The sequence below is a fragment of the Scyliorhinus torazame genome, chromosome 4 (assembly GCF_047496885.1).
Source record: "Scyliorhinus torazame isolate Kashiwa2021f chromosome 4, sScyTor2.1, whole genome shotgun sequence".
Classification (NCBI taxonomy): Eukaryota; Metazoa; Chordata; class Chondrichthyes; order Carcharhiniformes; family Scyliorhinidae; genus Scyliorhinus; species Scyliorhinus torazame.
Window position 1 is genome coordinate 213345732 of NC_092710.1, and position 144179 is coordinate 213489910.

At 49.2% G+C, this 144179-nt stretch overlaps 1 protein-coding gene across 2 annotated transcripts; it reads right to left on the minus strand.

Moving 5' to 3' along the window:
• Positions 1–8890: 8890 nt before the first annotated feature.
• LOC140411704 (axonemal dynein light intermediate polypeptide 1-like) lies at positions 8891–115175 on the minus strand. 2 transcript variants are annotated; one of them, XM_072500724.1, is made up of 7 exons: positions 115077–115175; positions 76187–76296; positions 58006–58175; positions 53948–53989; positions 50093–50271; positions 14512–14676; positions 8891–9092 (listed from the first exon to the last, which is right to left on the minus strand). In XM_072500724.1, exons 1-7 carry the CDS (start codon positions 115155–115157, stop codon positions 9057–9059), a joined length of 783 nt encoding a protein of 260 aa, XP_072356825.1. In that variant the 5' UTR covers positions 115158–115175; the 3' UTR covers positions 8891–9056. The 2 variants fall into 2 exon arrangements, with proteins under 2 accessions (XP_072356825.1, XP_072356827.1); XM_072500726.1 differs by lacking the exon at positions 53948–53989.
• Positions 115176–144179: the final 29004 nt, after the last annotated feature.

Below are 144179 nucleotides of genomic sequence, written 5' to 3' on the forward strand. Positions count from 1 at the left end.
CTGCCTTCTACCAGTCAGCCAATCGTCTATTCCTGCCAGGATCTTACCCTTAACACCATGGGCTCTTAAACTTATTTAACATCCTTCTATGCGGCACCTTGTTAAAGGCTTTCTGGAAATCTAAGTAGATCATGTCCACTGGCTCTCCTTTTTCTAACTTCCTTGTTACCTTCTCAAAGAACTCTAACAGATTTGTCAGATATGACCTCCCTTGATGAAGCCATGCTAACTCAGTCCAATTTTATCATGCACTTCCAAGTACTCCGCAATCTCTTTTTTAATAATGGACTCTAAAATATTACCAATAATAAGTCAGGCTAACCGGCCTATAATTTGCCTGGTAACCCCCAGTATATTGATAGTGGGGGATTCAACAATGGTAATGCCATGGAATGGCAAGGGGATATTATTAGTTTCGCTCTTGCTGGGAATGGTCATTTCCTTGCATTTATCACCCTAAGCCTTAATGTCGTTCAGGTCTTGCTCTGTATGGACAGGCACTGCTTTAGTATCTCAGGAGTCACGTACAGTGCTAGACATTGTGCAATCATCAGTTAACATCCCAGTCTCACCTTTTGATGGAGGGAAGGTCATTGATGATTGATACAACTGAATAAGGTTTGGCCTAGGGCAACCCTGAAGAACTCCTGCAAAAAGGGCAGCACGGTAGCATTGTGGATAGCACAATTGCTTCACAGCTCCAGGGTCCCAGGTTCAATTCCGGCTTGGGTCACTGTCTGTGCGGAGTCTGCACATCCTCCCCGTGTGTGCATGGGTTTCCTCCGGGTGCTCCGGTTTCCTCCCACAGTCCAAAGATGTGCACGTTAGGTGGATTGGCCATGATAAATTGCCCTTAGTGTCCAAAATTGCCCTTGGTGTTGGGTGGGGTTACTGGGTTATGGGGATAGGGTGGAGCTGTTGACTTTGGGTAGGGTGCTCTTTCCAAGAGCCGGTGCAGACTCGATGGGCCAAATGGCCTCCTTCTGCACTGTAAATTCTATGAAAAAAAAATGTCCTTGTACTGATATGAGTGACCTCCAACAACCACATCTTCCTTTATCCTAGGTATGACTCCAACCAGTGAAGAGTGTGTCCCCTGATTCCCATTGACTGCTGTTTGCAAGGGTCCTTGTTGCTACACTTGGTTAAATGTTGCCTTGATGTCAAGTGCAGTCACCTTCACCTCACCTCTTGAGTTCAACTCTTCTGTTCATGTTCGGACCAAGATTTGTAATAAGGTCAGGAGCTACGTGGCCCTGAACCCAAATGGAATATCAGTGGGCAAGTTTTTGCTAAATAAGTGCCACTTGATATGACTGTCGACAACACCTTACATAATTTTTCTGATGTTCAAGAGTGGACTGCTGTGGTGGTGATTGGTCGGTGTGGTAGCATGGCCCCTTTGTGGAGCGATCTTTCAAGGTCTATATGACCCACCCGGGGCCTATTAGCTGTGAGAGTGAAAACCCCGACCAATGAGCAAAAAGTGCGGGGCCCGAAAGTCGTAGAGCGAGGATCTGTATGATATGCCTCTGAGCCTGTATATAGTTTAATCTCTTTGTTACATGAAAAGCCTCCTCCATAACACCATGTGCTATTACAGTCAGATTGGATTTGATCTGCTTTTTGGACAGGGCATACCTGGACAGTTTTCCACTTTGCTGCGTAGGTGCCTTTGTTGTAGCTGAATGGGAATAACTTGGCTAGGGGCCTGGTTAATTCTGGAGCAAAGTCTTCAGTACAGCTAGTGGCTTCAGCCTTTTCTTGATGTAACGTGGAGTTAATTGAATTGGCTGAAGACTGGTATCTACGATACTATGAATCTCAGGAGGAGGCTGAGATGGATCATCCACTCGGCACAATCAGCTGAAGATGGTTACAAATGCTTCAGCCTTGTCTTTTCACTGATGTGGTGGGTTACCCATCAATCAGGAGGAGAGTATTGGTGGGGCCTCCTCCTCCTGATAGTTATTGTATTGTCTATTATCCTTGACAACTGGATGTGACAGGATTGCAGAGCTTAGATCGGGGGCGAGATTCTCCGACCCCCCTCCGTGTCGGAGAATCGCCGGCGGCTGGCGTGAATCCCGCCCCCACCGGTTGCCGAAGTCTCCGGCACCGGATATTCGGCGGGGGCGGGAATCCAACCTCTCTTCATAACTTAAATGTTCCATTCCAGGCAACATCCTGGTGAAACGCCTCTGCACCCGCTCCAGTGCAATCTTTCCTATAATGTGATGACCAGAACTCCAGCTGTGGCCTCACTAATGTTCTATACAACTCAACATGACTTCCTTGCTTTTGTAATCTATGCCACGATTGATAAAGGCAAGTGCATCATTCATTTGCCATTTTACCACCCTATTACCCTGCCCTTCTGCCTTCAGAGATCTATTTACAAACACGGCAAGATCTATTTGTTCCTCAGGACTTCCCAGTGTAGTGCCATTCATTGAATATTTCCTTGTCAAATTACTCCTTCCAAAGTGTAACACTTCACACTTTTCAGGATTAAATTCCATCTGCCACTTTTCTGCCCATTTGACCATCCCATCTATATCTTCCTGTAACCCAAGGCACTCATCCTCACTGCTAACCACCCGACCTATCTTTGTGTCATCCGCAAATTTACTGATCCTACTCCCCACATAGTCATCTACATCATTTATATAAATGACAAATCATAGGGGGCCCAGCATAGATCCCTGTAGTGCACCACTGGACAGTGCCTTCCAGTCATTAAAACAGTTGCCTGCTATCACCCTCTGTTTCCAACAGCTCAGTCAGCTTTGAATCCACCTTATCAAGTTCCCCTGTATTCCATGTGCATTAGTCTTCTTTATAAGTCTCCCATGTGGGACCTTGTCAGATGCTTTGCTGAAATCCATGTAAACTGCATCAACTGCACTACCCTCATCTGCACACTTAGTCACGTGCTCAAAAAATTCAATCAAATTTGTCAGGCATGACCTCCCTCTGACAAAGCCATGCTGACTATTCCTGATCAAGCCTTGCCTCTCCAAGTGGAGATAGATTTTTTTCCTTCAGAATTTTCTCCATTAGTTTCCCCACCACTGATGTGAGACTCGCTGGCCTGTAGTTCCCTGGCTTATCCCTACAGCCTTTCTTAAATTGTGGGATCACATTCGTGGTTTTCCAGTCCTCTGGCACCTCTCCCGTGGCCAGAGAAGAATTATAAATTTGGGTCAGGGCCCCTGCAAATCTCGTCCCTCACCTCCCACAGCGGCCTGGGACACAATTCATCTAGACCTGGAGATTCCTCCACTTTTAAACCTGCCAACACCTCCAATACCTTGTCCGTCCTTGTGGTAACCTGCTCAATAACCTCACAGTCTCTCTCTCCGAGTTCCATATCTGCCTCCTTATTCTCTTGGGTGAAGACAAATGTGAAATATACATTTAACACCCTACCAATGTCCTCTGGCTCCACCTGCAGATTCCCCCCTTGATCCCTAATGGACCCTACTTTTTCCCTAGTTATCCTCTTCCCATTGATATATGTATAGAACATCTTGGGATTTTCCCTACTTTCACCAGCCAGAGCTTTCTCATATCCTCTCTTTGATCCTGGAACAGACCCCAACATTTGCCACGATTCCGGACAGGAACCCCCAAACTTTTTTTTAAACTGTAAAACTGTGAGGAAAGAGTACCTTGCTCCAGGAGTGATTCAAATAGGGAAATGTTATATTAAATCAAACTTTATTAACATAGTATTAAACTACCTTAACATCACAGAAATATAGCTTATAATTACCAGTTAAACAATGCTAAACAATAAAATGAATCGCTTTAACTCCTGACTGATACCTTCTCTTTCTCCAATCAAGCAAAACCCAACACAGGTCAAAAATTTTAAATAAAATTATCATAAACATGATTACTTGCCAATCTCTGTATAGAGAGGTTTCTGAATGATTGTTTGGAGTAAGATAGATCCGTTCAGTAAGCAGCCTGCAGACACCTGTCTGTCACATTAATGCTGAGTCTGACACCCTTCCAGAAAACTAACCTAAAACTCTACCTGTCACAGACCTGGCTTCTCCAATTGCTTACATTATCTTTATTCCAATGCAGGTGGTGAGAGCGGGAGAGACTCCTGCTCAGCCATGCTTGATGTGGAGTGGGGCACCTTAAGCTATAAGCCTCTGGCAAAGGCGACTGACCTCTTCCAGTAAGAATGCTGCGTTGGGAACAGGGGAAAGTCTGCCTTGTGCATCATTAGGTGTGAGCAAAGAAGCAACAACAATTACATGGCTGCTAGGGGGCAGTGGGTGTATAGTTATGATGTCTAGCACATGACTGTGTGGGCTTCAATGGGCTAGTTAATTATGTTTCTGAAAATTATTTGTGTATGTTCATATGGAATTGTTATGGAATTGTCATATTGTATTGTTATGGAAAGGGACAACGATGGGCCTGAGATCAAATTTCAAAACTGGGAGAAGGACAATTTTAATGAGATCAGATATGATTTGGCCAGAGTGGACTGGGAGAATCTGTGACAGAACAGTGGGACACATGCAAGAAGGAAATAGCGAAAGTGCAGGGCCAACATGTTCCAGTCAAGAAAAAAGGTGTTCCCAACAAACCCAGTGAACCCTGGATATCGAGGGAAATACAACATTGGACCAGGAGAAAAAGGAAGGCTTATGGCAGGTATTGAGGGCTCAAAACAGCAGAAGTCCTGGAGGTGTATAGAATGTGCAAGAGGTAACTTAAAAGGAAATTACGAGAGCAAAAAGGGGACATAAAAGGATACTGGCCCGTAAACTAAAGGAAAAGCCTAAGTTGTTTTATAAGTACATTAAGGGTAAAGGATAACTAGGGAAAGAGTAGGGCCCATTAACGACCCAGTGATAATTTGTGTGTGGAACCAGAGGGTTTCGGTAGGATTCTAAATGAATACTTTGTGTCGGTGTTCACTCTTGAGAGGGGTGGTGTGGGTATAGAAATCAGGGAGCAGGACTGTAATAAAGTTAAAGTGATTAACATAGCAGAGGAGGTTCTGAGTGGTCTGGCAGACTTAAAAGTAGACAAATATCCAGGGCCAGATGAAATGTATCCGAGCCTGTTAAGTAAGGCATGGGAGGAATTAGCAGGGGCTCTGGCAATAATTTTCAATTCCTCTTTGGCCACAGGAGAGGTGTGGGAGGACTTAAAAATAGCCAATGCGGTACCATTATTTAAGAAGGGAGGAAGGGATAAACCAGGAAACTACAGGCCAGTCAGACTAACCTCCATGGTGGGGAAACTATTGGAAGCAATTCTCTATTAATAATAATAATTTTTATTGTCACAATTAGGCTTACATTAACACTGCAATTCTGAGAGACAGAATTAATTTGCATTTGGAGAGGCAGGGATTAATCAAGAACAGTCAGCATGGTTTTGTTAAGGGGAGGTCATGTCTGATCAATTTGATTGAATTTTTCAAAGAGGTAACCAGGTGTGTAGATCAGGGAAATGCATTTGATGTAGTCTACTTGGACTTCAGCAAGGTTTTTGATAAGGTTCCACATGGGAGATGGATAGTGAAGGTAAGAGCCCATGGGATCCAAGGAAATTTGGCTAAATTGGCTGAGTGGCAGGAAGCAAGAGGGTGATGGTCGAGGGGTGTTTTTCTGACTGGAAGCCTGTGCCCAGTGGGGCCTGCAGGGATCAGTGTTGGGGTCCTTGCTATTTGTGGTTTCTATAAACGATTTATATATGAATGTAGGAGGGTTGATTCATAAGTTTGTGGATGATATGAAAATTGGTGGGGTGTTAAATAGTGAAGATAGCCTTAGAGAGCAATGTGATGGAGGAGGATTTCCTGGAATGTATAGGGGATGGTTTTCTCAACCAATATGTTGAGGAAACAGCTAGAGAGCAGGCCATCCTAGATTGGCTATTGTGCAATGAGAGAGGATTAATTAGCAATGTTGTGGTGCAAGATCCTTTAGGGATGAGTGACCATTATATGGTAGAATCCTTCATTAAGATGGAGCATGACACAATTAAGTCTGAGATTAGGGTCCTGAACTTAAAGAAAGCTAACTTTGATGGTATGAGACATGCATTGGCTAGGATAAGTTGGCAAAGGTTACTTAAGGGGTGGCTGGGCAATGGTAGGCATTTAAAGAACATATGAATAAACTTCAACAATTGTACATCCCTGTCTGACGCAAGAGTAAGATGGGAAAGGCGGCTCAACCATGGCTAACAAGGGAAATCAGATATAATGTTAAAACCAAAGAGGAGGCATATAAATTGGCCAGCAAGCCTAAGGACTGGGAGAAATTTAAAATTCAGCAGAGGACGACAAAGGGTTTAATTCAGAAGGGTAAAATAGAATACGAGAGGAAGCTTGCAGAAAATATAAAAAATGACTGTAAAATCTTCTATAGATATATGAAGAGAAATAAACTGGTGAAGACAAATGTAGGTCCCTTAAAGTGAGAATCAGATGAATTCGTAATGGGCAACAAAGAGATGGCCTGATGCTCTGCATCCCAGAGTACTTAAGGAAGTGGCCCTAGAAATATTGGATGCATTGGTGATCATTTTCCAGCATTCTATAGACTCTGGAAGAGTTCCAATGGCTTGGAGGGTAACTATTGTAACCCCACTTTTTAAAAAAGGGAGAGAGAAAACAGGGAATTATAGACCAGTTAGCCTGACATCGGTGGTGGGGAAAATGCTGGAGTCAATTATTAAGGATGACATAACTGAGCATTTGGAAAGCGGGGCAGGATTGGTCCAAGTCAGCATTGATTCACTAAAGGGAAATCATGCTTGACAATTCTTCTGGAATATTTTGAGGATGTGACCAGTAGAGTGGACAAGGGTGAACCAATGGATGTTGTGTATCTGGACTTTCAAAAGGCTTTTGACAAGGTCCCACACAAGAGATAAGTGAGCAAAATTAAAGCTCATGGTATTTGGGGCAATATATTGATGTGGATAGAGAACTGGTTGGCAGACAAGAAGCAGAGAGTCAGAATAAACAAGTCCTTTTCAGAGTGACAGGCAGTGACTAGTTGGGTACCACAGGGTTCAGTGTGGGACCCCAGCTGTTCACAATATACATTAATGATTTCGATGAAGGAATTGCATGTTGTATCTCAAACTTGCAGACGACACTAAGCTGGGTGGCAGTGTGTGCTGTGAGGAGGATGCAGGGCGACTTGAACAAGTGGCCGAGTAGGCAAATACTTGGGAAATGCAACATAATGGGGTAAATATGAGGTTATCCACTTTGGTGGCAGAAACAAGAAGGCAGATTATGATCTGGTGGCAGTTTAGGAAAATGAGAAGTGCAATGAGACCTGGGTGTCACGGTGAAACAGTCGCTGAAGATTGGCATCCAGGTACAGCAGGTGGTGAGGAAAGCTAATAAGAACATAAGAACTAGGAGAAGGAGTAGGCCATCTGGCCCCTCGAGCCTGCTCCACCATTCAATGAGATCATGGCTGATCTTTTGTGGACTCAGCTCCGCTTTCCGGCCCGAACACCATAACCGTTAATCCCTTTATTCTTCAAAAAACTATCTATCTTTATCTTAAAAACATTTAATGAAGGAGCCTCTACTGCTTCACTGGGCAAGGAATTCCATAGATTCACAACCCTTTGGGTGAAGAAGTTCCTCCTAAACTCAGTCCTAAATGCTAATGGCATGCTTGCCTTCATAGCGAGCGGATTTGAATATAGGAGTAGGGATGTCTTGCTGCAGTTATACAGGGCCTTGGTGAGGCCACACCTTGATTAGAGTCGCAGGTTCGATTTCCGGCTGGGGTTACTGTCCGTGTGGAGTCTGCACATTCTCCCCGTGTCTGTGTGGGTTTCCTCCGGGTGCTCCGGTTTCCTCTCACAAGTCCCAAAAGACGTGCTGTTAGGTTAATTGGACATTCTGAATTCTCCCTCTGTGTACCCGAACAGGCGCCCCGGCGTGTGGCAACGAGGGTATTTTCACAGTAACTTCATTGCAGTGTTAATGTAAGCCTACTTGTGACAAAAATAAACATTATTATTTGCATGCAGTTTTGGTCTCCTAGTTTGAGGAAGGACATTCTTGCTATTGAGGGTGTCCAGTGTAGGTTCACCTGACTAATTCACAGGATGGCAGGACTGACATATTAAGAAAGACTGGATCAACTGGGCTTGTACTCAATGGAGTTTAGAAGAATGAGAGGGGATCTCATCGAAACATATAAAACCCTGATAGAACTGGACAGGCTAGACGTGGGAAGAATGTTCCCGATGTTGGGGATGTCCAGAACAAGGGATCACAGCCTAAGATTAAGGGGTAAGCTATTCAGGACTGAGATGAGGAAGAACATCTTCTCTCAGAGTTGTGAATTTGTGGAACTCTCCACCACAGAAAGATGTTGGGGCCAGTTCATTGAATATATTCAAGAGGGAGCTAGACGTGGCCTTGCGGGTAAAGGGTTCAAGGGGTATAGAGAGAAAGCGGGAATGGGGTACTGAATTTGCATGATCAGCCATGATCATATTGAATGGTGGTGCAGGCTCAAAGGGCCGAATAGCCTACTCCTGCACCTATTTTCTATGTTTCTATGAAAATGTTGGGTTGTCGGTTTTCAACTAGTTTTTCAATGTCCTTTCGGAAAATAAACTTACCATCATTATGTGGTCAGAGCCACGTGTGTCTCTGTTTCAAACCAATGTTGTGGACTCTAAATTGTCTTCTTTAGTGGCCGAGCAATCCATGCAGTTATACTAATACCCACAACCACATCCCAAACATTAATATGTAGGCAACTGATTCTTACAATCTTTTTTAAAGCAGTTGATTGTCACCATTTTATTATAAGATAATGAACCAATATTTGTAATGCTTATATTTTATTGTGAAAGATTTCTGGTAAACATTAATTTATAAAAATTGACTTCAAGACTCTTGATTAGTATATTTAAACTGCATTGGTCCATATGGGATTTTCCTTTTCCTGGCATTACCACAGAACCGCTGATGAAAGGTGCATTAAATGTAATGCTACCCTCACATGTAAGGATTGAAAGCGGGATGTAATTTATCTTCTGAATGTAATAACACCTTCGAGTTGTAGCTATGTAGAAGAAAAAAACGATTGTTATTGTGCAACTTCAAAAATTTTAATATACATCACCTTACACTTTACTGTTTTGAATTTCACTTGGCATGTGTCCTCCCATCCCACCAGCCTGTCCATGCCCTCTTGAGGTTTATTACTATCTTATTCACTCGTTATTACATCCCCAAGTCATCTGCAAATTCCAAGATTGCGCCTTGTATCCCCAAATCCAAGTCATTTATGTATATCAAATACAGCCGTTCTCCAGCACTAAATCCTGGGGAGCAACACGATGGCCGGGATTCTCCGCCGGCAATATTCTCCGTTATGCCGGTGCCCGGGGGTTTCGTGACGGCATGGGGCTGCCCCACAATGGGAAACCCCATTGACCGCGCTGGCATAAGGGAGAATCCCGCCGGCGGGTCGGGGCAGAAATATGGCGCAGCGGGGCAGTGAATCACGCCCTATATATCTCCTTCCAGTTTTAAAAATAGGTGTTCACCACCTCTCTTCATTTGCTATTCCTTAGGCAATTTTGAATCCATATTACTACAGTCCCTTTTACCAAAGGGTTTCAGCTTCGTGAACAACATAATGGGGTACACTTCATCAAACACCTTTGCAACGTCCACATGCACATGGGGCTGGATTTTCTGATTTGGAGACCATGGGCGAAATTCTCCCAAAACGGCGCAAATCAGACGGGCATCGCGCCGCCTCAAAGGTGCGGAATGCTCCGCATCTTTGGGGGCCGAGCTTCAACACTGAGGGGCTAGGTCGGCGCCGGATGAATTTCCGCCCCGCCAGCTGGCGGAAAAGGCCTTTGGTGCCCCACCAGCTGGCGCGGAAATGACATCTCCGGGCGGCGTATGCGCGGGAGCGTCAGCGGCCGCTGACAGCTTCCCACGCATGCGCAGTGGAGGGAGTCTCTTCTGCCTCCGCCATGGTGGAGACCTTGGCGAAGGCGGAAGGGAAAGAGTGCCCCCACGGCACAGGCCCGCCCGCGGACTGGTGGGCCCCGATCGCGGGCCAGGCCACCGTGGGGGCACCCCCCGGGGCCAGATCGCCCCCCCAGGACCCCGGAGCCCGCCCGCGCCGCCTTGTCCCGCCGGTAAGGTAGGTGGTTTAATTTACGCCGGCGGGACAGGCATTTTAGCGGCGGGACTTCGGCCCATCCAGGCCGGAGAATCGCGCGGGGCGGCCCGCCAACCGGCGCGGCGCGATTCCCGCCCCCGCCGAATCTCAGGTGCCAGAGACTTGGGCAACCGGCGGGGGCAGGATTCACGCCAGCCCCCGGCGATTCTCCGACCCAGCAGGGGGTCAGAGAATCTCGCCCCATGTCCCCACTCCGACTTGGAAACGGTGGCGTTTTATGCCACGAAAACAGGGGTAAAACAGTCACTGATTCCCCGTTTTGCTGGGGGCTAGCAGGAAGGCAGTGTGGAGCACACTGTTCTAGCTACTGGAGAATTGCCGGGTCCGTGGCTGCGCATGTGCACGGCGGCGGCCTGCAGCGGCCTCACTGTCCTTCATGGCGGATGCCGTTCGCGGACCCGACCCGCAAAATAGAGCCCTCCCCTTTGGCCAGCTCCATGCACGCACCGCCCCCTCCAGTGCCGCAGCCTCCCATACCCCCGGAGCGGCCCTCCCCAGACTGTGATGGCGCTGGACTGAGTTTGCAGCCGCCACGCTGAGTTCCCGACGGGTGACACCATGAGAGACCCACGCCGTTGGGAACTCGGCCGGTCGGGTATGGAGCATCGGTGGGGGCAGGCCTCAGGCCGTGGATACGTGGCACGGCATACTCTGCGAGGGGGTGAAGCATCGTGTACGCGGCGCCACCCCCAATTCTGTCTGGAATTTAGATTTTCCAGCAACTGGAGAATCCAGCCCATGATTTGCCCTGTACTGCACTGCTTTAATCCATTCTCTTCATAGCCATATCAAAAAATGCAATCTGGTTAGTTATATATGATATAACCCATAACATACCTGTACTGGCTCTCATTTCTAAGTCCACGCTTTTCAAAGTGGAAGTTACTTTTTCCCCAAATTATTATTTATAAAAGCTTTTCCACCACTGTCATTAAACTGACAGGCCTATAATTGCCAAGTTTATCTTTCTTCACTGACTTGAAATATGTATAACGTTTAGATGAAAATCAGGGGCGAGATTCTCCGACCCCCCCCCGCCGGGTCGGAGAATCGCCGGGGGCTGCAGTGAATCCCGCCCTCGCCGGTTGCCGAATTCTCCGGCACAGGAGATTCGGCGGGGGCGGGAATCGCACCGCGCCGGTTGGCGGGCCGCCCCCCCCCCCCGCGATTATCTGGCCCGGATGGGCCGAAGTCCCGCTGCCGGAATGCCTGTCCCGCCGGCGTGGATTAAACCGTCTCTTTTACCGACGGGACAAGGCGGCGCGGGCGGGCTCCGGGGTCCTGGGGGGGCGCGGGGCGATCTGGCCCCGGGGGGGTGCCCCCACGGTGGCCTGGCCCGCGATCGGGTCCCACCGATCCGCAGGCAGGCCTGTGCCATGGGGGCACTCTTTCCCTTCCGCCTTCGCCACGGTCTCCACCATGGCGGAGGCGGAAGACACTCCCTCCACAGCACATGTGCGGGGATGCCGTGAGCGGCCACTAACGCGCCCGCCCATGCGCCGCCCGACAATGTCATTTCCGCGCCACCTGGCGGGGCAACAAAGGCCTTTTCTGCCAGCAGGCGGGGTGGAAATCAGTCTGGCTCGGGCCTAGCCCCGCAAGGTTAGGGCTTGGCCCCCCAAGATGCGGAGGATTCCGCACCTTTGGGGCGGCGCGATGCCGGACTGATTTGCACCGTTTTTGGCGCTGGTCGGCAGACATCGCGCTGATACTGGAGAATTTCGCCCCAGGTGTTTAAGATATTAATCTTATATAGTGTATGCATTTGAAAATCGAAATAGTCCTCTCTGGCATATCAGGCGAATCCTGCAATGGCTCCACAATTAGGAAGGTTGTCAATGAGCTATGCTATCTTTTTAAGGGTAGTGTTCAGGTGACAACTTCAACAAGAGACACAATCCTATGAAGACCAGTGATGCATGACCTATTATTCAATGGATTCTTCTAAGCCATTAGGTGACATATGTCAAGTGTGGCAGTCAGTTATAAAGGAACAGAGGCCAACTTTGGAAGGTGGAACCTTTCATTTCTTTCTCTGTAAAAATGAGACATCTGCTGACAGCAAAACAGGTCCTTTTGCAGGATTTGTGGGTTATCAAAGAGTTTTATGTAAATAGCACCCATCCATAGTTTACATGATCAGAAAGAGTGCCCACAAAAATATAATACCACAAAATGCTTAATTTTCTAGAAACATCCAAAGTGGCTTAATTTTGTGTCTGACTTTATTTAAAAGCACAGCAATACTGGGCAGCTGGTTCCTGGAGAACAGGTTATGGTAGCATTCATTACATTATAACCATCTAATATTAGTTCTTAATTTTGTAAATGTGAACACATAACAAAAGTGCTACAAAAGCATACAGAACATTTTAAATGCAATGAAAATTAAAGGTCAGTAAAGTCTTTGAGGTGGCAGAAAATTTTCATTACTGCTCTACCATGTTTCTTTTTACTTACCTAGCCATTATAATTATTAGCTTTCATTCACTTCATTTTTGTCTGCCATTTATTTCCTTCCCTTCATATCTTAACGAAGGTGTAATGACTTAGACCAAGCCTTTGAGATTGGCCAATTGGAATACGAGTTCCCTGATTAGTGGCCCAGTTTCGATCCCGGCTCCGGGTCACTGTCCGTGTGGAGTTTGCACATTTTCCCCGTGTTTGCGTGGGTTTTGCCCCCACAACCCAACAATGTGCAAGGTAGGTGGATTGACCATGCTAAATTGCACCTTAATTGGAAAAAATGAATTGGGTACTCTAAATTTATTTTTTTTAAAGATGATTGCGATGGCTGCCCCAGAGCACCTAAACACTTGGAGCAGTATTGATTGCTTTTAGGAAAGACTCCTTATCGGGAGAGTTCTCCCCTAATAGCTTCATTAGACCCACTGCCTCTCCAGCTCCTGTAAAATTTCAGACAGCCTGAGGACAAGTAGGTAGTTGGCGGGAAGGCCACCCGTTGGACCTTATGTGCTCCTGTCTTTAAACCTGCTGGTAGGAGTATGCTAAATCCAGCTTAATATTTAATGACTGTTCAACAATTTGCTTTTAAGTGGGCATATTTCTTTCAGTAACAGCTGTTAGTCAGAAGTTGTTCGTCTTTGAAGCCATATTAAACCTAGCTGCTGGCACAAGGGAAATATCATGAATATGTTGCTGTCTTGCACAAATATGATATCACTTATTTTTTAATATATTATAAACCTTGCTTTGGAGATTAGCAATTTCAATTACTGAGGAAAGAAATGGCATTTGTTTTTTTTTCAACTGTGTTTGAGTCATTCTATTCGCTCACCTCTTTTTTGTTATTCTCTCCTGTCTAATATATTATTTTCCTTGGTGTATTCTCATTAATATTTTGTCTAAATTCTCAATTTATTAAAAAAAATTAATTCTCTAGATTTTTCATTGCCATTTCTAGTTGCCCTTGAGAAGTGGCCTTCTTGAACCACTTGCTTTATAAGGAGGGTTAGGGAAATTGAATGCCAAGCCAGGGAGTTAAGTGATTTGGCAGTGATCAAAAGCTTACTCAAAAGATGGGGGTTTGGAGAGGAATTTTAAAGGAGGAAAGAGAGGAAGAACTATTTCGGATGCTATTCTAATGGGTAGGACCAATGCGGCTGAATACGTTTCCCTACGGTTGGAGCAAAAGGTCAGGGAAATGCATAGAAAGCTTTAATCAGAGGAAGGTGTTGGTCAGGAAGGGATATTGAGCTAGGAAAAAATGCAGAAATAAAAATGTATTAACATGGATGGGGATGCTTCAATAAAATATATGGCATTTTTCCCAGGTACGTAAGTTATATACATACTCTGCTCGTGAGAAGAAATTTGAGCCTTGGACACATATCTGAAAAGTGGAATTCGCAATTCTTCTTCAATGATGTACAGAGACAGTAAGGGTCGACGCCAAAAGAATATGAATGCTATAATTGGTGGAGTCTGATATACGGCAGACATTAATTCTAAATAACTACTTGTTGGGAATTTATCATGCGATATAAAACTATTAGTGGGCATTTCAATATTGCACAACTCAAGTGGATTTCACAACATTAAAGAGTTTATTGGGTTCCCACAATTAGTAGAAATGCTATGAAGAAAGCTGCAAATTTAACCCAATTGACCCAGCAGACCTTATTGGAAACAAAGGAAAACAGTGAACATAAAGTGTTCATGGTCGTAAAATGTCATAAATGCTTTCATGTCAGTATAAAAGTACAGAATAATTCAGCGACTCTTAAAGCAATATTTCATTTTGGATTTGTTACTTTACCTTCAGTTGTTGATTGGTCTTTTTAAAGACGAGAGATTCCTCTGAATGTCTCTTGTCATCCAACATTTTCCTCTCAGCAGCTCGTTTCTCAGCTGCTTCATATTTAGCTTTAATTTCACTGAGTTCACTTTGAAGTTCGCTTATTTCATGTTCAAGTGCACTAATCTATTGGAAAAGAGAATTAAAAGATTTTCCAGTTCTTTTGTAGGTGATTTGTAAAGAAAGACCACATTTATACTGCTTCAACAACAAGTCCTAGTTAGCTTTCAGCTATCACAATGATACTAGACTCCCAATATCTTTCTCTGCTACTCTGCATACTCAACTCTGAATTGACCTCGATCGTCTGCTCTCAGGAGGGGTATACCCCAGAAGATGGCTACACAGAAGTTGCCTGGGAAGTTTCAACTTCCATTGGGCAAGCACCCAGTGGGGAACTCTCCAAACCTCCAATTTAAAGACAGAAACATCGTTTGATTCAGACCCTCTTAGCAGGATAGCTACCCAGCTATGATGCCTGTGTAACTACACTTCTGACCTCCGACCCCAATTGGATGCTCCTCCCCTAACTACACCCCAAACATGCCCTCTACCTTAGACTACATACTCTCCGGCCACCCAGTTACCCACTTCCCTATGCTGCTGATGATACCACCGAATACCCCAAACACCACAGCCCACCCTAATCCCTCATTTTACACACTTACCATCTCTCTGTCAAAGGGGCTAGCGCATTTAAATTTACTAGATTACGGCAGCTAGTGCCATAAAAAGGATACATAGTTTTGCTTCCAGACACTGCTACGCTATACTGAAGGGACTCCAGGAACAACTGCACTGCACACTTCTTAGTAGGTTCGCGTCAGAGATCCAGTTGAAAAATGTGCATCTATAGACCTAGGTATGTAAAAAAGGAGCGGAGTGGCAATCCGACAATTATCAGTTAAACAATGCTTAAAAATAGAGTGAAACAATAACTTCTAACTGCCATCTTTATCTCCACTCAAACAACATGGGCGAAATTCTCCCCAAACGGCACAATGTCAGACGGGCATCGCGCCGCCTCAAAGGTGCGGAATGCTCCGCATCTTTGGGGGCCGAGCCCCAACATTGAGGGGCTAGGCCGACGCCAGAGGGATTTCCGCCCCGCCAGCTGGCGGAAACGGCCTTTGTTGCCCTGCCAGCTGGCGCGGAAATGACATTTCGGGGCGGTGCATGCGCGGGAGCGTCAGCGGCCGCTGACAGTTTCCCGCGCATGCGCAGTGGAGGGAGTCTCTTCCGCCTCCGCCATGGTGGAGGCCGTGGCGGAGGCGGAAGGGAAAGAGTGCCCCCACGGCACAGGCCTGCCCGCGGATCGGTGGGCCCCGATCGCGGGCCAGGCCACCATGGGGGCACCCCCTGGGGCCAGATCACCCCGCGCCCCCCCCAGGACCCCTGAGCCCGCCCACGCCGTCTTGTCCCGCCGTTCAAAAGGTGGTTTAATCCACGCAGGCGGGACAGGCAATTTATCGGCGGGACTTCGGCTCATCCGGGCCGGAGAATCCAGCGGGAGGGGCCCGCCAACCGGCGAGGCCCGATTCCCGCCCCCGCCGAAATATCCGGTACCGGAGACTTCGGCAACTGGCAGGGGCGGGATTCACGGCAGCCCCCAGTGATTCTCCAACCCGGCGGGGGGTCGGAGAATGACGCCCCATATATCTCAGGTCAAAATCCACTTTTAAATACACTCAAGAATCCTTGGTTAATAGAGATGTCTTGGATACCCTGCTTTAAGAAAGAGATAACCAGCTTGCAGATTCTTGCCTGTCTCAAACTACTTTTTAACCTGTCAGCCTTTGAGAAACCGCTCCTGTCCGGTTCACAGACTAATCTTTAACTCACTGTTTTGAGAGAAACTGCTCCTGTTCACAGACAGATCAAAACTCATGGTTTTCAAAGAAGATGCTTGTCTGTCCACATCCCAATCTAAAACTGAAAGCACACTACCTGACTGCTTCAGCCCCTGGCTTCTCCCATTAACTACATTATCTTACTAAGCTAAACATCACGGGTGTGATTCTCCGTCCCGCTGCACCAGCGTGGCCCCGGAATTCTCCATCTCGCTAGCCGGCCAATGGGGTATCCCATTGTGGGCAGCCCCACGCCGTCAGGAAATTCCCAGGCTGTCAGCGCAATGGAGAATCCAGACAGCGGAGAATCCAGCCCGATGTCTCTAATTATCACTCCTCTGGCAACCTTCCTTATCTAAAAAAAATCCCATTAGCCCAACTTCAGGTAAAGAATATCCACGGCAGGAAAGAATTATGATCTTACTTTTACAAGGCATTTCATTTCCCCTTTGTAACCAGTGTCTGTCTTTTAAACCAAGACTTCAAAAAAAATTATACAGTCCTCAGATACACACTAACCCAGACGTTTAACCCTCACTGCACCAACAACTTATAATACAATGTATCTGAAATTCTTACATTCATCACACACATGACCAAGTCTATTATTTTCAAAATTACAACACATCTGACAATCCAAGCTGCATATGCATATTAGCTTGATGGAGGGGGGGGGGGGGGGGGGGGGGGGGGGGGGAGAGAATCACCAGACAGGACACGGCCGCTATAAAACCAGAGGGCACTAGCTTTCCCGCTCTCATGCGATGCAGCCTCTGAGACAGTCAGAGCCTGTGAGCAACAACTAGAACATCCACCATGTGGTAGTAAGGTAGTCTGGTCAGGTTAGCCTCAGGTCTCCAGTCAACTCAGCATAGTGTCAATCCACAGTTGAAGTATGTTTAATAGTTAAGAGTTTAATAAAATAGAGTTGCATTTCTTCAAGTGTTGGAAGCCTGTCTCTCTCTCTGCTGCAGTAAACGCAGTCCTCGCAGACCCAGCTTACCCAACACATTATGGTACCAGTGAATTATGTTTGAGTTTGACGGACCCACCTTGAGATATTCTGCCTTTGACCAGCGATCAGCCATCCGGTAACATGGACAGCGTCCGCCCTCCCCCGCCGCTCCGCATCGCCGGCAACCTCGGTGCGAACTGGAAGAATTTTAAGCAGAAGTTTCAGCTGTATCTTGAAGCCATTGACCACGAGGCCGCATCGGATAGCAGAAAGATTGCTCTCTCCCTCTCCACAGCCGGGGACCACGCTATCCACATTTTTAACTCCCTCACCTTTGCTGAAGGTGAGGACAAGACAAAGTTCAAAACAGTCCTGCTGAAGTTCGACAGCCACTGTGACATTGAAATCAACGAGAGCTTTGAATGCTATGTGTTCCAGCAGAGGCTTCAGGGAAGGATGATCCTTTTCAGTCCTTCTTAACCCATCTCCGTTTCCTCACGCAATCCTGCAACTACGGCTCCACTTCCGACTCCATGATCCGCGACCAGATCGTTTTCAGGGTCCATTCCGATCCCCTTCGCCAGCAACTCCTCAAAGTTAAGCAGCTCACCCTCACCATCACCAGTGAAACCTGCGTCCTACATGAGCACGCTAATAACCGGTACTCCCATATCAAGGCTGCAGAGATGGCGCGGCAAGGCCCCCACGATGCGGAGCGGGTGCAGGCCATAAAACAGCTCCAGTCAACGGTCAACGAATCTCGCATACGCTTCAGCTGGACACCGGCGCTTCAGCGAACCTCATTTCAAAGTCTGACCTGGATACCATCCACGTCAAGCCGAGCATCCTTCCATCGGCCTGCCAGCTTATCAACTGCAATGGCAATGCCATTGCTGCCAGTGGCTCATGCCAGCTTGTGGTTTCTCATCGTTCCTCAAGAGCCACCCTGCGTTTCGAAATAGTAGGGTCCAACAAAGCTTCCCTGCTCGGTGCTCAGGCCTGCAAAATCCTGAATCTTGTGCAGCGGGTTCACTCCATGTCGTCCGCTGAGGCATCAGCCTCGCCAGATGCCAACTTTCAGACCCAATTAAATGAATTCATCGCACGATACCACAGCGTCTTTGAGGGTATGGGCACACTCCCCTACACATACAAGATACTTCTGAAACCGAATGCCACACCTGTGGTTCATGCACCGCGTCGGGTGCCGGCACCCCTTAATGACCGCCTCAAGCAGCAGCTGCAAGACCTCCAGGACCAGGGCATCATTTCTAAGGTCACGGAACCCACGGACTGGGTTAGCTCCATGGTTTGTGTCAAAAAACCGTTGGGGGAACTTCGCATTTTTATCGACCCCAAAGATTTGAACCGTAACATCATATGAGGGAAGACTACCCTATCCCTAAGCGAGAAGAGCTCACCAGCGAAATGGCTCAAGCCAAGTTATTTAAGAAGCTGGATGCCTCCAAGGGGTTTTGGCAGATACAACTGGATGCATCCAGTCAAAATCTCTGCACTTTTAACACCCCATTTGGTCGTTACTGTTACAACCGGATGCCCTTTGGCATCATCTCCGCCTTGGAGGTGTTCCACCGAATAATGGAGCAAATGATGGAGGGCATCGAGGGGTTCGAGTGTATGTCGATGACATCATTGTCTGGTCCACAACTCCTCAGGAGCACATCGATCGCCTCAAGCGAGTGTTCCATAGGATCCACGAGCATGGCCTCCGACTCAACAGAGCCTAGTGCTTGTTCGGTCAAGCAGAAATAAAGTTCCTCGGCGACCATATTACGCAGTTCGGTGTGCAGCCAGGCGCAGATAAGGTGTCGGCGATCAATGCTATGAAGACACCGGAGGACAAGAAGGTGGTCCTCCGCTTCCTAGGGATGGTAAAAGTTTACCCCCAACCTTGCATCTCACACCACAGCTCTCCGCAATCTTGTAAAAAAAAAACACCGACTTCAAGTGGCTCCCCGCTCATGAGCGAGAGTGCGTGAGCTCAGGGCGAAACTCACCAAGGCCCCGGTCCTGGCATTTTTCGACCATGCCAAGGAGACGAAGATCTCCACTGACGCGACGCTGGCATCGGGGCAGTACTCCTACAGCGCGACAAATCCTCCTCCTGGGCCCCAGTCGCATATACATCTAGAGTCATGACCCCTACTGAGCAGCGATATGCTCAAATCGAGAAAGAATGCCTGGCCACCTCACGGGGATTGACAAATTCCATGATTATGTGTATGGACTCCCCAAGTTTATGGTCGAAATGGACCACAGGCCACCGGTTCACATCATACAGAAGGACCTCAACGATATGATGCCACGACTACAGCGTATCCTCCTCAAATTCCGATGCTATGATTTCGACCTGGTCTACACCCCGGGCAAGGAGCTCATTGTGGCCGAAGCACTCTCTCGCTCCATCACCATGCCGTGCGAACAGTCGGACTTTGTCTGCCAGAACGACGCCCATGTTGATTTCTGTGCATCCAACTTTCCGGCCACTGACGAGAAGGTTGTGCAGATTCGTCAAGAGACGGCCAGGGATCCTTTACTCCAACGGGTCATGCACCATTTCACAGATGGTTGGCAGAAGGGCCAGTGCCCACAGTTCTATAATATAAAAGACGACCTGGCAGTGGTCAATGGCATACTAATGAAACTGGACAGGATAGTAATTCCACAGAGTAGGCGAGAGCTCGTCCTCGGCCAACTCCACGAGGGTCACCTGGGGGTGGAAAAGTGTCGCCGGCGAGCCCAAGACGCAGTATATTGGCCTGGCATCAATCACGACATCGCCAACACTGTCCTCAATTGCCCAACGTGCCAACGGTTCCAGCCGGCTCAGCCGAAAGAGACTTTGCAGCCGCATGAACTGGTGTCGTCCCCATGTACCAAGGTTGTCATTGATCTCTTCCACGCAAAAGGCCGGGACCACGTCCTCCTCGTGGACTATTTTTCAAACTACCCCGAGGTGGTCAGACTGAATGACCTCACATCAGCAACAGTCATCAGGGCGTGCAAAGAGACCTTTGCCTGTCATGGCATTCCACTTACGGTCATGACAGATAATGGCCCATGCTTATTCAGTCAGGAGTGGACGGATTTTGCCCAACAGTACAGTTTCACCACGTCACTTCAAGCCCCCACTACCCCCAGTCAAATGTGAAAGCAGAAAAGGGGGTACACATTGTAAAACGACTGTTGTGTAAAGCTGCTGATTCGGGTTCAGATTTTCACCTGTCACTGATAGCCTACAGGGCGACTCCTTTGTCTGCTGGCCTGTCCCCAGCACAGCTGCTAATGAACCGCACAGTACGGATGACGGTGCCAGCTATCCACGTCCCGGACCTTGACAATTTTCCGGTCCTGCAAAGAATGCAACTGTCTCGGGCCCAATGCAAGTCGGCGTATGATACCCACACCACAGATCTCCCTGCTCTGGCTCCTGCTGACCGAGTTCGTGTTCAGCTACCTGACGGTGGCTGGTCTGCCACAGCTGTGGTGGTCAAGCAAGTGGCTCCCAGATCATTTCTCGTTCGCATGCATGATGGCTCTTTTCTTCGCCGTAATAGGTGGGCACTGCGGCTGCTTCCACGCTCGCCACCTGAACGTGATCTCCCGCCTCGCCTGCTGATTCCTCAGGACACACCCTTCCAAGAGGTCATCGATCTGCCGCTTCTTTTGCCACCGTCTACGTTGGACGCAGCTCCGCCCATTCCAGTACAGGCAGCCCCTGACCCACCCTTAAGGCGGTCAACCAGAATTCGTCGCCCGCCACAGAGACTGAACTTATAGACTGAATGTTGCATTGCCTTGTGCTTCGTTTACACATCTGTACATATTGTTTCTTCCTAATTTGTTGTGTGCACTCTATCTGCACTAGACACCTTCCCATGTAAATACGTTCACGTATTTTGTATATAGTTAAGCTCCTACTCATGTAAATATGCTCACATACTTTGTACATAGTCAGGCTCATATACACACCCACTATTTATTGACACATACACATTTTTTGACAGGGGGGAGATGTCATAATATACACACAAGTATATGATGGTGCATTGACAGACATTGATTGACACAAAGGATGACCAATGAACATACAGAACACAGCAACCAATCACCAGACAGGACACGGCAACTATAGAAGCAGAGGGCACTAGTTTTCCCGCTCTCTTGGGATGCAGCCTCTGAAACAGCCAGAGCCTGTGAGCAGCAACTAGAACATCCACCATGTGATAGTAAGATAGTCTGGTCAGGTTAGCCTCAGGTCTCCAGTCAACTCAGCATAGTGTGAACCCACAGTTAAAGTATGTTTAATAGTTAAGAGTTTAATAAAATAGAGTTGCATTTCTTCAAGTGTTGGAAGCCTGTCTCTCTCTGCTACAGTAAACGCAGTCCTCGCAGACCCAGCTTACCCAACACATCAGGTGGGAGGGGGTCTGTGTTTTTGGGAGCAGATCAAAAGGGTCGGTGATGCAGGAGACTTGAAGGGCTTTGCACGGGAGTGAGGAGATCAGGGGCCTCGGTGAGGAGGTTGGAAATGTCAGTCGGCGGGGGGGTGGGGAGAGATCAGAAGAGTCGGTGGTGGAGAAGATTGGTGGCTTTGGAGGTAGGTGGAGGGTAGAGCGGGTAAACTGGATTTAGTAGGTTTGTGGAAAGACCGTTCCCTCCAGGATTCAGCAGTCCTTAAGTCTCTTTAGCTGCTTGGTTTCCCAATTGGCTTGGAAACCAGGCTGGCAAGGGTTAAATTTAAAACATTTATTTCGGAGGCATGTACCCCTTGACAATAGTGTTAGATTGCACTGAACATTTTAGCGGCATCTCCCCAATCCTGAAAATGCTTCATTAAGAATTTCTATTGGGCATTCAGCAGCCATTCAAAAATAACTGAGGAGTGTTCCATAGGCTGGTTTAGCACACTGGGCTAAATCGCTGGCTTTTAAAGCAGACCAAGGCAGGCCAGCAGCACGGTACAATTCCCGTACCAGCCTCCCCGAACAGGCGCCGGAATGTGGCGACTAGGGGCTTTCACAGTAACTTCATTGAAGCCTACTCGTGACAATAAGCGATTTTCATTTAATTTCATAGTGAAAGCATCTTTTAGGTTGAAAATGGTGGGGTGGGGGGCAGCACAGTGGTCAGCACTGCTGCCTACACCGCTGAGGACCCTGGTTCGATCCAGGCTCTGGTTCACTGTCTGTCTGGAGTTTGCACTTTCTCCCCGTGTCTGCGTGAGTTTCACTCCCACAACCCAAAGATGTGCAGGGTAGGTTAAATAGCCACGCTAAATTGCCCATTAATTGGAAAACAAATAATTGGGTACTCTAAATTTATTTATTTTTTAAAAAATGGTGGGGCTGTGTTCTGGATTTCCAGAATCAGCTTTCTGTAAGGCGTGGAGCCCTTCTGACTTTGTGAAAGTTCGGGTCTAAGCCTCTGGTGGGTTAATTTGCCACAGCTACTACTGTTCCCAGCCTGCAATGGACAGCTGCTGGCTTTTGTTTGGCCAGCAGCCCTCAGGAGGTGGGATTTCTTCCCCCAGGGAAGGCCTGCCACTGGCCGCCTAAGTGCCTCAGAGGCACTTAATATGGCAGGCCTTCCCTAAATGTGACATGGTGGCTCTCACCAGCTGTTCAGCCTGTGGGCAAGAATCCCGTCGCCCAGATTAAATACCGCCCATGGTTTTTGCAGTGTCACAACACGCTGGGGCTACCCAGCCCCACTTGACCCAGAGTCGCAACACAAGTGAAATTAGATGTTATTTCAAAATATCGGAGGACTTTGGCTGAGTCCAATAAATTGCAGTCACCAGGTTTGTAAATTGAACACACAAATTAGCTCTCATAATTTAACAGTAATATAATTAAATTGACAAAAATTTTACTGACTACCAAGTACCCCTTCCAACTCTCCTCACTATATACACGCACATACATAGACACAGACAGGCAAAGTAGAGGGAAAGGGTGGTAGAAAGGGAAAAAAATGATGATAAAGTAAAAGGAATTAAAGCACCTGCACTGATTCCACTACCAGTGAGGGGCTAGCACCGGTGCAGCGTGAAACACCATCGAATCCCATGAAAAATGGTGTGGGATTCGCTAGGTCCGTGATGGACACTCGCAGGGCTGACCAGCTGCAGCCGTGCATAAACATATACTCCCCACACACACACTTATCGAAGTCGAAAAGATGGGACAGGTTGTGCTGGAGCACCCATGCAGCTGATGGGTCGGCTGCGGCCAGAGGGAACCCAGGGGGGTGCCGGGGGGGTCACCTATACGACCCAGGGAACAAGTTTTAAAGCGGGATGTCTGTGGCATGCACAACCGCATGGCTGCCTTGCCTGCTGCGGTAATGGTGTTGCAAACCCGTCCATACCAACCCCACAGCCCACCTCCTGGCCACCCCCCCACTACTCCCCCCGGCCCTGGCAGAAGGCCCGGCCAGCGGCATGACTGTCCGCGAAGTATGGTGATGTTGGACATTGTCCGTACACCCTCTCTCTCTCTCAGCATCCACCACGCCAGGTTCACGATTTCTGAGAGTACATGAGGACCACGCAGTCGGGAACTCAGCCCATCAGAGGTGGAGAATTGTGGGTGGGCCCACTAATGATAGGCAAACGGTGTTTAAAGTATGCGCGGCGTGCATCGTATTGACGCTGTTTTCGAGCTGACGGAGCATCGCAATTTTGTGTCAAACCGGTGCCTGCCGTGATTTTGGTGTCGAAAGCTATTCTCCGCCTGATCGCATGCCACGATTTTGGCGTCGGCTGACGGAGAATCATACCCAAAGTCTTTACAGAGTTCAAGCTTTCACTTTGATATTTCCTCTTTCCAAGCTTGAGAGGCTTTCTCTGGCAAAGTTGCCTACATTCTTTATAAATTCAAGATTATCTCAACTATATAGTAAAGATGCAACAGACACTCTCTGGTTTTAGAACAATAAAGCAGCCCTTTACTTCAGCAGAGAAAGAGGGAGAGAGAGATCCTTCTTCATTCAAGATCAAATCACTTCTGCCCTGTTATCTAAGAAGCATCATGCAAGAACCAATCACCGACTGTTGTCAGCCAGAGTACTGTCCCTGGGTAACCCACAGACTGCTAGCCAGCCAATTGAACCGACTTGCTCCAAAGCTGGTTCCTAAGATTCCCTTGGCTCTGTCGAGTCTGTATTCTCCTCTCCAAAAACAAATCCTGGAACACAATAGCCTGATTAGCAGACTGTCTCAGCTTACATCGACTTCAAGGCGCATTCCAATTATGAGTCTACGGAGCAAAAGTAATAAAATAAAAAAAAGAAATGAGATCAAATGAAATCAAAAGGAAGGACTAACATACTTCCCCCCTTTAGAGGGATGAAACATCACGGCAGGAATGTTTCATACCAAGGTATGTGACACAGAACACAAAAAACACATCTGTTCATCCTTTTTTCCCACTACCTAAGTCCTCCAATTCTTATATCTGCCACTTATCAACATTTAAACCCATGACAACGCATTTACAATAATACTGTCCTTTCCAGGAATATATACAATTTTAACATCAAAGGGTTGCAACAATAAACTCCAACGGAACAATTTATGTCTTCCATGTTTAAAATGTTTCTAGAAACGCAAGCGGATTATGGTCCATATACACTAAGCTTTGTTTAATGTCATGTCGGACATGTACTTCAAAATGTTGAAGGGCTGGTATAATGCTAAGGCTTCCTTCTCAATGGTGGAGTACTTTCTTTAGCATGGACTTAGTTTTTGTTTTTAAAAGTACCCCACCGAACTCTCTATACCAGTATTAGCATTGTCCCACCACCAGGCCATGGCATCTGTGGCCATTTTAAAGGTTTTGGAAAAATCTGGGTCCGCCAACACTGGTTTGCTTACCAGTATGACCCTCAATTTCTCAAATGTGGCTTGGCATTCTGATACCACACCATTTTTGCTCGTTCCCGCAACATGCCCAACATGGATTGGATTTCCGCCCCTCTCTGAGCTAGTCTCTGTGGGTTCAGTCAAGATGGATGTTGTTTTATTGGGTTGGGGCCACTTCCGTTTACATCATGATCAATTAGTATAGTGCACCCTGGTGTGTCCCTACAAATCTGCTTATACTTTTGCACCATCCTTATATGGTCTTTTTGTTGCTCTTTTAATTAGGCAAACTCAGTATACTGTTCTAGTATTACCGTATTTTTTTAGTCATACCCCAGGAGGGTCACTCTGTGAACTGTTGATCTCTTCTCCTACCTCACTCTTCCCATCTCTGTCCTCTTCCACGACTTCTACCATCTGACATACTTGTTCCTTCCTATCTTCTTCTCTACGATGATATTTGTTCAACATATTTATGTGGTGCAATCAGTCATTTTTCCTATGGTCTGGAGTATCGAATAGATATGTCACCTAACTCACTCTCCTAACTAACTTAAAGGGACCGCTGAATTTTGCTTTCAGAGGTTCACCCTGCAAAGGCAACGATACCAGTCCTTCATCTCCAGCTTGGAATGTTCTGGTCCTGCCATGTTTGTCTGTCCACATTTTCATTCTTGCTCCCGAAACTGTTAAATGCTCTTGGGCTAATTGAGAAGCTCCTATGAGTCTTTCCAGGAACGTGGACACATAATCTATCATGGAGGATTTGTCCTTTTGTTTTAGAAACTTCTCTTTCATCAACTTTAATGGACCCCATGCCATAAAGTAATTCAAATGGGCTAAACCAAGTAGATTCATTCATGGATCCCTGATGACAAAAAGTCAAAATTCCAATTCCCTTGTCCCAATCGTTTAGATATTCACAGCAATAGGCCCGAATCATGGTTTTGAGAGTCTGATGCTATCTCTCCAAAGCTCCTTGAGGTTATGGGTGTTGGCGGTCGACATTAGTTGCTTGATACCTAAACTACAAATTATGCCCTGGAAAATTTTAGACATAAAGTTAGAACCCCAGTCAGATAGTATTTCTAAGGGTAGGTCATAGTATGTGAAGAACTGCATCATCTTTTCCATTCCTATCTTAGTTGTAACTTTTCTTAAAGGTATAACTTCTGGAAATCGGGTGGTCATATCCATGACCCAAAGAATGTACTGATTCCCTGCCCTCATTTTAGGAAATAAGCCTACACAATCAACCAATACCCAACTAAATGATTTATCAAAAACTGGTGTGGCATCAAAGGTGCTGGTCTGATCACATGTTGTGGATTACCTACTGTCTGACAGGTATGACAGATCCTACAGAATTGCACTACGTCCTCATACATTGCTGGACAAGGAAAATGCCTGTTGACTGATGACTGAATTTGATTGGATTGGATTTGTTTATTGTCACGTGTACCGAGGTACAGTGAAAAGAATATTTCTGCGAGCAGCTCAACAGATCATTGAGTACATGGGAAGACAAGGGAATAAAAGAAAATACATAATAGGGCAACACAGGTATACACTGTAACTACATAAGGGGAGGTAGATTTAGGACAGAGTGTAGGAGGAACTTCTTCACCCAAAGGGTTGTGAATCTCTGGAATTCCTTGCCCAGTGAAGCAGTTGAGGCTCCTTCTTTAAACGTTTTTAAGAAAAAGATAGATGCCTTTCTAAAGAATAAAGGGATTCGGGGATATGGTGTACGGGCCGGAGAGTGGAGCTGAGTCCACAAAGATCAGCCATGATCTCATTAAATGGCGGAGCAGGCTCGAGGGGCCAGGTGGCCTACTCCTGTTCCTCGTTCTTATGTTCTTATGTTCTTATAAGCACCGGTGTCAGATGAAGCATACAGGGTGTAGTGTCCCGATGACCCTCTGTAACCTGCAACATATTTCCGCCCTGTCCACAATTCCACCGACTTTAGTGGCATCTGCAAATTTACTCACCCATCCTTCTACACCCTCCTCCAGGTCATTTATAAAAATGACAAACAGCAGTGGCTCCAAAACAGATCCTTGTGGGACACCACTAGTAACTGAACTCCAGGCTAAACATTTCCCATCAACCACCACCTTCTGTCTTCTTACAGCTAGCCAATTTCTGATCCAAACCGCTAAATCACCCTCACTCCCATGCCTCCGTATTTTCTGCAATAGCATACCGTGGGGAACCTTATCAAACGCTTTACTGAAATCTATATACACCACATCAACTGCTTTACCCTCGTCCACTTGTTTGCTCACCTTCACAAAGAACTCAATAAGGTTTGTGAGGCACGACCTACACTTTGCAAAACCGTGTTGACTATCCCTAAACAAATTATTCCTTTCTAGATAATTATAAATCCTATCTCTTATAATCCTTTCCAAGACTTTGCCCACAACAGAAGTAAGGCTCACTGGTCTATAGTTACCGGGGTTGTCTCTACTCCCCTTCTTGAACAAGGGGATTTGCTATCCTCCAGTCTTCTGGCACTATTCCTGTAGACAATGCCGACATAAAGATCAGAGCCAAAGGCTCAGCAATCTCCTCCCTAGCTTTTCAGAGAATCCTAGGATAAATCCCATCCAGCCCAGGGAACTTACCCATTTTCACACTTTCCAGAATTGCTAACACCTCCTCCTCATGAACCTCAATCCTGTCTAGTCTAGTAGCCTGTATCTCAGTATTCTCCTCGACAACATTGTCTTTTTCCTGTATGAATACTGACGGAAAATTTTCATTTAGCGCCTCTCCTATCTCCTCGGACTCCACGCACAACTTCCCACTACTGTCCTTGACTGGCCCTACTCTTACCCTAGTCATTCTTTTATTCCTGACATACCTATGGAAAACCTTTAGGGTTTTCCTCGATCCTACCTGCCAAAGACTTCTCATGTCCCCTCCTGGCTCTTCTTAGCTCTCTCTTTAGGTCCTTCCTGGCTAACTTGTAACACTTAAGTGCCCTAACTGAATCTTCACGTCTCATCTTTACATAAGCCTCCTTGTTCCTCTTGACAAGTGATTCAACTACTTTAGTAAACCATGGTTCCCTCGCTCGACCACTTCCTCCATACTTACAGGTACATACTTATCAAGGACACACAGTAGCTGTTCCTTGAACAAGTCCACATTTCAATTGTGCCCATCCCCTGCAGTTTCCTTCCCCATCCTATGCATCCTAGGTCTTGCCTAATCGCATCATAATTGCCTTTCCCCCAGCTATAACTCTTGCCCTGCGGTATATACCTATCCTTTTCCATCGCTAAAGTAAATGTAACTGAAGTGTGGTTACTATCACCAAAGTGCTCACCTACCTCCAAATCTAACACCTGGCCTGGTTCATTACCCAGTACCAAATCCAATGTGGCCTTGCCTCTTGTTGGCCTATGTACATACTGTGTCAGGAAACCCTCCTACACACATTGGACAAAAACTGACCCATCTAAAGTACTCGCACTATAGCGTTTCCAGTCAATATTTGGAAAGTTAAAGTCCCCCATAACAACTACCCAGTTACTTTCGCTCCTATCCAGAATCATCTTTGCAATCCTTTCCTCTACATCTCTGGAACTTTTCAGAGGCCTATAGAAAACTCCCAACAGGGTGACCTCTCCTTTCCTGTTACTAACCTCAGCCCATACTACCACAGTAGACGAGACCTCATCAAACGTCCTTTCTGCCACCATACTACTGTCCTTGACTAACAATGCCACACCTCCCCCTCTTTTGCCACCTTCCCTGAGCTTACTGAAACATCTAAACCCCGGAACCTGCAACAACCATTCCTGTCCCTGCTCTATCCATGTCTCCGAAATGGCCACAACATCGAAGTCCCAGGTACCAACCCATGCTGCAAGTTCATCCATCATATTCCGGATGCTCCTGGCGTTGAAGTAGACACACTTCAAACCACCTTCCTGCCTGCTGGTACATTCCTGCGACCTTGAAACCTTACTCATGACTTCACTACTCTCAACCTCCTGTAAACTGGAGCTACAATTCAGATTCCCATCCCCCTGCTGAATTAGTTTAAACCCTCCCGAAGAGCATTAGCAAATTTCCCCCGAGGATATTGGTACTCCTCTGGTTCAGGTGTAGACCATCCCTTTTTTAGAGGTCCCACCTACCCCAGAATGAGCCCCAATTATCCAGGTATCTGAATCCTTCCCTCCTGCACCATCTCGGTAGACACGTGTTCAACTGCTCTCTCCCTATTCCTCGTCTCGCGAGCACTTGGCACGGGTAACAACCGAGAGAAAATAACTCTGTTTGTTCTAGCTCTAAGATTCCACCTTAGCTCCCTGAATACCTGCCTTACATCCCCATCCCTTTTCCTACCTATGTCGTTGGTGCCTATGTGGACCACGAATTGGGGCTGCTCCCCCTCCCCCTTAAGGATCCCCAAAACACGATCTGAGACATCCTGCCAGATGATTTCCCCAAAAGTAAGTAGAACATAGAACATTACAGCGCAGTACAGGCCCTTCGGCCCTCGATGTTGCGCCGACCTGTGAAACCACTCTAAAGCCCATCTACACTATTCCCTTATCGTCCATATGTCTATCCAATGACCATTTGAATGCCCTTAGTGTTGGCGGGTTCACTACTGTTGCAGGCAGGGCATTCCACGCCCTTACTACTCTCTGAGTAAAGAACCTACCTCTGACATCTGTCCTATATCTATCTCCCCTCAATTTAAAGCTATGTCCCCTCGAGCTAGACATCACCATCCGAGGAAAAAGGCTCTCACTGTCCACCCTATCCAATCCTCTGATCATCTTGTATGCCTCAATTAAGTCACCTCTTAATGTTCTCCTCTCTAACAAAAACAGCCTCAAGTCCCTCAGCCTTTCCTCATAAGATCTTCCCTCCATACCAGGCAACATTCTGGTGAATCTCCTCTGCACCCTTTCCAATGCTTCCACATCCTTCGTATAATGCGGCGACCAGAATTGCACGCAATACTCCAAATGCGGCTGCACCAGAGTTTTGTACAACTGCAATATGACCTCATGGCTCCGAAACCCAATCCCTCAACCAATAAAAGCTAACACAACATACGCCTTCTTAACAACCCTCTCAACCTGGGTGACAACTTTCAGGGATCTATGTACATGGACACCGAGATCGCTCTGTTCATCCACACTGCCAAAAATCTTACCATTAGCCCAGTACTCTGTCTTCCTGTTATTCCTTCCAAAATGAATCACCTCACACTTTTCTGCATTAAACTCCATTTGCCACCTCTCAGCCCAGCTCTGCAGCTTATCTATGTCCCTTACTAACTTGTAACATCCTTCCGCACTGTCCACAACTCCACCAACTTTAGTATCATCTGCAAATTTACTCACCCATCCTTCTACGCCCTCCTCCAGGCATTTATAAAAATGACAAACAGCAGTGGCCCCAAAACAGATCCTTGTGGTACACCACTAGTAACTGGACTCCAGTCTGAACACTTCCCATCAACCACCACCCTTGGTCTTCTTCCAGCTAGCCAATTTCTGATCCAAACTGCTAAATCTCCCTGAATCCCATGTCTCTGTATTTTCTGCAGTACTGAAATCCATATACACCACATCAACTGCTTTACCCTCATCCACCTGTTTGGTCACCTTCTCAAAGAACTCAATAAGGTTTGTGAGGCATGACCTACCCTTCACAAAGCTGTGTTGACTATCTCTAATCAAATTATTCTTTTCCAGATGATTATACACCCTATCTCTTATAAACCTTTTCAAGATTTTGCCCACAACAGAAGTAAGGCTCACTGGTCTATAGTTACTGGGGCTGTCTCTACTCCCCTTCTTGAACAAGGGGACAACATTTGCTACCCTCCAGTCTTCTGGCACTATTCCTGTAGACAAAGATAACTTAAAGATCAAAGCCAAAGGCTCAGCAATCTCCTCCCTAGCTTCCCAGAGAATCCTAGGATAAATCCCACCCGGCCCAGGGGACTTATCTATTTTCACACTTTCCAGAATTGCGAACACCTCCTCCTTATGAACCTCAAGCCCTTCTAGTCTAGTAGCCTGAATCTCAGTATTCTCCTCGACAACATTGTCTTTTTCCTGTGTGAAAACTGACAAAAAATATTCATTTCGCACCTCTCCTATCTCCTCGGACTTCAAGCACAACTTCCCACTACTGTCCTTGACTCGCCCTATTCTTACCCTAGTCACTCTTTTATTCCTGACATATCTATAGAAAGCTTTAGGGTTATCCTTGATCCTACCTGCCGAAGACTTCTCATGTCTCCTGGCTCTTCTTAGCTCTCTCTTTAGGTCCTTCCTCGCTAACTTGTAACTCTTGAACGCCCTAACTGAACCTTCATGTCTCATCTTTACATAAGCCTCCTTCTTTTCTTGACAAGTGTTTCGACTGCTTTAGTAAACCACGGTTCCCTTGCTCGACCACTTCCTCCCTGCCTGACAGGTACATACTTATCAAGGACACGCAGTAGCTGTTCCTTGAACAAGCTCCACATTTCCATTGTGCCCATCCCCTGCAGTTTTCCTCTCCATCCGATGTATCCTAAGTCTTGCCTCATCGCATCATAATTGCCTTTCCCCCAGATATAACTCTTGCCCTGCGGTATATACCTATCCCTTTCCATCACTAAAGTAAACGTAATCGAATTGTGGTCACTATCACCAAAGTGCTCACCTACCTCCAAATCTAACACCTGTCCTGGTTCATTACCCAGTACCAAATCCAATATGGCCTCGCCTCTCGTTGGCCTATCTACATACTGTGTCAGGTAACCCTCCTGCACACATTGGACAAAAAGGACCCATCTAAAGTACTCAAACTATAGCGTTTCCAGTTAATATTTGGAAAGTTAAAGTCCCCCATAACAACTACCCTGTTGCTTTCGCTCCTATCCAGAATCATCTTTGCAATCCTTTCCTCTACATCTCTGGAACTTTTCGAAGGCCTATAGAAAACCCCTAACAGGGTGACCTATCGTTTCCTGTTTCTAACCTCAGCCCATATTACCTCAGTGGACGAATCCTCATCAAACGTTCTTTCTGCCACCGTAATACTGTCCTTGACTAACAATGCCACACCTCCCCCTTTTACCACCTTCCCTGAGCTTACTGAAAAACTAAACCCCGGAACCTGCAACAACCATTCCTGTCCCTGCTCTATCCATGTCTCCGAAATGGCCGCAACATCAAAGTCCCAGGTACCAACCCATGCCTCAAGTTCACCCACCTTATTCCGTATGCTCCTGGCATTGAAGAAGACACACTTTAAACCACCTTCCTGCCTGCTGGTACACTCCTGCAACTTTGAAACCTTACTCATGACCTCACGACTCTCAACCTCCTGTATACTGGAGCTACAATTCAGGTTCCCACGCCCCTGCTGAACTAGTTTAACCCTCCCGAAGAGCATTAGGAAATTTCCACCCCAGGATATTCTTACCCATCTGTAGACCATCCCGTTTGTAGAGGTCCCACCGACCCCAGAATGACCCCCAATTATCCAGAAATCTGAAACCCTCCCTCCTGCACCATTCCTGTAGCCACGTGTTCAAGTCCCCTCTCTCCCTATTCCTCGTCTCACTATCACGTGGCATGGGTAACAACCCAGAGATAATGGACGGGAATCTCCCCTACTCGGCGGGGCGGGGGGGGGGGTTCCGGCGTAATGGAGTGGCGGGAACCACTCCAGCGTCGGGCCGCCCCAAAGGTGCGTAAGTCTCCGCACCTTTAGGGACCAAGCCCTCACCTTGAGGGGCTAGGCCTGTCCGGAGTGGTTTCCGCTCCGCTGGCCGGCAGGAAAGTCCATTGGCGCCACGCCAGCCGGCGCCGAAAGGTCTTCGCCGGGCGACGCATGTGCGGGAGCGTCAGCGGCTGCTGACGCCATCCCCGCGCATGCGCCGGGGAGGGGATTTCTTCCGCCTCCGCCATAGTGAAGACCATGGCGAAGGCGGAAGTAAAAGAGTGCCCCCACGGCACAGGCCCGCCCGCGGATCGGTGGGCCCCGGTCGCGGGCCAGGCCACCGTGGGGCACCCCCCGGGGCCAAATCGCTTCGCTTCTCCCCAGATCCCGGAGCCTGCCCGCGCCGCCTTGTCCCGCCGTTCAAAAGGTTATTTAATCCACGCCGGCGGGAGAGGGTTGACAGCGGCGGGACTTCGACCCATCGCGGGCCGGCGAATCACCGGGGGTGGGCCCGCCGACCGGCGCGGCGCGATTCCCGCCCCCGCCGACTGGCGCGGCGCGATTCCCGCCCCCGCCGAATCTCTGGTGGCGGAGAATTCGGGACACGGCGGGGCTGGATTCACGCCAGCCCCCGGCGATTCTCGGACCCAGTGGGGGGGTCAGAGAATCGTGCCCAATAACTCTGTTTGTCCTAGATCTAAGTTTCCACCCTAGCGCCCTGAATTCCTGCCATACATCCCTATCCCTTTTCCTACCTATATCGTTGGTACCTATGTGGACCACGACTTGGGGCTGCTCCCCCTCCCCTTATGCATCCCGAAAACACGATCCGAGACATCACGCACCCTGGCACCTGGGAGGCAACACACCAACCGTGAGTCTCTCTCGTTCCCACAGAATCTCCTATCTATCCCCCTAACTATGGAGTCTCTCTATCTACTCGTAACTTCTTAACCGCACTGACAACTACTGGACATGATGGTAAATCACACTCCAATTGTACTTTTTAAAATGGAACTGGGATATAATCTCTACTTATCCCATTCACTAACGCCTTGAGCAGAATTCTCCGTCGGCCGATGCCGAAATCAGGAAAGGCGATTAGACGGAGAATCGCTCGTGAGGCCAAAATCGTGGCCGGTGCCAGGCGGCCGGCAGAATGCCTCCATTCTGCTCCGAATGTACAGTAAAGGCTGTCTGTATATTGTTAATTGATCTGACCCGGTATTCTCCAGGGGCTCCATGATGCACCACCTCCACCGGAAGGAATTACCGACAGCGTGTTTCACTTGTGGTTTTCAAAGTTGGGAAACAGGCACTGTGGCTGTTGAGAGAAATAGAAGGTAGCACATGAAGAGGGGCAACTGTGGCTGCCGGACCTGCCACTGGCAGGGCTGCATGCGGGGGAAAGGTCCTCTGCCAGGCCTGGGAGGGGGCAGTGAGGGTAACCAGGAGATGGGCCATAGGGTTGGGGTGACCCCCCCATGGGACCGGGGCATCCAGGCATGGACCATCATTGTTGTGCCCTGCAAGGCAGCCATCTTGCTGCCTTCCCCACTGACCACCCACCGTGGCCCGTGGTTGTGCAGAGTGGCACCAACCATATATCGGTGCCTCCATTCCCCAACCTCCACCCCACCAGCTCTGAATTCACCCCCCACCCCAACCCACCAACTCCCATCCACCCCACCTCCCAACAGGCTACCACCTTCGGCGGGGCACGACGCGGCCCACCCATGGGCAACACGCACAGTAGCGCCTGCATAAGGGCACTGGATGTGGGCCACAGAGTGTACCACTGGCATGGGTAGTGCCAGCCAACAGTACCCCTGGCAGCAGCGATGGGCGCCAGGGCCAGGGGCCCCCACAGTGCGAGGCACCGATGGGGCCAGAGATGCAGAAGGCAGCGCGCCGGGTGATCGGCGGGAGTGGGGGAGACGGACATGTGTGGGCAGTGGCTGCAATACGGACCGGGGCATCGTGTAGCCCGGTGGAACTGTTTGGGCACTGGGGTAAGCTGCATGCTAACATGTCTGACTTTCAACCCCTGCAGGCAATGGATTCGGAGTCCAACCAGAAATAGTGACCTTCATTCGAGCTGCCAAAGCCCTGGTGGATGCACTGAGGCTGTATGAGTAGTAACTGCTTGAGGGGGACCCTGGAGCAGTGAAACCTGCAACAGAGGCAGCTGGTGAGGATGGAGAGCCAGCCGCCCAACAGACCAAGTGTGAAGTGGGAAGGAGGTACTGCATCAGGCATTGTTTGTACCGGCAGCGCCTGTCATTCGGGCATGCCATAGCCGACTCTGGCTGAGCAGGGGGACAGTGCGACATAGTTACCAGGTCATGGCGCACCTGGCACCGTGGGAGTATGGGGGAGGACACCCACTCCCTGTGGCTGTCAAGTTGCTGGTCACCCTGAACCTTTACGCCACAGTGTCCTTCCAGGCACCGAGTGGGGACCTGTCCGAAATCTCACAGACATCGGTGCACACGTACATCCGCACCGTCACAGAGGCGATATATGCCCGGTCGGCACAATATATCAAATTCAATGTGGACTGAGCCCACCAGGATGCCTGGGATGCGGAGTTCAGTGTCAGCACCGAGATGCCCAAGGGTGAGGGGGTGATCGGCAGGACGCATGTTGCTAAGTTTGTAGATGATACAAAGATCTGCAGAGGGACAGGTAGTATTGAGGAAGCAAAGGGGCTGCAGAAGGATTTGGACAGGCTAGGAGAGTGGGCAATGAAGTGGCAAATTAAATGCAATGTGGAAAAGTGTGAGGTTATGCACTTTGGAAGGAGGAATTTAGACATAGACTATTTTCTAAATGGGGAAATGCTTCGGAAAGCAGAAGCACAAAGGGACTTGGGTGTCCTTGTTCACGATTCTCTTAAGGTTAATGTGCAGGTTCAGTCGGCAGTTAAGAAGGCAAATGCAATGTTAGCATTCATGTCAAGAGGGCTAGAATAAAACACCAGGGATGTAATTCTGAGGCTGTACAAGGCTCTGGACAGACCCCATTTGGAGTATTGTGAGCAGTTTTAGGCTCTGTATCTAAGGAAGGATGTGCTGGCCTTGGAAAGGGTCCAGAGGTGGTTCACAAGAATGATCCCTTGAATGAAGAACTTGTCGTATGAGGAACGTATGAGGACTCTAGGTCTGTACTCGTTGGGAGTTTAGAAGGATGAGAGGGGATCTTATTGAAACTTACAAGATACTGCGAGGTCTGGATAGAATGGATGTGGAGAGGATATTTTCACTTGCAGGAAATATTAGAACCAGAGGACACCATCTCAGACTAAAGGGACAATCCTTTAAAACAGAGATGAGGAGGAATTTCTTCAGCCAGAGGGTGGTGAATCTGTGGAACTCTTTACCGCAGAAGGCTGTGGAGGCCAAATCACTGAGTGTCTTTAAGACAGAGATAGATAGGTTTTTGATTAATAAGGGGATCAGGGGTTATGGGGAGAAGGCAGGAGAATGGGAATGAGAAAATATCAGCCATGATTGAATGGCGGAGCAGACTCGATGGGCTGAGTGGCCTAATTCTGCTCCTATGTCACATGTCGCCCTACGAGCACCAGCCCATGATGGGCCAGTCTTCACAAACCAAAAGGGGTTCCACTCGATGAACGTGCAGCTTGTGTGTGATCATGAGATGCACATTATATATGTCTGCACCCGATACCCGGGGAGTGTGCACGCCGCCTTCATCGTGGCACAATTGACAGTTCCTGACCTCTTTGAACTGCACCACCGGCTGAGCGGTTGGCTCCTGGGTGACAGGGGCTATCCGCTGCAGTCATGGCCGATGACACAGATCCGGAGGCCACAGACCAAAGCGGAGACCCACTGCAATGATGCCATTGCCGTGACCACTGCATGATCGAGTAGTGCTTCGGCCTCCTGAAGATGTGGTTCAGGTGCCTGGATCACTCTGTAGTGCGAGGAGACTCTCCCATATCATGGTGGTCTGCTGCGTTGTGCGACATACTGCAGGAGGAGGATGAACTCAAGGCCGTAACCGATGAGGGCGAGGTTGGGATAACATGGTGCCCGGACCGGCACAGGAGCTACATAACGTGTGCGCCTGGGCTGTCGCACGTGGAACCTCTAATTGTCTCCAGCTCACCGACTAGGGGCCCTCGCCAGTGGCACAGACATCCCAACCCACCCCGCACCACTTCCACCCCTCGGCCGACCTCCTCGAGGTGATGGCATGGAGGATGTTGGGATGCCATCCTCGCCCTTGTCGGTTATGACCTTGAGTTCATCCTCCTCCTGCAGTATATTGCCCTTCTGCTGCACAACACAGCAGGCCACCACGATATGGGAGAGTCTCCACGCACTATACTGCAGGACCACTCTAGAGAGGGGATGGGGGGAGTGAGGATGGTGGTGGGGGTGGTGATACATGCGCCATGGGAAATCACAACTCAGTGGGGTCTGACTTGCTCGCCCAATACCAACCTCTGCCCTGGCGACTGCCCTCCCTCTCCGGGCCCGCCAACCAGGTCCAGCGCCCGCTGCTCCACTGTGGTGAGGCCGCAGGTCCAGCAGTCTCCCCTCCCCCCCCATCAGTCTTTTCCCTCTCCAGGCAGTTAGAGGCTGGCTTCTTCTGGGAGGGGTGGGGGTCGTGTGTGGAAACAGAAGGCACACAGTGGGCAGCATGGAAGCACAAGTGGATAGCACTGTGGCTTCACAGCGCCAGGGTCCCAGGTTCGATTCCGGCTTGGGTCACTGTCTGTGCGGAGTCTGCACGTTCTCCCCGTGTCTGCGTGGGTTTCCTCCGGGTGCTCCGGTTTCCTCCCACAGTCCAAAGATGTGCAGGTTAGGTGGATTGGCCATGCTAAATTGCCCTTAGTGACCAAAAAGGTTAGGAGGCGTTAATGGGTTTATGGGGATAGGGTGGAAGTAAGGGCTTAACTGGGTCGGTGCAGACTCGATGGGCCGAATGACCTCCTTCTGCACTGTATGTTCTATGTTCTATGTTCAGTGTTAGACAGTAGGATGCATGCAGCACAGGGTTGGGTAGCTGGTGGCTTTCGTGGCCAGGGCATTCAGCCATGGTGGACAGTATGGGTGCTGGCATGTGGTACAAGGGTGTGGTGTGTGCACATCACCGGCAGGTGGTGTCAAGTCACCCTCGGGTGGGGAGGGTAGGTTGGGTTTATGACCATCGGGTGTTGGTGCCAAGGTCACAGTGCAGCCTACTCACCGTGGCTGCCCTGCGGAGGTCGTGCAGTTTGTTTTTGGCCGGTCCTGGCTGTGGGGTTCACGGTGCTCACGGCTTCTGCCACCTGCGCCTAGGCCCAGTGTACGGCAGTGGGTGGCAGCCTCCGTTCTACCCCAGTGTACAGGATGGCCCATCTCACCTTCACAGCATCCAGTAGGATCGCCAGCTCAGCGCCTGCAAACCGGGGTGCCATTCTCTGTGCTGCCATCTTGTTGGCTGGGATGAGCGTGTGTGGGGAGCGGAGTGCTAATATGTGGCTGCAGCTTTCAGACTCTCGAGTATCAATCCTGACCTTTGCAAATGCAACACTATTTTTCATTGATATCGATTGTGTTGCACATTGCGCTGTTGCTAGCCCATTAAGATTCTGTCCCAGCATCAGCACTTTGTCCCTGAAATGCTAAATCGCGCCCCTTAGCTTTCGTTGAACTTTCTGGAAGGAAAACCAAATGCCTCTCCAATGAGAGAGTTTGCATAGCACCTCTGTCCCTTAAAATAGTTATTATGGGTTTGGCTACATCATTTGATGAAAATGGGGTGATCTTCCCCTTCGACAAAAACCCTGTATATCTCCCGTCTACCTCATTCACCACACCTGCTCCCACAGGGGTGTTTACCTCAGGTCTTGTAATTCTAGTTACCAGACATGCTATTGGATGGCAGAGGATGGCTTCGAACCATCGACCTGGGTTACGGGCAAAGCACGCTTCCGCCGCGCCACTCTGGTCCCTTGTTCTACTTAAAGCTACAGTCTGCCCTGGGGTGTTCTCCACTTTCGTTCCCTTTTCAGAATCCTCCTTATGAACCCCAACAAGTCCCATGGGCTTTCCTCGCAACTTCCAACAGGCTGAACAAATGTGTCCAATTTTATTGCAAAGGTAACACCTAGCCTTCGGGCCCCACCTCCACCCTCAGTACCTTCTTTCCGGGTCTGAGAAGGAGACATCGGAGTATTCCTAGCTGTCCATTCCTAACCTTGACTACCTGCCTTCCTTTACTCTCCCATTTCCTATCCTTTTCAAAATGATGATGTGGAGATGCCGGCGTTGGACTGGGTTGAGCACAGTAAGAAGTCTTACAACACCAGGTTAAAGTCCAAGAGGTTTGTTACGATGTCACTAGCTTTCGGAGCTTTGCTCCTTCCTCAGGTTTCAAAATAATGGGGGTGACAGAGGCTGAAATTCTTGGACCTGCTCATAATTGTCAGCTACAACATGGTCGTACTGCTGCCTCAGAGCACCACGGAACCGGGTTCAATTCCGGCCTCGGGTGACTGTGTGGAGTTTGCACGTTCTCCCAGTGTCTGCGTGGGTTTCCTCCGGGTGCTCCGGTTCTCTCCCATAGTCCAAAGATGTGCAGGTTAGGTTGATTGGCCATGCTAAATTTCCCCTTAGTGTCCAGAGATGTGCAGGTTAGGTGGGGAATGCAGCCTAGGTAGGGTGCTCTTTCAGACGGTCGGTGCAGACCCAATGGGTCGAATGGCTTCCTTCTGCACTGTCAGAATTCTATAATTATTGCTGCTTGCCTAGCGGTCCTAACACCTTGGTTTTCAACATGGGTTCTCATCACAGAAGGTAGTTCTTAAATTGAATTCTTAAATTCTTCCAAGAGAATGACTTCTCTCAGAATCTAATAGATCAACTCTCAATGCTCATATCCACTTATTAAACATGTTCTGCTTAACCCTTTCAAATTCAACATGAATCTGTCCCAGTAGTTTCTTTAAATTCCAAAACTTTTGCCTATATGCCTCTGGAACTAATTCATATGCATCTAGAATAGCCTTTTTTTAACCTCTTCAAAATCCTTAGACCGCCCTATTGACAGAGAAATATAAACTTCTTGCACCCGCCTGTCAGTTTACTTCACATGGGTAATGTCCACTTTTCATTTGGCGACTCTATTTGTGTTGCTATTTTCGCAAATGCCACGAAGAATATCTCTACATCCTCTTCCTCAAATTTTGGTACGGCATGTATAAACTTAAGCATATCCCCACTAGGTTCTGTCCTCGGGTAAGCTCTCCTCTAGTTCATGGCAGCTCCCTTTTAATTTCCAACGCTTTAAACTGGAACTCTCTCTCTTTTGCTTTTTACCCTCTCTCCATTTCCAAGTTCCTCATTTGAATTTCCATTTGAATAGCTCTAGCTTTTTCTTTCTGCTGCATCTCCATTTCTTTTTGCATTTTAAAAAATTTCCTCTCATGCTCGAACTGCAACCAAATTCTCTCCAGCTTGATTTCCCCACCAGAAAATGCCTTTGTTGCGACACTATTTGGATTTCTGCTCGTGGGCTCTCCTGTGTTTCTAATAGACCCAAGCACTCAACAAATATATTGTATATCTCTGCCTCCTTAGCTTTAGCCGACATCTCTGTTTTAATTCACTTGTTAATTCAATTAACTTGTCTTTTTGAAGCTCTTGTAAATAAACAAAAGGCAGGCCCTCCACATGAAGAAAGATTCCAGAGCCATCCTATTATGCTATTAGAAACCCGGTGACTCATTAATATATACTGTGCTCCAAACATCACTGTTTACAGTCCCAAAGATCCCCGGACAATACCCTCAAAATATGTCATTACGCCCTGGGCCAGTGCGCGGTCAATTCCAGCCCACTCGACTGGGAGTCACAACACAAGTGAAATTAGATGTTATTGTAAAATACCTGAGGACCTTGGGCTGAGCCCCATAAACTGAAGTCACCAGGTTGTAAATTTAACACACAAATAACCTTTTATAATTTAACAGTAATATAATTAAACTGACAAAAATCTAACTGACTACCTAATACCCCTTACCTAATCCCCCCAACTCACCCCACTCTACACAAACACACACACAGGCACACACATTCAGACAACATTGAGGGAAAGGGTGGGAGAGAGGGAAGAAAAATGATGATATTGTAAAAAGGATAAATTATCTCTGACACATTATAATGGTTTTCAGTTGAAGTTATTCAAAAGTTCAAGTTTTTGCTTTGATGCTTCTTCCTTCGAAGCTTGAGAGGGCTTTCTCTGGCAAGGCTGTCTACTTTCTTTGTAGATTGAAGGTAATTTCAACTGCATAGTAAAGATGTGCCAGGCACTTACTGATTTTAGAACAATAAAGTAGTCCTGTACTTAAGCAGAGAGAGAGAGATCCTTCTTCATTCAAGGTCTAATCACTCCTTCTCCTCTCTCTCAGAAACGTCCTGCAGGAATCAATTACTGACTGTTATCAACCAGAACAGCGTCACTGGCCAACCCATAGGCGACCGGAGAATCGGCGGCAATCGCACCCAATCTCCATGCCTCGTCGAGCTGAGTGCCCACCAGGTTCGGCAGAGTCCTGCCGGCGTGGGTTATGTATGGTCCTACAAGGCGGGACCTCAGAGTTCTGGCTGCAGGGGCCATCCTGGTGGGGGGGCCGGGGGGATCCAGCTCCGAGGGGGGCCTCCACGGTGGCCAGGCCCGCAATTGGGGCCTACCAATCGGCCGGCGGGCTAATTCCGTGGGCTCCGCCATATTGCCCTGGGGCCAGCGTGGAGACGGCAACCCACGCACATGCGTGGACCCGAGCCGGCCGAGGCGTGCATGTGCGGACCCGCGGCAGCTGTGGTGCGCCGGCATTCGAGCGCCGGAGCTGTGGAAACCACTCCGATGCCGTACTAGCCCCTTAGGAAGGGGTGAATGCCTGGGCATGGAGGCCCTTTGACGCCGGAGTTGCTCACGCCGCTTTTGACGCCGGCGTCAGAACTTGGCCGCAGGATTGGAGAATCCCGGCACATTGGGCAGCACGGTAGCATTGTGGATAGCACAATTGCTTCACAGCTCCAGGGTCCCAGGTTCGATTCCGGCTTGGGTCACTGTCTGTGCGGAGTCTGCACATCCTCCCCGTGTGTGCGTGGGTTTCCTCCGGGTGCTCCGGTTTCCTCCCACAGTCCAACGATGTGCAGGTTAGGTGGATTGGCCATGATAAATTGCCCTTAGTGTCCAAAATTGCCCTTAGTGTTGGGTGGGGTTACTGGGTTATGGGGATAGGGTGGAGGTGTTGACCTTGGGTAGGGTGCTCTTTCCAAGAGCCGGTGCATTCTATGATGATGGCTGCGACCGGAAGTCCACCTTATAAGATTCTAAAGACTCTGCAACAGTTCGTACAGGTTGGAGGATAGCTAATGTAATTCCATGATTTAAAAAGGGAGGGGACTTCCGGTGGCTACCATGGAGTAGGAGGTCGCACATTTGGTAGCTTTTCTCCCGATTTTGTCAGATTATCGGAATAATCGGTGGGGAGTGAGACAGTGGGGAGAAATTCCCCACCAGTATATGGAGCAGTGGACTAGCAGTGGCCTTACAAGGAGACATAGTCGAGCAAAGAAGGCGCATGCAGAACCAGCAGCACAGAAAAGCATGGCGCAGGATCCTGGTGCAGTGTTCAGCGGTACAGCTGGTGAAGTTCTTCGAGGAGAGCATTACCAAACTAAAGAAGGATATGCTAGACCTGATTAAGGCATCGATTTATTGGGTGGAACAGGGGCTAGAAGCCCACGGACGGGCGATCCAGAAGGTGGAGGAAAAGGTGTCCGAGCACGAGGACTATCTAACCGCGTTGGAGGCTGAGGTGGGGCTGATGAAGGACCAACAGAAAAGATTGCAGGAGAAGGTGGAGGATTTGGAGAACAGATCCAGGAGATAGAACCTGAGGATCGTAGGCCTCCCGGAGGGTAGTGAGGGATCCGACGCGAGGGCATATGTGGGAACTATGTTGGAAATGTTGATGGGAGAGGGGACGTTTACTGGAGCTTTGGAGGTGGACAGAACGCATAGAGCACTTGTGAGGAAGCCGCGAGCGAACAAACCGCTGAGGGCGATGGTGGTGCAGATGCACCGGTTCCTGGACAAGGAACAGACTTTGCGGTGGGCCAAGCAAATACAGAGCTGAAAGTGGGATAACTGCGAATTGTGCATCTACCAGGACCTGGGCGCGGAACTGCCCAAAAGGTGAGCCAGATTTAATAGGGCAAAATCGGCCCTCTTCAAGAAGGGGGGTCAAGTTCGGGATGTTATATCCAGCGCACCTGTGGGTCACTTTTGAGGGCCAGGAACTTTACTTTGAATCGCCGGACAAAGCGATGAACTTTATCATGGAGAAAAGGCTGGTTGGGGTCTAAGGACACTGAACCTTGAGGGAGGGCACTGTGGGGTCTATTTGGTTTAAAGTTATTTATGTGAGGTTCTGAGAGCAGCGCTCTCTGCAACAAGGGAGTATTCTTGTTTTTTTGCCCCTTCCTTTTTCTTTGGTTTTCGTTTTGTTAAGATGTTTGAGCAGTGCTCAGAAATGTAATTTAATGTTCTGGTGGGTGATGAGTAGAGGGATTTTTTTTTTCTACTGTTTGTTTACTGGGGACTGTGATGCTCTGAATATGTATGTCCGAGGGGGGGGGGGGGAGAACAATCGGGAGATAGGGTGTCTGACGCCATTGGCGGGAGCTACCAGGATAGCTAGGTGAGCTAGTTCACGGAAGCGCAGTGGGGGGGGGGGGGGGGTGAGCAGGTGATAAGCTTGGTATGGGGGGTTGGGATTGTGGTCCTGCAGATGGGGGGGGGGGGGGGGGGCGGGGGGGGGGGGGAATGCTCTGCTGACAGGAGAGGAACTGTTGCTAGGGGACAAAAGGGAGGTCGAGGATGGCTGATGCCTGAAGGCGGGCCAGAGGAGGCGAGGGACGCGAGCTGGAGGCTGGCCTAAGAAGGGTGATGGCTGATCGGCAGTGGGGTGGGGGCGGGGGAATGCTCTGCTGACAGGAGAGGAACTGTTGCTAGGGGACAAAAGGGAGGTCGAGGATGGCTGATGCCTGAAGGCGGGCCAGAGGAGGCGAGGGACGCGAGCTGGAGGCTGGCCTAAGAAGGGTGATGGCTGATCGGCAGTGGGGTGGGGGCGGGGGGCAGGAAGCCCCCCAACTAGGCTGATCACTTGGAATGTCAGAGGGCTAAATGGGCCGGTTAAGAGGACTCGCGTGTTTGCGCATCTGAGGGGACTGAAGGCGGATGTAGCAATATTACAAGAGACACACCTGAAGGTTATAGACCAGACCAGATTGAGGAAGAGGTGGGTCGATCAAGTATTTCATTCAGGGCTGATTTTATTTAATTTAAGACCAGGGGGGGGATCACGATCCTGATCAACAAACGGGTGGCATTCGAGGCAGGGACAATTATGTTGGACGCAGGGGGCAGGTACATTATGGTTAGTGGGAAGCTTGAGGGGATGCAGGTGGTACTTGTGAATGTATATGCACCAAATTGGGGCGATGTGGAATTTATGAGGCGGGTATTAGGTAAGAATCCGGACCTAGAGTCACATAAGCTGATCAAGGGGGGAGATTTTAATACGGTCATTGACACAGGGTTGGACCGGTCAAAATCTAAGACAGGGAGGGTGCCAGCCGCAGCGAAGGAACTAAAGCGGTTCATGGAGCAGATGGGGGGGGTGGGGGGTGGGGGGGGTGTAGATCCATGGAGGTTTGGACGGCCAAGAGTGAAATTTTCTTTCTTCTCCCATGTGCACAAAGTATATTCTCGGATCAACTTTTTTATCCTGAGCAGGACGATACTGGCAGGGGTGGTTGATACCGAGTATTCGGCGATCGCTGTGTTGGACCGTGACCCACTTTGGGTGGATTTACGGGTGAGTAAGGAGAGAGGGAAAGCCCGCTATGGAGATTGGATGTGGGACTATTAGCAGGTGAGGGGGTGTGCGGGCGGGTGCATCCAGGACTATTTGGAAATAAATGATACGGGGGAGGGCTCGGGAGCAACGGTGTGGGAAGCTCTGAAGGCAGTGGTTAGGGGGGAGTTCATCTTGATACGGGCCCATAGAGAAAAGATGGAATGAGCAGAGATGGATAGGCTGGTTGGGGAGATACGCCAGTTGGATAGGAGATATTCGGAGGCTCCGGTAGATAACCCTGTTATCTACAGGGAAGGTGGTGGAGCAATTGAGGAAGACGAAGAGGGCTGTATATGAGTATGGGGAGAAGGCCAGTAGGATGCTAGCACATCAGCTGATGAAAAGGGAGGCGGCCAGCCAGATAGGGAGAGTAAAGGACAGAAGTGGGAACGCGGTCTTGGACCCAGTAGGGGTGAATGGGGTGTTTAAGGAGTTTTATAGCAAGCTAGTTGGAACCCCCAGCTGGGTTGGAGGGGATGAGGCAGTTGAAGTTCCCGAAGGTAGAGGAAGGACTGGTGGAAGGGTTGGGGGCCCCAATTGAAATTGAGGAAATAACGGAGGGGCTGGAGGCCATGCAGCTGGGCAAAGCCCTGGGACCGGACAGCTACCCAGTGGAATCGGAGATGTTGGGCCCACTGCTGGTGAGGGCATTTAATGAGGCAAAGTGTGTCCTTCCCCCAACAATGTCGCAGGCCTCGATCTCACTGATTTGAAGCGGGAGAAGAACCCTGAGCTATGCAGGTCATACAGGCCAATCTCCCTATTGAATGTGGACGCCAAACTTCTGGCAAAAACTTTGGCCACAAGGATAGAGGACTGTGTTCCGGAGGTGATAGGGTAAGACCAGGCGGGGTTTGTGAAGGGCAGGCAACTTGCGGCCAATGTTAGAAGGCTCCTAAACGTTATCATTATGCCCTCAGAGGGGAGGGGGAGATGGAGGTGGTGGTTGTGATGGACGCGGAGAAGGCCTTTGACCGGCTCGTGTGGAATTATTTGTGGGAGGTGTTAGGAAGGTTCGGGTTTGGACAGGGCTTCATGAATTTGGTGTGGTTGCTGTATCAGGCACCAGTAGCAAGCATGTGAATGAATCGGCTGATGTTGGGCTATTTTAAACTGCACCGGGGACAAGGCAAGGGTGTCCTCTCTCCCCGCTGTTGTTTGTTCTGGCCATAGAGCCATTTGCGCTGTCGTTAAGGCCTTCTAGGAACTGGAAAAGGCTGGTCGGGGGAGGTGGGGGGGGGGTGGTGGCGGTGGGGGGCACACCGGGTCTCGCTTTACACGGACTACCTGCTCCTGTATATTTCTGACCCGTTAGGGGGGATGGGGGAGATTATGCGTATCCTAGGGGAATTCGGTCGGTTTTCGGGGTATAAATTGAATATGGGGAAAAGTGAGATGTTCGCGATCCAGTCGAGGGGGCAGGAGAGTAGACTGGGAGAGCTGCCGCTTAGAATTGTAGGAAGGAGCTTTCGCTATCTGGGAATCCAGGTGGCACGGGAATGGGAGACATTGCACAAGCTAAACTAGTCCCGGATTGTAGAGCAAATGAAGGAAGACTTTAGGAGATGGGACATGCTCCCGCTGTCACTGGCGGGGAGGGTACAGAACGTGAAAATTACAGTCCACCCAGATTTCTGTTTACTTTTCAGTGCCTCCCCATCTTTATCCCGAGGTCCTTTTTTAAACGGGTAAATAGGGTGATTTTGGGCTTTGTGTGGGCGGGTAAAACCCGCAAGTGAAGAAAGTGCTGCTGGAGTGTAGCCGGGGGGAGGGTGGGCTGGCACTGCCGAACGTTTGTAACTACTACTGTGTGTCAAATATAGCCATGATTAGGAAGTGGGTAGTGGAGGCTGGGGGTCGGTGTGGGAACGTGTAGAGGCGGCATCGTATAAGAACACAAGTTTGGGGGCATTGATAACGGCACCTCTGCCGTTCTCGCCGCCCTGGTACTCCACAAGCCCGATGGTGGTTGTGGCCCTGAGAGTCTGAGGGCAGTGGAGCAAATATAGGAGAATGGAGGGAGCATCGGTCTGGGCCCCGATTTACAATAACCATTGGTTCGTACCGGGAAGGCTGGATGGAGGGTTCGGAGATGGCAGAGAGCAGGGATTAAAAGGATGGGAGATTTATTTATAGTTGGGAGCTTCCCCTGTTTGCAGGATTTGGAGGAGAAATTTGAACTGCCAGCAGGGTATAGGTATCTGCAGGTTTAGGTATCTGCAGGTATGGGATTTTTTGAGATTCCGACCTTTCCGCTCCTGCCACCAGCAGGGATACAGGACAGGGTAGTTTCCAGAATGGGGGTGGGAAAGGGGAAGGTACCGGACATCTACAAAGAGCTTATGGAGTCGGAGGAAACTCAGATGGAGGAGCTAAAGGGCAAGTGGGAAGATGAGCTAGGGGGAGAGATAGAGGCGGGTTTGTGGGCGGATGCCTTAGGCAGGGTTAACACATCCTCATCATGTGCCAAGCTCAGCCTGATACAGTTTAAGGTAGTCCACTGGGCACACATGACAGTGGCCTGGATGAGCAAGTTTTTTGGGATCGAGGATAGGTGTGCGAGGTGCACGGGAGGGCCAGCAAATCATGTCGACATGTTTTGGGCATGCCCGAAGCTTAGAAGATTTTGGCACGGTTTCGCTGATGTCATGTCCACGGTACTTAAAACAAGTGTGGTGCCGAATCCAGAGGTGGCGATCTTTGGAGTGTCGGAAGAGCCGGGAGTCCAGGGGGCGAGAGAGGCTGACGTTTTGGCCTTTGCCTCCCTGGTAGCCCGGAGATGGATACTGTTAATGTGCAGGGACTCGAAGCCCCCGAAATCAGAGACCTGGGTTAGCGACATGGCTGGGTTTCTCAGTCTTGAGAAAATAAAGCTCGCCCTGAGTGGGTCAATGTTAGAGTTCGTCCGGAGGTGGCAGCCGTTCGTCGACTTTTTCGGTGAAAATTAAATGTCAGCAGAGGCAGAAATCTGGGGGGAGGGGTGGTTAGGGATGGAAATGTCTTATATACTATGTTCATGTTGTGGTTATTTTTATTATTATATAAACTATAAATACCCGAATAAAATGTCTTTAAAAAAATAAATTTACAAAAAGGGAGGTAGAGAGAAAACAGAATTATAGACTAGTAAGCCTGACATTGGTTGTGGGGAAAATTCTAGAATCCATTATCAAAGATTCTATAGCAGAGCACTTGGGAAACAGTGGCAGGATCGGAAAGAGTCAGTATGTATTTATGAATGGGAAATCATGCATGGCAAATCTACTGGAATTCTTTGAGGATGTAACCTGGCGAGGGGGGGCCGGTGGACGTGGTTTACTGGGACTTTCAGAAAGCTTTCAACAAAGTCCCACATAAGAGATAAGTGTGTAATTTTAAAGCACATGGGATTTGGGGTAGTGTATTGAGATGAATAGAAAACTGATTGGCAGACAGGAAATAAAGAGTAGGACTGAACAGTTCTTTTTTTTCAAATAGCAAGCAGTGACTATTGGGGTACCGCAGGAATTGGTGTTGGGATCACAGCTATTCCTATATATATATATATATTAATGATTTAGATGAGGGTACTAAATGTAATATCTGCAAATTTGCAGATGACACAAAGCTGAATGAGAGGGTGAGCTGTGAGGAGGAACCAGAGATCCTTCAGTGTGACTTGAACAAGTTGGGTGAGTGGGCAAATGAGCAGTTTAATGTGAGGGTTTCCATTTTGATAGTACAAAGGGGAAAGCATATTATTATCTGAATGCATATAAATTAGGAGAGGGGAAATTGCAATGAGACCTGGGTGTCCTCGTACACCAGTCACTGAAGGTAAGCATGCAGGTGCAGCAGACAGTAAAGTTGGCAAATGGTATGTTGGCCTTCATGGCGAAAGGTTTCGAGTACAGGAGCAGGGATGTCCACACCTGGAATATTGTGTGTAATTTTGGTCTCCTTATCGGAGGAAGGATATTCTTACTCCAGAGTGAGTGCAGAGAAGGTTTACCAGGCTGATTCCTGGGATGGCAGGACTGACATATGAGGAGATATTGGGTTGGTTAGGATTGTATTCACCGGAGTTCAGAAGAATGAGGGGGATCTCATAGAAACCAAAAAATTCCAACAGGACTAGCCAGGGAAGATGCAAGAAGGATGTTCCCGATGGTGGAAGCATCCAGAAGCAGAGGTCACAGTCTGAGGATATGGGATAGACTGTTTAGGACAGAGATGAGGAGACATTTCTTCACCCAAAGAGTGGTTAGCCTGTGGAATTCACTACCACAGAAAGTAGTTGAAGCTAAAACATTGTATGTTTTTAAGAAACAGTTAGATATAGCACTTGGGGCAAAGGGGATCAAAGGATATGGGGGAAAGCGGGATCAGGCTATTGAGTTGGATGATCAGCCATGATCATAATGAATGGCGGAGCAGGCTCATAGGGCTGAATGGCCTCCTGCTCCTCTTTTCTATATTCCTATGGTAAGATTCCCTCGGTGCTGACGAATCTGTATTCTCTTCTTCAAAAAAAACATAGCTATAAGATGTTTATTTATGTGTTCTTTGTTTTTTTTTCTGTAAGGGGGGGGGGGTTTGTTGAAAATATGTAAAAAATTTGAATAAAAATATTAAAAATAAATAAATAAATCCTGGAATACACTGTCCTGACTAGCAAGCTGCCTCAGCTTAAGTCTACTGCTTCAAGGCACATTCCGATTATGAGTCACTGGGCCAAAAATAATAAAATTGATCAAAAGGAAATGGGAAAATTGAGAAATCAAAAGGAAGAACTATTAAAAATTTTCTTTTTATAAATTAGAGTACCCAATTCATTTTTTCCAATTAAGGGGCAATTTAGCATGGCCAATCCACCGACCCTGCACATCTGCCACCTCAGCTTTGACAAAGAGTCATCGGACTCGAAATGTTAGCTCTTTTCTCTCCCTACAGATGCTGTCAGACCTGCTGAGATTTTCCAGTATTTTCTCTTTCGTTTCAGATTCCAGCATCCGCAGTAATTTGCTTTTACCCTGCATATCTTTTGGGTTGTGGGGGCGAAATCCACACAGACACGGGGAGAATGTGCAAACTCCACACGGACAGTGACCCAGAGCCGGGATCGAACATGGGACCTCGGCGTCGTGAGGCAGTAGTGCTAACCACTGCGCCAACCTGCTGCCTCAAAAGGAAGAACTCTAACACTAGTGATAACTCACATGATTTCGCAGGTGAATCTTTTCTAGATCTCCTTGCAGAGCCTTCCTCAAGCCAAATGCAACACTGCTTTCATACAAGGTTTCATGAGTCCCGAGAGTCATGACAATTTCATTACGAATTCTAAGAAGCAACAATCCACGTTCTGGGCAGTTGATGGTGACCTGTCTAATGAGCTCATCTGTAAAATAATTCAAATCAAACACAGTACTACTGTACTAAAATAGTCACAGTTTCCAGAATTAACCACTATCATTTTAAAATATGTGAAAAAGCCTTACAAAATATCTTTTGTAATCTTTACAATCTTTACAAAACTTGAAAGTTTGATTTATTTAACCTTTCCTACACAGTAGCAAATTAACTCAATCCACAGACGCCCTTCTTTATGTATCATGTAAAAACAAGTTAAATATCAGCCTTATTAAAACTACACTCTGATTGGGTCAATCTTTGGAACTCTGACATCTGTTTGATTAAAAAACAAACCTTCCAGGTAGTCAGAGGTCATTGTTTGCATTGTTAGTCTGATTTGGAAATAATAGAATGGAATCCAGTGCAAAACAACTGAAGTATTAAATTCCAATAAATTAGGGCAGCATGGTGGCACAGTGGTTAGCACTGCTGCCTCACGGCGCTGAGGACCCGGGTTTGATCCTGGGTCACTGTCCGTGTGCAGTTTGCACATCCTCCCTGTGCCTGCGTGCGTTTCACCCCCACAACCCCAAAAATGTGCACGGTAGGTGATTGGCCATGCTAACGTTGCTGTAAAAACATCGAGGTGAACTGGGTTGAGATGGGAGCATATTCTCCCATATCATGAGAGACCCCACTAACTCTGAATATTGCTACCCCCGCAGCCCCCCCCCCCCTTCCCCCGCAGCAGGTTCCCAGGTGAGCCATGCAATTTGCCAGTCTTTAGCAGGACCAGAAGATCAAGTCGACGGCCATTGGCAAGCCGCCTCCAACACCGGAAAACATTCTGTGGGGAAAGACAGGAAATCCCAGCCATCATCTTACCAGCATTGAGCAAGGTGGCAGATGGCTCTCTTGCACAGAGGTCAATTGAGCCACTTAACTGGTCAATTAAGGGAGTCTTTCCACCACAGCTGATTATCAGCAGCTTGTGTTGCTTTTCCTTTTCTCATTATTTCATTTTAATTGTTTGGATCCTACCTGCTAAAGACAGAAGGCGGTTGTTCCACCTTTGTAGATTCACTCTAACACACTAAATCAGACTTGAGTAGCTTAATTTCTGAAGTGAGACCCAATAATGGGCCACCTGGATCCCCAAATAATGGAAACTAGTATTAGAAAGGCGGAAAGGTAAAGAGTTCAACTGAGCTCTACCCCTCCATTGACTAGAGGCACTCAACACTCTATTGCCAAGGCTCTCTTGGTCTATCGCCAAGGCAAACAAAAGTGGGAAAGAGGGCCGCCCTGTCTAGTGCCCTATTTAAGAGGACGTAATCTGAGTGTAGAGTGTTCGTGCGAATGCTGGTAGGAGGGATATTATACAACAAATGAATCCAAGAGGCAAATTTATCGTCGATCCAAATCTCCCGAGAATCACAAATAGATATTGCGCATCCGAGGGATCCTCGATGGAGGTAGAAAGACACACATAAACGTTATTGCCTTCCAGCAGAGTAGTATCTAGTCTTCAGAGTGGACATTGGACAGGGCCGGACTCTTAACAGTAGATCGACAAAATGTGGAGCGTGGTCAGAGGGAGGAGAGCCCTATCAAAAACTTTAAAAATCAATGTAGGAATATGGATGATGGACATGTGAGAAAAAAGTAAAATCCCGTTTGGGCGCAAAAAACAACAGGGACCCGCCCCCCTCCCATCTGTGCCATAAAAAAGAGGACAAAGCCCTGGCCATCCCAGATGGGACAAGAGAATTAGATTTGGAACGATTGAAATTAGAGTCCAAAACGCAGTTCAGGTTGCCTCCTAAGATCAGCTTGCGGGTGTCAACGTTGGAGATACAGTTTAAGAGAGATTTGAAAACATTTGAGTCTAGAACAATACAGCACAGGAACAGGCCCTTTGGCCCTCCAAATTTGACCTGGTCATGATACCACCCTTGGCCAAACTCTCAGCACATAATAGTGTAATTTCCTTCTATACCCATCCTGTTTGTTGAGATGCCTTTTGGACGCCGTTAATGTAACTGCTTCCACAACCTCCCTTGGCAACGCAAACCTAGCACTCACCTCCCTCTGTGTAAAAACCTGCCTTGCACATCTCCTCTAAGCTTTGTTCCACAGACCTTAAACCAAAGCCCCCTAGAGACTGACCCCTCCACCCTGGGAATGAATGCCTGCCCATCCACTCTATCCATGCACCTCATAATCTTGTAGACTTCTATCAGGTCGCCCTTCAACCTCCGTGGTTCTAATGAAAACAATCCAAGTCTATTTAGCCTCTCCGCATAGCTAACACCCTCCAGACCAGGCAACATCCTGGTAAACCTCCTCTGCACCCTCTCCAAAGCCTCCACATCCTTCTGGTAGTGTGGCGACCAGAATTGTGCGCAATATTCCAAGCACGGACTTACCAAGACTCTATGCAACTGCAGCATTACTTGCCAGTTTTTAGACTCGATGCCCCATCAATTGAAGGCAAGCATTCTGTATGCTTTCTTGACTACCTTGTCCACTTGTGTTGCCGCTGTCAAAGATCTGTGGACCTGTATGCCCAGATCTCTCTGACTTTCTAAATTCCTAAGATTTTGCCATTTACTGTATATTTCCCCTCTATGTTAGACCTACCAAAATGCATTACCTCACGTTTGTCCAGATTAAACTGTTTGCCATTTCTCTGCCCAAGTCTCCAACCTATCTATGTCCTAAACTGTATCCTCTGACAATCCTCAACATTATCTGCCACTCCACCAACCATGGTGTCATCCGCAAAATTACTAATTAGACCAGCTACATTTTCCTCCCAAGTTTATGTATACTACAAACAACAGAGGCCCCAGCACAATTCCCTGTGGAAAACCTTCCATTCAGAAAAACACCCTTCTACTGCTACCCTCTGCCTTCTGTGACTGAGCCGGTTCTGTATCCATCTTGCCACCTCAATTCTGATCCCGTGTGATTTCACCTTTTGTACCAGTCTACCATGAGGCACCTTGTCAAAGGCTTTACTGAAGTCCATATAAACAACATCCACCACCCTCCCCGCATCATCTTTGTCACCTCCTCAAAAAACTTAATCACCTTAGTGAGGCACGCCCTTGCCTTCACAAAACCATGCTGTCTATCGCTAATGTATCCATTTGTTTCCAAATGGGTATAAATCCTGAGAATGCTCTCCAATAATTTACTTACTACCAACATGAGGCTCACTGGCTTATAGTTTCCTGGATTATCCCTGGTACCTTTCCTAAACAGCGGTACCAACATTAGCTATTCCCCAGTCCTCTGGGATCTCACCTGTAGCCAATGAGGATACAAAGATGCCAGTCAAGGCCCCAGCAATTTCCTCCCTGGCTTCCCTCAGTATTCTGGGGTAAATCCCATCTGGCCCAGGAGACTTGTCTACCTTAATGTATTTTATAACACCCAATACCTTCTTTTTGACGTCAACATGACCCAGACTATCCACACACCCTGCTCAAGAATCATCTTCCACAAAATCCTTTTCTTTGGTGTCATCCCAGTTAGGGCGTAAACGTTAACCATGACTATCGATGTGTTCAACCAGGAGCCACACACAATAATACACCGACCACTGGGGTTGGCCATAATCTGAAAGGAGGAGAACTGAACTCAATTATTAATTAAAATTGCCAACCCCTGGCTCTGCCATCAAAACTGGAGTAAAAAACCGGCCCAAACCAAACCTTCCGTATGCTGGTCCAGACCTTGACATGCAAGTGGGTTTCCTGCAAGGAAACAACATTGGAGTTTAGGCTCTTAAAATGGGAAAGTGCCTTCAACCATTTTACTGGGCCATTCAGACCCCAAACATTTCAGGTAAGCAAATGAATTGGAGGTCTCCCATCACTCCTTATTTCAGAGTCAGTCTTTCCCAGAGAGATACCAAACAAGGTTCACTGAAAAGGTGAAGTAAAGAAATTCAGCTAAGTTGGCAACCGAGACAAGTCAGATGATTCGACAAAGGAGAACCCACAGATACCATCCACAAACTAACACTAAAATCATTTCATGCCTGTCCAAAATACCTTATCCCAAAACCTACAGTTAACGAAACACAAGATAGAAACTGGGCGGCATGGACAAGCTGGACTGAACGGCCTGTTTCCAAGCTGTAAACATCTATGACTCTGTACCAACTAACTACACGCTCTAAGCTCATTCTCACAGATTATCGTGAAAAGCTCCAGAAATGCCTCGGTGAGTGGTTGGCGCCGGGTTTCCTGTTGTGAAGTCCCCACCTACTATGCTGGAGTCAGCACTTAGTCTCCAGAACGGAGAAACCAGCCCACATTTTTTAAACAATTCACAAGACGGTTACCAACAGTTCTTTCTTACAGGAGTATGTCATACACAACTTGCACCAAGAGACTGCCAGTGGAGAAGAAACAAGCCTGCCTCAACACCCTCTTCCCAGTGAAGGCAAACTTGCAGGCTATCATGGGCAGGCGGAGCGTGACGGCCTGGTCAGGCTATTGTGGGCAGACAGAGAGTGATGGCCTGCACAGGCTGTCGTGGGCAGGGGATGAATAACAGCCTGCACAGGCCATCATGGGCAGGGAGAGAGTGATGGCTTGCACAGGCCATCATGGGCAGGGAGAGAGTGATGGCCTGCACAGGCCATCATGGGGACGGGAAGAGTGATGGCCTGCACAGGCCATTGTGGGCAAAAGAGAGTGACGGCCTGCACAGGCTATCGTGGGTAAGGGAGAGTGATGACCTGCACAGGTTATCATGGGGACGGGATGAACGACGGCCTGGTCAGGCTATCGTGGGCAGACAGAGAGTGATGGCCTGCACAGGCTGTCGTGGGCAGGGGATGAATAACAGCCTGCACAGGCCTTCATGGGCAGGGAGAGAGTGATGGCCTGCACAGGCCTTCATGGGCAGGGAGAGAGTGATGGCCTGCACAGGCCTTCATGGGGACGGGAAGAGTGATGGCCTGCACAGGCCATTGTGGGCAAAAGAGAGTGGCGGCCTGCACAGGCTATCGTGGGTAAGGGAGAGTGATGGCCTGCACAGGTTATCATGGGGACGGGATGAATGACGGCCTGGACAGGCTATCGTGGGCAAGAGAGAGTGACGGTCTGCACAGCCCATCATGAGCAAGGGAGAGTGACAGCGTGCACATTTGTGGTAATGCTGGAGGTATCATGCAGATCCTTCTCATAGCTTCTCATCGTTTTCACCTTTCTATTTCTATCTCAGCCGACGTACTCTGCACAACAAACTGCAGTTGGCTTTCAGCAGCCACTTCTCCCTTTACACTCCCTTCTTGTTAATATCTAACCCATCCCTCTCTTTCATCTCAAGTGCTGAAAATATGCTTAAACAAAGCAAGCCTTCCGGATGATCCAACATCACTTGGTCTGGCCTTACCAAGCAGCATCTCAGATACTGGCACCTAGTGTACCTTATAGTTTGTGCTAGAAGACAAGTCTTCACGGCACTGGGTACAAATATAGGTGGTGCCTATGCCTGATTGACCAGACAAATGCCAGCTTTCCAAAGGGGAAAATTGAATACTGGGTGTGCTGTAAAGCACTCAGATGCAGACTTCAACTGCCAAGGTTGCCGAAAAAGGCTGAACGGCATATGGTGTCTTATTAGGTACAGAACATAGAACGTAGAACATACAGTACAGAAGGAGGCCATTCGGCCCATCGAGCCTGCACCGACCCATTTAAGCCCTCACTTCCACCCTATCCTTGTAACCCAATAACCCCATCTAACCTTTTTTGGACTCTAAGGGCAATTTAGCATGACCAATCCACCTAACCTGCACGTCTTTGGACTGTGGGAGGAAACCGGAGCACCCGGAGGAAACCTACGCAGACACAGGGAGAACGTGCAGACTCCGCACAGACAGTGACCCAAGTGGGAATCGAACCTGGGACCCTGGTGCTGTGAAGTCACAGTGCTAACCACTATGCTACCGTGCTGCCCACTCCCAGCAAGCATGGATGCACTGGTTCAGAGCATGAAGGAATTCAGCTTTAGTTTGTGTCAAAGCTTCACAGAGAACATGAATATAATTGTGTCGAACATGGACTGAGCAGTCAGCTCCAGCAACAAGATGCCTGCCATAATTGAACCTCTGCTAACATGTCTGATTCTGCCATTAGGAAAGCTAAGATGGCTGCCACTCCTGCATTATGGTCCCATATAAAGCTGGAAGTATGCTAAATGCCAGCTAAATCTGACTACCCTTGTCTAAACCGAGGTGCTGCCCTAAAGGCCAACAGGTCACCCACAACGATTATCTGAACCGTCCTTAAATGTAAACTCAACAACCCTGCAACTATCAAAGCAGTAGCCACTGGGATAAACCCCTCATAGGTGCAATAGGATATGTAACTGAACAATTAAGACAGACAGTAGGGGGTTGCACAAGGGTGGTTCATTATTATATCTGTTCAGTATTATGCAGATGGATTGGAGCTGTTGGATAAATTACATTTTTGTTCTGGATTTGGAGTTTGATATGGCTGGGGTTCAAGGAAGACAAGCAGATGATAGTGGCAATGATGATGATAAAGATTACAGAGCTCTGGGTGGATTGGGGAATGGGACGGTTGGTTCATGTGAAGCGTTCCTCATTGAATTGTTCGCTAAGAACCCTGGAAGCTATAGGTTCCAGTGGTCAGTCCTGCTCTTTCTCCTCTTCATTACGTCTTCCACTCCCCCACCAACTTTCCCTCCTCCTGCTACACTTCGTCATGCCACGTGGTGGGAAGGGCTGGACCTCAAAGTCATGCAGCAGGCTACTGGAAATTTAAACACTTACTGCATTGGAAAGCTCCTCCCAATTGTCCAATTGATTGCTCAAGCACAACAGTTGGCTGAATTAAGTTTCTGGTGGCCACATGGCATCTTAAGTTGAATGCCACTTTATGATCTTTTGTTAAAACAAACTTATACGCTGCCCTTATTTAAACATGTCCTTGGATAAATATACAAGCTTCATGGATTTGAACTCTTCAACAGTCCATGGGAAAGACTCTGTCCTCGACAGGTATCAGCAAGCCAAAGAATAGGCCTCCTCCAGTAGCTCTCTGGTCCGGATGTCTAACTTTGGCAACTCTCTTGACAGTACAAAAGGATTTTAAAACAAGAGGAGAAAAAAAATGTTCCGTTGCATACCTTGCTTTCCAAAGGTCCTGCCATCCATGGAAATTTATCATAATCAAAATATAATGATCTACCTCTTTAGAAAGTCTTCCTTGATTAAACTGGCGTCACATTCAGCAAATGTTGGCTTTCTCGGATTTCTGTAACTACCATTTTCTCCAAAATTGAGCCATCCCCCAATCATCATAATTAATAGGTCAAGGAATTTTGTTATTAATAGGCACGCTTTGATCGTTAACTTATTTTTTTCAACATATTCACCTTGCATAAATATGTAAGGTATCAGTGACATGGCTGTCGCATGTGAGCATGATTCACGCAGCATTATCACCAAAAGAGCCTTCAGGCTAACTCATGTATGATTTAGCCATCATTGATACTTAGTGTTTTCGTATTCGTGTATGAAAACTGGAAAATACACAAAAACCCAAAGGTGTACATATCGGAGAGATTAAATATTAAATATTAAATGTTTTAATGCTAAATGGGAAAATTTGATCTTGATCTTTGAATATTGCCAGGACAAAAGATTAAGCAAGTAAATCATAAATCCGTAGATCATGAAAGAACTGAAGACTTAATTTCTGTATATTTGAATAGAGGCATCTCTTACCAAGGCATTGTGCATATAATTCCCGCCGAACAGGGCAAATGCCAGTCATCCGGGCTTGCCTTTGTTGCAGTTTTCGATCTAATTGGTCCTGCAAATTTATCACATCTGTTCGTGTGGCTGGAAAGGTAGATATATATTGAACCCACAGATTCCCATCTTCTGCCCATTGTCTGGAAAAAGGAAGAAATATTAAACTATAACATTTCCATCTCACAGTCACTGTAATGTTTTCCCAGCAGGTATATTGGCTGGCTGAAGTTATCCCTCATTAAGTTCTGTAAGATTGACATCTTTCTGGTTTCTGAACCAATATTAATGTTGTTCCACTTCCTTTCACAATGGGACATGGTAAACATCCATCACCTCTGGAAGGTGATGCAATAAGCCAACTGTTACCCTTTTGCAACACAGAAGAGTTTATGAATAAAAAAAGAAAGCAACTCTATATTGCCTCCAATATAGAAAACATGCTGAAATCTTTACAGGCAGGGGAAAAGGCGACATACTAAGTTAAATAGAAAAAAATGTTCTGCTCTTACACTATATAATTGTGCATTGGTATTTTTTCTCCATTATCCACTCTTTTTGCCATATGACATCCATGGCCAATGGTAATTAAAAGCTTTGGAGTTAAATTTCTGCAGGATATTATCATTTGTCCATTATCATTTTCACAGAAGATGCATTGAAACTCTGGAGAAGTGGGCACCAACAGATTATTTGAGATTTCCAAGGATCCTCTGCTGATGATGGTGGATGATGTGAATTTTGTGTCTATCATCTGTCTAATGTATTCATAAAGAAGGAAGCATGACTGGGTGGCTCAAATTGCACATTCATCAGAAAACATCCAACTAAAAATACTTATTTGACTCACTTGAAAGATTTCTATTCACAGAAAGGAATGAATCACAGCTTTGATTTATTTCAAGCTCCTTTTGGAGAGCACTTATCTTCCCAATCAACCTCATCATATCTCCCTATTTATAACAAAATAGTTCAAATTTAATGTTTCCTTTGAGATTCTGTTCACATAGACTATTGAAAGATTCAGCACACTATTGCTTTTGAAACAGTTTTGTATTGAGTGTGATATTGTTGATTTCTTAATGTGTATTGGAACGTGAGCCAGAGCTTGGCTGGGTACAGCATCCCAAACCTTACACTATTTCTGTATGGCCCTATTAAATTCAGCCCATCACTTGACCAGATTGGCTTCAATATCCTGATGAATCCGTAACCGGTGGCCTTCCCAGTTATGGTGTTTTGTTTGTCATGCTCAGCGCAGAATTAATTCCCGGTCCTGCTACCGATGCATCTTGGCAGCCATCGCTCGTGGCTGTTCTCTGGTTTTGGGCTTTGGGTGAAGTGACCGGTGAGCTCTGTCGATTTCTGCTGAGTTGGGGAAGCTACCCCTTCCCACCAGATTGCCCAGTACTTGGGCCATATAGTCGATGGGGTTCCTACCTTCAATCCCATCCTGTACGCCCATGATTCATAGGTTTTGCCGCCTCGACCAGTTCTCCTGGTCCTTGACTTTTCCCTTCAGGTTCCCTTGTGTGGCGACCTGCCTGGCCACCTCCTTTTCCAGGGTGATGATCCAGTCACACTGGTCTGTTGCAGCCCTTTCCAGCTCCTTGATTGTTTCTTCCTAAGCTTCCAGTCGCCTTTCTGCCACCTGCTTGGTCACCATAGCTATGCCACCTGCACCCTTCACCCTGTACCCTTGTATGTCCGATTTTTTTTCTTCTCAATGTTCTCTCAATTCTGTTGAGAGAAGCATCCTCCCCACCCTGGTGTGTGTGTGGGGGGGGCTTCTCGTGCGGCGTGTCAGTCCCTCTCGCTCTGGCGAACCCTGGGTTTCGCCGTCTCGAGAGTCGGCCACTTCAGTCATTTACTTGTCCTGTCTTTTTCCACTCCTGGTCTTCGCTGGGGACGAGAGTGGAAGGAGAGGGTGGTATGAACGAACACAGCAAAGCGTAGGAGAAGGTGAGGGGAATGGCGGACAGGGAGCCCAGATATCAGGCGACGGGAGGACGGACAACTAGCCCCGGGAGGGGGGCCACCACACTAGCGGAGTACCTAGCACTGGAGAGCGTGCAGGAGAGAGAGGCCGTGGCACATCGCCCGCAAGGGAGCAAGGCTTGGATAGGGGTGGGGGGCAGACATCGGTCATAGGGGGACAACTAGGGGAAGAAACGGGAAGGGATGGGAGTAGCTACAGGGTAGGGGGGCAAAGATGATGGGGGGTGGGGGATAAGAGACCACAAGGGAGAGATAGGTAAAAACAAAAGGATGCATTAGGCTGGCTACAACAGGACACAGGTAGCGACTTGGAATAAAATGGCGCTGTAGGCAACCACTTGGGAGGGTCCCTGAACAAAGGGCAACCCTGGAGTGCAGGAGCTCACCCACATGGAAAACTCACGGTTGGTGGCCATGTTGGATGCCCCTGGACAAAGGGAAACCTTGGAGCGCAAGGACCCAACCTCATAGGGAGAACAGCGACTGCAGCCATTTTGGACGGCCCCCTAACAAAGGGAATCACTGGAGTGCAAGGGCGCAACGACCAGGCAAGTAGGGTTGATCCCACAGAAGCGGGGGGGAATAAAAGTCCCCCATCAGGATAGTCATCTGGAAAGTTCGGGAGCATGGAAAGGAATAGTGCGGGGGGGGAATAGAGCATAGGGTGTCCTTATATGCCGACGACTTGCTGCTGTATGTGTCGGAGCCGAGTGCGTCGATAGGAGGAATATTGGAGCTACTGCGGGTATTTGGGTCTTTCTCGGGATACAAGTTGAACCTGGACAAGAGTGAGTACTTTGTGGTGTCTCGGCCGGGGGTGGGGGTAGGGGTGGGGGGGCTGCCATTCCGTAGAGCAGGGACTCATTTTAGGTATCTGGGGGTGCAGGTTGCCCGGGAGTGGGGGAGGCTTCGCAGGTACAACATCACTAGTTTGGTGGGGGGAGTGAAAGCCGATCTGGCAAGGTGGGACGGCCTTCCTATGTCACTGGCAGGTCGGGTACAGGCGGTTAAAATTAATGTGTTGCCGCGATTCCTGTTTATTTTTCAATGCCTACCGATTTTCCTGCCAACGTCTTTTTTCAGGGAGATTGAGGGAAGGATTACCTCATTCATATGGGGAGGGAAGGTGGCCAGAGTGAGAAAGGTGCTGCTACAGAGGGGAAGGCAGGCAGGGGGTTTGGGTCTCCCGAACTTGTTGTACTACTACTGGGCGGCGAATGTGGAGAAAGTGTGGAGCTGGGTCAGAGGGGTGGATTCTCAGTGGGTCAGAATGGAGGAGAGTTTGTGCAGGGGGTCGGGGCTGAAGGCACTTGCAACAGCGCCGCTCCTGATAGCTCCGGGGAAATATTCAGGGAGTCCGGTAATAATAGCTTCATTGAAAATCTGGAGGCAGTTTCCCCAACACTTCGGGTTGGGTTTAGGGTCAAGGGAAATGCCGATTCGGGGGAACCACAGATTTGAGCCACGGAGGTGGGATGGAAGTTTTCGGAAATGGGAAGAGAAGGGGATTAAGACGCTAAAAGATTTGTTTCTTCGGGGTCGGTTTGCAGGATTGAGGGAGCTGGAAGCGAAGTACGGGCTAGAGCAGGGTGGGAGGAAGAGCTGGGAGAGGTTATAGGGGAGTGGGTCTGGTGTGAGGTGCTCCGGAGAGTGAATGCCTCCACCTCATGTGCGAGGTTGGGGCTGATACAGCTAAAGGTGGTATATAGAGCGCACCTCACGAGGGCGAGGATGAGCCAATTTTTTGAAGGAGTAGAGGATGTGTGTGAGCGTTGCGGAGGGGGGGGGGGGGGAGCACGCAAATCACGTTCATATGTTTTGGTCCTGTCCAAAGCTAGTGGAGTACTGGAAGGAGGTGTTTAGGGTAATTTCCAAGGTGGTGCGTGTGAAACTGGACCCGGGTCCCCAGGAGGCCATATTCGGGGTGTCGGACCAGCCAGGGTTGGAAATGGGAGCGGAGGCAGATATCATAGCCTTCGCCTCGTTGATCGCCCGAAGGCGGATCCTGCTGGGATGGTGAGCAGCCTCTCCACCCTGTGCCCTGGCGTGGCGGGGGGACCTGTTGGAATGCTTGACCCGTGAGAAGGTTAAGTTCGAACTGAGGGGAAGCTCGGAGGGGTTCTACAAGTCATGGGCACTATTTATTATGCACTTTCAAGAACTGGATAACATCGAACATTAGTTGGGGGGATGGGTGGGGGGGTGGGGTGGGGGGGGGGGGGGTAGGGGGGCTGTGTAGATTAAGGGTGACTATGGGGAATCCCTGATTCCTTTTTGTCATTTGTTTATGTAAACATGTGGGCTGAGGTTTGGGGGTTGGTGGGCGGATGGGATCGTTGTTATTATGGGGATTGACATATCTTGCTGATTATTGTTTATTGTGGATGGGTGTAAATGTGGGGGAAAATGTGAAAAAGGAGGAGAATAAAAAAAAAATTTTTTTTAAAAGGATAGTCATCTGGAACGTCAGGGGGTAAACAGCCCAGTGAAGAGATCCAGAATCTTCGCCCACCTGAAAGTATGAAAGCCGACATAGTCTTCCTCCAGGAGACGGACCTGAGAGAGAAGGACCGAGTAAGGAAGGGCTGGGTGGGACATACCTACCATTCCTGCTACGGGACGAGGGCCAGTGGGGTAGCCATACTGTTAAATAAGAGGAAGATGTTCACAGCGACAAGGACTATTATGGACCCGGGGGACGGTACATCATGGTCAGCGGTGTCCTAGATGGGGCACCGGAAGTCCTGGTGACCATGTACGCTCCCAATTGGGACGGCATGGAGTTTGTAAAGAAGACTATGCCGGAAATCCCCGACATAGAGAAACACCAACTGCTCATGGGGGGACTTTAATTGTGTACAATACCCCTGGATGGACAAGTCAAATCCCAAAATGGGAAAGACCTCCAAATATGGCGAAGGAACTCGACACATTCATGGGACAGATGGAGGCGGTATACCCATGGCGATTCACCCACCCCGCCTGCCGCAAGAATGCCACGGGCGTGCCATATACAAACAAGAACTCCATTGACCTTGTGCGGGATTCTCTGTTCGCCAGGTGGACGCAACGGGAGAATCCCACCCATAGTGTGTATTCACAGATTGACTTCTTTGTTGTGGCAAAATCGGTACTTTCAGGGCCAGTAAGAGCAGAATACCACGCCATTGTAATCTTCGCGAGGAAAACAGAGCACCAACTCCGCCAGGTACAGGGGACCATATATGAGCATGGAGACAAGGCCAGCTCACCAGCTGAGAAAACAGACAGCCATGGGGGAAATAGTCCAGATTAGGGACAGCAAAGGCAAATTAGTAGTGGAGCCGGAAAAGGTCAACAAGGCATTTAAGACCTTCTACCGGGGGCTGTACACCTCCAAGCCCCCAGCAGGTGTCTTGAGAATTAAGTAGTTCCTTGATGGACAGGACATGCCAGTCATGGGGGAGGTTAGGAGATGGGGATTGGAAGCATTGGCAGAACTGGGAGAAGTCATGGAGAATATTAGCTCCACGATGTGGGGAAGGCTCCGGGACCAGACGGTTTCCCAGCGATGTAGTCACCACTAGCAGTATTATATGTATTACGGCAAGACACGTATAGTAGAGGTACATGGGTAAATCCCTGCCTGCTGGCTCCGCCCAGTAGGCGGCGGATAAATGTGTGTGCTCGCCGGTGCTGCAGCCATTCTGGTGGCAGCTACAGGAGGCACAACATCTTTGCTCAATAAAGCCTTGATTATTCCACGAGTCTCGTCTTTGTGGTAATTGATCGTGCATCAATTTATTGAGCAAAGATTTTTAAAACGATGGATCTTCGCATCAAGCCTGATCGCCTGCAGCTAACCCGTCAAGCAGCCAACGCTACATCCGCTTTTGACCACTGGCTAGCCTGCTCCGAAAGCTACCTCTGAACATCCGCTGAGGAACCCTCGGACGCGCAGAAGCTCCAAGTCCTTTATTCACGGGTGAGCCCTGACATTTTTCCTCTCATCCGGGATGCGCCCACTTACTCCGAAGCGATGGAGCTCCTGAAGGGACATTAAGTTCGGCCAGTCAACCAACTATATGCCAGGCACCTCCTGTCCGCGAGAGAGCAACACCCCGGTGAGTCTCTGGATGATTTCTGGTGTGCCCTGCACATCCTGGGGAGGAACTGTGACTGCCAGGCAGTTTCGGCAGTCCAGCACACGTACTTTTAATCCGAGACGCCTTTGTTATGGGCATGAGGTCTGCGTACATCCGCCAGCGCCTACTGGAAGGGGGTACGTTTGATCTTGCGGGAACTAGGCAGCTCGCCAACTCGTTAGAAGTGGCCTCCCGTAACGTCCAGTCGTAAGCCCCCGACCGCGCGGCACCCTCGCGGGCCCCACCAGCTGCCGACACCAGCTCACCGCAAGCCTGCGCCGCGAGGCAGCCAGCCAACTCTGGGGGGCCCAGGTGCTATTTTTCCGGGCAGAACAAACACCCCCGGCAGCGCTGCCCGGCGCGGAGCGCGACCTGCAACGGATGTGGAAAGAAGGGACACTATGTTTCTGTTTGCCAGGCCCAGTCAGTTGCCGCTGTTTCCAGGCCCTGCGTTCCTGCACACCCCACGTGCGACCCAGGGACGCCGCCATTTTCCTCCTCGCAAGCCACGTGCAGCCCGTGGGTGCCGCCATCTTCTTCTCCGCAGGCCACGTGCTGCCCGCCATTTTGGATGTGCCTCAGGATTCTGCTCGTCTGGCCGTTCATCGTCTGCCGCTGCCCAGCCCGGGACCTCCCAGCATCTGCCGCAGCTCGCCTCGATCACCTTGGATCAGTCCCAGCCCCGCAACCTCGCGACCGCAACAACGACGGTGAAAATCGATGGGCACGAGACAACCTGCCTTTTTGACTCCGGTCATCCACCCCACGACGGTAAGGCGCTGCTCCCTCGTGGTACACCCCGTTTCCCAGAAAATCTCCCTGGCCTCCGTGGAAATCCGGGGGTACTGCATCGCGACCCTCACCGTCCAAGGCGTAGAGTTTAGCAACTTCTGGCTCTACGTCTTCCCCCACCTCTGCGCTGCCCTGTTACTCGGCCTGGACTTCCAGTGCCACCTCCAAAGCTTAACCTTAAAATTTGGCGGACTCCTACCCCCCCACCGTATGCGGCCTCACAACCCTTAAGGTCGATCCACCTTCCTTGTTTGCGACCTCACCCCGGATTGCAAACCCGTCGCCACCAGGAGCAGACGGTACAGTGCCCAGGACAGGACCTTCATCAGGTCGGAGGTCCAACGACTTCTGCGGGAAGGGGTCATTGAGGCCAGCAACAGCCCCTGGAGAGCGCAAATGATAGTAGTAAAGACTGGGGAGAAGCACAGGATGGTCATTGTGATGAATGGGTAATGTGCCATTAAGATCATGCATGTAATGTCCCTTTAAGACCTGGTTTGGAACCCCGGGTGACTCCGCCTCCGGCTCCACCTCCTAGGGGCCGGATATAAGGTGATGTCCTGTGGGCGGCGCTCAGTGAGCACTCATCTCTCCGGCTGGCAACGTTCTCTGTTTATTAAAGCCTTCGTTTTCAGAGTGCACTCTCTCGTGTCATTATTGAGGTTATATCAATTTAATAAACAGATTACGATAGAATGGATAGCGGTCACAAGCCATAAAAGCTCGACCTGGACGCACATACGCCGGAAGTTAAATACATTTTTGAACACTGGCTTCGGTGTTTTGAGGCCTACCTGGACTCCTCGGCAGACCCCGTCGCCGAGCCTCGCAAGCTGCGCCTACGCCACGCTCGAGTGCGCCACAGAATCGCCGGCCTGATCGAGAAGGCAGCTAACTACAGCGCGGCGATCGAGATACTGAGGAAGCGTTTCGTAAAACCCATCAATGAGGTACATGCACGGCATCTGCTCTCTGCTCGCCGGCAGCGCTCAGGGGAAATCGCTGGACGAGTACTTGGAAAAGCTCACCATGCTCGTTAGAAACTGTAATCATCAAGATGTGACCGCGGAGGTCCACACGAACTGACACATCCGCGACGCCTATGTGTCTGGAATCCGATCGAACTATATTCGGCAGCAACTCCTGGAAAACGGGGTGAAAGATCTGCAGGAAACGGTAACGCTCACCATCTCTCTGGAGGTGGCCTACCAGAACCTCGGCACGTATCCCGCAGACCCTGCGAGCCCCTCTCGGCCTTCCCCGGACTCGGCCACACCACGGGCCTGCGTCGCGCGGCGACCCGCCCAGATCGGGGAAACACCGTGCTTTTTCTGTGGGCAGGGCCAGCATCCACGACAGCGCTGCCCAGCCCGTTCCGCGACCTGTAGCGACGGCGGAAAGGGGCATTTCGCGAGGGTCTTCCTGACCAGGCCCAAGGCCCAGAAACAAAAAGCCCAACAGACCCGAAAATCGAGCTCACAGGCCCGCAGGCCCCGCAACGTGGCTGCGCGCCGGCTGGACATGCCCCTTTCAATCGGCCTCGTGCGAGTCATGGGGACGGTCATCTTTGCGGTGGCCATCTTCTAAACCTGACACATGCGACCGACAGGGCGGCCATTTTGTGACTCTGACTCACCTTCAACCAGTCACGGCCAAAGCACCTGCGGAACTCCATGACGCTCGTCCAGATCAATGGGCGAGACACTCCCTGCCTTTCGACTCCGGGAGCACGGAGAGTTTCGCGCACCCATAAACGGTAAGGCGCTGCTCCCTGCGCACCTATCCCGCATCCCAAATCATCGCCTTCGCCTCTGGGTCCCATTCGGTCCAAATCAAGGGGTACTGTATTGAGAATCTCGCGATCCAGGGTGCCGAATACGCCCTTATTTAAGCTGTACATCCTCCCTCACCTCTGCGCCACCCTGCTGCTCGGCCTGAATTTCCAATGTAGCCACCGAAGCCTGACCCTGAAGTTCGGTGGACCCTTGCCCCCCCTCACGGTATGCAGCTTCGCAACACTGAAAGTTGCACCCCCCTCACTATTCGTGAGCCTCACCCCCGACTGTAAGCCCGTCGCCACCAGGAGCCAGTGGTACAGTGCCCAAGATATGACTTTCATCAAGTCAGAGGTCCAGCATTTACTGAAAGAGGGGGTCATCGAGGCTAGCAACAGCCCCTGGATGGCACAAGTGGTGGTAGTCCGGTCCGGGGAAAAGAAACGGATGGTCGTGGATTACAGCCAGACCATAAACCGCTTCATGCAGCTCGATGTGTACCCCCTCACCCACATAACAGGGTATTCTCCACGGTCGACCTGAAATCTGCCTACCACCAGCTCCCTATCCGGCCGGAAGACCGCCTGTATACTGCTTTTGAAGCAGCCGGACGGCTTTTCCACTTCCTTAGGGTCCCTTTCGGCGTTACTAATGGGGTCTCTGTCTTCCAGAGGACGATGGACCAAATGGTGGACCAGTACGGGCTGCGGGCTACTTACCCGTACTTGGACCACCATCTGCGGCCATGATCAGCAGGACCATGATGCAAACCTTGAAAAGTTTCTCCAGACCGCCCGGGCCCTCAACCTGATGTACAACAAAGAAAAATGCGTTTTCCACACAACCCGACTAGCCATCCTCGGCTACCTCGTGGAAGCCCGACCCCAACCGCATGCGCCCCCCTCAAGGAACTCCCCCTGCCCCATAGTCTCAAGGCCCTTAAACGGTGCTTGGGGATTTTCTCCTATTATGCCCAGTGGGTCCCCAAATACGCGGACAAAGCCCGCCCACTCATAAAGACCACGATTTTTCCCCTCACGGCTGAGGCCCGGTCGGCCTTCAGCCGTATCAAGGCCGACATCATCAAGGCCGCTATGCACGCGGTGGACAAAACCATCCCTTTTCAGGTCGAGAGCGATGCATCAGCTGTCACCCTGGCTGCTACCCTCAACCAGGCAGGCAGACCATGAGCATTCTTTTCCTGAACCCTCAACACCTCCGAGATCCGGCACTCTGCAGTCGAGAAGGAGGCGCAAGCTATTGTGGAGGCCGTGCGGCACTGGAGGCACTACCTAGCCGGTAGGAGGTTCATCCTTGTCACTGACCAACGGTCGGTCGCCTTCATGTTCGATAATGCGCAGCGGGGCAAGATCAGAAATGACAAGATCTTGAGGTGGAGAATCGAGCTCTCCACCTACACGTACGATATTAAGTATCGTCCAGGGGAGCTCAACGAGCCTCCAGATACCCTATCCCACGGCACGTGTGCCAACGTGCAGGAGGATCGCCTGCGAGCTATAAAGAGAGTGTACCTCAGATTACAAAAGAAATCCAGGAGGGTGGAAAAGAAATGAAAAGTTTCAGATGTTTTCACTGTAAAAAACTAGGCCATGTAAAGTCACACTGTTGGTGGTTGAAGAAAAGCACTGGGAAGGCTGATGTGGTAACACAGGATAAGACAGTGGGTTTTGTTAGAGTGGTAAAGGAAGGCCCAAGGGAAGTGAAGTAGGTGCGAACGATTGTACAGCCTGTTCAAGAAGTAATTGTTAAGAAGGTGCCAGATGTCTTTAAAGAATTTACTTGTGTGGGTAAAGTTTACTCATGTGTATCAGGAGGAGCAGGTAAAGAAGTCACAATTTTAAAAGATACAGGGGCTAGTCAATCTTTAATGGTAAGAGATGAGGAGATATATAGTTTGGGAAGAATGTTGCCAGAAAAGGTGGTAATATGTGGAATTCAGGGTGAGAGGAGTAGTGTTCCATTATATAAGGTAAGGTTGGAAAGTTCAGTGAAGAGTGGTGAAGTGGTAGTAGGAGTAATAGAGAAACTACCTTGTCCAGGAATACAGTTTATCTTGGGTAATGATATAGCTGGATCGCAGGTGAGAGTGATGCCTACTGTGCTTGATAAGCCAGTGGAAAGTCAGACAACTGAAGTGTTGAAGGACGAATATCCTGGGATTTTGCCGGATTGTGTAGCAACAAGGTCGCAAAGTCACAGGTTATGACAAGAGGAGTAGGACCGCTTCCTAAAACAAAAAGTGGGAATCAATATCTTTTGACTATAATGGATGTGTCTACTAGGTTTCCAGAGGCCATTCCAGTATGTAATATTACAGCTCAAAAGATAGTGGAGGAGTTACTTAAATTCTTTACCAGATATGGACTACCCACAGAAATACAATCTGATCAAGGATCGAATTTTACCTCAAGGTTATTCAAAGAAGTTATGGATAGCTTTGGAATAAACAATTTAAATCAACTGCGTACCATCCAGAATGACAGGGAGCGTTAGAAAGGTGGCATCAGACATTAAAGACAATGTTGAGGGCTTACTGTCAAGATTATCTAGAGGATTGGGATAAAGGAATTCCATTCGTACTGTTTGCAATTAGGGATGCACCTAATGAGTCAACCAAATTTAGTCCTTTTGAACTAATTTTTGGTCATGAGGTAAGAGGACCACTTGAATTGATTAAGGAAAAATTGGTGGGTGATAAATCGGAAATTACATTATTGGATAACGTGTCAAATTTTCGGGAACGATTAAATAGGGCAGGTGAATTGGCTAGACAACATTTAAAAGTTGCACAAAATGTGATGAAACGGGTAGCGGACAAGAAATCCAAAATTCGTAGTTTTGCCAGGGGAGATAAAGTTTTAGTATTGTTACCAGTGGTAGGTGAACCTTTAAAAGCTAGGTTTTGTGGACCTTATCAGATTGAAAGGAAATTCAGTGAGGTGAATAATGTGGTTAAAACACCAGATAGAAGGAAGACTCACCGAGTGTGTCATGTGAATATGCTTAAAAGGTACTTTGAAAGGGAAGGAGAGAAAAAGGAGGTTTTAATGATTCTAACTCAAAGTGACGAACCAAATCCAGATGACTGTGAATTTGACTTACCTCAAATTAAATTGGAAAATGAGGATGTTCTTAAAAATTGGGATAAATTGTTGAGTTACCTTCCAGAGGAAAAACAAACTGGCCTGAAAGAGTTATTGATATAACATGGGCAAGTTTGTAGAGATAAATTGGGAAGTACTAAAATGGCTATACCTGATGAATATGTGGGAAATGCTGTTCCAATCAAACAACATCCATACAGACTTAACCCTTTAAAATTGGCGCAGGTTAACAAAGAGATTGAGAGTGTGCTTAAAAATGGCATAGTGGGTTGCAGCCAATGGAGCTCACCCAGAGTGATGGTAGCTAAACCACATGGTACCCAACAGTTATGTGTGGACGAGAGAAAGGTTAATGCAGTTACAAGAATGGACTCTTATCCTATCCCACATTTGGAGGATTGCATTGAGAAAGTGGGACAATCAGCTTTTATTTCCAAACTGGATTTACTTAAAGGTTACTGGCAGGTGCCTTTATCCGAAAGGGCGAAGGAGTTTTCAGCTTTTGTGACTCCAGATGGCATATACCAATTCAAAGTTATGCCATTTGGCATGAAAAACGCAGCAGCCACATTTCAACGGTTAACTAACAAAGTCCTTTCAGGATTACCCAACTGTGCGGTAGACATCGCCGATCTGGTAATTTTCAGCCAGACATGGAAAGAACATTTAAAACATCTGATGGAGTTATTCGATCGACTTCAGGAGGAAGGTTTGGTGCTAATCCTAGCCAAAAGTGAATTTGGGATAGCCCAAGTCACTTTCCTTGGCCATACAATCGGACAGGGTCGAATGGCCACACGGATGTGAAACCAACAGTTATTGAGGAGTTTTCAATACTCTTGAGACAAAGGGAAATAATGCAATTTTTTGGCATGAGTGGATTTGATCGATCATTTGTGCCATAGTTTTGTGTGTGGTTGCTCCACTAATGGACTTGCTGAAGAAACGTCGAACATTTCAGTGGACAGCGGAGTTTCAACAGGCATTTGACTGCCTGATAGCTGTGATAACCAATGCTCCTGTGTTGGAGAATTACAAGGGTCTCTGTGATCAGATTGAAATAAAGTATCTGACTTTAAAGAGACATGCCGAGGCGTAGAGAAATGGATGGATTGTGCAGAGACCTTCTTGTTCAGAGAGACTGTCAATCGAGAAGGATTTCAGTTGGAGGAAGAAAAACGAAAAAAATAAAATGGACTATATTATTATACCTGTTTGCGTGTGTTGTTTTTTGAAACAAAAAAGTATATTTACTGTGTGCATTTCTTAAAGGATAGTGAGAAGGTGAAAAATGAAACCATCTTGAAGTTGATGGCTTATTTCTTTTTCTTGTGGGGAGGTGTCATGTGATAGTACCTTTAAGAAATGGGTGTTTATAAATGGATGTGTATATAAATATCTGTAGTGAGAGTACCTTTTAAAATGGGTGTTTACTACTGCAGTGATGTCAGACAGTGGGTGGAGCTGGGCTGTCTGTCAGCTTTTTACTTTCGTTTTAGACTGTTTGCTGCAGGGTGTCTTTTAGTTTTGTTTTCAATGTTGGAGCTGAAGTCAGACCAAGCAGGTGTACTGCTGTTCTCTCTGCCGTCAAAAGACTATCTCTTGATCATTTGGTGAATTCAGAATTATAAATGTTTTCAGTAGTGACTTCAATCTGATGCACTTCTGACAAAGGTTTTATTTTTAAGTTGTATGGATGTTAAAAAGGAAATCTTGAAGGTTTACTTAGTGTTGTAGTCTTTGGGGGTTGTATTTGAATTGATGGTTGCTAAGATGTTCACTGTATGTTTTAAAAAAGTTAACTTGAGTTCATAGAATAAACATTGTTTTGTTTTAAAAAATACTTTTCCATTTCTGCTCGACCACACCTGTGGAGTGGGACGGATGCTCCCCATACCACAATCTATTAAAAGTTGAGGGTCAGGTGAACTCCATGATACACTTTTGGGTTCTCTAAACCCTGTCCCATAACACCGGTTCTGAAACCAGACAGAACCATACGCCTCTGCAGCAACTATAAACTGATGGTTAATACTGCCTCCAGGTTGGACCGATACTCCATGCCCCGCATTGAGGATCTCTATGCCAAACTCTCTGGTGGATGCACATTCACCAAGCTCAATATGAGCATCGTCTACCTGCAGCTGACACTGGATCAGTCCTAATGAAAATATGTCACCATCAATAAGCAGCGCGTCCTGTATGAGTATACCCTGCCTCCGGAAAGGAGGTCATCTACCTAGGCTACCGCGTTGGCCGTGCCGAGTGGTACCCGATGGTAGACAAGGTGTGCACCATATAGTTGGTCCCCGCTGTGATGGACTGATGGAACTCCGCTCATTTCTAGGCTTGGTGAATTACTCCGGAAAGTTCGTCCTGAACCTCGCGGCAGCTTGGCCCCTCTGCACCTCCTTCTGAATCATAGAATCATAGAATCATAGAATTTACTGGGCAGAAGGAGGCCATTCAGCCCATCGAGTCTGCATTGGCTCTTGGAAAGAGCACCCTACTCAAGCCCACACCACCCTAGCCCCATAACCCAGTAACCCCACTCAACCAACACGAAGGGCAATTTTGGACACTATGGGCAATTTTGGACACTAAGGGCAATTTATCATGGCCAATCCACCTAACCTGCACATCTTTGGACTGTGGGAGGAAACCGGAGCACCCGGAGGAAACCCACGCAGACACGGGGAGAACGTGCAGACTCCGCACAGACAGTGACCCAGCCGGGAATCGAACTTGGGACCCTGGAGCTGTGAAGCAATTGTGCTAACCACTATGCTACCGTGCTGAAGAAACAGCAGGACTGGTTCTAAGGTGCGGCCCAAGAGGTGGCTTTTCATCCTCATCTGGAGTCTTAACCCACCATGACCCCTGTAAGCCCCTGATAGTCATTTGCGATGCATTGACTTACGGTGTCAGGGCCATCTTGGCCCATTGGATGACAGATGGTATTGAACCACTGCAGCTGAGCACAAATATGCGCAGATAGAGAAGGAGGGGTTGGCGGTGGTTTGTCCTGTAAAGATTTCCACCAATACATCTTTGGTCGTTGTTTTACTTTTGTTATGGACTACAAACCCCTCCTGAGTCTTTTTCGCGAAGATAAGGCGAGTCTGCCCATAGCATCAGCACGCATCCAGCGGTGGGCTCTGCTGCTTACCGGTTACAAGTATTCTTTGGAGCATCAACCGGGGACTCAGATAGCACATGCCAATGCGCTGAGCCAACTGCCCCTACCGGTTAAAACCTCACCAGCACCTCAGCGAACAAGGTAGTGGCCGTGTTGGTGGTGAATTTTATGGATTCCCTACCAGTCACCGCATCTCGTATCTGTGACTGGACCCGGACGGATTCCTTTCTTGCCCAGGTGTGGTACCTCTTCAGCAAGGGTGGTCGACATCAACAGTTGCCCAGGGAGCTATGGGCTTTTAAAAAAAATTTAGTGTACCAATTACTTTCTTCCAATTAAGGGGCAATTTAGCGTGGCCAATCCACCTACCCTGCACATCTTTGGTTTGTGGGGTGAAACCCACACAGACATGGGGAGAATGTGCCAACTCCACATGGACAGAGACCTGGGGCCAGGATCGAAGCCGGGTCCTTGGCGCCGTAGGCAGCAGTGCTAACCACTGCGCCACTGTGCTGTCCTTCTACCAGGATGTCCAAGCTTAACATTGACAACGAGATCCTGCTGTGGGGCACGCCGGTTGTGATCCCGGCTAAAGGCCAGGCGCTCGTTCTTTGGAACTGGAACAAGGGGCACCCAGGGTGACCAAGGTGTCAATACTGGGGAGGAGCTATATATATATGGAAGCTGGGACTCAATGCTGACATCAAAAAGTTAGTGCAGCAATGCCCCATCTGTCAGGAACAGAAGTGACTCCCCACCGCCGCACCTCTCCATCCCTGGGAGTGGCTGGGCCACCAATAGGGCCGGGCGTTGCTGACCCATTAGTGGACGCCCATTCCAAATGGTGAGAGGTTCATCGGATGAAGACCATAACCACTAATCAGACGGTGGAGAGGATGCGTCTCTCTTTCTCCACACATGGCATCCCTAAGGTCCTAATAACGCACAACAGGCCGTCACTCACGAGGGTAGACATTTTGATATTTTTCAGGACCATCCAGTATGTGAGGACAGCCCCATATCGCCCAGCATCTAACGAGTTGGCTCAAATCTTCAAGCAGTGCCTCCACAAGCAGACAGCAGGATCCTTGGACATCCGCTTGGCCAGATTCTTGTTTACGTGCAGGACCATGCCACATCCAGTGCCCAGAGTAGTATCAGCGGGGCTACTCACGGGCCGACGGCTCCTCACTGACTGAGAATTGTTATTCCCGGATATCGGGGCGAAGGTGCGCTGTGCCCAGGATCAGCAGACACCCGGCCCTGCTCCGTATCCTCTGACCCATTGTTTTATCCCATTGTTCGAGGTCTTTGTTTGGAATTTTGCCCTCGGTGCCCATTGGCTCTCCAGGGCTGTGCTTCGGCAGACTGGTCTGGTGCCCTATCGGGTTGTGGTAGGGACCCAACAGTTACGGCGGCATTTATATAATCTACGGGCACACCGGTTGTGTCTGCAACCGGTGCCAGGTCCCATTCCAGAAGATCCAAGACCAGGGACCAGTAGGCCTGCAGGACCGCGATGCACCCGCCCCCTGGACCACCTGTCGATTATGGCCTCTCCAGATTCCAAGATGGAGTCCGAGCCTCCTGGGGTGTCCGGTGGGGGGCCAGTCACACAGGGACCGCCTGACCTACCACAATGTCCCGCTGGGGCCCCATCCTGGTCTTCTGGTGTTCTGCCTGCACCGAAGAGGGTTCGTCGGCCTTCTTCTCCCTCGGTCTCTCCTCCTCCCTCTTGTCAAAGGCTGATGGGCGGTCCTTTACACTTTGGGGGGGGGGGGGGGGGCAGGAGAGGGATGTCATATCCGGGTCCTGCCGAAGCCTATGGCATCTGGGATCTGGTTTTACCAGAAGCCCTAGGAGAATACACATTCTCCCGCTGAAGAGGGCAGAGTGACCAAGGACTTCTGGTATAAAGCCAGCCGGTTCTCACTCGGATGAGACGCGCTGTTCAGGGCTCTGCTGTACAATGCAATGAACCTACTGTTTAACCCTGCAACTCAGTGTGGACTCTTTCCTTGTGGTAGTCATAATAACATCCTCTCAGCATTTACCCTGTCAAGCCTTCTAAGGATTTAAAGTGTTCCAAAGAGATCACCTCTCATTCTTCTATTGTCAAGACAAACAAGCAGAATCTACTTGGAAAGATGAGAGTTTGTTTTACTGAAATCTGATACTGGAACCTATTTTTCTAAAGGATGCTGGGCAGGCAATTGGACAGCAGGAGGTAGGTCTAATAAAAAACAGAAACTCGGGAGAAGGAATGTATCATTGGAATACATAAAAGTTATGATGATCAAAAAGTACAGCATATTCATAATTTTTAAATTATTATGCAGAGATAAGGGGCTGAAATCGCGTTCAGCAATCGGCCAGACAATCACAGTTCCTGACCAAATTGGGGGTGGCGCCGCTTTCGCGATGCTCCGTCCCCTCCAAAGGAGTACGGCCCACCCCAATGCACTGCCCCGACCGGCCGTGTTCCCGACGGCGTCGGTGGCATGTGGTCTCAACCATCGGGAACTCAGCGTGGCGGCTGCGGACTCAGTCCAGCGCCGCCACAGTCGGGGGAAGGCCGGTCAGTGGGCTAGGGGGGGGACTTTATTAAGCACTGGGGGCACTGTGGGGGGGGGGGGGTGGCGCGGGGCACGCGAGCCGGCCTAAGCGAGGGGGGCACTATTTCATGGGCCGGGTCCGCGAGCGGCCTCCGCCATGTAGTACGGCGCGGCTGCTGCAGGCTGACATCGTGCGCATGGGCAGCCATGACCCGGCAATTTTCGGGCCGTATGGGCAGCTAGCCGGGTGCTCTATGCTGCCGACATGCCCCCAGCAAAACGGGGAATTGGTGCCGATTGTATGCCATTTTTTCTGGCGTAAAACACCACTGTTCACATGCCGGCGTGGGGACATAGCCCCAGAATCTGAAAATCCAGCCCAAGGTTTTCCAATTTGTTATAACTTGCTCTGTACATTTACCTGATTGTGAAATAATTTGTATGAAATAATAATTGATTCATACCAAATCCTGCCTTAGCTAGTGCCAATCCAGAAACCACTGCGTTTTTGTAGGGCCATCTTTTTAATTATACATTTTCCATCTGCAATGTTACGGGAGAACAGTTACAAATATTAGAAGAATTTGTCGAAATTAATTTGACTGCACCCAAGAATACTGTTTGAAGTACCCTCAAATCTTCTTACCTTGGAGGTAATATTGCATTTAAAATACATTCTATTGACTGTTTTTTGTGGTCATCCGATCCCTTAGTTGCTGTAACACCACATTTTGTTGGGCTTACTTTTATGTGGGCCTGTGGAAACCAAACAGGGTGAATAAATTAACAAACAGAAAAGTCAATTTTTAAATTCCTTTTTTATATTTTGATGTATATTTGATCTCATCTATGTGATTCCACAAGTGTAATTTCTCACTTTTAGCACTAAGGTCATGCATAGCACAGCCAGGGCCAGATAATCACGCTCTGCTCTGCTCACAAAGATACCCAATTCTGAACTGGGCACTCAGAAAAACTACTGAAGAATAAACGTCTCAAGGCTAAATTGGAAAGCCCCTGAAAATGGGTGTGGAAGTAAAGGGCCTAATTACCCCACGTCTATTGATTGCAACTTGAATGATCTTTGTTGTAAGGGTTTGTTCAGTAGGTCTCACAAAGAGGTTCAGAGGCTTGTAAGGGTGAACAGCAGTATTTGTTGGTAAACCATAACATGCACAAAGTATAGCAGAGACTAGGAGCTAACGACATGTTGACTCCTACTCGAATCACTCCATTCAACCTGGGTGGTGGCCTCTATTCTTGCATTGTGTCCAAACTGGTGCTGTTATGATCATTGACAGGGCAAAAGTAATATGTTGGGAGCTGGGGTTATGGCAACTGTTTTACAGTTGAATAAATTCATGAATAGTCCAGTCATAAAAACATAAGAAATAGTAGAACATTTGGACTCTCAAAACTGCTTTGCCATCCAATAAGACCATGGCTGATCGGATTGTGGCTTGAACTCCACTTTCCTGTCTGTCCCAACCCCACCAAAAAACACATGACTCCCTTGCAGACAAAAAATCTGTCTCGCTCAGCTGTAAAAATATTCAATGATTCTGCCTTCACTGCTCTCTGGGATAAAAAATTCCAAAAATTAACAACCTTCGGAGAGAAGAAATCCCTTCTAATCTCCGCCTTAATTGGAAAATCTCTTGTTTTGAAACTGAGCCCCTTATTTCTAGATTCTCCCACGGGGGGAAACATTCTCTCAGCATCTACTCTGTCAAGCCCGCTCAGGATCTTTTAAGATTCATACAATCACTTCTCATTAACTGGGTGCAATCTGCTCAGCCTTTCCTCATAAGTCAAGACAATCCTTTCATCCGAGGAATCAGCCCAATGAACCTTCTCTGCACTGCCTGAAACACAAATATATCCCTTAAATAAGCAAGTGTAGTCTCACCAATACCCTGTACAGTTGTAGCAAGACTTCCCCACCTTTTTCCTCCAGCCCCCTTGCATGAAAGGGACTGTCTAGGTTGCCTCCTCCCTTCCTCTTTCCCCCCCTACTGTCCACAGCTGTTTGATATACAGTTGATGGAAAGACTGGCCCCTCATGACATTGAGACTGTGCAGTATACAGCAGACCATGAAGATCCCTGACACTCTGTTGAGTAACACAGGGCTGTCCGAAGAGGTCTAAACAGCCGAGATGTTGTTTAAGCACCCAAGTAATCTACTCAATCGCATTTTATGTAGTAGCCTGAGTTGCCTTGTATGCATGTTTTCCACATGTATATGGGTTGCGCATTGGTCATTAGGCATGTTGTCAGTGGACAGCCCTTGGCTTCCAATATCCACCCTTTGCCTCACCATAGGGCTTCAAACGTAGCTACAGTAGATTAATGAAGTTATCACGACTGCTTCCAGAATACTGAGCATTAAACTGAATGATTCATTGCCTACGATCACAAACCAGCAGAATGTTAAGAGAGTGGATTCATGTTCATGTCTGGCATAAGGCAGAGTTGGGCCTGTGGCACCTGCAAAGCAATATGGCTGTAGACAAGGGAATCAAATGTTATGAGGGAGCAGACAAGAAAGTGGAACTGAAACTACAACCAAATCAGGTAGCCATGATCTTATTGAATGGTGGAGCAGATTCAAAGGGGCAAATAGCCTTCTCCTGCACCCAAGTCCAAATTCTTATGTCCTATGTTCCAGTCAATGGTACCCTACACCATGGGAAAAGCTGTAATATTCACGAGGCCAGGCACTTGCTTATCTCTGGCAAACAAGATGGAAATGAAGTTTAATAGAATTTCATAGAATTTACAGTGCAGAAGGAGGCCATTCGGCCCATCGAGTCTGCACCGGCTCTTGGAAAGAGCACCCTACCCAAGGTCAACACCTCCATTCTATCCCCATAACCCAATAACCTCACCCAACACTAAGGGCAATTTTGGACACTAAGGGCAATTTATCATGGCCAATCCACCTAACCTGCACATCTTTGGACTGTGGGAGGAAACCGGAGCACCCGGAGGAAACCCACGGACACACGGGGAGGATGGGCAGACTCCACACAGACAGTGACCCAGCGGGGAATCGAACCTGGGACCCTGCAGCTGTGAAGCAATTGTGCTATCCACAATGTTACCGTGCTGTCCAAAATGTCACCATCTGCAGTGGAGGGATTTGAACTTTGTTCCCCAGAACATTACTCTGGGTCTCTAGTTAACTAGCCCCGTGACAATACCACTATGCCACCGCCGCCTCCAAGTAGTTAGCTCTCTTGAAGGCCTCAATGACTCCCTGATGCAACAATAAATGGCAAATTGTGAAATCTTGCAAATGTATCCAGTTCCAGCTGGAAAGTATCAGACACAAATAAATTCACCATAGTCATCTTCATGGCCGTTAGCAATGTTTTCCTTACCCAGATCCGAGGTTGCAATTGTGGCTGCAGTAGGCAATAAGTTTCAGTAAGAGTGTCCTTACTGAGGTGCAGAGCTTGACATATTGGGCGGGATTCTCCGTGCCCAATGACAATATCGTAATCCGCGATCGGGCGGAGAATGCACCCCGATGCCCAAATCGGGGCCGGTTTGACGCCGATCTGCGAGCCTCCGCCTCCTTCAAAATGGCGACATTTTGTCAGGCGCCATTGCAATGCATTGGGGTGTCATCGGCAGGCCCTTCCACAACGCTCCGCCCCTATGGGCCGAGTTCCCAACTGCGCGGGACATGTGTGGTCTCAGCTGTCGGGAACCCAGCGTGGCGGTTGCGGACTGGGTCCAGCGCCGCCACACTCGGCCAGGATCCATGCCATTGAACAGGTGGGCTTCTGCGAGTGCTGTGGGGTGGCCTGTCGGGTTGCAGATGGCAGGTCGGGTCTGTGCACAGCCGGCGCCATATTATACGGCGTGACCGCTGCAGGTCGTCGCCATGCGCATGCGAGGCCAGGGATCTGGCCATTCTCCGGCCGTCTTCGGCACAGGAGCCGGGAATCGGTGAGGGGTTGACGCCGATTTTGGCATCGTAAAAGGTCCGCGAATTCTCCGTTCCTGCCGGCACTAAACCGCTGAAACGGAAAATCCAGCCCATTGTTCCTCACTGAGGTTCAGGTCGGAGAATTGCTCACTTAACGCTACGGGCGGTTAAGGCATTCTACTGACAGCTCTTTTCCCTCCTCCTTCCCTCTATTTCAGCTGCTCAATCTGTTCTACACACCCTCTGATCATTCTCCAAGTCATGCTGTACTCCAGAATCCCTACAACTGCACTCATGTCTGGGTGTAACATTTGTTCAGAAGCCTTGGGGCGGCATGGTAGAACAGTGGTTGGCACTGTTGCTTCACAGCACCAGAGTCACAGGTTCAATTCCCAGCTTGGGTCACTGTCTGTGCGGAATCTGCACGTTCTCCCCGTGACTGTGTGGGTTTCCTCCGGGTGCTCCGGTTTCCTCCCACAGTCCAAAGATGTGCAGGTTGGGTGGATTGGCCATTCTAAATCGTCCTTAATGTTCAAAGTAGTTGGGTGGGGTTGCTGGGTTACAGGGATGGGGTGCAGGTGTGGGCTTGGGTGGGGAGGTCTTTCCAGGGGTTGGTGTGGACTTGATGGGCCAAATGTTCTTCTTCTGCACTGTAAATTCTCGATGGAAAAAGAAGACCACACCACTGACGCAACTTGAAGCGACTATAGAACATAACAAACACTTGCAGAATCATTACAGTTGCCAGAAGAAATCAACAACTAACCTGTAAGTAGTTGATGATTTCTTTAAGCAGTGCTTGTGGAGTTTATTCCTTCTACTGACACATTTTAAGCTGTGCAAAGTTAAGACATTGTACAGGGTGTAACGTTGAAGTCCAAAATGCCACCGCTTTTGTCAACTCAAGCTTTGTAGACTGACTAATTTCATGATTTGACTGCTCTGAATACATTCAACAGACATTTGTACCACACTAATTCCTGTACCAACATGATGTCCACACAGATATGCGTGGTATTCTGGAGCTCTTAAGGCATTCACATCACCTAAAGAACAGGTGCTAAAAAACACCTTTCTCACTCACTAACCAAGCTCATAATTCCTGAAAACTGAATGCAAAAGGAATTTGTGGAATGCCTAAGAGATGTTTTTTTGGAGCAGTTTGTGAAAGAGAACCAGGGAACAGGCAATTATGGATTTGGTGATGTGTAATGAGGCAGACTTGATTCGGGAAATTAAGGTGAAGGAACCCATAGGGAGCAGTAACCACATTATGATAGAATTCACTCTGCAGTTTGAGAGGGAGAAAATCAGATGCAACGGTATTATAATTAAATAAGGGTTACTAGAAAGACATGAGGGAGGAGCTGGCCGGAGTTGATTGGAAAAGGAGCCTATCAGGGAAGACAGCGGAACACCAATGGCAGGAGTTTTTGAGGGTTATTCGGGAGGTACAATAGAAATTCATCCCAAGGAGGACGAAACATGCTGAGGGGAGGCCGAGGCATCCATGGCTGGCGAGGGAAGTCAAGAACAGCACAAGTGGGAAGGATTAGTGGGAAGCCAAAGGATTGGGAAACCTTTAAAAGTGAGCAGAGGACAACTAAAAAAAGCACAAGGGGGGAGAAAATGGAATATGAGTGCAAGCTAGCTAGTAATATAAAGGAAGATAGGAAGAGTTTTTTTCAAAATATAAAAGGTAAGAGAAAGGCAAAATAGACATTGGACCACTGGAAAATGAGGCTGGAGAAGTAAAACTAGGAAACAAAGAAATGGGAGAGGAACTTCATCGTTACTTTGCATCAGTCTTCACAGTGGAAGACACCAGTGATGCCAGAGCTCCAGGAGAATCAGAGGGCAGTGGTGAGTGTAGTGGCATCTCTGAGGAGAAGGTTCTGGGAAACTGAAAGGTCTGAAGGTGGATAAATCACCTGGACCGGATGAACTACATCCCAGGATTTGAAAAGAGATAGCCGAGGAGATTGTGGAGGCATTGGTGGGGATCTTTCAGGAATTACTGGAGGCAGGGAGGGTCCCAGAGGACTGGAAAGTGGCTAATGTAACACCACTGTTTGAGAAGGGAGGGAGGCGGAAGACGGGAAATTATAGGCCGGTTAGCCTGACTTCAGTCATTTGTACGATTTTACAGTCCATTATTAAAGATGAGATTGCAGAGTACTTGGAAGTGCATGATAAAATAGGACTGAGTTAGCACGGCTTCGTCAAGGGGACGTCATGCCTGACAAATCTGTTAGAGTTCTTTGAGGAGGTAACAAGGAAGTTAGACAAAAAAGAACCAGTGGACGTGATTTATTTAGATTTCCAGAAGGCCTTTGACAAGGTGCCGCATAGGAGACTGTTAACAAAGTTAAGAGCCCATGGTGTTAAGGGTAAGATCCTGGTGTGGATAGAGGATTGGCTGACTGGCAGAGAGTGGGGATAAAGGGGTCTTTTTCAGGGTGGCAGCCAGTGACTAGTGGTGTGCCTCAGGGGTCGGTGCTGGGAAACAACTTTTCACAATATACATTAACGCTCTGGAAGAAGAAACTGAAGGCACTGTTGCCAAGTTTGCAACATGATACAAAAATATGTAGAGGGACAGGTAGTATTGAGGAAGCAGGGAGGGTGCTGATGGACTTGGACAGGCTAGGAGAGTGGGCAAAGAAGTGGCAGATGGAATACAATGTGAAAAAGTGTGAGGTTATGCACTTTGGAAGGGGGAATGGAGGCATAAACTATTTTCCAAATGGGGAAATGCTTCAGAAATAAGAAGCACAAAAGGACTTGGGAGTCCTTGTTCAAGATTCTCCAGAAGTTAACGTGAAGGTTCAGTCGGCAGTTAGGAAGTCAAATGCAATGTTAGCATTCATGTCGAGAGAGCTAGAATACAAGCCCAGGGATGTACTTCTGAGGCTGTATCAGGCTCTGGTCAGACACCATTTGGAGCATTGTGAGCAGTTTTGGGCCCCTTACCTAAGGAAGGATGTGCTGGCCCTGGAAAGTGTCCAGAGGAGGTTCACAAGAATGATCCCTTGAATGAAGAGCTTGTCGTATGAGGAACGGTTGAGGACTCTGGGTCTGTGCTCGTTGGAGCTTAGGTGAATGAGGGGGATCTTATTGAAACTTACAGGATACTGCAAGGCCTGGATAGAGTGGACATGGAGAGGATGTTTCCACTTGTAGGAAAAACTAGAACCAGAGGACACAATCTAAGACTAAAGGGACGATCCTGTAAAACAGAGATGAGGAGGAATTTCTTCAGCCAGAGGGTTGTGACTCTGTGGAACTCTTTACCACAGAAGGCTATGGAGGCCAATTCACTGAGTGTCTTTAAGACAGAGATAGATAGGTTCTTGATTAATAAGGGGATCAGGGGTTATGGGGAGAAGGCAGGAGAATGGGGGTGAGAAAATATCAGCCATGATTGAATGGCGGAGCAGACTCGATGGGCTGAGTGGCCTAATTCTGCTCCTCTGTCTTATGGTCTTATGGTCTCATGAATAAGATTATCAATTCAGTGCCAAATTATGCGCAGTTTGAACTAACCCAATGTTGACTGGGAATTATGTTGAGAATTCTAACTCATTTAATATCGCAAGGGGAGAGACCAGATGCATTCATCCCAAAGTGATTGAAACTCAGTGACAGCTCAATGTTTTAACCACCTACTCCCTCAAGTGGATTTTTTAATAGGTTCATTGTGTCACTTGTCACAGTGGTCGGTGGTGTGTTATAGTTTACTCAGGGAGTCTGAGTTGCTGTGGCAACTTTTACATGCATGTTGCAGGCTGGAGCGATGAATAGTTATGCTAGAAGCTCCAACGTTTAAACCACATGGCTGACCAGGAATCTCTTAACCCCTGCCATTGATGTGCATTGGACGGATTTACAGATTGATAATTAATATAATTGTGGTAGTCTGTGTAGAGGTATTACGGTACCTGGTAATGCTGGAACACAATTGGTAGATATTGTATGCTTCCTATTGGTCAAGCTGTATGGTAGCTCTGCCCTGCTAGGCAGGGTATAAGAGCCCGTGCCGCCCCAGCAGCCTTCATTCTGTACCTGAGCTGCTGGGGGAAACATCTAGCTTATTAAAGCCTTCAGTTGGACTACAACCTCGCTTTAGTGGTCATTGATCGTGCATCAATTTAATAAGCTTGATTGAAAAGGATGGAGTTCCGAATGAAGCTGGAGTGTCTGCAACTCAGCCCCCATGCGGCGAACTCAGCGGCAATCTTCAAGCACTGGCTGGCGTGTTTTAAAGGATATCTCGGGACGGCCGAAAACACACCCACGGGAGAACAGAAAATGCAAGTCCTGCATTCAAGGGTGAGCCCGGAGATTTACACCCTCATCGAGGAAGCGGAAGACTTTGATGCAGCAATAGAGCTGCTAAAAGGACATTATATTCGCCCGGTAAACCAGGTCTATGCCCGACATCTGCTAGCAACGAGGCGACAAATCCCTGGGGAATCGCTGGAAGAATTCTACCGTGCACTCCTGGTGTTGGGGAGAAATTGCAGCTGCCCGCAAGTTTCGGCGAGCGAACACACAGAACACTTGGTCCGGGACGCTTTCGTGGCAGGTATGCTGTCCTCCCAAATCTGCCAGCGATTGCTGGAAAAAGACACTCTAGGTCTCAAGGAGGCACGGGCCCTTGCAGGCTCCCTGGATGTGGCCTCCAGAAACGCCCGCGCTTATGTTCCCGACCCCTGGGCAGCGTGGAACCGCTCCGCAGCCAACCCCAAGACATCCTTCATCTCCCCACAAGCTTGAGCTGCAAGGTGGCCTGGCAGCCCCGGGGGGCCCCACTGCCACTTTTGCAAGCAGGCCAAGCACCCCTGCCAGCGCTGCCCGGCCCGCGCATCCACTTGCAAGGGATGCGGTAAAAAGGGCCATTTCGTGGTGGTATGCCAGGCCCGTGCGGGTGCCACGGTCTCTGGCGGCGAATGCAGACCGCCACCACAAACCTCTCCACGGTCCCCATGCAGCCAGCGAGCGCCGCCATCTTCCTACTCCAGGGCCACATGCGGACCCCGGGCGCCGCCATCATGTCCCGCGGACGCCACGTTCGATGGATGGGCGCCGCCATTTTGTGCACCCCCAGCAATGTGCGACGAATGGGAGGCGCCATCTTGGATGGACCCCCAGGACCCCAGCTCGGCTGACCACACACTGCCCGAAGAGAACACTCAACTGCTGCGATTAGCCTCGGTGACTCTGGATCAGTCCCGGCCTCGAACACTCTCAACTGCCACAACGACTGTATTTATCAATGGGCACGAGGCGTCCTGCCTAATCGACTCTGGGAGCACGGAGAGCTTCATACACCCTGACACGGTAAGGTGCTGTTCCCTACTCGTCCACCCCGTTAATCAAAAAATCTCCCTGGCCTCCCGTTCCCACTCAGTAGAGATAAAGGGGTTTTGTGTAGCAAACCTCACAGTTCAGGGAAGGGAGTCTAAAAATTACCGGTTCTATGTCCTTCACTAACTCTGCGTGGCCACACTCCTAGGTTTAGACTTCCAGTGTAATCTCCAAAGTCTAACTTTAGAATTCGGCGGCCCTATGCCCCCCCCTCACTGTCTGCGGCCTCGCGACCCTTAAGGTCGACCCGCCTTCCCTGTTTGCGAACCTCACCTCGGATTGCAAACCCGTCGCCACCCGACGGAGCAGATGGTACAGTGCCCAGGATCGGATCTTTATTAGGTCAGAGGTCTAAAGGCTACTGAAGGAAGGAGTCATTGAAACTAGCAACAGTCCCTGGAGAGCTCAAGTAGTGGTGGTAAAGACCGGGGAGAAGCATAGGATGGTCATCGACTACAGTCAGACCATCAACAGGTTTACGCAGCTGGACGCGTACCCTCTCCCCTGCATATCCGATCTGGTAAACAGGATCGTGCATTACAATGTCTTCTCCACGGTGGATCTTAAGTCCGCCTACCACCAGCTCCCCATCCACACTAGTGACCACAAATACACTACTTTAGAGGCAGATGGGCGGCTCTATCACTTCTTAAGGGTTCCCTTCCGTGTCACCAACGAGGTCTCGGTCTTCCAGCGCGAGATGGACCGAATGGTTGACCTGTACGGTTTCGGGACAACATTCCCGTATCTCGATAATGTCACCATCTGCAGCCATGACCAGCAGGACCACGACACCAACCTCTGAAAATTCCTCCAGACCGCAAAGATCCTTAACCTTACATACAACAAGGATAAATGCGTGTTTAGCACCGACCGCCTAGCCATCCTCGGCCAGGTGGTGCAAAATAGAGTTATAGGCACCTACCCTGAGCGCATGTGCCCACTTATGGAGATCCCCCTCCCTCACTGCTCCAAGGTTCTGAAGCGCTGCCTAGGGTTTTTCAGTTACTACGCCCAGTGAGTCCCCAACTATGCGGACAAGGCCGTCCCCTGATCCAACCCACAGCTTTTCCCCTGTCGATAGAGGCCCGCCAAGCCTTCAGCCGCATCAAAACCGACATTGCAAAGGCTACGATGCATGCCATCGACGAGTCCCTCCCCTTCCAGGTCGAGAGCGACGCGTCTGAAGTAGCTCTGGCGGCCAACCTCAACCAAGCGGGCAGGCCCGTGGCCTTCTTCTCATGTACCCTCCATGCCTCCGAAATCCGCCACTCCTCAGCCGAAAAGGAGGCCCAGGCCATAGTAGAAGCTGTGCGACATTGGAGGCATTACGTGGCCGGCAGGAGATTCACTCTCCTCACTGACCAACGGTCGGTTGCTTTCATGTTCGATAATGCACAGCGGGGCAAGATAAAAAAACGATAAGATCTTGCGGTGGAGGATCGAACTCTCCCCCTACAATTACGAGATCTTGTATCATCCCGGGAAGCTAAACGAGCCTCCTGATGCCCTATCCCGCGGCACATGTGCCACCGCACAAGTGGACCACCTCCGAGCCCTCCACGAGGACCTCTGCCACCTGGGTGTCACTCGCTTTTTCCACTTTATCAAGACCCGCAACCTGCCCTGCTCCATGGAGGAGGTCAGGACAGCCACCAAGAACTGCCAAATCTGCGCGGAGTGCAAGCCGCACTTCTACCGGCCAGAGAAAGCGCACCTGATAAAGACTTCCCGTCCTTTTGAACGCCTCAGCATGGACTTCAAAGGCCTCCTCCCCTCCACCGACCGCAACACGTACTTCCTGAATGTGATTGACGAGTACTCAATTGACGCAGGTAAGGTAGATGAATTTAGGGCTTGGATTAGTACCTGGGAATATGATGTTACTGGTATTACTGAGGCTTGGTTGAGGGAAGGGCAAGACTGGCAACTAAATATCCCAGGGTATGGATGCTTAAGGAGGGATAGAGAGGGAGGTAAAAGGGGTGGAGGAGTTGCATTACTGGTCAGAGATGATATCACAGCTGTGATTAAGGGGGGCACGATGGTGGATTCGAGCACTGAGGCAATATGGGTAGAGCTAAGAAATAGGAAGGGTGCAGTAACATTGTTGGGACTTTACTACATGTAGCGCACAAAGACTCACGAGAGACGAATAGATATGAAGTCGATGAGGCTTTATTAAGCGTGACTTGTTCCCCGCAGTTCAGTAGCTGACTGGCCTGCGGGGGAGAACTCCAGGTTCTTATACTCCGTCTTCAGGGCGGAGCTAGAGGTCAACAGCCAACCAGGAACCGGGATCTGTCAGCCAATGACATCACGGCTTCACAGTCCCACATGACCCCTAATGCATACTACCACATTCACCCCTTGTTAAAAATGAACCCGGCGGGGTGGTGCTTCGTATGGTGGTAAGGGTTTACAAGGCTGGTCCTGGGAGGAAAAACTTTTGCATGTACAGAGGGTTTTTTTTGTTTTGAAGTATTTACAGTAAAAGGGGGAAAAAGAAAACGTTCTCGTTACAGTCCACAATATAGTAGTGTTACATTGATGCCACAAGTCGGTCGGGCGGTCTGGTCGTCCTCGTTGATCGCCTCGGCCCCGGTGGTGGTGCTTGTTCCCGTGTTGTCGTCTCCGGGAGCCTTACGGTTTCTGCTTCCGCTTCACTTCTGGTCGGACCTGGGAGGAGGACCGATCCCCCCGGGAAGGGGGCGCTCGCGGGGTGCGCCGGTGGCAGGGAGGGGGTGATTGGTGTCGGGGGGGTGTGCGTGTTGCCGGCGGGCGCCAGATCTCGCAGGGAGACCGTGTCCTGTCGGCCGTCGGGGTACTCCACGTAAGCGTACTGCGGGTTCGCGTGGAGGAGGCGAACCCTCTCGACCAACGGGTCCGACTTGTGCGCCCGCACATGTTTTCGGAGCAGGATGGGTCCTGGGACCGCCAGCCAGGTCGGCAGCGACGTTCCAGAGGAGGATTTCCTGGGGAAGACAAGGAGGCGCTCATGCGGCGTTTGGTTAGTGCTAGTACACAGTAGCGACCGGATGGAGTGTAGAGCGTCCGGGAGGACCTCCTGCCACCGTGAAACTGGGAGGTCCCTGGACCGTAGGGCCAGTAGGACGGTCTTCCAGACTGTGCCATTCTCCCTCTCTACTTACCCGTTGCCCCGGGGGTTGTAGCTGGTCGTCCTGCTCGAGGCTATACCGTTGCTGAGCAGGAACTGGCGCAGCTCGTCACTCATAAAGGAGGACCCCCTGTCGCTGTGGACATATGCGGGGCAACCGAACAGTGTGAATATGGTGTTAAGTGCTTTAATGACTGTGGCCGCTGTCATGTCAGGGCAGGGGATATCGAAGGGGAAACGGGAGTACTCGTCCACCACGTTCAAGAAGTATATGTTGCGATCGGTGGAGGGGAGGGGCCCTTTGAAATCCAGACCAAGGCGTTCAAAGGGACGGGAAGCCTTGATCAGGTGCGCACCATCCGGCCTGAAAAAGTGCGGTTTGCACTCTGCGCAGATGTGGCAGTTCCTTGTGACTGTACGGACCTCCTCCACAGAGTAGGGGAGGTTGCGGGACTTTATAAAGTGGTAGAACCGAGTGACCCCCGGGTGGCAGAGGTCCTCGTGGAGGGTTTGGAGGCGGTTAATTTGTGCGTTGGCACATGTGCCGCGGGATAGGGCGTCGGCCAGCTCGTTCAGCTTTCCGGGACGGTACATGATCTCATAGTTGAAGGTGGAGAGCTCGATCCTCCACCTTAAGATCTTGTCGTTCTTAATTTTGCCCCGCTGTGCATTATCGAACATGAAGGCGACCGACCGTTGGTCCGTGAGGAGAGTGAATCTCCTGCCGGCCAGATAATGCCTCCAATGTCGCACAGCTTCCACTATGGCTTGGGCTTCCTTTTCCACTGAGGAGTGGCGTATTTCTAAAGCGTGGAGGGTTTGGGAGAAAAAGGCCACGGGCCTGCCTGCTTGGTTAAGGGTGGCCGCTAGAGCTACATCGGAGGCGTCGCTCTCGACCTGGAAGGGGAGGGACTCGTCGATGGCGCGCATCGTGGCCTTTGCAATATCCGCTTTGATGCGGCTGAAGGCCTGGCAAGCCTCTGTCGACAGGGGGAAGGTCGTGGTCTGTATTAGGGGGCGGGCCTTGTCTGCGTACTGGGGGACCCACTGGGCGTAATATGAAAAAAACCCCAGGCAGCGTTTTAGGGCTTTCGAGCAGTGAGGGAGGGGAAATTCCATGAGGGGGCGCATGCGTTCGGGGTCGGGGCCTATTATCCCATTGCGCACTACATATCCCAAAATGACTAGCCGGTTTGTGCTAAAAACGCACTTGTCCTCATTGTATGTGAGGTTCAAGGCTTTAGCGGTCTGGAGGAATTTTTGGAGGTTGGCGTCGTGGTCCTGCTGATCATGGCCGCAGATGGTTACATTGTCGAGATACGGGAACGTGGCCTGCAACCCGTGTTGATCAACCATTCAGTCCATCTCTCGTTGGAAGACCGAGACCCCGTTTGTGACGCCAAATGGGACCCTTAGGAAGTGGTATAATCGCCCGTCTGCCTCGAAGGCTGTGTACTTGCAGTCACTTGGGCGGATGGGGAGCTGATGGTAGGCGGACTTGAGGTCCACGGTGGAGAAGACCTTATATTGGGCAATCCGATTGACCATGTTGGATATGCGGGGGAGAGGGTACGCATCTAGCTGTGTGTACCTGTTGATGGTCTGGCTATAGTCAATGACCATCCTTTGCTTCTCCCCTGTCTTTACTACTACCACCTGTGCTCTCCAGGGACTATTGCTGGCCTGGATTATGCCTTCCTTCAGCAGCCGCTGGACTTCGGACCGAATGAATGTCCGGTCCTGGGCGCTGTACCGTCTGCTCCTAGTGGCGACGGGTTTGCAATCCGGGGTGAGGTTTGCAAACAAGGATGGGGGCTCAACCTTGAGGGTTGCGAGGCCGCAGATAGTGAGTGGGGGTATTGGGCCGCCGAATTGAAACGTTAGGCTCTGCAGGTTGCACTGGAAATCTAATCCCAATAATGTGGGCGCGCAGAGTTGGGGAAGGACGTAGAGCCTGTAGTTTTTAAACTCCCTCCCTTGCACCGTTAGGGTCACTATGCAGAAGCCTTTCATCTGTACGGAGTGGGATCCTGCAGCTAGGGAAATCTTTTGCGCACTGGGACAGATGGTCAAAAAACAGCGTCTTACCGTGTTGGGGTGGATGAAGCTTTCCGTGCTCCCGGAGTCGACCAGGCATGGTGTCTCATGCCCGTTTATCAGCACCGTTGTTGTCGTCGTCTGGAGCGTCCGGGGCCGTGCTTGGTCCAGCGTCATTGAGGCCAGACGTGATCATAGTGTTTGAGCGTCTTCCTTGAACTCCGTGGAGCCGTCGACACTGGGGTCCATTGTTGCCGTCCAAGATGGCGGCGGGGGTGAACAAAATGGCCGCCCCCATGCATCGCACATGGCTGGGGGGTCACAAGATGACGGCGGTGGTGGACAAAATGGCCGTCCCCCTGCGTCGCACAGGTCTGGGGGATCCCAAGATGGCGGCGCCCCTCCTCCCCTCGTGGTGGCCGGGACCCAAAATGGCGGCGCCTGCGGGTCGCACATGGGGCGCTGGGGGGGTTGGGGAGCGTCAGAAATGCGCAGATCGCCTTGTTCTCCGGGGACAGCAGTAGTCGGGACACAAACTGGCTGCGCCTGCGGGTCGTACATGGAGCGCTGGACAGCGGTGGCCGGGACCCAAACTGGTTGCGCCTGCGGGTCGTACATGGGGCGCTGGGGGGGTTGGGGAGCGTTAGAAGCGCGCAGGAATCCTTGTTCGCCGGGGACCGCGGCGACCTCCCGGGACCGGCACACAGCCACGAAATGGCCCTTTTTCCCGCAGCTCTTACAAGTCACTGCGCGGGCCGGGCAGCGCTGCCGGGGGTGTTTCGCCTGGCCGCAGAAATAGCAGCGGGCTCCCCCGGGACAACTTGGCGTCTGAACCGCGCAAGCCTGTGGGATGGGAGGGGGGGGGGGGGTTTTGTCGCGACGGGGGTCCACAGAGCCCAAGGGGCTGCTGCGCGGTCGGGGCCATAGGCGCGGGCGTTTCGCGCGGCCACATCTAGTGAGGCTGCAAGGGCCCGTGCCTCTGAGACTCCTAGCGACTCTTTTTCTAAAAGTCTTTGGCGGATTTGGGAAGAGTTCATACCAGCCACAAAAGCATCACGCATCAACATGTCCGTGTGTTCCATCGCGTTTACCGGCGGGCAGCCGCAGGCCCGTCCCAAAATTAGTAGCGCGGCGTAGAAATCATCTATCGATTCTCCGGGACTTTGCCGTCTCGTTGCGAGTTGGTAGCGTGCGTAGATCTGGTTCACTGGGCGAACATAGATGCTTTTTAGTGCTGCGAACGCCGTCTGGTAATCCTCTGCGTCTTCGATGAGAGGGAAAATTTCCGGGCTTACCCTCGAGTGCAGGACCTGTAGTTTCTGGTCTTCTGTGACCCGGCTGGGGGCCGTACTGAGGTAGGCCTCGACACAAGTCTGCCAGTGTTTGAAAACTGCTGCTGAGTTCACTGCGTTGGGGCTGATCCTCAGGCATTCCGGGATGATCCTGAGCTCCATAGTTCTTTTAAGCACGCTTAATAAATTGTCGCGCACAAAGACTCACGAGAGACGAATAGAGATGAAGTTGATGAGGTTTTATTAAGCGTGACTTGTTCCCCGCAGTTCAGTAGCTGACTGGCCTGCAGGGGAGAACTCCAGGTTCTTATATTCCGCCTTCAGGGCGGAGCTAGAGGTCAACAGCCAACCAGGACCCAGGTTCTGTCAGCCAATGACATCACGGCTTCACAGTCCCACATGACCCCTAATGCATGCTACCACACTACAGGCCTCCCAAAAGTGAGCGTGAAGTAGAGGTACAAATATGTAGACAGATTATAGAAAAATGTAGGAGCAATAGGGTGGTCGTGATGGGAGATTTTAACTTCCCCAACACTGAATAGGACTCATGTAGTGTTGGAGGCGTAGATGCAGCAGAATTTGTAAGGAGCATCCAGGAGAGTTTTTTTTAGAGCAGTATGCAAATAATCCAACTCGGGAAGGGGCCATACTGGACATGGTATTGGGGAATGAGCCCGGCCAGGTGGTTGACGTTTCAGTCAGTGATTACTTTGGGAATAGCGATCACAATTCCGTAAGTTTTAGAATGCTCATGGACAAAGACGAGAGTGGTCCTAAAGGAAGTGTGCTAAATTGGGGAAAGTCCAAGTATAACAAAATTCGGCAGAAGCTAGGGAATGTGGTTGGGAGCAGCTGTTTAAGGGTAAATCTACATTTGAAATGTGGGAGTCTTTTAAGGAAAGGTTGATCAGAGTGCAGGACAGACATGTCCCTGTGAAAATGAGGGATAGAAATGGCAAGATTAGGGAACCATGGATGACGTGTGGAATTGTGAGACGAGCTAAGATGAAAAAGGAAGCATACATAAGATCTAGACGACTTAAAACTGATGAAGCTTTGGAGGAATATCGTTAAAGTAGGACAAATCTCAAACACGCAATAAAGAGGGCTAAAAGGGGTCATGAAATATCTTTGGCTAACAGGGTTAAGGAAAATCCCAAAGCCTTTTATTCGTATATAAGGAGCAAGAGAGTAACTAGAGAAAGGATTGGCCCACTCAAAGACAAAAGAGGGAATTTATGCGTGGAGTCAGAGGAAACGGGTGAGATTCTTAATGAGTACTTTGCATCGGTATTCACCAAGGAGATTGGATTGGATTGGATTTGTTTATTGTCACGTGTACCGAGGTACAGTGAAAAGTATTTTTCTGCGAGCAGCTCAACAGATCATTAAGTACATGAGAAGAAAAGGGAATAAAAGAAAATACATAATAGGGCAACACAACATATACAATGTAACTACAAAAGCACTGGCATCGGATGAAGCATACAGGGTGTAGTGTTAATGAAATCAGTCCATAAGAGGGTCATTTTGGAGTCTGGTGACAGTGGGGAAGAAGCTGTTTTTGAGTCTGTTCATGCGTGTTCTCAGACTTCTGTATCTCCTGCCCGATGGAAGAAGTTGGAAGAGAGGGACATGATGGATGTTGAGGCTAGGGATGGATGTTTAAATACTCTAGGTCAAGTCGGCATAAGGAAGGGGGAAGCTTTGGGTATTCTAAAAGGCATTAAGGTGGACAAGTCCCCAGGTCCGGATGGGATCTATCCCAGGTTACTGAGGGAAGCGAGGGATGAAATAGTTGGGGCCTTAACAGATATCTTTGCAGCATCCTTGCGCACGGGTGTGATCCTGGATGACTGGAGAATTGCTAATGTTGTCCCTTTGTTTAAGAAGGGTATCAGGGATAATCCAGGGAATTATAGACCTGTGAGCTTGACGTCAGTGGTAGGCAAACTGTTGGAGAAGATACTGAGGGATAGGATCTATTCACATATGGAAGAAAATAGACTTATCAGTGATAGGCAGCATGGTTTTGTGCAGGGAAGGTCATGTCTTACAAACCTAATAGAATTCTTTGAGGAAGTTACAAAGTTAATTGATGAGGGAAGGACTGTAGATGTTATATACATGGATTTCAGTAAGGCGTTTGATAAAGTTTCCCATGGCAGGTTGATGGAAAAAGTGAAGTCATCCGGGGTTCAGGGTGAACTAGCTAGATGGATAAAGAACTGGCTGGGCAACAGGAGACAGAGAGTAGTGGTGGAAGGGAGTGTCTCAAAATTGAGAAAGGTGACTAGTGGTGTTCCACAGGGATCCGTGCTTGGACCACTGTTGTTTGCGATATACATAAATGATCTGGACGAAGATATAGGTGGTCTGATTATCAAGCTTGCAGATGACACTAAGATTGGTGGAGTTACAGATAGCGAGGAGGACTGTCAGAGAATGCAGCAAAATATAGATAGATTGGAGAGTTGGGCAGAGAAATGGCAGATGGAGTTCAATCCAGGCAAATGCAAGGTGATGCATTTTGGAAGATCTAATTCAAGAGCGGAATATATGGTCAATGGAAGGGGAAAATTGATGTCAAGAGAGATCTGGGAGTTCAGGTCCATTGTACCCTGAAGGTGGCAACGCAGGTCGATAGAGTGGTCAAGAAGGCATACAGCATGCTTGCCTTCATCGGACAGGGTATTGAGTACAAGAGTCGGCAGGTCATGTTACAGTTGTATAGGACTTTGGTTAGGCCACATTTGGAATACTGCGTGCAGTTCTGGTCACCACATTACCAGAAGGATGTGGATGCTTTAGGGAGGGTGCAGGGGAGGTTCACCAATATGTTGCCTGGTATGGAGGATGCTAGCTATGAAAAAAGATTGAGTAGATTAGGATTGTTTTCGTTGGAAAGACGGAGGTTGAGGGGGGACCTGATTGAGGTCTACAAAATTCTGAGAGGTATGGACAGGCTGGTAGCAACAAGCTTTTTCCAAGAGTGGGGGTGTCAATTACAAGGGGTCACGATTTCAAGGTGAGAGGGGGAAAGTTTAAGGGAGATGTGCATGGAAAGTTTTTTACGCAGAGGGTGGTAGGTGCCTGGAAGAAGTGGCCGTCTGCCTCAAAGGCCGTGTGGTGGCAGTCCACAGGGCGGATTGGGAGCTGGTGGTACGCAGACTTCAGATCCACCGTGGAGAACAACCGGTAGTGCGCGATCTGGTTAACCATGTCTGCGATCCGGGAAAGGGGGTACCCATCAAGGTGCGTGTACCGGTTTATGGTTTGGATGTAATCTACAACCATCCGGTTCTTTTCCCCGGTCCTGATGACCACCACCTGAGCTCTCCAGGGGCTATTACTGGCCTTGATGATTCCCTCCCGCAAGAGTCGCTGGACCTCGGACTTGATAAAACTCCTGTCCTGAATGCTGTATCGCCTGCTTCTGGTGGCGACTGGCTGACAGTCAGCGGTGAGGTTTGCGAAGAGCGGGGGAGGGTCGACTTTTAGTGTCGCGAGACTACATACGGTGAGTGGGGGTAGGGGCCCGCCGAACTTCAGGGTCAGGCTCTTGAGGTTACACTGGAAATCCAGTCCCAACAGGAGAGGAGCGCAGAGGTCAGGGAGTACATATAGCTTAAAATCGGCGTACTCGGCGCCCTGTATTGCTCGGGTTGCGGTAGTGCACCCCCGGATCTGCACCGAGTGCGACCCAGAAGTGAGGGAGATGGTTTGGTGTGCCGGGAAGATTGGGAGCGAGCAGCGTCTTAGCATGTCTGGGTGAATAAAGCTCTCCGTGCTCCCAGAGTCGAACTGGCAAGGTGTTTCGTGCCCATTTACCCGGACGGTCATCATGGAGCTCCGGAGGTGTTTGGGTCGCGACTGGTCCAGGGTGACCGCGCTGAGTTGCGGGTAGCCGGCGTGGTTGGAGGTGCTGGGGAGGTCCCAAGATGGCTGCCACCATCGGTCGCACGTGTCAGGCGGCGTTGCAGATGGGAGCCCCCATCGGTCGCACATGTCGGGCGGCGAGGAAGATGGCGTCCAAGATGGCGGCCCCCACGAGTCGCACGTGGCAGGCCGCGTGGGCAAGGATGGCGAAGATGGCTTCCCCCACAAATAGCACGAGGCCGATGACGCGTCCGGGGGCGGAGCCGGCAGGCAAGCTGCTACACTGCGGGATCTGCGGACTGTGAGTCTGAGGGTCGGGAATGCGATTTTGAGGGTTTGGACATGGCCAGGCAAACCTTAGCAAAATGTCCTTTTTTCCCCGCAGTCACTGCAGTTCGCGTTCCGGGCCGGGCAGCGCTGCCTGGGGTGCTGAAGATGGCCGCAGAAATAGCAGGGTAGCCCCCAGTGTTGGGCGGGCAGCCGCGCGGCTCAGGCCTGGGGTACTCTTTGGTCCGGGGTCCACGAGGGGGCCGCATGATCAGACGGGAACGCATTGAGGCTTTGGAACGCTACTCCTAGGGAGGAGGCTAGCTTTACCGTTTCTTCCAGATCTAGGGCACCCTTCTCGAGTAGGCGCTGTCTCAAGTAGTTGGACCGGACTCCAGCCACATAGGCGTCCCGGACTGCGAGGTCCATATGTTGAGTGGCTGTAACGGCCTGGTAGTTGCAACTTTGTGCAAGGATTTTGAGGTCACGTAGATACTCCTCCAGCGATTTCCCGGGAAGTTGGCAGTGCGTAGTGAGGGGATGCTGCGCGTACACCTCGTTCAATGGCCTTACATATAGGGGGGGGGGAAAGAGGAGGGGGGGGGAAAGAGGAGGGGGGGGGAAAGAGGAGGGGGGGAGAGGAGGGGGACGAGGGGGGAGGAGGAGGGGAGGAGGAGGGGGGAGGAGGAGGGGGAGGAGGGAGGAGGGGGAGGAGGGAGGAGGAGGAGGAGGGGGGAGAGAGGGAGGGGGTGATGCACTATCAATTCCGGCGAGACAAGAGTAGAATGTAATCGACGCTTTATTAAGCAGAGATGTGTGGCCTCCTACAGCAGCTTACGAAATGGCTGCTTTTCGGAGAGCACACACATTTATACTCCGCCTCCTGGGCGGAGCCAGCAGGTAGGGATCTACCCCCGTACCTGTAGTACAGGGGCCTGACCGTAATACTCATTTATACAATATAATACAACAGTGGTGACTACCACATTCACCCCCTATTAAAAATGAGTCCAGCGGGGGTGGTGGAAAACTATATACATAGATTGGTTTTAAAATTACAGAGGAGGTTGCAAATTTAGATGATCGGGCGCCTTGATCTGTCATTGAGAGCGCCGCAGTGCTGGTGGTGACTCAGGCGTCGGCTTGGTCTTCGGTGATTCCGGGAGCGTGTCGAATCCTCGTCATCCCCGGGTGGGAGCAAGGGGAGGACGGATTGTCCTGGAGCGAGGGCTGCGGTGGGGTGCGGCGGGGGAGGGGTGGCAGGGGGGTGGGGACACAGCTGGTGCCAGATCCCTGAGGGAGACTGTCTTGGCAGCCGTCGGGGTACGCTACGTTGGCGTACTGAGGGTTCACATGGAGTAGCTGTACCCTCTCAACCAACGGGTCCGCCTTGTGGAGCCGCACGTGCTTGCGGAGGATAACAGGTCCTGGAGCTGCCAGCCACGTTGGGACCGAAACCCTGGAGGTGGACTTCCTGGGGAAGGCAAAGAGATGTTCATGAGGGATTTTGTTGGTCGCGGTGCACAGGAGCGAGTGAAGTGCGTCGGGGAGGATCTCCTGCCAGCGGGAGGCCGGGAGGTTTCTGGACCGTAGGGCCAGCTGGACAGCCCTCCAGACTGTCCCATTCTCCCACTCCACCTGCCCGTTTCCCCTGGGGTTGTAGCTGGTCGTCCTGCTCGAGGCAATGCCCCTGTTGAATAGATACTGGCGCAGCTCCTCGCTCATGAATGAGGATCCCCGGTCACTGTGGACATAGGCAGGGAAACCGAACATTGTGAAGATGGTGTTGAGGGCTTTGATGATGGTGGCAGACGTCATATCGGGGCATGGGATGACGAAGGGGAATCGGGAATACTCGTCAACCACATTAAGAAAGTATGTGTTTCGGTTGGTGGAGGAGAGGGGCCCTTTGAAGTCCACGCTGAGGCGTTCAAAGGGGCGGGAGGCCTTCATCAGGCGCGCACGGTCTGGCTGGTAGAAGTGCAGTTTACACTCTGCGCAGACCTGGCAGTCTCTGTGATGCACTATCAATTACGACGAGACGAGAGTGGAGAGTAATCGAGGCTTTATTACACAGAGATGTGTGGCCTCCTACAGCAGCTTACGAAATGGCTGCTGTTCAGAGAGCACACACATTTATACTCCACCTCCTGGGCAGAGCCAGCAGGTAGAGATCGACCCCTGTACCTGTAGTACAGGGGCTTTACCGTAATACCCATGTATACAATATAATACAACAGTGGTGACTATCACACTCTGGTGATAGCCCTGACTTCCTCGATGGAGTAGGGCAGATTGCGGGCCTTAATGAAGTGATAAAAGCGGGTGACTCCCGGGTGACAGAGATCGTCGTGCAGGGTCCGGAGTCAGTCCACTTGTGCGTTGGCACATGTATCTCAGGACAGGGCATCGGGGGGCTCGTTGAGCTTACCGGGGCGATACAAAATCTCGTAATTGTAGGTGGAGAGCTTGATCCTCCACTTCAAGATTTTATCATTTTTGATCTTACCCTGCTGTGTGTTGTTAAACATGAAGGCAACCAACCATTGGTCAGTGAGGAGAGTGAATCTCCTGCCGGCCAGGTAATGCCTCCAATGTCGCACAGCTTCAACGATCGCTTGGGCCTCCTTTTCGACGGAGGAGTGCCGAATTTCATGGAGGGTGCAGGAAAAGAATGCCACGGGCCTGCCTGCCTGGTTGAGGGTGGCGGCCAGAGCGACATCTGATGCATCGCTCTCGGCTTGGAAGGGGAGCGTCTCATCGACCCCGTGCATCGCGGCCTTGGCGATGTTGGCCTTGATACGATTGAAGGTCTGGTGAGCCTCGACCGTCAGTGGGAAAGCGGTGGATTGAATGAGTGAGCGGGCCTTGTCCACATAGTTTGGGACCCACTGGGCGTAATACGAAAAGAACCCCAGGCATTGTTTGAGGGCCTTGAGGTAGTGGGGAAGGGGGAGTTCCATGAGGGGGCGCATGTGGTCGGGGTCGGGCCCTAGAACTCCGTTCTGAACCACATCGCCGAGGATGGCTAATCGGTTTGTGCTGAACACACACTTCTCCTTGTTGTAAGTTAGGTTGAGGAGTGTGGCGGTGTGGAGAAATTTAAAAGGGTCCGTGGGAAGGCCTGACATTGCCCATGGCTGGGGGGGGACCCTCAAGATCACTTAGAGATCGGGGCACTCTTTCAAAATGGTGGCCCGATTTCAGTGGAGCCGGTCTGGCCACCAAGTTCAGCTCCCCAGTGATGAAAATAATCCAGTGATGAAAAGTGCGGGCTAGCCCAGAGAGGAACTGCCCAGGGCCCACAAAATTGACTGTTATACCGTCAATTCACTGTGAGACCGTGAGAACGAGTGAATACTAGGATTTAATGTGGTGAATGTATTCACCATAATGCATGCATGATACCATAACTTGTGACCGATGACTTGGAAGCGGTGATATGAACTGCTTCCAGGTACTGTACTGTAACCCCGGTTTGGCTCCACCTCTGGCTCCGCCCACACCAGGGTATATATAGGCCGGCCTCTTGTGGGCGGCATTCATGTGTACTACTGACTCAAGTTCATGACTAATAAAGCCTTATGTTCACTCGCTCTCGCTGCCTCTCTGTGGATTGAATGTACATCACCATGGAAGCCGCTCTAAAGCCAGACAGGGTCGAACTCGACGCCTGCGCGTCCGAAGCCAAGGAAATATTTGAATATTGGCTTCTATGCTTCGAGGCCTACATCGACTCCTCAGCAACGGCGCCCTTGGAAACCCTCAAACTGCGACTCCTCCATGCTCGGGTGAGCCATCGAATCTTGGTAATGATTGAGAAAGCGGCCACATATGAGGAACCGTCGCATCCCTCAAACCGCACTTCGTGAAGCCCGTGAACGAGGTGTTCGCTAGGCACCTCCTCACTACTCGCCGTCAATGCGCCGGAGAATCGTTAGACGAGTATCTGGAAACCCTGACCCTACTCGCAAGAAACTGCAGCTACCGAGATGTGACGGCGAAGGAGCATATGAACTCACAGATCCGGGACACTTACGTGGCGGGGGTCCGCTCGAACTATATCAGGCAGCGCCTGCTGGAAAACGGAACCTCCGACTTGCGGGACACGGTAAAGCTAGCGACCTCACTTGAGGTGGCCTACCAGAACCCCCTCCTGGACACTATTGTCACGGCCCCCGTAGGACCCCCCTATACCGCAGGCCTGCGCCGCGCTTCTGCCAGCCTAGCACGGCGAACCGCAAAGCTACTTCTGTGGCCAGGGCCAACACCCCCGGCAGCGCTGCCCAGCCCGCGCGGCGACGTGCAGCGACTGCGGGAAAAGGGGGCACTATGCGAGAGTCTGTCTGGGCCGATCCAAGGCCCAGAAATCGAAAACGCACCACGCCCGACCCATGGACTCACAGCCCCACAGACCCCGCAATGTGGCGGTGTGCCTGTCCGGAACGCCCTCCCCTGACGCGTCATCGGCATCATGTGAATTGTGGGGGCCTCCATCTTGGCCGCCGACCCCAACACCGACCGTCACGTGAGACTCATGGGGGCCGCCATCTTGGCCTCCGGCCCCAGCACCGACCAACATGTGCGACAGATGGGGGCGGCCATCTTGGTCGCCATCTTCGACCACGTCCGACACGTGCGACACATGGGGGCCGCCATCTTGCTACTCCACCGACCACGCAGGCTACCCTCAGCTGGGCGCGGTGACTCTCGACCATTTGCAGCCGAAACCACTGAGGAACTCCATGATGGTCATCCGGGTCAACGGGCACGAGACCCCCTGCCTCTTCGACTCTGGGTGCACGGAGAGCTTTGTCCACCCCGACACGGTAAGGCGCTGCTCCCTCCACACCTACCCCGCCTCACAACAAATCTCCCTTGCCTCCGGGTCTTATTCGGTCCAGATCCGGGGGTACTGTATCGTTAACCCCGCCATAAAGGGCACAGAGTATACCCGTTTCAAGCACTACGTTCTCCCCACCTCTGCACCCCCCTACTGCTCAGATTGCCTGACCTACCGAAGCCTGAACTTACAGTTCGACGAACCCTTGCCGCCCCTCACGGTGTGCAGCCTCGCGACCCTCAAGGTCTCCCCCCTTCACTCTTTGCGAACCTCACTCCGGACTGTAAGCCCATTGCCACCAGGGGCAGGCGGTACAGCTCGCTAGACATGGTATTTATCAAGTCAGAGGCCCAGTGACTGTTGAGTGAGGGGATCATAGAGGCCAGTAACAGCCCCTGGAGAGCGCAAGTGGTGGTCGTCCGGACCGGGGAAAAGAACCGGATGGTTGTGGACAACAGCCAGACAATTAACCAGTTAACGCAACTGGATGCGTATCCCCTCCCCCACATAGTGGAGATGGTCAACCAGACCGCACAATACCGTATGTTCTCCACGGTCGATCTGAAGGCTGAGGCACGATCAATTGAACAAAGAAAAGAGTTGGATACAACTGAGACTTTATTGCTCTAAGATGTGTGGCCTCCCACAGCAGCTGTCAAAATGGCTGCTGAATGGAAGACACGCATATTTATACTCCACCTACTGGGCGGAGCCAGCAGGCAGGGACTACCGGCCAACCTGTAGTACAGGTCCGACCTTACATCACCTAATACAGATGCAACAGTGGTTTACCACAATCACCCCCTGTTAAAATTGAGTCCAGCAGGGATGGTGGAGAACTATATGCAGCAATGAATTTATATTTACAGTATTTGATCAGAAAAAAATGTCTTTTGAAGTCCGGTGCCAGTTAGAGATTTAACCGGTCTGGTGCCTTGATGTTCCGCTGGGAGCGATGAAGCGGTGGCGGCGATGTCGATGCTGCCTGATGTTCGGTGACTCCAGGAGCGTGCCGAAATCCTCTTCATCCTCAGGTGTGGGCAGGGGAAGGATGGATGGTCCTGATGGGGTTAATGCTGGGAGCTCCGGGGGAAGGGAGCGTGGCGCCGGGCCGGAGAAGTGTGTGTGTGTGTGTGTGTGTAACCTGCTGGTGCCAGGTCCCTGAGGGAGACAGTATCTTGGTGGCCGTCGAGGTACGCCACGTAGGTGTGGTAAACCACTGTTGCACCTGTATTAGGTGATGTAGGTAAGACCTGTTGTTATGGGAGAGGTGTTTTCAGAACCCCAAAATGTATCATGGAGTTCAGCCAACCTCCTCCTTTAATAGATTTGTTGCTTTTGAAGCACACGGCTTGTTCCCCAGGTGTGGTATTACAATTATGGACAAGTGGGTTTTTAAACACTAAACAATGTCTAGTCCATGAACTCAACTTAACCTTTTAAATAAACATTGAGTCACTTAACACCCCTAACTTCAAAGATAACCCCGAAAATAATACAACACTAAATATCCCTCAAAATGTTCCTTCAAACACCCAAAAGACTTCACCTGTAACAAGGTTACATTCAATATATTTATAGTCTTTGGATTTGCAGACATCCACAGACCAACTCTGTGTTTTCTTCCTGCAGCTCTTTGCAAAACGCACAGACACTCCCCGCTTTCTCCTCAAACTGGCTTTCTCCTTTCAAGCATCTCACAGCAAACCAGCCAGGCACCTTTTAGCTGCTCTCTCCCAAAACTGAAACTGAAACTTCAAAATGGCTGAGCTAAAGCCCAGCTCCACCCACACTCTGACATCACTGCATTTCTTAAAGGTGCATTGCTTAAACATCCATTTCTTAAAGGCACTCTCACATGACACTGTACTACAGGTTCGCTGGTAGTCCCTGCCTGCTGGCCCCGCCCAGTAGGCAGAGTATAAATATGCGTGTCCTCCATTCAGCAGCATTTCGCCAGCTGTTGTGGGAGGCCACACATCTTAGAGCAATAAAGCCTCAGTTGTATCCAACTCACGTCTTTGTTCAATTGATCGTGCCTCAATTTATTGCTCTAAGATTTTCTAAAAGGTGGACCTCCGAATCAAACCAGATCGCCTGCAGCTGGATCCGCAATCAAGCGACGCCAAAAAGGACTTTAATCACTGGCGAGCTTGCTTCGAGGCGCACATCAACTCGGTGACCACCCCTGTTCTGGAGGGTCAGAAGACACAGATCCTGTACTCAAGGTTGAGCTCCAACATGTTTCTGCTGATCCAGGAAGCCCCGAACTATGCCGACGCCATAGAACATAGAACATTACAGCGCAGTACAGGCCCTTCGGCCCTCGATGTTGCGCCGACCTGTGAAACCATGGCGTTTCTCAAAGAAAACTACGCACAGAAAACGAACACGCTCTTCGCCAGGCATGTACTCGTCACTCGCTCTCAACTCCCTGGTGAGTCCGTAGAAGACTTCTGGCAGGCCCTAATCCCATTCGTCTGGGACTGTGACTGTCAGGCCATTACGGCCACCGAACATTCCAACCTTCTTATGCGGGTCGCATTCGTAACGGGGATTGGGTCAGGCCTCATACGCCAAAGACTGTTAGAAGGGGCCACGCTCGACCTAGCTGAAACAAAGAAGCTAGCGCTCTCCATGACGGTTGCCTCACGTAACATTCAGGCCTACCCCACCAGCCACGCGGCCCACCCCTCCTACCGCTTATGGACCCCACAGACGGCCGCCTCAGCGGGGGCCTTACCCAGCCAGTACGCCTACATCACATGCCAGCCTGCGCACCGCGGGGGTCCCCGATGTTACTTCTGCGGCCAGCAGAAGCACCCTCGCCAATGCTGCCCGGCCCGCGCTGCCCTTTGCCATGCTTGCGGCAAAAAGGGGCACTTTGCCACGGTGTGCCAGGCCCGCTCAGTCGCCACTATCGCCCCCACCCTTCTAGCCTACACACAATGGGCGCTGCCATCTTCATCTCCCCGGACAACGCGCGACCAGTGGGAGCCGCCATCTTCACCTCCCCGGACCACGCGCAGCCAGTGGGCGCTGCCATCTTTACCTCCCGGGGCCATACGGTCCATCTCCCTTTGGAAGACCAAGACCGAAGGGAACCCTGAGGAAGTGATAGAGACAACCGTCCACCTCAAAAGCGGTGTATGGACGGTCTGATTTACGAATGGGGAGCTGGTGGTAGGCAGATTTGAGGTCTACCATTGGGAAGACCCTGTACTGTGCAATCTGATTGACCATATCAGATATGCGTGGGAGGGGGTACGCGTCGAGTTGCGTGTACCGATTGACTGTCTGACTGTAGTGCACGACCATTCTGTGTTTCTCCCCAGTTTTAACGACTACCCCTTGGGCTCTCCAGGGGCTGTTGCTGACCTCGATAATGCCCTCCCGAAGCAGCCGCTAGACCTTGGACCTGATGAAGGTCCTGTCCTGGGTGCTGTACCGTCTGCTCCTGGTGGCAACCGGTTTACAATCCGGGGTTAGATTGACGAAGAGGGGAGGCGGATCGATCTTTAGGGTCGCGAGGCCGCACACAGTGAGGGGTGGTAGGTGGTTACGAACGCGTCCCGCATAAGAAGGTTGGAATGTTCGGTGGCCGTAACGGCCTGACAGTCACAGTCCCGGACGAGTGGGATTAGGGCCCGCCAGAAGTCTTCTACAGACTCACCATAGAGGGAGTCGAGAGCGAGTGGCGAGTACATGCCTGGCGAAGAGCGTGTTCGTTTTTTGTGCGTAGTTTTCTTTGAGAAGCGCCATGGCGTTGGCGTAGTTCGGGGCGTCCTGGATCAGCGGAAACACGTTGGAGCTCAACCTCGAGTACAGGATCTCCATCTTCTGAGCCTCTGGAACAGGGGTGGTCGCTGAGTTGATGTATGCCTCAAAGCAAGCTAGCCAGTGATTAAAGTCCTGGTTCATGGCCATGCAGAGGAGTGATCTGATGGAGTGGAGGGCATCAGGGAGGACCTCCTGCCAGTGGGGGATTGGGAGACTTCTAGACCGGAGGGCCAGAAGGACGGCATTCCATACCGTTGCGTTCTCCCTCTCCACCTGCCCCTTTCCTGCGGGTTATAGCTCGTAGTCCTGCTCGAGGCGATGCCTTTGCTGAGCAGGTACTGACGCTCATGAACGATGTGCCCTGGTCACTGTGGACGTAGGCAGGGAAACCGAACAGCGTGGAGATGCTGTGCAGTGCCTTTATTATAGTGGCTGAGGTCATGTCGGTGCAGGGACGGCGAAGGAGCAGTGGGAGTACTCATCAATGACGGGTGAGAAAGTATATATTCCGGTTGGTAGAGGGGAGGAGCCCTTTGAAGTCAATACTGAGGCTCTCAACGGGCAGGGAGGCCTTTACCAGGTGGGCCTTGTCTGGCCGGTAGAAGTGCGGTTTTCACACCGCGCAGACTTGGCAGTCCCTGGGTCATGGCCTTGACCTCCTCAGTGGAGTAGGGCAGGTTGCGGGCCTTAATAAAGTGGGTAAGCCCGGTGACCCCTGGGTGACAGAGGTCATCGTGGATAGCCCCAAGTCGACTATCTTGCGCTGGCGCATGTGCCGCGATTGAGCTTCCCAGGACGATACTTAATATCGTAATTGTAGGTGGAGAGTTCGATCCTCCACCTCAAGGTTTTGTCATTTTTTATTTTGCCCCGTTGTGCGTTGTCAAACATAAAGGCAACCGACCACTGGTCGGTGACGAGGGTGAACCTCCTACCTGCTCGGTAGTGCCTCCAGTGCCGCACGGCTTCCACTATGGCTTGTGCTTCCTTCTCGACCGAGGAGTGTCAGATTTCGGAAGCATGGAGGGTTCTAGAGAAGAAGGCTACTGGTCTTCCCACCTGGTTGCGTGTGGCAGCCAGGGCGACATCTGACGCATCGCTCTCTACCTGAAAGGGGACGGACTCGTCCACCCCGTGCATTGCGGCCTTAGAGATGTCGGCCTTGATGCAGCTGAAGGGCAAGCAGGCCTCAGCCGTCAGGGGAAATGTGGTGGTTTTAATAAGTGGGCGGGCTTTGTCCGCATAGTTGGGGACCCATTTGGCATTGTAGGAGAACAGCCCCAGGCATCGTTTGAGAGCCTTGAGGCTGTGGGGAAGGGGAAGTTCTGTGAGAGGATGCATGCGGTCAGGGTCGGGCCCTAGGACTCCGTTTTCCACGACGTAACCGAGGATGGCTAGTCCGGTAGTGCGGAAAACGCACTTCTCTATGTTTTATGTGAGGTTGAGGGGTTGGGCAGCCTGGAGGAACCTCTGAAGATTGGCGTCATAGTCCTGCTGATCGTGGCCACAGATGGTAACATTGTCCAAGTACGGGTATGTAGCCCGCAACCCGTACTGGTCCACCATTCGGTCCATCGTTCTCTGAAAAACCGAGACCCCATTAGTGATGCCGAAAGGGACCCGGAGGAAGTGGAAGAGTCGGCCGGCCGCTTCGAAGGCAGTGTAGTGGCACTCTCCCGGGCAGATCGGGAGCTGGTGGTAGGCCGACTTCAGATCGACCGTTGAGAACACCCGGTACTGTGCGATCCGGTTGACCATCTCCGCTATGCGGGGCAGTGGGTACGCATCCAGTTGCGTGAACCGGTTAATTGTCTGGCTGTAGTCCACAACCACCCGATTCTTTTCCCCGGTCTGGACGACCACCGCATGCGCTCTCCAGGGGCTGTTGCTGGCCTCGATGATCCCTTCATTCAACAGTCGCTGGACCTCAGACTTGATAAAAATCATGTCTTGGGAACTGTACCGCCTGCTCCTGGGGGCTTACAGTCGGGAGTGAGGTTCGCGAAGAGGGAAGGGGGGGGGACCTTGAGGGTCGCGAAGCTGCATACCGTGAGAGGGGGTAAGGGTCCACCGAACTGTAGGGTCAGGCTTCGGTGACTGCATTTGAAGTCTAATCCAAGCAGTAGGGGGGTGCAGAGGTGAGGGAGGACGTACAGCTTAAAACTAGCGTACTCGGCGCCCTGCATCGCGAGGTTAGCGATACAGTACCCCCAGATCTGAACCGAATGGGATCTGGAGGCAAGGGAGATTGTTTGGGATGCGGGGTAGATGTGAAGAGAGCAGTGCCTTACCGTGTCAGGGTGAACAAAGCTCTCCGTGCTCCCGGAGTCGAAAAGGCAGGGGATCTCGTGCCTGTTGACCCGGACGACCATCATGGAAATTTTCAGGTGCTTTGGCTGCGACTGGTCGAGGGTGACTGCGCCAAGCTGCAGGTAGCCTGTGTGGTCGGCGGTATCACAAAATGGCGGCCCCCATGAGTCGCACATGTCGGGCTGGGTCGAAGATGGTGACCAAGATGGCCGCCCCCATCGGTTGCACATGTCGGTCGGTGTTGGAGCCGGCGGCCAAGATGCCAGCCCCCACGAGTCGCACAAGGCTGATGACGCATCTGAAGGGGGCGTTCCCGGCTGGCACGCAGCCACAATGTGGGGTCTGCAGTTCTGTGAGTCTATGGGTCGGGCCTGGTGAGTTTTCGACTTCTGGGCTTTAGGTCGGCCCAGACAGACTCTGCCGAAGTGTCCCTTTTTGCCACAGTCGCTGCACGTCGCTGTGCGGGCTGGGCAACATTGCCGGGGTTGTTGACCCTGGCCGCAGAAGTAGCACTGCGGTTCCCCGGTCTGGACGGGCAGCCGCGCAGCACAGGCCTGTGATGTAGTCGGGTCCGATGGGGGCCGCATTGATGGTGTCCATGAGGGGTTCGCCGGGTCCGCGGGGAACGCACTGAGGCTCTGGTAGGCCATCTCGCTAGTTTTACCGTGTCCCGCAGGTCAGTGGTCCCGTTTTCCAGCAGGCGCTGCCTGATGTAGTCCGATCGGACCCCAGCCGCGTAGGTGTCCCGGATCTGTAGGTTCATGTGCTCCTCCATCGTCACATCCCGATAGCTGCAATTCCTTGCGAGTAGGGTCAGGTTTTCCAGGTACTCGTCCAGCGATTCCCCGGCGCGTTGACAGCGAGTAGTGAGAAGGTGACGGGCGAACACCTCGTTTACGGGTTTCACGAAATGCGCCTTGAGGGTCGCGACCGCCGCCTCGTTCGTGGCAGCTTTCTCTCTCATCACAGAGATTCGATGGCTCACCCGAGCGTGGAGGAGTGGCAGCTTGAGGGTTTCAGAGAGAGGCGTTGTGGAGGAGTCGAGGTAGGCCTCGAAACAGCGAAGCCAGTGTTTGAAGATCTCCTTGGCCTCTGTCGCTCGCGTGTCGAGTTCGAGCTTACCTGGCTTTAGAGCGGCTTCCATGGTGCTGTCACTGGATAATAAATTATACCGTCTGTGGTGATCTGTACATCTGTACATACATCTGCACATACACCAGGGACTGCAGCACAGATGTAACAGTCACATCACCACTAGAGGGCAGCATCAGAGACGGGTATAAAGGGTCGAGCCCAAGGCAGGATCCGCCTCTTTGAGAAGCACAGAGCTAGGGAGCAGCAGCAGACAGAGACAGCTCAACATAGGCAGCTTACCTTAGTTTCACTGGTCATACCTCTTGACTGTTTTACATCTAGTTGAGCTCTGGAAGCAGAACAAACCCTTTGAATAAAGAGCTTGTGTTAACTGTAACTCTCCAGTCTTCATTCAGACTTAGAGAATAACATATGGGACCAGGTGTGATTTCAGCAAGCCAGCTAGACAACAGCAAGAGAAGAGGACTTAAACCAGACATTCGACGTTGCAGCATTCGGGTCTTCAGATACCAATCGGTACGATGGACCCAATCCAAACTCCATGCCTGCTCCAGACCACTGGTAATATGCATTCCAATTGGAAACTTTTTATACAACAGTTCAAAATATATTTAGAAGCTAAGGAACTAACATCAGCGTCTGATGCCAGGAAGATAGCCTTGCTCTTATCCCTGGCTGGGCCGCAGGCACTAGAAATATATAATTCCTTTACCTACCTGGCAGAGGAGGACAAGGGCAAGCTGGAAATAATGATCAAAAAATTTGAAACCCACTGTCAATCTGAAGTCAATGAGATATTTGAAAGATTCAAGTTCACCGGCGTTTGCAAAAACTGGGAGAATCTTTCAGCAGTTTTGTAACTGATTTAAAATTACTAGCTCAATCCTGCAACTTTGAAATCCTCCGTGACTACCTCATCAGAGACCAGATAGTCAATGGTATATCTGATGAGGGACTTAGAAAATCCTTACTTAAACGAAAAGACCTAACCCTAGAAACTGCCATGCAAAGATGCTCTACTTATGAAAAAAGTAAAGAAGAATATGAGGAGTTTACTTACCGGGACAAAGGCCTTCACCACGAGGTCGAGCCCGTCAAAATGGTGGCCCAGGCATCAAGAAGGCGCTCCTCTAGCGGCAATCCCGCACACACGAACCTGAATGCAGGCCACACGCATGCGCAGTTCTCCCGAAGATTTGACACAGAAGAAAGGCCTACTGCGCATGCGCGAGCGTGGAGGGACAGCATCATGACGTGTCCCCGCTGCGGACATGCCCACTTAAAAGGGCAATGTCCAGCTTCTGGAAAACAATGTTTAAAGTGTGGCAAATACAACCACTTTGCCTCACAGTGCAGAGCTGCACTGCAAATGAAGACAACAAGACAGAAACACATGAACGTCAATGTAAAAAGCATAGATTCAACGGAGCACAAAATACCCAAAGATGAGTATTCCTCGGACGAGGACAACCTCGTTTGCGACAGCTCGCTTGTTGTGGACACGATCGAGACAATCGAGGAACATGACGCAACAATCGCCACGCCTCACCCGGTCAACAGCATTGATTCCAGCAGTGAGTGGACTGCGATTGTGCAAGTCAATGACTTTCCATTAGTCTTCAAGCTTGACACTGGGGCCTCAGCTAATCTCCTCACTAGCAAGGATCTCCATTCGATTCCAGGAGACCATGAAATAATACCCGCTGCACATTGGCTGAAGGACTACAACGGCAATCAGATCGCCTCAAAGGGATCGTGCAATCTCCGGGTGGACAACAAGATGATACGCAAGCAGCTACGATTCGAGATTGTAGACGACAATAAATCATCACTGTTAGGCGCTCAGGCCTGCAAAGACCTGCGGCTGGTGCACCGCATTTACATGCACACCCAGGATCCATCAAGTCTGGAAGCTAAAATCCACAGCAGGCTACAAGAATACCCCCACGTATTCAAAGGTTGGGGCACCCTACCCTGCCAATACAAAATCATGCTGAAGACAGATGGCAAATCCGTCATTCAGCCGCCCAGGAGGGTTCCAACTCCACTGCGGGAGAAGTTGAAAGCGGAACTCAACAGACTGCAGTCACAAGGCGTCATATCGCGAGTCACACAGCCGACTGACTGGGTTAGCTCCATTGTCTGTGTTAAGAAACCTTCTGGAGATCTTCGCATATGCATAGTTGAACCAGAACATTCGCCAGGAACACTACCCCATCCCCAAGCGTGAAGAGATCACGTCTGAGATGGCGAATGCTCGTATCTTCACCAAGCTCGACGCCCCGCAGGGGTTTTGGCAGATACAGCTCGATGATTCGAGCAGATTACTGTGCAAGTTCAACACGCCATTTGGACATTTCTGCTTCAATCGCATGCTCTTTGGCATTATCTCTGCAAAGAGATTTTCCACAGGATAATGACCGAGGGTATCGAGGGTGTCAGAGTCTATGTGGATGACATCATTGTATGGTCCACCACTGAAGAAGAACACCTCTGTCGTCTGACGAAGGTGTTTCAGAGGATTCATAAATATGGTTTGAAACTGAGCCAGGCAAAATGCATATTTGCCTTTTTGGGTGACACCATATCATGTCAGGGTGTCAGCCCTGATGAGGTGAAAATCGCTGCAATCGGGACCATGAAGACGCCCCATGACAAGAATGCGGTGCTACGATTTCTGGGCTTCATCAACTTCCTCGGCAGGTTCATCCCAAACCTGTCTGCACGGACGGCAGCTTTACGCAATCTCCTACGAAAGACCACTGCGTTTGAGTGGACACAACATCACCAAAATGAATGGGTGGATCTCAAACAGCAACTAATGAGGGCACTGACCCTTGCTTTCTTTGACGCAACCAGACCCACCAAGATCTCTACTGATGCCAGCCAGGAAGGGATTAGCGCCATTCTCCTCCAACAGGACGACCAGTCTGACTGGGTCCTGGTGGCATACTCGTCCAGGGCCATGACCGCAACTGAGTGCAGATATGCACAAATCGAAAAAGGATGTCTCGGACTCCTCACTGGGATTCTGAAGTTCCATGACTATGTGTACGGCCTGCCCACGTTCATAGTGGAAACCAACCACAGACCGTTGGTCCATATCACAGACAAGGATCTAAATGACATGTCACCTCGTCTGCAGCGCATCATGATGAAGCTGCGAAGGTATGTCTTCACCCTAATATACACTCCAGGAAGAGATCTTGCCATTGCCAACGCACTGTCCCGATCAATTGGCACTGACAACGCACCATCAGCCCCTATCAGAGAAATCGAGGCCCAAACACAGTTATGCATGGAGAATTTGCCTGCTTCGGATGAGAAGCTTTGCCTAATCCGAAAGGAGACGCAGAAAGATGCAACCTTACGGAGGGTGCTGCACCTACTCCAGCACGGTTGGACGAGGGGACAATGTCCACAATTTCAGAATGTCAAGTCAGAACTGATTGAAGTTGACGGCCTGCTGCTACGCAATGTGCAGATTGTGATTCCGGCCACACTCCGCGCCGAGACGCTACGTAAGATTCATGAAGGCCACCTAGGAATTGAGAAATGCAAAAGGCGAGCATGACAGGCTGTGTACTGACCCGGCATGAATCAAGACATAACGGACATGGTCATGACATGTGACACCTGTCAAAGACATCAACCCGCACAGTGTAAAGAGCCACTGCAGCAACACCAACTCACAATGGCACCGTGGACAAAAGTGGGCATTGACCTATTTCATGCCACAGGGCGTGATTACGTCTTGATCATGGACTATTACTCAAACTATCCGGAGGTAATGAAACTCCATGATCTCATGTCTTCATTGTCATCAAGGCGTGCCAGGAGACATTCGCGCGACATGGAATCCCGCGTGTGGTGATGTCAGATAATGGGCCCTGCTTCGCGAGCTGGGAGTGGAAAGAGTTCTCAGCCCGATACAGCTTTCGGCACGTAACATCCAGTCCCCGCTACCCACAGTCAAATGGGAAAGTGGAAAAGGGTGTCCACATCGTTAAACGGGTTATTAGTAAGGCAACAGATTCCCGCTCGGACATCAACCTAGCGTTGTTATGCTACCGAGCAACCCCATTGAGCTCAGGACTGTTGCCAGTGCAGATGCTCTTTGGCAGGAACATCCGGATAACCCTACCGGCAATTCAATTCCGAGACCCCGATAACGCTTTGGTACTCAACAAAATGCGGGTACTACGGTCCAAACAAAAACAATACTATGATCAACATATGATCCCACTTAAGCTACTGAACATGGGCTACATCGTCAGGATCAGGGACCAGAAGGCGGATGGTCTGAGCCAGCCATGGTGATCAGGCAGGAGGCACCGCAGTCCTACATTGATAAGTCGTCGGTAGGGGTACTCTTTCGCCGCAACCGCCGGGATCTGTTAATGCTTCGGCCTACAACGCCAGTGTTTCCCACACTGGACTTGACCAAGTCCATTAGTCCACAGGACGTTCCTAGCCAGACAACACCAGACTCTTGATGACATCAAACCCTCATCCCCACCTCCACCGTTATGACGCTCCAGCAGATGCCGTAGGGCACTCGACCGGCTAGATTTGTAACGACACTTCAACACACCCACAAGACAAATATGAACATTTCTAACGATGGACTCATAATACTGTTAATTGTTTCTGTATTACTTTATCATTTTCGCAGTGTGCAGATTTGCTTATTCTCACCATTTGTTCTGTACAGTTTTCTTGCGGTCAGTTTAGGAAACATATCAACTCAAAAGGGGGGGGGTGTAGTGATCTGTACATCTGTACATACATCTGCACATACACCAGGGACTGCAGCACAGATGTAACAGTCACAGCACCACTAGAGGGCAGCATCAGAGATGGGTATAAAGGGTCGAGCCCAAGGTAAGATCCACCTCTTTGAAAAACCCAGAGACAGTTCAGCATAGGCAGTTTATCTTAGTTTCACTAGTCATAAGTCTTGACTGTTTTACATCGAGTTGAGCTCTGGAAGCAGAACGAACCCTTTGAATAAAGAACTTGTGTTAACTGTAAGTCTTCAGTCAGACTTAGAGAATAACATACCGTCAATTCACTGTGAGACCGTGAGAACGAGTGAATACTAGGCTTTATTATCCAGGAACTTGCCTGCCAGTATCTGTTGTACAAATGAGTGCCACCCACAGATGGCCGGTCTATATATCCCCCGGTGAGGGCGGAGCCAGAGGCAGAGCCCACTAGGGTTCCAATACAGTCCCTGGAAGTAGACCGTATTATCATTTCCAGGTCATAGGTCACAGTACTATACAGACAGTTCATACTTAGGTGAATACATTCACCACATTGACTAAGTTTGGTTCGATAGCAGTGGGGAGCTTGCTGAGAAAGCCAGGGAGAAACACCCAGCCAAACCTGCAGAAATGACACTTTGAAACCTTTTCGTTAGATCGCGCCCGTAACATTGCAGTTGCTGCCAGAAGAAATAATCCCCAACCAACCTGTAATCGGTGTCAATCTCTTTAAATAATGCTAGTCAATGGCCCTTCATGCTGTTGAACACACGTCAGCTGTGGGAGGTTAAGAGTAAACTGGAGCATGGAACTCCAAAATAGCAGCTCTGGTCTCAATTAAGTATTTTACACTGATTCATATCATGAGCTGCCTGCACTGCATATAGCTGGTGGATGTTAACTGAACACCCACTAATCCCGTTGTCAATCTGATATCCAGCACATTTTCTATCAGAGGTTTGATCAGGTTTCACAGATGGCACTTTGGAATTTAATTGGCTTCAGAATACTCAAGCCCAATTTTGCCTCAATAATTTAGAGCCAATGGATGTCTTATAATTATTCAAGACTGAAATCCAAAATGTTTCTTTAAAGACATGTGTTCTATTTGATTTTTCTGAGCAATGGTAATTTATTATTTTGATTCTAGCATGAAAATAGTCACATTAATCAGCTTCCACATTTCTTATTAAGAACATTTTAAATTTAACCAGATACTATTGGGTTTCAAAGGATTGAACTGTTTAAGCATATCTATTGTAAATTAAACACATTGCTATCACTGCAATGTTATGAACTATATGTGTAGAATTAGAGATATAAATGAATCTTGAAGTTCAGATAGTGCAACAGTCAACAGTAAAGCTCAATCAGCCAGGTTAATCAACATATTACGTGATCCCTCTATGCCTCAACTAAATCTGAATAAGGTCAAAGTGTCAAGGGGCTGATGTTTACAGCTGTAAATCAGGATGACCGAACCCCCTCCCCCCCAATTATTTAATAACTTTTCTGAAACATAAGAAATAAAGAGAATTTGAGAGAGTAGGGGGCCTTAGGTTTGTAGCTGTAACCGACTCTGTTCACGGCATAAGCCCTCTGTTGCATGGCACACGGCCGTGACTATCGATTGGGCATGGAACCTGTTGCACTGCCGATTGGCCTCCTTCCTGCTGAGTGGTTGCTAATTGGCCATCTGAAGTTTGAGTCGTTGAGTTGAGATGGCACAGACGGGGCAAGAAGACCACTCACTTTCTATTCTACATCCCTTAAGTTAATTATTATAGATTATTATTACCCTGCCGAAAAACATAAAATCCAGCTCATAATGGAGTGATTTATGGCACAGGAGACCATTCAACCCATCAGGTCTGTACAGGTTCTCAGTGGAGCAATCCAATCAGTCATATTCCCCCAGTCTATTCCTCATGACACTGCAGTTTATTTACTTTTGATCACCTCTGCTTCCACCACCCTCTTGGGAAGTGTGTTTTAGCCATTACTAGTTGCTGTATAAAAAGGTTCTTCCTCACATTCTTCCTATAATCTCTTCTCCAAAATTTTAAATATGTGTCCTCCTCAGACCATCAGCTGATGGGATGTTTTACAACACCAGGTTAAAGTCCAACAGGTTTGTTTGGAGTCACTAGCTTTCGGACCATAGTTCCTTCATCAGGTGACTCACTTTATGTGGCAGTGAATTCCACAGGCTCACCACTCTCTGGGTGAAGAAAGTTCTCATCTTCGTCATAAACGGTCAACTCCGTATCCTTAGACTGCAACTCCTTTGCACCAAGGAGAACAGCCGCAGCTCCTCCAACATAACCTAGCCAAGTGGAATGCAATATTTGATTTTTTTTTTTAGTAAAGTACTTTTATTAAATGTATTTGGTTCTTGAACTTCACTGCACTATTGCTAAAATAGATGTACATCTATAAAATGTCTGTCCCGTAATTTTATAAGTTATGTACAGAACAGAATTTGAATGTTGCAAGGTTGCTTCAAGTGTTGAAGAATTCATACGAAACGGCTAAATATTCATTTAAATTCTGGCAATAAATGAAACATGCACTATTTGTAGAACAATTGCCGATTGCTAGCCTAGTCAGCGGCAGATACACTTTAACAATCATGTGCATACATTTGCGTGTTATATTAATAAATAAGAATGAATATGGCATGCTGGCCCGAGCAAACCTAAGGACGATGCAGCGTGGGAACACCAAGAGCGGCCCAGCTCTGTAACTTTGCCAATTAGACTCGCTGTTCTCATCTAAACCGATGGTGCTGAGGTGGAAACCTGTTAAAAGGCCTGATTCAGCCCTGTACTTGCCTTGGATGACGATGCTCCGGTGTGCGCAGTAATTAGACGTGGGTTATGAAACTTCAAAAGGATTTCGGAGGCTGGGATCATTATTTGTGATTTGATTGATAATAACACAACCATGCAGCAACAATAGCTCCAAGATGAACACAGGAGCAAGGTCATGTGCGCACCTGTGATTTGGTGTTAAACGGTGTAACAATCAGTCTCCAAGGGAACCGCCAGCACAACACCCGATCCCAGATGAAGCCGTGTGTGTGGACCTGCTCCCGCTCAACCGCACTCAGATCGACATCTGGCTCGAGGGAGGGAACCGACTCCAGCAGGTGCTTGTGACAACTCTCCAATTGCCATGCAGTGTAAATGTCCCAAAACAGGATATAGTGCTGGATGTTGCCCGGAAATATGAGATTAAAAGTGGGAATGCTCAGCAAAATCTGTTTTTATTTCATTCGTAGATCATAGAATTTACAGTGCAGAAGGATGCGATTCAGCCCATCAAGTCTGCACCGGCTTTTGGAAAGAGCACATTACTTAACCCCGTACCTCTACCCTATCCCCTTAACCCTGCAACCCTCAGGGCAATTTGGCAAGGCCAACGCACATCTTTGGACTGTGGGAGAAAACCGGATCACCCGGAGGAAACCCACGCACACACGAGGAGAACGTGCAGACTCCTCACAGACAGTTACCCAAGCGGGAATTGAACCTGGCACTGTGAAGCTATAGTGATAACCACTATGCTACCGTGCTGCCCGTTAAAACCTGGGATTACATTCAAGAGTGCAAGCATACTTAGGATGGAAAACAGAAAGAAACATGCAGCAGTAGAGCAATTTTAAACTCTTTCCATGACCATTTTCAGCTTCATCACTTGCATCTCTTTTTCCTGAATTCCTCCTCTCGGTTCAGCATTTATCCTTCTGACATCTCGCAACTAACCTTCATCCATCCACCTGACCCACATTATCCTCCTGAACTGGTTCAGTTCAGGTGCTGAGGGCACAGGATTTATGAACCATCAGCATGGCCCTAGGGGTTTGCTTGGTGTTATCCCACGTATGTTTTGAATAGCCAAACATGCCTAGATTTCATTGATGTCCAGAACTGTCTCCTCCTTTAAAACTGTCAGTTGAGAGATGGTTCAAGGGCCATGTCTGGGCCTCTTCCTGATGTTCTGCGCTGTTTTCCCCTTCAAGGAAGGAAAGAAGGTTCCATGACTCAGAATAAAAACGAGTTGAATGGATGGATGGGGAGAATTTGTTGAGGATGATGATAAGCGGGAGGAATATATTTGCATATTTATGAAGATGATTATCAGTGGTGGATGGACATATAGGGATGTGAAGAAGTGCGGAGTAGAAGGGTGCATTTAGCTGCAAGCTAAGTTGGTGCGAGAAATAATGTACTGGAGAAGATTTGAGAGGGCAGGGTGTGGAATTTGATTGATGTACAGACAGAATGAAGGTTATTTTGCCACTACCCATCTTTCCTGCATTACGTAGGTCATTAAATCACTTTTGGCATTGAACCCATGAGCATAACACCATGTCCCTGCTGCTAGCACATGGCAAACTCCAGGCACATCTCTCTGTTTCACCAACAAGCTTTTCTTCCTTGCAGGGCGTTTACAGCTTCCAGGTTGGTGTGACCAAAACGAGGTGTAGCCTTTGAACATCAGGAACCCATTTTTTCTATTCCTTCTGTTGTGCTTCCAAAATCCTTAAAAATATATATTTGGAGTATCCCTTTAAATACTGGAATTGAAATACACTCAAGAGTTTCCATCGCAGTCACTCAATTGGTGAAGAAATCCATAAATGACATGGTCATGCTAGGGTTGGGCTTGGCTGATGTGTGTTCACTTATGTTTTCCACTCTATCCTCTGTACCTCACTCCACTGCATCAGTAATTTAAAATCCAAACTCTGTTTTTCAAAGAAAACACTAAATATAAATTCTACCTGATTCAGGAATCCTCTTTGAGGATCTATGGTTTAGACTAATATGTACAATGCCTGCTAAAACTGTCACTTTATTCCAGCCTCTCAATGGTTGCCTAGTTCCTCAGCATGTGGTCAAATGGTGGGCATCTTTCAAACAATTTACTGTCCTTGCAAAGCACTTAACTGCCATGTAAACCTGGACAAATTAATCCCAAAGGGATATCAAAGATATAATCTTCACTGAGTTCTGGCCCATATCATGTCAATGCCTGTAGATTTGAAAATCAGGCAGAGTAGCCAGGGTAGAAAATGGTACAAATTTTGCAAGACCCTGTGACATCTGCATATAGGCAGCCTGGACTGAAAAATCTAAGGGGTATACCTCACCTGACTTTCGGTCCATTCATTTCAATTGACAGGAAATGAGGAGCATCTTATCACAATGTTTTAATTTGTGTTGACGCATGATGCAACTGAAGCTGCACAGAGCATCAGACACTTACACTGAGAAAGAAAAGCTTGCAATGAAGTCAACAAGCAAAGTTGTCATTATTACAATGAGGCATGTCATAATTATCTTATTTTAAACTAAGGTATGGCTTCACTTTAACTGTGATAAGCAACACATTACTTCCTAACTCATTGATTTTTGTTAAGTAAACAGCATTTTTATTTTCTCACTACGCTAAAAGGGTTTCTGCCATTTTGGACAAAGCTGATTTTTCACACCCAATATCACTGATGAATGATGCTTAACAGTGGGCACAAAGTCATTTTAATTTCAAACAGATACTCCAAACAACCCAAGGTTTGATCATTTTAAGATGCCAGAAAGATTAAAGAAAAAAAATGTTTTTCTACGATCTTTTTTGTCAGGAGATGGGTTTATGTGGTTTGATAAGGATGTGCATTTTATGGGCAGTTTAAGTAGGTCTAAGTGCATTTTTATTTTTACTCCAGCAGGTCCCACTAACAACCGTTCAATGAACTTCACTTTATTGCTATCCCCATTCCGAACAAACACAGATGTATAAAAATGAAATACAAGCCAGAACCTTTATTTAGAAATTACTACCCCATAGTTGGAATGTTTTTGAAGATCTGGCATTTGATACTTTTTCATTAATGTAATTTACTTTCATTTTAAATAGCAGGGCAAGTTGTTAACTCATTTTCCCAGCTAATTGCTGAATTGCATTCTCAATCTGGAACTACTACTTTCTGAAAAGTGCCAAGCACTTTGTCATAGGGTGCTATATATTTTAAGAAAAATAAACGGCAACGATGAAAATATTTTCCTCCGCACTACTTTTATGGACAATCTGGGTAGAAAGTGCAAGCTTTTTGCTCCATTCTACAGAACTATTTTGACTAGTGACACCAAAAGACAGAAAAGCTTTGACTTTATTGAACTTTAGTCATAAGATGCTTGCTACATTACTTGGGCTGGGAAGAGAGGACGAGTGATTATTGAGCTGCAGGTTCTCTGTTAAACCATGGGCAAGAAGCAGGTATTGATCAGTGCCCCAGGAGCGGGAAAGCAAAACATAGGATAAAGGAACAAAGAAATAGCTTTAGCAACCTATGCATGGAGGAGCAAGATGAGCTCAGGCTCAGAAAGGATGGAATAACTGAAGTGTGGTTTACAAACACCCGCAGGAACAGTCAATTACCCTTCTTACATTATCAATAACAAGGAAAATTGTCAGTTCGCTCAACCTTTATGGTACAGAGTCCTGCCAAGCAGCTGTAAAGAATATCACAGCAACCTATAGACCTATATGTGATATTGTCAACAGCTAGTGATTGATATGCCCACTAATTACCTGAGCTTAGATCACTGAGCAGCTGTGTCCTCTAAATTTATCCATTGGCACTCTGCTACTTTTTAGCAGTTATTTTTATTTGCTTGTTCTCTTGCTGTGTTTTGATTTTGTTGACAGCGAATGCCGGTCAAAATGTAGTATTATGTTATCCTGTTGCCTTTCAAATTCAAGGGAGATCAGGTAAGGATGCATAGCAAAACCTGGATCAGAAATACATCGAAAAGGATTATTTCTTGTCAGGTAGACAATCTATGAATTTTACATAGATGTTGGGAAAATTAAAGACATAAGAGTTCACCTCCTACAAGCATAATATGAACTAAAAAGTTCTAGAGTAATAAAGAGGAAGAAACTCCAGAAATGGTATACCTCCATTGTACAAAACATGGGCTGGGATTCTCCAGTAATGGGGTTATGTCCCCACTCCAGCGTTAAAACGCAGGCGTTTCACTCTGGACTTTCCTGAAGAAAGTCCAGAGTGATTCTCCTAGCTGAAGGGGGCTAGCAGTGCCCCAGAGTACTCCTCGCAGCTCTGCCTGCCGATACAGGGCCCTGCACTTTGGGGAAGACCCTGCAGACTGGCCCCGAAAATATAGGACCCCCCGAGATCGCCCGCAGATCGGTGGTGCCAGATCGCTAGCCTGGCCGTCCCTGAGGCCCCCCCCCGCCCCCACCCACCCCCGGTGAAGGATACCCCCGCCCGCTACCAAGGTAGCCATGGACTGACTCCGCAGCCGCCACTGGCCGTTCCTGACAGGCAAAACGTGGTTAGAACCACGGCGTCGGGACCTTGGCCAGTTTTCGCCGGTGAATCGAGGGGGGGGGGGGCTCTGTCAATGGCCCTCTAGCCACGCCGCGTAGACCATGCACGCACGATTCATGGCGATTCTCCGGCGGGAGCGGCGTCACGCCAGTTTTAGGTGTCAATGCCCATTCTCCACCCCCGCCCCGATCGCGATTTTGGTGCAGAGGCTCAGAGAATCCCACCCATAATCTTTGGACATCAAAGCACTGTGGATTAAGACAGAATGGTTAGGCACACATGCATTCTCTATGCCATCATGATATCTAACAATTTGCAACAGCCTGCTACTTTTACTTACACAACCTTCCTTGCCAGGTGCTCAACAACTCCCTTTGTGTCAGTATATAAGTTTTGCATTACCTATAAAAGCCACGATATTCCTTTGTCTCCATATCGCTCCATTTATTTTGTGGAGATGTTGCCACAATTGATGAAAGGACTGCTGCAAAATTACATACACTTTTTTTTGTTTGATGGTGGTAAATGTCCAGGAGAAAGAAGGAAAATATTTCCTTAATTTATTTGGAAGGTACTGTACTAACATTGCCCATCTCTGTGTGTCCACAGAAAGTGGGATTACCGGCTGGAGCACAGAGAAAGCATAGAAACATAAATCAGAGGACTTGTAATAACAATGGTCTTTATTAGTGTCACAAGTAGGCTTACATTAACACTGCAATGAAGTTACTGTGAAAATCCCCTAGTCGGCACACTCCGGCATCTGTTCGGGTACACAGAGGGAGAATTCAGAATGTCCAATTTACCTAACAGCACGTCTTTCGGGACTTGTGGGAGGAAACCCGAGCGCCCGGAGGAAACCCACGCAGACACTGGGAGAACGTGCAGACTCCACACAGACAGTGACCCAAGCCGGGAATCGAACCTGGGGCCCTGGCGCTATGAAGCAACAGTGTTAACCGCTGTGCTACCGTGCTGCCCATGTCGTGCAGTGGGTATCATCCCTGCTTCTGAGCCAGAAGCTCTTGGTTCGAGTCCTACTCCAGAACTTGATGGCAAAGGAAAGAATATTCACAAAGTGGCCAAACCTTCCAAATAAATTAAGGAAATATTTTCCTACTTTTTCATGGACTTTTACTACCATCAAACAAAAACAAGTGTATGTAATTTTGTAGCAGTCCCTTTCATGATTTGTGGCAACATTTCCACTAAATAACTGGAGAGATATGGAGGTTGAGTATCAACTTGTAAATCCTTCCAACATACATAAATAGCAGGGGATAAGAGTGGAAGAGATTCCTGGTCAGCAATGTTGTGGAAAGAAATTGGACCTTCAACCATCACTATCCATAGCTCCAGACTACAACATGCATGCAAAAGTGCATATTGTCACAGCAACTCAGCATGAATCAGATTGATGCAAACAGCATGCGGTTTGATTTCCCCATTCTGGCTGGGTAGATTTGCGACCTGCCTCCTTGTGCTACCTATGTTGGAGGTTGTGGTGCTGTATGTTGGACCTGCCTTCAGGCAGCGAGAACACAAGAAGAAACATAAGAACAGAAGTAGACCATCTGATCCCTCAAAGCTGTCCTACCCTTCAATGACAGCATGTCTGACCTGCAACTTAACTCCATATGCCTGTCCATGTCTGATATCCCTAAATACAGTCATTTTCAAAGTCAGGGTCATGACCCGCAGGTGGGTGGCAGGCGGATGTCAGGAGAGTCGTGGAACCATGAATCGCAGCATTTTTGATCGCGGGAAGTTGTCCCAAATGGCAGCAGCCCGAAGCCAAGCGGGAAAGACCTCCTCCTTATGATGTCAGCGTGCTGACCAAGGAGAAGATATTTTTTTTAAATTCAAGGCAGTCTTCTTGCCTGAACCAACACAAAGAGCAGGTCACCCGCCCCGTATGCTGTCATCACGTGTTTCGGGTGCAAGAGAGTCTCCTCCATCTTGCAGCTGACAGCAGTGCTGGTGCGAATTCTAGGGCCTCTGGTGAACAACCATGAAGAAGAAGCTGAAAACAGGAACAAAGCAGCATATAAAGTTGCTAATTTGAGGTATGGGCTTATTAATTGTGCCACTGCAAATCAGGATTCAAAGTTCATGTGTGTTATATACAGGGCAGCACTGGCAAATGAAAGTTTAAAACCCTCAAAACTTCAAAGATATTTGAAGACTAAGCTTGGCGAGTTCAGGACAAACTTCTTTATTTTTTTCAACGGATGTAGTGAGATCTTAAATCATCAGCTGAAGTCATTATCAGAAATGTAATATTGAATAACAAAGCAAGTGAGATCGTGAGGACCAAACAAGCTCGCCTATCACATTAAAGGTAAGTGAAAATGGTGGGTCGCGAAGTTCGGGCGATGTGGGCCGTGAAACTTGGCCTGCGTGAGTCACGGACGTCAGCTGGTGTGGGTCTCAATGGACAGCTGGTTGGTAAAAATGGGTCCCGGGCAGAAAAGTTGAAAATTACTGTCTTAATACCTTTTATCAACAAAATCTATCAATCTTAGATTTAATGTTAATAATTAACCTAGCACCAACTAGCACCAATTTCTGTTTATGGAAGAGAGTTCCAAACTGTTGCCACACTTCGCATGTAGACGTATTGCATGATTTCACTGTTAGTAGATCTGGTTTGTTGCTCGTTTTAGCCTTAGTTTACTTTATTCTTATTCTGTCACCTTTGCTCATGAGTCGCCAGGTATCTTTCATATACCGCCACGTGGTTCAGGTCCAAGTAATGACTAATAATGCAACACACCGCTTAGTAAGATTTAAATTTATAACGATCGCGGGAGTTTCGGAGGAGGAGGAGCAGTCTCTGTCAGGGAGAGAACCTGAGAACATCTAAGACACTCAGAAGGTAAGAAGGTAAGTAAGTGATTTTTACTCATTTTAATTTTATACCTTTTTCAAATTGTGTGTGTCGGGGGAAACTGAAGTGACATCATAGAAAAGCTGTGACCTGAGTGGCTGGTTGGGAATCTACACTAAATTAAAAAAATTAAGCATTGGTAACTAATTAAACATAATTACTTAATTATAATTTAGAGGGGTATCTGAGCCAGAGATCGGAGAGTACTATATTTAGCTTTCGCATTTATATTAGAAATCTAGTGCTAGGAAACAGATAGTTAACAGTAACTTAAAAAAAATATATAAAACATTTTTTTAAAAACTTTTAATTTCAATTAATTGACGCAATGTCAGTTAGAGGGGTGCACTGCTCTGACTGTGAGATGTGACAGGTCCGGGTGGCTTCCAGCATCCCGGATGGCTTCATCTGCAGAAAGTGCACCCAACTGGAGCTCCTCACAGACCGCATGGTTCGGTTGGAGCAACAATTGGATGCACTTAGGAGCATGCAGGTGGCGGAAAGCGTCATAGATCGCAGTTATATAAATGTGGTCACACCCAAGGTGCAGGCAGAGAAATGGGTGACCACCAAAAAGGGCAGGCAGTCAGTGCAGGAATCCCCTGTGGTTGTCCCCCTCTTGAACAGGTATACCCCTTTGGATACTGTCGGGGGGAATAGCCTATCAGGGGAAAACAGCAGCAGCCAGAGCAGTGGCACCACGGCTGGCTCTGATGTTCAGAAGGGAGGAACAAAGCGCAGAAGAGCAATAGTAATAGGGGACTCTATAGTCAGGGGCACAGATAGGTGCTTCTGTGGACGTGAAAGAGACTCCAGGATGGTATGTTGCCTCCCTGGTGTCAGGGTCCAGGATGTCTCCGAACGGGTAGAGGGCATCCTGAAGGGGGAGGGCAAACAGGCAGAGGTCATTGTACATATTGGTACTAACGACATAGGCAGGAAGGGGCATGAGGTCCTGCAGCAGGAGTTCAGGGAGCTAGGCAGAGAGTTAAAAGACAGGACCTCTAGGGTTGTAATCTCGGGATTACTCCCTGTGCCACGTGCCAGTGAGGCTAGAAATAGGAAGATAGAGCAGCTAAACACGTGGCTAAACAGCTGGTGTAGGAGGGAGGGTTTCCGTTATCTGGACCACTGGGAGCTCCTCCGGGGCAGGTGTGACCTATATAAGAAGGAGGGGTTGCACCAAAACTGGAGAAGCATAAATATCCTGGCCGCGAGGTTTGCTAGTGTCACACGGGTGGGTTTAAACTAGTATGGCAGGGGGGTGGGCATGGGAGAATAGGCCAGAAGGTGAGAGCATTTAGGGAGAACTAGGGAATAGGGACAGTGGGGCTCTGAGGCAGAGCAGACAGGGAGAAGTTGCTGAACACAGCGGTCTGGTGGCCTGAAGTGCATATGTTTTAATGCAAGAAGTATTACGGGTAAGGCAGATGAACTTAGAGCTTGGATTAGTACTTGGAGCTATGATGTTGTTGCCATTACAGAGACCTGGTTGAGGGAAGGGCAGGATTGGCAGCTAAACGTTCCAGGATTTAGATGTTTCAGGCGGGATAGAGGGTGATTTAAAAGGGGTGGCGGAATTGCGCTACTGGTTAGGGAGAATATCGCAGCTGTATGCGGGAGGACACCTCAGAGGGCAGTGAGGCTATATGGGTAGAGATCAGGAATAAGAAGGGTGCAGTCACAATGTTGGGGTTTACTACAGGCATCCCAACAGCCAGCCGGAAATTGAGGAGCAGATAGGTAGACAGATTTTGGAAAAGAGTAAAAACAACAGGGTTGTGGTGATGGGAGACTTCAACATCCCCAATATTGACTGGGACTCACTTAGTGCCAGGGGCTTAGATGGGGCGGAGTTTGTAAGGAGCATCCAGGAGGGCTTCTTAAAACAATATGTAGACAGTCCAACTGGGGAAGGGGCGGTACTGGACCTGGTATTGGGGAATGAGTCCGGCCAGGTGGTAGATGTTTCAGTAGGGGAGCATTTCGGGAACAGTGACCACAATTCAGTAAGTTTTAAAGTGCTGGTGGACAAGGATAAGAGTGGTTCTAGGATGAATGTGCTAAATTGGGGGAAGGCTAATTATAACAATATTAGGCGGGAACTGAAGAACATAGATTGGGGGCGGATGTTTGAGGTCAAATCAACATCTGACATGTGGGAGGCTTTCAAATGTCAGTTGAAAGGAATTCAGGACCGGCATGTTCCTGTGAGGAAGAAGGATAAAAAGGCAATTTTCGGGAACCTTGGATAACGAGAGATATTGTAGGCCTCGTCAAAAAGACAAAGGAGGCATTTGTCAGGGCTAAAAGGCTGGGAACAGACGAAGCCTGTGTGGAATATAAGGAAAGTAGGAAGGAACTTAAGCAAGGAGTCAGGAGGGCTAGAAGGGGTCACGAAAAATCATTGGCAAATAAGGTTAAGGAAAATCCCAAGGCTTTTTACACGTACATAAAAAGCAAGAGGGTAGCCAGGGAAATGGTTGGCCCACTGAAGGATAGGCAAGGGAATCTATGTGTGGAGCCAGAGGAAATGGGCGAGGTACTAAATGAATACTTTGCATCAGTATTCACCAAAGAGAAGAAATTGGTAGATGTTGAGTCTGGCGAAGGGTGTGTAGATAGCCTGGGTCACATTGAGATCCAAAAAGACGAGGTGTTGGGTGTCTTAAAAAATATTAAGGTAAATAAGTCCCCAGGGCCTGATGGGATCTACCCCAGAATACTGAAGGAGGCTGGAGAGGAAATTGCTGAGGCCTTGACAGAAATCTTTGGATCCTCACTGTCTTCAGGTGATGTCCCGGAGGACTGGAGAATAGCCAATGTTGTTCCTCTGTTTAAGAAGGGTAGCAAGGATAATGCAGGGAACTACAGGCTGGTGAGCCTTACTTCAGTGGTAGGGAAATTACTGGAGAGAATTCTTCGAGACAGGATCTACTCCCATTTGGGAGCAAATGGACGTATTAGTGAGAGGCAGCATGGTTTTGTGAAGGGGAGGTCGTGTCTCACTAACTTGATAGAGTTTTTCGAGGAGGTCACTAAGATGATTGATGCAGGTAAGGCAGTGGATGTTGTCTATATGGACTTCAGTAAGGCCTTTGACAAGGTCCCTCATGGTAGACTAGTACAAAAGGTGATGTCACACGGGATAAGGGGTGAGCTGCCAAGGTGGATACAGAACTGGCTAGGTCATAGAAGGTCGAGAGTAGCAATGGAAGGATGCTTTTCTAATTGGAGGGCTGTGACCTGTGGTGTTCCACAGGGATCAGTGCTGGGGCCTTTGCTGTTTGTAGTCTATATAAATGATTTGGAGGAAAATGTAACTGGTCTGATTAGTAAGTTTGCAGACGACACAAAGGTTGGTGGAATTGCGGATAGCGATGAGGACTGTCAGAGGATACAGCAGGATTTAGATTGTTTGGAGACTTGGGCGGAGAGATGGCAGATGGAGTTTAATCCGGCCAAATGTGAGGTAATGCATTTTGGAAGGTCTAAAGCAGGTAGGGAAGAGACAGTGAATGGTAGAACCCTCAAGAGTATTGAAAGTCAAAGAGATCTAGGCGTACAGGTCCACAGGTCACTGAAAGGGGCAACACAGGTGGAGAAGGTAGTCAAGAAGGCATACGGCATGCTTGCCTTATTTGGCCGGGGCATTGAGTATGAGAATTGGCAAGTCATGTTGCAGCTGTATAGAACCTTAGTTAGGCCACACTTGGAGTATAGTGTTCAATTCTGGTCGCCACACTACCAGAAGGATGTGGAGGCTTTAGAGAGGGTGCAGAAGAGATTTACCAGAATGTTGCCTGGTATGGAGGGCATTAGCTATGAGGAGCGGTTGAATAAACTCGGTTTGTTCTCATTGGAACGAAGGAGGTTGAGGGGCGACCTGATGGAGGTGTACAAAACTATGAGGGGCATAGACAGAGTGGATAGTCAGAGGCCTTTCCCTGGGGTAGAGGGATCAATTACTAGGGGGCATAGGTTTAAGGTGAGAGGGGCAAGGTTTAGAGTAGATGTACGAGGCAAGTTTTTTACGCAGAGGGTCGTGGGTGCCTGGAACTCGCTACCGGAGGAGGTGGTGGAAGCAGGGACGATAGTGACATTTAAGGGGCATCTTGACAAATACATGAATAGGATGGGAATAGAGGGATACGGACCCAGGAAGTGTAGAAGATTGTAGTTTAGCCGGGCAGCATGGTCGGCACAGGCTTGGAGGGCCGAAGGGCCTGCTCCTGTGCTGTACATTTCTTTGTTCTTTGTTCTTTGTTCTTAAATCAACGCTCATTTATTACATACAGCAATTAATACTTACACAATAATCCTACTTCTAGACTACTACCTACCACTAAAGGCCAATACTTAACTTTGGAAATGGCCCACCAGGTCAGGGAAACGAATAGTCTTTCAAATTGGTTCTGAGCCTGCGGGATTCAAAGGCTAGTACAAGTCAATAGTCAGGAGCGCCTATCTGGTAGCGATCGCTGGAGTAACACTTACGGTTTTCTTTGTTGAAGGGTCTCGAAGGTTGCGAGCAGCAGAAGAAGGGTCGAGTTGAACTTGGCCCCTATTCTTATAGTCTCCAGGGGCTTCCCGCCTCTCGGGGTGGACCTCGTACCTGGTTCCAAGTGATTGGACTTGGTCCCAATCACTTGGTTCGATATGCTCCAATAATGGGGCGATTCCTTGATCGGGGGGGTGGTCGTTTACCTTCCTTTGTGTCAGCCTCTGCTGGCGCCGAAAGGTCTGGGTCGGCTTTCAATTGCTAATTTGTAGCAATTGTTCCTGGGGATGGCTAATTACTATGCAGATGGCTGGGTTGTTGTGATGTTGATGGCTGCAGGTATCTGTCTGGGCTGACTTCCCCAGAGGCGAATACACTGTTTTACCTACAGCTGTCCGTTTGAGTCCTGTTGGCTGATTTTCCCAGCAGCCTCTTCCATTCGCCATTTTAAATCGGGGTTTTGACCATTCTAATCGGGAATCAGCCATTTTAGGTGGCTACAGGTTCTAATTTTGAAACTGCCCCTAGTCTCATAAGAATTATAATTATAAAGTCATTATTGTGCTCTGCACATAGAGGAGAAAAATTAGCTCTTCAGCACCTGAGCAAGACCTGGACATGCCTGAAGCACTTATCTATTTGGGCATAAACTGCCCACATGTGCTGAAATGGAAATTCTACTCTGGGATCTCAGAACAGAATTGTAAGATAATACAGCACAAGAGGCCCTTTGGAACATTAAGTCTTTTCTGGTAGTTATACAATGTACATTGTAAAAACCATATCCGAATTACTAGTTTTGATTATCAGCAAGGCGTCTCCAGGCCAATAAACTGTCTTTTTTTTTTAAGTTTATGTATAAAATGTTTAAAATCTTCTTGTTAGCACTATTCACTGAAACAAATAACAATTATCTATGACAATTTGTAATTGAGACAATCGGTTTACTTCTGGGCCTGACTTCTCCATGTAGAATAAGGGGTGGGGATTCTCCGAAATGGAGGCAGAGTGTCCACGGCATCGCAAACGTCGTTGCGTTTTACGATGGCGTGAACAGGCCGCTCCCACATCGAATTCTGGCCCCTACAGGGGGCCAGCACGGTGCTGGAGTAGTTCGCGACACACCAGCCGCAGATCCCGGCGTGAACTGGGCACCGCGGGATCCGCGCATGCGCAGTTGCACCAGTGCCAACGATGACATGTGCAGTGGCGCTGGTGCCAACCGACGCATGCGAGGCAGCCTAGCGGAGCGATCCGGCCCCTCACCAACATGGCACCGGGGTTCTGGGACCGGTCGCACAAAGAAGCGGGGGGGAGAGACCGGCCCACCGATCGCTGAGCCCCGATCGCGGGCCAGACCCTATCGGAGGCCCACCCCGGGAACGGAGCCCCCCCCCCCCCCACAGGCTGCCCCCCAAGCCTTTGCGACGAGTACCTGCCGGCAGTGACCAGGTGTGGAAGGCGCTAGTGGGGCTAGGCCGTTTACGCGCAGTCGCTCGGCCCATTCGGGACGGAGAATCGGCGGCCCGGCCGCGGATAGCGGGCAGCGACCGGTGCCGCGCCAAATGCGCCGGCGTGAACGCCGCCAGTTGTCCACACCTCGGCGTCGGACCGGCGTCACGCGAAAAAATGGCGCGAACGCCGATTCTCCCAGCCGGCACGGCTTCGGAGAATCCTGCCCAAGGGTTTACAGTGGCTGGCTTTCTTGTCCGCCGTGGCTCCACGAACTGTTCTAGATTTGAATGCACACAGCTGCATTAAATATCCTGTGGGTACATCTGAATCGTTCAACCCTCAATGAAGATGGGGTAAATAATCTTATTGGGTTCCAGAGAGTCAGGACAGGGACATAATTCACAACACTTAATTAGATCTGCCAGGAACGCTTCAGTTATCGGTACATCATGTCTACACCATGCTTAGATAATAAAAGGCGTGTTATAAATGAAGAATGTAAATAATGTTTCTGTGGGCCTCTGCCAGAAAGACAACACCGACATCTGTATAGTAATAGCGGCAAGTGCAAAATAAATTCAGGGTCAAGAATAAATGCATTTCACAGATTAAGAGCGTAAGGAAGATGGAGCATAGTTTCCTAATATACGTTCCAAAAGAGCAATACCTTGCTCAGCACCTGGTCATCCATTTCTCAAGAACCATTGCAAGGACTTGTTTGCCTCGCATATGGATAAATTGCAGCAAAAACAAAATCAAAAATTTAAAACTGCTGTCAAGAGTTGGATGTATTATTTGCGAGGCTGTGAGCTATTGGCAATGTCAAAACACTAAAATCAGCTTAATTTGGTGGGATGAAAGGGAATTTTCCGCTGCTGTACTAATATTTAGATTAAGATCTATATAACATATGTTTTTATACCAGCACCATCAGATTTGATCTCTCAAGCTTTAGCCAACCATTTCTTCTTCTAGTTTTCCCTTGTCAATCTTGCAGTTGGCACTTGTGATCTGCCAGTGCTGATAATAAGATAGGAGACGAAAGTCTAATGCTGACTCGATGAAGCCAGATTGCTGCCTGTACTCAGCTGATAGTATGAATCTGGTCTCTTCTGTCTTTACAATAATTCCAGCTCTCCAGCTTTGCAACTGAGCACAAGCTCCCTATCTGTTTATCACTCCTCTGGTGCAAAGTGGTCGAAATGTTTAATGTTCGGTCAAAAGCAAGATATGACAAGGGTTTAACAAATAAATGTTTATTTTCTCTTATTAGCATTTGGAACACGTGAAAATATGATAACCGCTCTTTGCTCACTTTCTTGCTGTTTTGAAAGTTATCACATTTGACTTGTTGGAAAATATACCCATGGCGATTTATTTTACCCAATCCCAAATGCATTCATGTGGATAAATATCAGTGAAAATTATTCAATCTTACCTAAGTGTTCCGACTGGAGTCCAGTTACTAGTGGTGTACCACAAGGATCTGTTTTGGGGCCACTGCTGTTTGTCATTTTTATAAATGACCTGGAGGAGGACGTAGGAGGATGGGGGAGTAAATTTGCAGATGACACTAAAGTTGGTGGAGTTGTGGACAGTGAGGAAGGATGTTACAAGTTACAGAGGGACATAGATAAGCTGCAGCGCTGGGCTGAGAGGTGGCAAATGGAGTTTAATGCAGAAAAGTGTGAGGTGATTCATTTTGGAAGGAATAACAGGAAGACTGAGTACTGGGCTAATGGTAAGATTCTTGGCAGTGTGAATGAGCAGAGAGATCGCGGTGTCCATGTACATAGATCCCTGAAAGTTGCCACCCAGGTTGAGAGGGTTGTTAAGAAGGCGTATGGTAGCTTTTATTGGCAGAGGGATTGAGTTTCGGAGCCATGAGGTCATGTTGCAGCTGTACAAAACTCTGGTGCGGCCGCATTTGGAGTATTGCGTGCAGTTCTGGTCGCCGCATTATAGGAAGGATGTGGAAGCATTGGAAAGGGTGCCGAGGAGATTTACCAGAATGTTGCCTGGTATGGAGGGAAGATCTTATGAGGAAAGGCTGAGGGACTTGAGGCTGTTTTCGTTAGAGAGAAGAAGGTTAAGAGGTGACTTAGTTGAGGCATACAAGATGATCAGAGGATTGGATAGGGTGGACAGTGAGAGCCTTTTTCCTCGGATGGTGATGTCTAGCACGAGGGGACATAGCTTTAAATTGAGGGGAGATAGAAAAAGGACAGGTGTCAGAGGTAGGTTCTTTACTCAGAGAGTAGTAAGGGTGTGGAACGCTCTGCCTGCAACAGTAGCGGACTCGTCAACACTAAGGGCATTCAAATGGTCATTGAATAGACACATGGACGATAAGGGAATAGTGTAGATGGGCTTTAGAGTGGTTTCACAGGTCGGTGCAACATCGAGGGCTGAAGGGCCTGTACTGCGCTGTAATGTTCTATGTTCTATGTTCTAACCATCTGGTAATATTGAGATAAGAGTTATCTATGTCCACCTACTTGCTTGTTAATTTAACCTGTTTCGGCAGAAGCCCTTAGTCACTCTTTAAAATATTTTTATTAAGGCATTTGTATAAACATTAACCACAATCCAGCACAAGAGTAAGAACAAACAGATACCTCATAACAAATAAATAATTACCCAAATGCCCCAATCTCCCTGCCGTTCCCAACATGCCCTCCCCATTTTGACCCTTTATTTCCCCCCCCCCCTCCCCGTGCTGACACCTCAATTTTACTTGAAGAAGTCGCTGAACGGCTTCCATCTCCGGGCAAACCCATCAACTGACCTTCTTAAGGCAAACTTAATTTTCTCCAACCTCAGGTCGCTCACCCACACCCCCGACTTCGGCGGCCCCGAGTCCCTCCACTCCCGCAAACAACCCCCCTCCCAGTGCAAATCTATGATTACCACAAATCGGTGTCCACACTGAGGCACCTTCCAACCTCAGATGCTGCCGCCACTGTCCCCACACCAGTAGGGCCGCCACCACCACCGGGCTACTGGAGAACTTGGACGGCGAGAACAGCAAAGGCGTCATCAACAATGCCTCTAACCTCGTGCCTCTGCTAGAGACCACCTCCATCCATTCCCACAGCAACCCCTCCCTCATTACCCACTCCCTAACCATGGCCATATTCGCTGCCGAGTAATAGTTCATTATATTTGGCAAGGCCAGCTCCCCCACCCCCCCACATCCCACCTCCCCCCACTCTTCTGTTTCAACAGCACCTTCTTAACACGTGGGGATTTCCCCGCCCACACAAACCCCCAGCTCAAAGCATTAACCTTCCTAAAAATGATTTGGGGATGAAGATCGGGAGGTTCTGAAAAACAAATGAGAGCCTTGGGAGCACCATCATTTTCACTGTCTGCACCCGGCCCACCAGCGACAGTGACAGTACATCCCACCTCTTGAAATCCCCCCTCTCTGTTCCACCAACCACGCCAGGTTCAATTTATGTAGTTGTTCCCATCCCCGCGCCACCTGGATGCCCAAATACCTGAAGCTCACCCACACCACCCTGAGCGGCAGCTCACACAACCTCCTCTCCTGCCCCCTGCCCTCGATCGGAAGATTTCACTCATCCCCATGTTTAATTTATATCCAGAAAACCGACCAAACTCCTCGAGAATATTTGTAATTCCCCGATGCCTCACAGTGGGTTTGAGATATAAAGGAACAAGTCATCCTCATATAGTGAGACCCTGTGCTCCACCCCGCCCCCCTCCCCCCACCCCCTCCCCGTACCATCCCTCTCCGACTCCTTGCTGCTCTAAGAACCATTGCCAAGGCAAAGAGCAACAGGGAGAGTGGGCACCCCTGCCTTGTCCGACAGTGTGGTCAGAATGACCCGAGTTCACCCGATTTGTCCGTACACTCTCTACTGGCACCCTATACAACAATCCAGTCCACAAACCCCTGCCCGAACCTGAATTGTCCCAACACTTCCCATGAATACTCCCACTCTATCCAATCGAACGCCTTCTCTGCATCCATTGTGACCGTCACCTTCACAACATGTCCCTCTGGGGAATCATTATCACATTCAGTCATCTCCTGACATTTGCTGACAGATGCCGCCCCTTTACATGCCCCGTCTGGTCTCCCCCTATGATCCCCGGATCCCCAGCACATAGTCCTCAATCCGCCAGGCCAAGATCTTTGCCAATAGTTTAGCATCCACATTTAACAACGGTCTAGGTCGATAGGATCCACACTGCTCTGACTCTTTATCCTTCTTTAATATTAAGGATATGGAAGCCTGTGATAATGTAGGGGAGAGCTCCCCCTTATTCATTGCCTCAATATATGCTCTTACCAGCAGGGGCTCCAGATCCCCAGAATTTTTCAAATAAAATTCTACACTGAACCCATCCGGGCCCGAGGCCTTTCCTGCCTACCTCGTCCCCATACCCTCCATCACCTCTGTCAGTCCAGTGGGGGCCCCAGCCCCACCACCGTGTCCTCCTCCACCATTGGAAACTCCAACCTGTCTAGGAACCACCGCATTCCCTCCCCCCTTGGCCGGGGGCTCCGATTCATAAGCCTCCTATAAAACTCCTCAAAACCCCATTCACCCCCATTGGGTCTAGTACCACACTTACCCTCTCATACTTCACCCTTCCGATCTCCCTCGCCACCTCCTGTTTCCTAAGTTGGTCAGCCAGCATCCTACTAGTCTTTTCCCCATACTCATACACTGCTCCTCTGGCCCTCTGCAACTGCCTTACTGCCTTCCACGTGGACACCAACCCAAACTCCAAATGGAACTTCTGCCTCTCCTTCAACAATCCCGCCTCCAAGGGCACCGAATACCTCCTATCCACCGGCAGGAACTCGTCCGCCAGCCTTGCCATCTCTGCTCGTTCCAGCTTGGCCCTATATGCCTGGATCGATATAAACTCCCCCTAGCCACTGCCTTAAGCACCTCCCATAGAGTGGCAGCCGAAACGTATCGTTCAGTTCTACATACCCCCGGATGACAGCCCTCACCCGCTCGCACACCTCCTTGTCCGCTCTAACAACCCCACATCAACGTCTACTGCGGGCACTCCCCCCCCCCCCCCCCCCCCACTGGTCCACCCATTGTGGTGCATGGTCAGAGACCACAATCACCGAATACCCCGACTTGACCACCCTGCCAGCAGTGCCTTGTCCACCACAAAATACGCGATCTGCAAGTAAACCCTGTGCTCATGGGAGAAGTACGAAAATTCCTTCACCCTCGACCTCCCAAACCACCACGTGTCCACCCTCCCATGCGTTCCATGAACCCCTTCAGCTCATTCGCCACTGCCGACACCCTCCCTGACTGTTGGCTTGACTGGTCTAATCCTGGTTCAATGACCGTGTTAAAGTTCCCACCATAATCAACCGTTGCGAGTCCAGGTCAGGGATCTCCCCAGCACCCACCTCATGAACTCAACATCGTCCCAGTTTGGGACATAGACATTCACCAAGACCACTGGCATCCCCTTAGCTCCCCACTCACCATCACGAACCTACCTCCTGAATCTGCCTCTATATTCCCAACCTCAAATGTTTGTTTATCAGCACCGCCAACCCCGCATCTTCATATCTAACCCTGAATGAAGGATTTGCCCTACTCACCCTTTCCTTAGCATGGTCTGGTTCCCAACTTTCAAGTGCGTTTCTTGCAAAAAAGACTACGTCTGCCTTCAAGCTCCTCAGAAGCACGAACACACGCGACCGTTTGACCATTCAGCTCTCTCACGTTCCATGTGATTAACCTGACCGGGGGACACCCCGGCAAACGACTTGGAAGGGAACTTGCAGGTGATGGTGTTCTCATGTGTCTGCTGCCCTTCTCCTTCTAGATGGTCACGTTCATGCGTTTGGAAAGTGCTGCCTAAAGAACGTTAGTGAGTTGTGAGGCACGATCAATTTGACTGGAGACGAAGTTGAATCCAAACTGAGGCTTTATTAGTATCAGATGTGTGGCCTCCCACAGCAGCTGGCGAAATGGCTGCGAACTGGAGGACACGCATATTTATACCCCGCCTCCTGGGCGGAGCTATCATGCAAGGGCCACAGGCGAACCTGTAGTGCGGGTTCTACCGTACAACCTATAATATCAGAACACAGTGGTTTACCACATTCACCCCCTGTTAAAAATTGAGTCCGGCGGGGATGGTGGATAACTGTATACAATCAGAAATTTTACTATTTAGAGAGCAGCAAAAAAAATAATGTCTCTTGGCATTCAGCGGGCTGGTCAGAGGTTCAGCCGGTCCGGTGCCTTGATGGTCCTTTGAGATCAACGAAGTGGTGACGGCGATGTTGGCGCAAATGTGGTCGAAGTTGACTCCGGGAGATGCCAAAATCCTCTTCATCGACGGGCGTGGGCAGTGGGAGGACGGACAGTCCTAGGGGGAGTGGTGATGGGAGCGGAGGGTGTGGGGAGGGTGGCGCCAGGGTCTACGGGGGTGGTGTGGGGGTGGAACCTGCTGGTGCTAGGTCCCTGAGGGTGACGGTATCCTGGTGGCCGTCGAGGAACGCCACGTAGGCGTACTGTGGGTTTGCGTGGAGCAAGTGCACCCTCTCCACCAATGGGTCCACCTTGTGGAGCCGCACATGTTTACGGAGAAGCACGGTTCCCGGAGCTGTAAGCCAAGTCGGGAGCGATACCCCGGATGTGGACTTCCTGGGGAAGGCAAAAAGACGTTCATGTGGTGTATTCTTAGTGGCAGTGCAGAGTAATGAGCGAATGGAATGTAGGGCATCAGGGAGGAACTCTTGCCAGCGGGAGGCCGGGAGATTTCTGGACCGTAGGGCCAGCTGGACGGCCCTCCATACCGTCCCAATCTCCCTTTCTACCTGTCCGTTTCCCCGGGGGTTGTAGCTTGTCGTTCTGCTGGAGGCGATGCCCCTGCTGAGCAGGAACTGACGTAGCTCATCACTCAAGAATGAGGATCCCGTGTCATTGGGATGTAGGCGGGGAAGCTGAACAGAGCGAAGATGGAATTAAGGGCTTTAATGACGGTGGCAGACGTCATGTCGGGGCAAGGGATGGCGAAGGGGAACTGGGAGTATTCGTCGATCACACTGAGGAAATATGTGTGTCGATCGGTGGAGGGGAGGGGGCCTTTGAAATCCAGGCTGTGGCATTCAAAGGGGCGGGAGGCCTTCACCAGGCGCGCGCGGTCCGGCCGGTAGAAGTGCAGCTTGCACTCCGCACAGACCTGGCAGTCCCTGGTGACTGTCCTTACTTCCTCGACGGAGTAGGGCAAATTTTGTGCCTTAATGAAATGGTATAACCGTGTGACCCCTGGGTGACAAAGGCTGTCGTGCAGGGTCCGGAGTCGGTCTACCTGTGCGCTGGCACATGTACCTCGGGATAGGGCGTCTGGGGGCTCGTTGAGTTTGCCCGAGCGATACTTAATCTTGTAATTATAGGTGGAGAGCTTGATTCTCCACCGCAAGATTTTATCATTTTTGATCTTACCCCACTGTATATTGTTAAACATGAAGGCTACCGACTGTTGGTCAGTGAGGAGAGTGAATCTCCTGCTGGCCAGGTAATGCCGCCAATGCCGCACAGCCTCAACGATAGCCTGGGCCTCTTTTTCAACGGACGCGAGCCGAATTTCAGAGGTATGGAGGGTGCGGGAAAAGAATGCCACGGGCCTGCCTGCCTGATTGAGGGTGGCGGCAAGGGCAACGTCCGATGCATCGCATTCTACTTGGAACGGCAGTGTTTCATCTACAGCGTGCATCCCAGCTCTGGCAATATCAGCTCTGATCCGGGCGAAGGCTTGTTGGGCCTCGGCCGTCAGGGGGAAGTGAGTGGACTGTATGAGTGGGCGGGCCTTGTCCGCATAGTTTGGGACCCACTGCGCGTAATATGAAAAGAACCCGAGGCAACGTTTGAGGGCCTTGGGGCAGTGGGGGAGGAGAAGCTCCATGACGGGGCGCATGCGGTCGGGATCGGGCCCCAGAACTCCGTTCTGGACCACGTAGCCGAGGATGGCTAAGCGATTTGTGGGGAACACACACTTCTCCTTGTTATACGTGAGGGTGAGGAGAGTGGCGGTGCGGAGAAATTTAGCAAGGTTGGCGTCGTGGTCCTGCTCATCATGGCCGCAGTTGGTGACATTGTCTAGGTATGGAAACATGGCCCGCAAACCGTACCGGTCGACCATGCGGTCCATCTCCCTTTGGAAGACCGAGACCCCGTTAGTGACGCCGAAGGGGACCCTAAGGAAGTGATATAGACGGCCGTCTGCCTCGAAGGCGGTGTATGGACGGTCCGATTTACGGATGGGGAGCTGGTGGTAGGTGGATTTCAGGTCCACCGTTGAGAAGACCCACTACTGTGCAATCTGGTTAACCATTTGATTGAATTCTTTGAGGAGGTAACTAAGTGTGTAGATGAAGGTAGAGCAGTTGATGTCGTATACATGGATTTTGGTGAGGCGTTTGATAAGGTTCCCCATGTTCAGCTTATGAAGAAAGTAAGGAGGTGTGGGATAGAGGGAAATTTAGCCAATTGGATAAGTAACTGGTTATCACATAGAAGACAGAGGGTGGTGGTGGATGGAAAATTTTCAGATTGGAGACCAGTTACCAGTGGTGCACCACAGGGATCAGTACTGGGTCCTCTGCTATTTGTGATTTTTATCAATGACTTGGAGGGGGGGCTGAAGGGTGGGTCAGTAAATTTGCTGATGACACCAAGATTGGTGGAGTAGTGGATGAGGTGGAGGGCTGTTGTAGGCTGCAAAGAGACATTGATAGGATGCAGAGCTGGGCTGAAAAATGGCAGATGTAGTTTAACCCTGATAAGTGCGAGGTGATTCATTTTGGTCGGACAAATTTGAATGCGGATTACAGGTTCAACGTCAGGGTTCTGAGGAATGTGGAGGAACAGAGAGACCTTGGGGTTCATGTCCACAGATCTCTGAAGGTTGCCACTCAAGTGGACAAAGCCGTGAAGAAGGCCATAGTGTGTCAGCATTTATTAACAGGGGGCTTGAGTTTAAAAGCCGTGGGGTTATGCTGCAACTGTACATGACCCTGGTGAGACCACATTTGGAGTATTGTGTGCAGTTCTGGTCACCTCACTATAAGAAGGATGTGGAAGCATTGGAAAGGGTGCAAAGGAGATTTACCAGGATGCTGCCTGGTTTGCAGGATAGGTCTTATGAGGAAAGGTTGAGGGAACTAGGGCTTTTCTGTTTGGAGCGAAGGAGGATGAGAGGCGACTTAATAGAGGTTTATAAGATGATGAGGGGGATAGATAGAGTGGACATTCAGAGACTATTTCCTCGGGTGGATGTAGCTGTTACAAGGGGGCATAACTATAAGATTCAGGGTGGGAGATATAGGAGGGATGTCCGAGGTAGGTTCTTTACTCAGAGAGTGGTTACGGTGTGGAATGGACTTCCTGCTGTGATAGTGGAGTCGGACACTTTTTCGGAACTTTCAAGCGGTTATTGGATAGGCACATGGAGCACACCAGAATGACAGGGAGTGGGATAGCTTGATCTTGGTTTCGGACAATGCTCGGTACAACATCGAGGGCCAAAGGGCCTGTTCTGTGCTGTACTGTTCTATGTTCTATGTCAGATATGCGTGGGAGGGGGTACACGTCGAGCTGCGTGTACCTGTTTATGGTCTGGCTGTAGTCCACGACCATTCTGTGTTTCTCCCCAGTTTTAACGACGACCACTTGAGCTTTCCAGGGGCTGTTGCAGTCCTTGATGATGCCTTCCTGAAGCAGCCGCTGGACCTCGGACCTGATGAAGGCCTTATCCTGGGTGCTGTACCGTCTGCTCCTGGTGGTGCCGGCCTGCAATATGGAGTTAGATTGGCAAAGCGGGAAGGAGGGTCGACCTTTAGGGTCGCGAGACCGCACACAGTGAGGGGTGGTAAGGGTCCACCGAATTTAAGGGTCAGGTGACTGGGGAGGGTGGGGGCGACCACGGCCACTGAGCGGGCCTGGCACACCGCAGCGAAGTGGCCCTTCTTCCCGCATGCCTTACAAAGCGCGGGCGGGCAGCGTTGGGGAGGGTGTTTTTGCTGGCCGCAAAAGTAGCATCTGGGCCCCCCGGGGTTCACTGGCTGGCGCGTACCGCAGGCATATTGGGTGGGTAGCGCCCCCGCTGGGGCGGCTGCCTGTGGGGCCCATGAAGCGTAGGAGGAGTGGCCGCGAGACTGGGGGCGTAGGACTGGACATTGCACAGGGACATTGCGTCATAGAGAGCGCTAGCGTTTTAGTCTCTGCGAGATCGCGTGTGGCCCCTTCTAGGAGCTGCTGCCGGATAATATCGGACCCAATCCCAGTCACGAAAGCATCTCGCTTAAGGAGATCTGAGTGCTCCTTAGCTGTAACGTCCTGGCAGTCACAGTCCCGAACTAGAGGGATTAGGGCCCTCCAGAAATCTTCGATGGACTCACCAGGTAGTTGAGCACGAGTTGCGAGCGCGTGTCTGGCGAAGAGCGTGTTTGTCTTCTGCTCGCAATTGCCCTTGAGTCAAGTCTTGGCTTCGACGTAGTTTGGCACATCCTGGATCAGCGGGAAGACTTTGGAGCTGAGTCTGGAGTACAATATCTGGATCTTCAACCTCTGGAACAGGGTTCGGCGCCGCATTGATATACGCTTCAAAACAAGCTAGCCAGTGCTGGAAGTCCTTTCTGGCGTCGCTTGAGTGTGGATCCAGCTGCAGCCGATCTGGTTTAATACGGAGTCCATCTTCTGAATCTGATACTAATAAATTGAGGCACGATCAATTTGACTGGAGACGAAGTTGAATCCAAACTGAGGCTTTATCAGTATCAGATGTGTGGCCTCCCACAGCAGCTGGCGAAATGGCTGCGAGCTGGAGGACACGCATATTTATATCCCGCCTCCTGGGCGGAGCTAGCATGCAGGAGCCACAGGCGAACCTGTAGTGCAGGTTCTACCGTACAACCTCTAATATCAGAACACAGTGGTTTACCACAAGTTGCTGCAGTTGCAGCAGTGCATCTTGTAGATGAGACATCCTGCTGTCACTGTGTGTCCATGGAGGAAGTGAATATTTAAAGTGGTGTACCGGGTGCCATTCAAGCTTTGTCCTGGATAGTGTCATGTTTAGAATATTATTGGAGCTGTATTCATCCAGAAAAATGAAGAGTATTCCATCACACTCCTGACTTGTACATTATAGATGGTGAAAAGGCTTTTGGGAGTCAGGAGGTGAGTTACTCTCTGCATAATTCCCAGCCTCTGACCTGCTCTTGCAGCAGTTCAGTTTCTGGTCAATGGTAGCCCATTGGATTTTATTAATGAGGGTTCAGCGATGGTGATACCATTAAATGTCACGGAGAGATGGTTATATTCTTTCTTGTTGGAGATAGTTATTGTCTCATCAGTTTGGTCAGTAGTGGTGAGACCAAGCCACTCCTGGACATTGTAATTTCCCGCCCAAAGTACATTCTGTCTCTGTACCACTGTGCTGCTACCTCTGGTGGGTCTCACCTGCCAGTAATAATAATCTAATAATAATCTTTATTTGTGTTATAAATAGGCCGACATTAACACTGCAATGGAGTTACTGTGAAAAGCCCCGAGTCACCACACTCCGTTGCCTGTTCAGGTACACTGGGGAGAATTCAAAATGTCCAATTCACCTAACAAGCATGTCTTTCAGGACATGTGGGAGGAAACTGGAGCACCTGGAGGAGACCCACGCAGACATGGGGAGAACGTGCAGACTCCACACAGACAGTGGATCAGGACATACACAGGGATGATATTGGTCCTGTCTGGGACATTTGCAGTTAATTATGATTCATTAAGTACAACTATGTGAAGCTGATTCTTAACTAATCTGTGACACAGCTCTCCCAATTTTGGCACAGGCCCTTGATGTTAGTAAGGAGGGCTTTGCAGGGTTTACTGAGCTGGGTGTGCTGCTGTCATTTCCAGTGCCTAGGCCATTGTAGGATAGTTGGTTTATTCCTTTTAATTTTTCTACAGTGGTTTGCAGTACAACTGAGCTTTGTGCAGGTGAAGGAGACCCATCCTGAGTGAGTGAGACACATCCAGAGTGGGAATTTGGAACTTGGTAATTTGGTGAAGTGAGGTAATTCGGCGCAGAGTGCGACAAGGTGCTTTTTCCCTACTGTTTTGTTCTCTCTCTTTCTTCTGGCCTGTAACTTTTAATCTGCAGGAAGAGAACCAGAGAGCATCTGAGAACCTGGGAAAGTAAGTGATTCTTATTTTTATTCATTTTTATTTGTATTACCTTTTCAAATTGTGTGGGGGTGCGAAAACTGAAGTGACATCACAGTAAAGCTGTGACCTGATTGGCTGGTTGGGAATATACACTAAATTTAAAAATTAAGCATTGTTAAACTAATTAAACATAATTACTAAATTATAATTTAGAGGGGTATCTAAGCCAGAGATCAGAGAGTACTGTATTTAGCTTTCACATTTACAGTAGAAATCTAGTGCTAGAAAACATATAGTTAACAGTAACTTAAAAAAAAGTTTTTAAAAATTTAATTTACTAATTAATTGACGCAATGTCAATTAGAGGGTGCAGTGCTCTGACTGTGAGATGTGGCAGGACCGGGAGGCTTCCAGCATCCCGGATGGCTTCATCTGCAGAAAGTGCACCCAACTGGAGCTCCTCACAGACTGCATGGTTCGGTTGGAGCATCAGTTGGATACACTTAGGAGCATGCAGGTGGCGGAAAGCGTCATAGATAGCAGTTATATAAATGTGGTCACACCCAAGGTGCAGGCAGAGAAATGAGTGACCACCAGAAGGAGCAGGCAGTCAGTGCAGGAATCCCCCGTGGATGTCTCCCTCTCGAACAGGTATACCCCTTTGGATACTGTCGGGGGGGGGGATAGCCTATCAGGGGAAAACAGCAGCAGCCAGAGCAGTGGCACCACGGCTGGCTCTGCTGTTCAGCAGAGAAGGCCAAAGCGCAGAAGAGCAATAGTCTTAGGGGACTCTATAGTCAGGGTCACAGACAGGCGCTTCTGTGGACGTGAAAGAGACTCCAGGATGATATGTTGCCTCCCTGGTGCCAGGGTCCAGGATGTCTCCGAATGGGTAGCGGGCATCCTGAAGGGGGAGGGCAAGCAGGCAGAGGTCGTTGTACATATTGGTACTAACGACATAGGCAGGAAGGGGCATGAGGTCCTGCAGCAGGAGTTCAGGGAGCTAGGCAGAAAGTTAAAAGACAGGACCTCTAGGGTTGTAATCTCGGGATTACTCCCTGTGCCACGTGCCAGTGAGGCTAGGAATAGGAAGATAGAGCAGCTAAACACGTGGCTAAACAGCTGGTGTAGGAGGGAGGGTTTCCGTTATCTGGACCACTGGGAGATCTTCCGGGGCAGGTGTGACCTGTATAAGAAGGATGGGTTGCATCTAAACTGGAGAGGCATAAATATCCTGGCCGTGAGGTTTGCTAGTGTTACACGGGAGGGTTTAAACTAGTATGGCAGGGGGGTGGGTACTGGAGCAATTGGTCAGAAGGTGAAAGCATTAGGGAGAACTAGGGAATAGGGCCAGTATGGCTCTGAGGAAGAGCAGACAGGGAGATGTTGCTGAAAACAGTGGGTCTATTGGCCTGAAGTGCATATGTTTTAACGCAAGAAGTATAACAGGTAAGGCAGATGAACTTAGAGCTTGGATTAGTACTTGGAACTATGATGTTGTTGTCATTACAGAGACCTGGTTAAGGGGCGGACAGGATTGGAAGGTAAACGTTCCAGGATTTAGATGTTTCAGGCGGGATAGAGCGGGATGTAAAAGTGGTGGCGGAGTTGCGCTACTGGTTAGGGATAATATCACAGCTGTACTACGGGAGGACACCTCAGAGGGCAGCGAGGCTATATGGGTAGAGATCAGGAATAAGAAGTCACAATGTTGGGGGTTTACTACAGGCCTCCCAACAGCCAGCGGGAGATAGAGGAGCAGATAGGTAGACAGATTTTGGAAACGAGTAACAACAGCTGGGTTGTTGTGATGGGAGACTTCAACTTCCCCAATATTGACTGGGACTCACTTAGTGCTAGGGGCCTGGACGGGGCAGAGTTTGTAAGGAGCATCCAGGAGGGCTTCTTAAAACAATATGTAGACAGTCCAACTAGGAAAGGGGCTGTACTGGACCTGGTATTGGGGAATGAGCCCGGCAGGTGGTAGAGGTTTCAGTAGGGGAGCATTTTGGGAACAGTGGCCACAATTCAGTAAGTTTTAAAGTGCTGGTGGACAAGGATAAGAGTGGTCCTAGGGCGAATGTGCTAAATTGGGGGAAGGCTAATTATAACAATATTAGGTGGGAATTGAAGAACCTAGATTGGGGGAGGATATTTGAGGGTAAATCAACATCTGACATGTGGGAGGCTTTCAAGTGTCAGTTGAAAGGAATTCAGGACCAGTATTTTCCTGTGCGGAAGATGGATAAATACAGCACATTTCGGGAATCTTGGATATTGAGAGATATTGTAGGCCTCGTCAAAAAGAAAAAGGAGTCATTTGTCAGGGCTAGAATGCTGGGAACAGACGAAGCCTGTGTGGAATATGAGGAAAGTAGGAAGGAACTGAAGCAAGGAGACAGGAGGGCGAGAAGTGGTCATGAAAAGTCATTGGCAAACAGGGTTAAGCAAAATCCCAAGGCTTTTAACACATACATATCTGGATTTCCAGAAAGCTTTTGACAAGGTGCCACTCAAAAGGTTGCTGCATAAACTAAAGATGCATGGCATTGAGGGTAAAGTGATAGCATGGGTAGAGGATTGGTTAACTAACAGAAAGCAAAGAGTGGGGATAAATGGGTGTTTCTCTGGTTGGCAACCTGTAACTAGTAGGGTCCCTCAAGGATCAGTGTTGGGCCCGCAGTTGTTCACAATATACATAGCCGATTTGGAGTTGGGGACCAAGTGCAATGTGCCAAAGTTTGCAGACGACACTAAGATGAGTGGTAAAGCAAAAATGCAGAGGATCCCGGAAGTCTGCAGAAGGATTTGGATAGGTTAGGTGAATGGGCTAGGATCTGGCAGATGGAATTCAATGTTGCCAAGTGTGAGGCTATCCATTTTGGGAGGAATAACAGCAGAATGGATTATTATTTAAACGGCAAGATGTTAAAACATGCTGCTGTGCAGAGGGACCTGGGTGTGCTGGTGCACGAGTCGCAAAAAGTTGGTGTGCAGGTGCAACAGGTGATTAAGAAGGCTAATCGAGTTTTGTCTTTCATTGCTAGAGGGATGGAGTTCAAGACTAGTGAGGTTATGCTGCAATTGTATAGGGTGTTGGTGAGGCCGCATCTGGAGTATTGTGTTCAGTTTTCGTCTCCTTACCTGAGAAAGGAGATATTGGCACTGGAGGGAGTGCAGAGGAGATTCACTAGGTTGATCCCAGAGTTGAGGGGATTAGATTATGACGAGAGGTTGAGTAGACTGGGACTGTACTCATTGGAGTTTAGAAGGATGCGGGGGGATCTTATTGAGACATATAAAATTATGAAGGGAATAGATCGGATAGATGCGGGCAGGTTGTTTCCACTGGTCGGGGAAAGCAGAACTAGGGGGCATAGCCTCAAAATAAGGGGAGGTATATTTAGGACGGAGTGTAGGAGGAACTCCTTCACCCAAAGGGTTGTGAATCTCTGGAATTCCTTGCCCAGTGAAGCAGTTGAGGCTCCTTCTTTAAACGTTTTTAAGAAAAAGATAGATGCCTTTCTAAAGAATAAAGGGATTCGG

What these genes read in the sequence shown, in the direction of transcription:
- LOC140411704 (XM_072500724.1), bottom strand. Translation starts at nt 115,157, where the DNA reads ATGATCCCAGCCTCCGAAATCCTTTTGAAGTTTCATAACCCACGTCTA. An exon ending in TCTGGACCAGCATACGGAAG is followed by an intron (nt 50,272 to 53,947) that starts GTTTGGTTTGGG and finishes ATTATTTTACAG; the next exon opens with ATGAGCTCATTAGACAGGTC. An exon ending in AGATTCACCTGCGAAATCAT is followed by an intron (nt 14,677 to 50,092) that starts GTGAGTTATCAC and finishes CTTTTCCAATAG; the next exon opens with ATTAGTGCACTTGAACATGA.